We start from the raw sequence: 141,462 nt of genomic DNA on the forward strand, positions 1-141,462 counted from the left end.
TGGATCACCAGTGCCTAGTAAGTGCTCAAGCTTTTTTTTTTTTTAAAGACGGGTTTCTTCGTGTTGATCAGGCTGGTCTCGAACTCCTGACCTCAGGTGATCTGACCCACTCCCAAAGTGCTGGGATTACAGGTGTGAGTCACCATGCCTGGCCTCAAGCTATTGTTAAGTAAATGCAGTTGTAAAAAACACTTGCCTTATCCTCCAATTTGGCAGTTTTCCAAGATACGTTGCTAAGTATTGAAAAAAAGAAGAAAGGCCTAGTGTAACAATGTATGATTTTTATGACTGAAAAGAATATGCTTTCTATTACTATAAATAGTATTAGTTTTAGTATATTTCTATTACTGGGCCCAGGACCTCACACCTGTAATCCCAGCACTTTGGGAAGTGGAGGCAGCAGGATCTTTTGAGCCCAGGAGTCCGAGACCAGTCTGGGTAACACAGTGAGATCCCATCTCTACAAATAACTTTAAAAATTAGCAGTGGTGTGCCTACTTGGGAGGCTGAGGCAGGAGGACGGCCTAAGCTTGAGAGGTTGAGGAGGCTGCGGTGAACCATGATCGTGCCACTGCACTCAGACTGGGTAAGAGAGTGAATGTCTCAAAAGAAAAAGAGGTCTGCATTTGACCCAGCAATCCTATTAAGGGGTATACATAAAGGAATATAAATCATTCTATACATTCTATAAAGGCACATGGATGCCTATGTTCACTGCAGCACTATTCACAATAGCAAAGACATGGAATCAACCTAAATGCCCATCAACTATAAAGTGGATTTAAAAAAAAAAGTGTGGTGAGCCGAGATCGCGCCATTGCACTCCAGCCTGGGTAACAAGAGCGAAACTCCGTCTCAAAAGAAAAAAAAAAAAAAGTGTGTAGGCTGGGCACAGTGGCTCTCGCCTGTAATCCTAGCACTTCAGGAGACCGAGGCAGGCGGATCACTTGAGGTCAGGAGTTTGAAACCAGCCTGGCCAACATGGTGAAACCCCGAAACCCCATCTCTACTAAAAATAAAAAACAGTTATCTGGGCGTGGTGGCAGACACCTGTAATCCAGCTACTCAGGAGGCTGAGGCAGGAGAATCGCTTGAACCTGGGAGGTGGAGGTTGCAGTGAGCTGAGATCATGCCACTGCACTCCTGCCTGGCAGCAAAGCAAGGCTCCGTCTCAAAAAGAAAAAAAAAAAAAGAAAATGTGTACATGCATGCTCTTGCATGCACACACACGCCCACACACCCCCATGGAATACTATGCAGCTATAAACAAGAATGAGATCATGTCCTTTGCAGCAACATGGATGCAGCTATATCCTAAATGAACACAGGAACAGAAAACCAAATACCATGTTCTCACTTGTAAGTGGGAGCAAAACATTGAGTAAACATGGCAGGGGCCGGGCGCGGTGGCTCACGCCTGTAATCCCAGCACTTTGGGAGGCCGAGGCAGGTGGATCATGAGGTCAAGAGATCGAGACCATCCTGATCAACATGGTGAAACCCCATCTCTACTAAAAATACAAAAAATTAGCTGGGCATGGTGGCTCGTGCCTGTAATCCCAGCTACTCAGGAGGCTGAGGCAGGAGAATTGCCTGAACCCAGGAGGCAGAGGTTGCAGTGAGCCGAGATGGCGCCATTGCACTCCAGTCTGGGTAACAAGAGCGAAACTCCGTCTAAAAAAAAAAAAAAAAAAATGGCAGAAGGGAACAGTAGGCACTGGGGCTTACTGGAGGGTGGGCAGAGGATGAGGATCCAAAAAATACCCATCGGGGCTGGGCGCTGTGGCTCATGCCTGAAATCCCAGCACTTTGGGAGGATGAGATGGGCGGATCACCTGAGGTTAGGAGTTCAAGATCAGCCTGGCCAACATGGTGAAACCCTGTTATCATCAACTAAAAATACAAAAAATCAGCTGGGCGTGGTGGTGGGTGCTGTAATCTCATCTCAGCTATTCGGGAGGCTGAGGCAGGAGAGTCACTTGGACTTGGGAGGTGAGGGTTGCACTGAACTGAGATTATGCCACTGCATTCCACCTGGGCAACAAGAGTGAAACTCCATCTCAAAAAACCCATTGGGTACTATACTTATTACCTGGGTGATAATCTGTACACCAAACCCCATGACACACAATTTACCTGTAACAAACCTGCACATGTACCCTTGAACCTAAATGCTAAAAAATATATATATGTCTGTCTAACATGCCTGGAATAACTCTAGAGCAACCCAGAAGGAACCAGCCTATTGGTACATGCAGGAAGGGAAGCAGATGTGAGTGTGGACTGAATCCCAGAGCTGACTCCCATCCTGCAACCACCTCATCCCTCAGCCATTGGATTCTCTTCTGGCTGAGGGCCCCTCATCTCAGTTCCTCTGCCTTGAAGGCACTTCTTACTACAGGCTTACTACAGGCCTTTGGTTCCTCTTCCCTCCCAATACTAGAAATATCAGTAAGAGAGCAATTATTTTGATGTAACTCTCAAACTAAACCTCATCAAGAGCTAGGCAATTCGTACATGTTATTTACATCAACCCCAAGGAATCGACACAGTGCTAAGAGTAAAAGGGGCGGAACTGATATTGATGTGTGACAAAGGGACACAATGTCAAACTGACCTTCCAGGAGGAAAGAGAGCCTCCATTCTCCAGAACTGTTAAATTCTATTCATTTGGAAAGGGATCTTTAGGACAGGGATGAAAAAGTAGTCCAACATGCTGACATCAGCTGACACATCTGATAATAAGCTAATGAAAACTAAAAAAAATTTTTTTGAAACAAAAAGTCCTTTTCCATGAATGTATTTACTCCTGACACAAAGGTGGGGAGACAGCCTTACTTCAAGTACACTGCTGGAGAAGCCACTGTTTTTGACATGCATGAATACCAATGACAAATGAGATAGGCCTTTACAGATATTAAGCAATGGCAATACAAAAAAGCACTTTATAGACATCACTGAAAAACTGAAGACTGAGGAAAATGTTGGTTTTATAGATTTATTTTCAAAGAGAAAAACACTTACACAATTTAAATACAAGTCCCTCAGAATTACTCTGTCAGAGCCAGCAATAATGCCGAACTGTGTCCTCACTGCCAGACATTCATCAATATCATCTGTGTCCTCTCTCAACAAAGCTAAAGGGTCTGGAAAAGACAAAGGAAGTTCAATGTTATTTTTGGTGTATTCTTACTAATGGTAAGTGACATCTTTCAGGTGCTAAAAATGCAGCATCTGGCTGACCGCAGTGGCTCATGCCTGTAATCTCAGCACTTTGGGAGGCCAAGATGGGCAGATCATCTGAGGTCAGAAGTTCAAGACCAGCCTTGCCAACATGGTGAAACCCCATTTTTACTAAAAATACAAAAATTAGCTGGGTGTGGTGGTACACGCCTGTAATCCCAGCTATTCAGGAGGCTGAGGCAGGAGAACTGCTTGAACCCAGGAGGCAGAGGTTGCAGTGAACCAAGATCATGCCGCTGTGCTCCAGCCTGGGCAACAGAACAAGATTCCATCTTAAAAAAAAAAAAAAAAAAAAAAAAAAAAGCAGTCACTAAAAGCTAAAGATGCTAACACAATGTTTTAATTCAAAAAGTCTTAACTGATTATTCTAGAACCTAAGTAACAAGAGCTATTATTTACTGAGAGGCTTCTTTACATCATTGTATTAAGCTATATACATACTCTCTTCAATTTTGCCTTCACAAAAGCCCCAGGTAGGCCCTATCATTACCCCCAGATTATATATGAGGAAACAGGCTTACAGAGCTAAGCAGCCTACCTGAGACCACCAGACTTAAACAGAGTGTGCCAGAGCTGGGAATAAACTTGGATGTCTCTGACTTCAAAGTCCATCCTCTTATCTGTGAGGCCTCTCTTGCCTAAGAGCCAGGTCACCTCAGTGTCTTACCCAGCAGGCTGGGCTTGCCTTGGGTGAGTAATTGAGGGAGACAGAGGTTTCCAGGTTACCCTGCTCAGTACTTTGTATAAGACTCTGCTTTTGTTAGGAGAGCTGACAATCAAGGGAGTCCTGTCTAGGAATGACAGCTCTCAACCTCTCAAAGATAAAGATCACCACCAGGGCTGGGCCCCTTTGAGTGGCAGACAACAGAAAAGGGCTTGCATTTTCTAAGTAGTGAAAAATCTCTGTCAAGCATTTCCATTTTCTATTTCTTCTTGAGTTTCCTTTATTGAAGAACCACCGACAGATTAAATCTATGGGTGAACACCATTTTTATAAGTCTAATTATTTACCTGATACTTTATTCATATACATCCTTCTTATCTGCAATGTAATCTACAATTTCTTGTGGACACATTAACTTTTCCGCATCCAAATCAGGAATTTCAAACCCTAAAAGAAAAATATACAATGTGAGAGAGTTAAAAAAAAAATCCTTTAGAACTGAAAGTACCTGACCCTTCTACAACACCTACAAGTATATAAAAAAATTCAGCAACCTTGAATCCCATTTAGCTTGTGGGCCAGTTAGGTTCTAGACAGTGTGCATACAGGTTGGGTACCATGTTTCAGAGGTATGTTTGTTTGTTTGAGATAGAATTCACATAATAGAAAATTCCTCCTTGTGTGTGTATATATATATATATATATGTAGTTTTTAGTATGTTCACAACATTGTGCAACCATCACCATTGTCTAACTCTAGAACATTTCATCACCCGAAAAGAAACCCAGTGCCCATCAGCAGTCACTCCCCATCCTCCCTACCCCTGGCAACCACTAGTCTACTTTCTGTCTCTGGATCTGCCTCTTTCTGAGATTTCATGTAAATGGTATATAACTCTGTGTCTGGCTTCTTTCACTCAGCACATTCTCAAGGTTCACTGTGTTGTAACATGTGTCACACATGCATTTTTTTTTATGATGGTTGGTTTTTTATAAATGGCTGGGTTTAGATAGTTAGCTTACTTTGGGCCAAACACTGTGCTGAGCATTTTACACATAACCTCTAATTCCCCAGCAATTCAAATCCTGGGGTTCCTACTATGATCACCCCCACTTTACAGCTGAGGAAACAGGCTTTGAGAGATAGTTACTTATCCAGGCTCATACCTAACTAAGCTCATTTCTAGACCTGGTACTCTTAAGCACTAGGCAAAGGATTCCATCCTAGTCAGCACCATCTGTGAGGAATGTTAACTAGGCCCTGCTCTGCAGAACAGCATGGAAGTCCCTTGATCTCCTATTCAACCAATTCATCCAGAAACAGCCAGGGAGCCTTATAGGGTCTCACTTGCACAACACACAGTCCCAAACTTGGAGTGTGCATGTAAGCCATGATAGGAGACCAAGGCCAGAGGGCTCTGGGTCCATCTCTTGTCCAGGCACACCTCATTACTTCTATCTGGCTTGTGTTACCCAAGCTCATGAGGGGCTGATGTGTCATCAGCAGGTGTTCCGGGGAGGCTTTTGCCCTGGACTCAGTCCCCTGGAGCCATCTCTGGTCATTTGGCTCTTGGCAGCACACTGGGCACTCTGCTGGGCTTGTGCTAAGTGCTTTCTGAATAAATGTACCATCCCTAAGGCTTACTTCACCTGATGGTAAGTGGGCAGGAAGGTGTGTGGGTAGGGCAGTGGATGCTACTGTTTCTATTAATACTTAATTCTAATTCCAATTCAGACTCCCAGCATTTCTTTCAGTTTAATCCACCTAAATCAAAAATCACAGTATGTAGATACGAGACTGAGCCTGCGTGCATTACCAAATTCGTCTTCCATGGCCATGATAATCTCCACTTGGTCCAAACTGTCTAAGCCCAGGTCTTTCATAAAATGAGAATTTACGGAAAGCTGCAAGAAAGGAGCACCAAACACACAATTTAGCCCATGAAAGCATTTGCTTCCCAAGGTAACAGGGTGGTACAATGCCACGTAATCACGATATCCAATTTTTTTTAAATAAACAGAAGCCATAAGTGCCATTATATACGTAACCTGTGCTGGTACTACATGGTTTGCTTTATCTTACTCAACTTCGTTTTGAAGTGGTGAACAATATATACATAGCTAATGAAGGATTTCACTGAATATGGATTTTTTTTGTTTGTTTTTATTAAGACAGAGTCTTGCTCTGTCCCAGGCTGGAGTGCAATGGCACGATCTTGGCTCATTGCAACCTTGGCCTCCCGGGTTTAAGTGATTCTTGTGCCTCAGCCTGCTGAGTAGCTGGGATTACAGGCACATGCCACCATGCCCAGCTAATTTTTTTGTATTTTTAGGACAGACGGGGTTTTTTGGCCAGGCTGGTCCTGAACTCCTGACCTCAGATGATCCACCCTCCTCAGCCTCCCAAAGTGCTGGGATTACAGGCGTGAGCCACCACGCCCAGCCCAAACTGTATGTTTTACTGAGATCTCTGATCATTGTTCTGAATGACATCAGAAGAAGTTTGGGTATTTTTGCTGCCTTACTGACAACTAAGGCCTAGACCCCACACGGTGGCCTGCCTCAAAAATAGCAGACTATTATAAAATGCAGGCAGCTTCATGTTACAAAGTGTTTACTATCACCCTGCCTTTAATTTAGACCTCAGGATCACCAGGAATGATTCTTCAAAATCCCATATCAAAAACAAACTACCCTACCTACACAACGGATTCAGTTTTTTGTTATTGTTGTTAGACAGTTTCACTCTGTCACCCAAGCTGAAGTACAATGGCGTGATCTTGGCTCACTGCAACCTCCACCTCCCAGGTTTAAGCAATTCTCCTGCCTCAGTCTCCTCAGCAGCTGGGATTACAAGCGCCTGCCACCATGCCCAGCTAATTTTTGTATTTTTAGTAGAGACGGGGTTTCACCATGTTGGCCAGGCTGGTCTTAAACTCCAGGCCTCAGGTGATCCGCCAGCCCTGGCTTCCCAAAGTGCTGGGATTACAAGCGTGAGCCATCGCACCCGGCCAGATTCAATTTTTAAAGAAGAAAATTTTAAAAACCTACCATATCAGAAAAATTCCAAGTTAAAAATGCAAGGATCATTTACACTATACTGCCACCTGTGGGTTTTTTTTTTTTTTTTTGAGACAAGAGTCTCACTCTATTGCCTAGGCTGTAGTGCACTGGCACAACCTCGGCTCACTGCAACCTCCACCTCCTGGGTTCAAGTAATTCTCCTGTCTCAGCCTCCTTGGTAGCTGGGATTACAGGTACACACCACCATGCCCGGCTAATTTTTGTATTTTTAGTAGAGACAGGGTTTCACCATCTTGGCCAGTTGGTCTTGAACTCCTGACCTTGTGATCCACCCGCCGCGGCCTCCCAAAGTGCTGTGATTGATTATAGGCGTGAGCCACCACGCCCGGCCCCACTTGTATTTTTAAAAAGGGTGAGACATACCCACATATAATATACACATGTGTGTATACTTCTTAATATATGCATTGAGTATTTCTGGAAACGCACATGAAACTGGTAGTGCTGGCTGTCTTCCAGAATGGGCCTGGGTGGCTGGGAGCCAGGGAGATTTTTACTGAGTATCTTTCCCTTTGCATTTTGTACCATGTGAATTAATACTCTAAAGAAAAAAATTCAAACCATCAGTTACCTTCTCTGGGTCAATCTTGTCATAGAGTTTCAATACGTAAAGAACACGGTCCTGGATGCCCTCTAATGTCAAAGGGGGCGCTTCGCAATACTGGCGGCACAACTGTGTAATTCTACCTGGAACCTGGAGAGAAAGCAGGAAGGAAACACTGTCATTGAACCGAAAATGCCTCTAAATCAGTGCACAAACCTATAGGTAACTTTCACAAAACTTTTGGGGCTTTAGGGAACCCACATCATCTGATTCTAATTGTGGCCATTAGGACACACCAAGTTGCAGAGCTTGGTAGTCACAGAAGCCCTAACAGTTCAGCAGCATCTTATGCCTCCTTCCTGGGAGTCAGGACTGGCCCCTCTGCCTCCTGGGTTCAACCCTCAGGCTCTGGACATTCATCCTGCTCTGTGACACAAACTGCCACTAAAATTGTCTAGTGCCTGCAGAAATGCCTATGTCTTCTCATGGCATCTTCAGCATCCTGAGGCCTCTATAGGGTGCTGCCACCTTTAATTGGCAGACCCAAGTCAAAATAACCCACAAGGAAAGAGCTGTCATGGTAAACCCAAAGGCAATTCAAACTGAGGACCATACACCAGAAAAGTCTAGTTTGGCTCCAGCAGTTATCTCCTTGACTTCAGCCAGGACAAAGAAAGCTGGCCACTACAGTCATTACATTCCAATCTATTTCTCTTCCAGAGAGGCTTGCCTCATGGCCACCAGCCAGACCATGAGCCCTTCTAGCCTCTGCCATGTTAGAACAATATGTCACGTTATCTCTGGTATTAGTTGGCTCAGTGTTTAACTAGGTATTAGGGTCTTGACCAGATTTCATTCAACAAATGTGGAATGAGCTGCAATCACAGGTCAGGGGGTTTAATGTTGTGGAAGGTACCATGCAGAACAAGAGAAAACAAAACAGGTATCTGGCAGTTTTGCTCAGTACAGGAATCCCTAATCTAAGTTGGTCTGTTTACCTCCTGAAGTTGATTTTAAGTCCAAGGCTTGGCGTTCTTAAGGCATTTACCATTGAAAGTGGGACTGCTTGTTAGGGCTCAGGTCCCTGACACTTACAAAGGTCTATGAAAAATCGTAATAAACACTGCCCAGGGAACCAAACCAGTATAACCTCTATATAAGAAACATTAATCTTGCAAAAAGAACAGATATTAGGCCAGGTGTGGTATCTCACACCTGTAATCCCAGCACTTTGGGAAGCCAAGGTGGGCCAATCACTTGAGGCCAGCAGTTTGAGACCAGCCTGGCCAACACGGTGAAGCCCTATCTCTACTAAAAATACAAAAGTTAGCCGGGTGTGGTGGTGCATGCCTCTATGAGTCCAGGATTTCAAAGCTGCAGATATGTGATCGTGCCACTGCACTCCAGTCTGGGTGACAGAAACCTTGTCTCCAAAAAAAAGAAAGAAAAAAAGAAAAGGAAATAAGGCAAGGCATGAAAGTGCAGTGCTTTTCTAGGTAAGAAGACATTAGCTCATGTTAGGAGATGGTACACAGATGACAGGCTCCGAGGCTAGGAGGAAGGGCCTTAAGGGCCATGGGAACGGCCTGGGACTTTGTCTTAATGGGAGATGAATGACATGGACAGAGCACAGCCCTGAGTCCATCACAGTCATTCATTATCAGTCTGGTCCTGGTCCCAGTTCTGGAATAGCTAGCTTTTTTTTTGCACAAGTGCTGTCTTCATATGGGTACCATACCCCACAGAACTGCTGGAAATTCTCTCTGTGCTCCAGCTGCTGGACAGTGTAGATTCAATGCCTGCCTGGATCAAGTATAAGACTTCCAGGCTGTATTTTAGGTCACTGCCCCCTTTTTTTTTTTTTTCCCCCTCCTACATTCTATTTTATATCATCTGGTATTTTTATACTCAAGAAAGCTGCCTTAGCTCCTTTTGGGAAAAAGGGTGTAAATGAGTAACTAGTTGCTCTGGAGATGGCATAGCGGATGAATGTGAGGAGGGGAAATTTCACAGCAGGGAACAGGTAGCATGAGCAATAGTCCAAATGAGATGAACAAGGGCTAGAGGTGGAGGTCTGGGATATACAGCAATAACAGAAACCAAGAGTGAAGAGGCAGTCCAAGGAGCGTGTGTGGTAAAAGAACTCTGGAGCCTACCAACATTTAAGAGTTAGGCACGCCAGGTGTGATGGCTCATGCCTGTAATCCCAGCACTTGGGAAGCTGAGGCAGGAGGATCACTTAAGCCCAAGAGTTCACAACTAGCTTAGGCAACATAAGGAGATCCTGTCTTTACAAAAAAAGACAGACATCAAAAAATTAGCCAGGCATGGCGGCTCATGCCTCTAGTCCCAGTTATTCAGGAGGCTGAGGCGGGAGGACCACTTGAGTTCAGGAGGTCAAGGCTGTAGTGAGCCATGATCATGTCACTGCACTCCAGCCTGAAAGGCAAAGTGCCAACAAGGTAGGGGGACAAACCAACCAAGGGAGAACAGTGTCACAACAGCTTAGCGAAGAAGACAGCAGCAGAGAAGGAGCCGGCAAGTTGGACATAAAGGCTGCAAAGTGTTCAATAAAGATGTAAGCTAATGTCTTTCTTTTGTGTTCATCTCTGCATCTCTCAACAGCTAGTATAAGTCCTGGCACATAGCTGGCCATCAATATCTTTGAATGAACTTAGTCAAAACCACTTTGTAAATATAAATAAAATGATTCCTCTGCTGTATATGCAAGCCAAGCAGCCACAGTGGAACATTTCTGAGCTCGTTGCTATTCAAAGCATGGTCCAAGGAACACCAGCAGCAGGATCTTCTGGAAGCCCACTGGAAGTGGAAACTCTCTGACCCCTTCCCAGACCTGAATCAGAATCTGTATTTTAACCCAATCAACAACGAGAATCAATGCTGTGAGAACAAGGACAATCACTTCACATTTTAGCCTGAAGTTGGTATCAATCTTAGGAACCAGACAATCATCAATTCTACCTACTGCCTTTTCTTTTTCTTTTTTTTTTTTTTTTTTGAGACAGAGTCTCGCTCTGTCGCCCAGTCTAAAGTGCAGTGGCGTGATCTCAGCTCATAGCAACCTTTACCTCCCAACATCAAGCAGTTCTCCTGCCTTAGCCTCCCAAGTAGCTGGGACTACAGGCATGCGCCATCATGCCCAGCTAATTTTTGTATTTTCAGTAGAGACAGGGTTTCACCATGTGAGCCAGGATGGTTTCGATCTCTTAACCTCATGATCCACTCGCCTTGGCCTCCCAAAATGCTGAGATTACAGGCATGCGCCACCATGCCCGGCCTACCTACTGCTTTTTTAACTCTTGATTTCAAGGTGACACTTTTAATCTTTCGATACAGCCAATAGTGCAATGTCCAATGAATTAATCCATTAAACTATCAGTGAATATCAACACTGACTTCACAAAAGAAACACCTGATGACTTCTAAAAATAGTCACCTATTATTCAACTCTAGATTCTGTCCATTTGGCCTGGGCTGGATTATTTATTTATTTGTTTAAGATGATCTGCCTCCCAGGCTGGAGTGCAGTAGCACAATATTGGCTCCCTAAAACCTCTGCCTCCTGGGTTCAAGCAATCCTCCCACCTTAGCCTCCCGAGTAGCTGGGACTAGTCAGGAGGCATGCGACACCATGCTCGGCTAATTTCTGTATTTTTGTAGAGACGGGGTTCCACCATGTTGCCCAGGCTGGTCTCAAGCGATCCACCCACTTCAGCCTCCCAAAGTCCTGGGATTACAGGCATGAGCCACCGTGCCTGGCCAGACACACTTATTTTTCACACTAACATGCAGTCAAGGTTGAAACCACTATTGTCTGAAGTCCATGACTTTGAAAAGGGGTTTCATAACCTGACCTTGGGAGTCTATCCTACCTTAAGATGGTTATTTTTTCTTAATTGGACTTCAGAATCACCTGGAGAATTTAGACAACAAGCCGGGTGCAGTGGCTCATGCCTGTAATCCCAGCACTTTGGGAGGCCGAGGTGGGCGGATCACAAGATCAGGAGTTCGAGACCAGCCTGGCCAATATGGTGAAATTCCGTGTCTACTAAAAATATAAAAACTAGCCAGGCGTGGTGGTGGGTGCCTGTAGTCCCAGCTGCTGAGATGGCTGAGGCAGGATAATCGCTTGAACCCGGGAAGCCGAGGCTGCAGTGAGCCGAGATCGTGCCACTCCACTACAGCCTGGGCGACAGATTGAGACTCCGTCTCAAAAACAACAACGACGATGGCGATGACAACAGCAAAAGCCGTGCCAGGGCCTCATCCCAGAGGAATAATTCAGGAGGAAGAGGGAGGGGCAAGCATTTTTTTTTTTAAGTTATCCAGGTAATTTGAATGTGCAGCCAGGTTTGAAAATCACTGCCTCCTGGCGTTTCAGCCTCATGCAGATTTCACTAGCTTAAGCTATGTACTACAAGGTGCAGTCGTTCCTTGGTATTAACGCAGGGAATTGGTTCCAGAACCCCTGACTATACCCAAATCCTCACACACTCACGTCCTGCAGTCAGCCTTGCAGAATCCGTTGATAGGAAGAGCTAGCCCTCCTTACATGCGCGGCCGCACATCCCGTAAATACTGGCCGTGTTTGGTTGAAAAAATCTCCTTATAAGTGAACACGCGCAATTCAAATCCTTATTGTTTAAACAACACCTGTACTTGCTTTCTAGAATTACTTCCAGGAGTCCTGGACACAGGCAAAAAGTGGCCGCAAGGAAAAGTAAGGACATAACTGCAGGGAGAGAACTGCTCTAGAGAAGGCTACTGTAGCCAGTGTGGCTGCCTCTTTGCTTGCTGTTACCACTACAACACGGTGACCACTATTTTGAGACCGCAGGAGGTGCTTTACCCGCATGAACTGATCTAATCCTCATTGCTACTCCGCAAGGTAGAGACCAGGATCCCAATTTTGCAGATGTGAGCGAGGATAGAAGACTCGTCCGAAGTTTTTGTAAGCGGCAGCCAGCACTGGAACCCAGAGGTGCTGGACTCCAGTCTCTGCTCTTGCTCGTTACTACGAGGTCACCCAGTCTCCCGACAGGGATCAACTAAACACCGTTAGGCAGCGGGACTGGGAGCAACCCGGCTGCCCCCCGGTCACCCCCGCCTGCAGCTGGCGCGGCCGGGGTGCCCGACCTCCACTTCCACCGGGGCCGATCCCTGACCCCTGACAATCCCCAGCAAAGTCACAGCGAGTCACCTGCGCGAGCACCAAGGCCGGCTGCGAGGGCCCGGGCCTCGTCCGGGTCCCCGCGGAGCACAAAGCGGTGCTGAAATGCTGGGCGGCGGCCAGCATGCAGACCCGGGGCAGCGGCGCGAAGGCCGCAGGCAGGCGGCGGACACAAGAGGAAAGGACACGAGACGCCATGGCTACGCCGACCCAGGATGCACTGCGTCGCCGCCTCCGGCCCAGGGCTCCTATCCCGCAGCGCGCAGGCAACGCACAGAGCGGCGCTGTCGGGCATCGCCGACAGTAGCGGCCCCTGGCGGCTCCTGGAGGCGCTGCGCCCTGAGAGCCCATCCATGTTCGTAGGCGAACATCGGCTTGGTGCCAGAATTAAGCTGTGCAGATGCCGCGTCTTTCCCCAAACACTGCTCATTGACACGAGAAAGCTATCACTTTTTCTCTGAAAGTTCTGAAATACATCTATTTAAACGTTAGGAGCCGGGCGCGGTGGCTCACGCCTTTAATCCTAGCACTTTGCGAGGCCAAGGCGGCAGGACTGCTTGAGCTCAGGAGTTCAAGACCAACCTGGCCAACACACCAAGATTTCGTTTATATTACAGAAAAGATTAAAAAAAGAGAAAAAGGTTTTGATTCCATGATTCTTCCACAGGTATTAACATTTATCTAGGCTGGGCACGGTGGCTCACGCCTGTAATCCCAGCATTTTGGGAGGCTGAGGCGAGCGGATAACAAGGTCAGGAGTTTGAGACCAGTCTGGCCAACATAGTGAAACCTCATCTCAACTAAAAATACAAAAATTAGCCGGGTGTGGTGGCGGGCGCCTGTAGTCCCAGCTATTCCGGAGGCTGAAGCGGGAGCAGGCGGAGGTTGCGGTGAGTCGAGACTACACCATTGCACTCCAGCCTGGGTGACTTGACTCTTGTTTTTTAGACTCTGTCTTATATTCTGTCTAATATATATGTATATATGTATATATATTTTTTCTTTTGAGACCTAGTCTCACTCTTTGACCAGGCTGGAGTGCAATGGCGCCATTTCAGCTCACTGCAAACTCTGCCTCCCAGGTTCAAGTGATTCTCCTGCTTCAGCCTTCCAAGTAGCTGGGATTGTAGGCCCATGCCACCATGCCTGGCTAATTTTGTATTTTTAGTAGAGATGGGGTTTCACCATGTTGGCCAGGCTGGTCTCAAACTCCTGACCTCAGGTGATCCTCTGGGCTCAGCCTACCAAACTACTGGGATTACAGGCATGAGCCACTGCACCTGGCCAAAAAATTTTTTTAATAAAATAAAAAATATATTCTAAGAATGTTAGGCAAATTAAAACTTATAGCTTGGGATAAAATTTCCAATGATCAGCTGAGTGCGGTAGCTCACGCCACTAATTCCAGCACTTTGGGAGGCTGAGGCAGGCAGATCACCTGAGGTCAGGAGTTCGAGACCAGCCTGGCCAACATGGTGAAACCCCATCTCTACTAAAAATACAAAAATTAGCCGGTTGTCGTGGCACATGTCTGTAGTCCCAGCTACCCAAGAGGCTGAGGCAGGATAATCATTTGAACCCAGGAAATGGAGGTTGCAGTGGGCTGAGATTGTACCACTGCACTCCAGCCTGGGTGACAGAGCAAGACTTTGTCTCAAAAAAAAAATTTCCAATGATCACAACAGATTGGTACTTTAACAATTCCTTTCTGGGCACAGTGGCTCGTACCTGTAATCTCAGCACTTTGGGAGGCAGAGGTGGGTGGATCACAAGATCAGGCATTCGAGACTAGCCTGGCCAACATGGTAAAACCCCATCTCTACTCAAAATGCAAAAATTAGCTAGGCATGGTGACACGTGCCTGTAATCCCAGCTACTCTGGAGGCTGAGCCAAGAGAATTGCTTGAACCCAGGAGGTAGAGGTTGCAGTGAGCTGAGATCATGCCACTGCACTCCAGCCTGGGTGACAGAGCAAGACTCTGTCTTGGTTAAAAAAAAAAAAAAAAATTCTCTCAAATCACTTAGGCAAAGGTGAAGGTGATGTACTCAGTAAAGCTGTGTTATTGACTCAAAAGTGACTCTATAGCTACTCAGGAGGATGAAGCAGGAGGGTAGCCTGAGGCCAGGAGTTCAGTGTCAGCCTGGGCAACATAGTGAGATCCTGTCTCTTAAAAAACAGAAAAATTAGCTGGCCATGGTGAAGTGCACCTGTAGTTCCAGTTACTCAGGAGGCTGAGGCAAGAGGATTGCTTGAGTCCAGGAGTTTGAGGCTATAGTGAGCTATGATTGCCCCACTGCACTCCAGCCTGGGTGTCAGAGTGGCAGTGGCTCACACCTGTAATCCCAGCACTTTGGGAGGCCAAGGCAGGTGGATCACTTGAGGTCAGGAGTTCAAGACCAACCTGAGAGACCCTCTCACCAACATGGTGAGACCCTGTCTCTACTAAAAATACAAAAATTAGCTGGGTGTGGTAGTGGGCACCTGTAATCCCAGTTACTTGGGAGGCTGAGGCAGGAGAATCTCTTGAACCTGGGAGGCAGAGGTTGCAGTAAGTCAAGATCATGCCACTGCACACCAGCCTGGGTGACAGGGTGAGGCTCTGTCTCAAAAAAAAGTGACTCTAGTGATAATGCACCACTGCCATGAAGGATACATGAAAGAATGAAAAAGAATAAGAGTATTCCTAAATTAGGATATTTTAATAGGTTTCATATTATTTTAGTATGTATGTAAAAATAAAGTATTACAAATAGCACAAAAAGTATATTGCGTATTAGTGTAGTAAGTTAACTGAACTGAAATTTATACTTACTGGGCAAATGCTATTGATTAAATATCCTAGTTGTACAATAATTAGTTCTTGCTTCTTAAAGTGATCTTGAAATAATGGGAAACAATAATATGCCAAGCAGAATGTATAAAAATAAGTATTTATTGCCATTTGAAACTTTATGTACACCTTTAAAAGCACATGTGCAAATGTGAGGAATTACAAAAATTAACCTAAAGCCCTTTTTCTCAAAGTAAACATAAATGTACATCCAAGATCAATGGTTCAGAATAAAAAATAAGTCTGTCTGGACATATACAAGTAATTATTTTAAATGTCATTCAGATATTCTCCTTTATATTTAAAACTCCAAAAAATACTAAGAGGCCAAATATATACAGAAAATTGTGTTTCTGCTTTACCCTAACTTATGAGTAATGATATACAAATATATTTCCATCTTTTTGTCCAGCCAACAAATGAGAGTCTGTACCTGACCATTTCACAAAAGACCAGTTTTGGTCAGAGATAGGTGGGAGGAGGGCAGTGCAGTGACCGAGAAGTAAATCCCAAATGGCAATTGTTCCAGAAGTCAAGACTGCTGCTGCACAATGATCTTTCACGTCACCTTCCAGGAACCTGATAGCATACAAACAAGAAATAATTCAGATAACATATCCAAAAAATAAATTAAAAAACAAAAGGCCAAAACCACGTTCCCCAAACCAGCAACAGGAACAAAAATCCCTGTAATTATGAATGCCTGCATTTGCAGTCTTAGAGGTCTACTGGCTACTGTGTTGCAGTTTTGGACAGAATCACATGTCCAGTTCCTGCCAGTCTCTCTGATGCATTTTGTACCACTTGAAGGCTGGCTCACAGTGGCCTTTCTTCCACCCTCCATCATTCTGGCCAAACTCAGTCCCAACTCAGTGTCACTGCTCTTGCCATTCTCTCTCCCTGGCAGGCTCTCACCCCAGCTCTTAGTGTGGCTGAGTTCTTGTCATCATTCAGGCCTGTTAGGTCCATAGAAAGGTCACACCTAATCTGCTATCTGAAGCAGTGCACATAATACTGTAGTCTGTTCCATCTCTATGACATATCTGTTTTTATCTTCATTGCACTTTTCATTACTTGAGATTATCCTGTTTTCATATTCAGTGAGTATCTCCCTCATAAAAGATGCCATATATGAAGCAGAAACCTACCTGGTTGTCTTTTCAATTTAGACAAGGGCTCTGGAGTCAGCTACCTGGGTTTAAATTCTAACTCTACAATGTAAGAGCTGTGCAACCCTGGGCAAGTTATTTAACTTTATCAGTACAACAGGGATAATTTTAAGAGCACATACTTCACAGGACTGTTGTGAGGTTAAACGAAACAGTTCCTATAAAATGCTTAGCATAGTGCCTGGCACACAGGAGGTGCTCAATAAAAATTAGCTATTATTATTACTCACTGCTGTTATCACTGGTGCCTTGCAGAGTGCCTGGGGCATGGTCAGCTCTCAAAGAATATTATATGAATGAACTGCATGATACTTTTTATCCCTGGTTCCCACCCAACTTTGTGTACCTAACTGCTAACTTATCTTTGAAAACTCCTCAAGGTTTTCTTTCATAGTCTCTCCCCAACCCTCTACTGCCAATTAAGGTGCCTGCCCCTCCACTCTTGTACTCTCAAACAGTGCAAGCTTCATGTATTGTACTTTGTGCACTGAACAATAGTCACTAGTTTTCAACGAAATTAGAAGTGTTTTGTTTGTTTGTTTGTTTTTTGAGACAAAGTCTTGCTCTGTTGCCCAGGCTGGAGTGCAACGGCGAGATCTCAGCTCACTGCAACCTCTGCCTCCTGGGATCAATCAATTCTCCTGCCTCAGCTTCCCCAGTAGTTGAGATTACAGGTGCACACCACTGTACTGAGCTAATTTTTGTATTTTTAATGGAGACAGGGTTTCACCATGTTGGCCAGGTTGGTTTCAAACTCATGACCTCAAGTGATCCATCTGCCTCAGCCTCCCAAAGTGCTGGGATTACAGGTATGAGCCACCACGCCCAGCCAGAAATAGCAGTGTTTTGCTATGGTCTGAATGCTTGTGTCCCCCCAAAATTAATCTGTTGAAACCTAATCACCATGTGATAGTATTAGGAGGTGAGGCCTTTGAGAAGTGATTGGTGGTCTTGTAAAAGAGGCCCTAGAGAGCTGCCTTCTACCATGTGAGGACACAGTGAAAAGGTGCCATCTATGAACCAGGAAATGGGCCCTCACCAGACACTGAATCTGCCAGCACCTTGATCCTGGACTTCCCAGCCTACATTATGGTAAGAAATAAACTTTGTTGTTTATAGGCTACCCAGTCTGTGGTAGTTTGTTGTAGCAGCCTGATAGGACTAAGATATGTTTCCTATAGGATTGGTACCAAATAGGCTTTCAAGGATTCCTGAACAGATGAGTTTGAAAAGTCATAAAGGAAATGCTTGACCAAGCAGTTGTCTTTATCTTTAATCTCTAGGCCAATGACTACGGTTCTCTCTTCAAATCCAAGAAAGCAAGTTTTATATGAAAGCGTATACTGCAGATGACAGTTCTGAGGTTCTTAGGTTCTTAAAAAAAAAAAAAAATTAGCCAAGCATGATTGAATGTGGGAGGATGGCTTGAACCTAGGAGGCAGACTTGCGGTGAACTGAGATCGTGCCATCGCACTCTAGCGTGGGCAACAGAGCAAGACCCTGCGGAAGTGCCACAGCTATGCATAGGGATAATGTCTTTTAGAACATGCACTTATCAAATAAGCTTTGCATAAGGTCCAAAAAAACATGCATGGTGTCTGTCAAGGTCCCTTATCCTTGTGAGTTATTAAAGCCAGACTTTGTTTTCTTGATTTACTGGGTCTGGTTTCAATCCTTGCTGCTAATTTCAAACTTTAATAAAATAAAGGCAGTTTTTAGGAATTATATGTTCAGATGTTGCCTGGTTGACCTAACAATATTAGCACTACTTCAAAGCTCTATACAGCTCAGAAAACTCTTGGGATGCCAATAACTATGTCACTGGCCAGTCAATAGATAGATAATTTTTTTATTTTTGAGATGGAGTCTTGCTCTGTTGCCCAGGCTAGAGTGCTGTGGTGCAATCTCGGCTCACTGCAACCTCTGCCTCCCAGTTCAAGCAAGCCCAGCCTCCAGAGTAGCTGGCATTATAGGTACCTGCCACCGTGCCAGGCTAATTTTTGTATTTTAAGTAGAGACGGGGTTTCACCATCTTGGCCAGGCTGGTCTTGAACTCCTGAGCTTGTGATCCGCCTGCCTCGGCCTCCCAAAGTACTGGGATTACAGGCATGGGCTACCACATCTGGCCAGATAAATATTTATCTATAGATAAATATAACTGCCTGCATGATACAGGCTCAGTCAAATTTCAAAGTAAAAATGTCTTTCTAAAGTACATTTAAAATTTCCTTAATTTAGATTTTAGGGAAAGAACATAAATTATGTTTTTTAATATAGAACACTCATTACTCTTTATATATTTTTTTTTTTTGAGACAGGGTCTTGCTCTGTTGCCAGGCTTGAGTGCAGTGGCTTGATTTTAGCTCACTGCAACTGCTGCTTCCCAGGTTCAAGGCATCCTCCTACCTCAGCCTCCCGAACAGCTGGAACTACGGGTGCATGCCAGCATGTTTGGCTAATTTTTTTTTTTTTTTTAAGTATAGACTGGGTCTTGTTATGTTGTCTGAGTTGGTCTCAAACTCGTGGGCTCAAGTTCTCCTCCCATCTTGACCTCCCAAAGTGCTGGGATTACAGGCATGAGCCACAATGCCCTGCCAAAATAATTTCCTTAGAAGAAAAAATGGGGCTTGAAAAAATACTATTAAAAACCTATCTAACCCCATACTAGTAGAGATCAGGATGCAGAGAATCTGGGGTTTGACTCAAGTCCACTAACCTTCAGCATACTTCTGAACATTCCTATTATGATCTATAGTATTTCATGTTTTCCATCTTTCTAAGTGACATAAAAATACCTAGTATTTGTGTTTGCACAATGACTTTCAGAATGTCCCACCCACTGAGTAGCAGTCATGGACACTTGCCTGCCAGCCTGCCCTTGAGGAAGACAGTACAGCATCACACCCAAACTCAGGGTCGTCTTAGGGTTAATCGCAATCAGTTGAAACACAGGGCTTTCCAACGACTCACTCTCTTTGGTACAAGGATGACTCAGGACAATAAACAGAAGGCCCTAATTCAGGAGAAAAATAAATATATCCAAATAGACTGTCAAGAGTATGTTGGGAAAAAGAAAGATCTGGCAGAGACAAAAACCAAACAATTAAAGCAATGATCAATAGGCTCTAAAGTACCCAGGATCTAACCACTGGCTTCATTTTTTTCCTGACAGCTAGGAACTGTTGAGATTATTACTGGACTGGACTTCTGGATTCTTCTTCAGAGACAGGGCCTTGCTATGTTGCCCAGGCTGTTGTTGAACTCCTGATCTCAAGGTATCCTCCCACCTCAGCCTCCCAAAGTGTTGGGATTACAGAAGTCAGCTACTGGGCTCAGCCAACTTCTAGCTTTAGCTTCTCTTGCCTCAGGTTCCCAGTGTTTGTTTCAGCCAGTCTTGCCGGGCATGAATCTGATTCATCAGTTTCCTTCCCCTTAGATAGTACTACATTTCATGCCATTCATTTGGGGAAATATCGTCAAAGAGAGAAAGAGGACATACATGTGCAGGGAGTGCTCAAATTAGAAATATTCATTTATAAATTGGTTTTTGAAAATTAAGAACATGTTTTCCCATAAAAACAATCTTGTAGGCAGGGCGCAGTGGCTCACGCCTGTAATCTCAGCACTTTGGGAGGCTGAGGTGGACGGACTGCCTGAGCTCAGGAGTTCACGACCAGCTTGGGCAACACATTGAAATCTCATCTCTACTAAAATACAAAAAATTAGCCAGGCATGGCAGCATGCGCCTGTAGTCCCAGCTACTTGGGAGGCTGAGGCAGGAGAATTGCTTGAATCCAGGAGGCGGAGGTTGCAGTGAGCCAAGATTGTGCCATTGCACTCCAGCCTGGGTGATAGAGTGAGACTCCATCTCAAAAAAAAGAAACGAATCTTGTATGTGGTGCCTGGTTTCTTAGACCAGCCCACAATAGCCTATTTAAAACCCTGACACTACTACTCTCTATTAAGGTTAAGGGTGACAAAAAAAAGATACCAGCACCTATGGTTGTTTCTGTGGGAAAATGTGTTAAAGTTCTCTCCTGGCTTTAAAATTACAGGTTCTAATAATAATATTAGTGTGTATACATATATACGGATATATGTTATAGGTGGAAAGTACTTCTCTTTAAATGTAAGATGGGGAAAATTAGCCAGGTGTGGTGGCACATGTCACATGTCTGTAATCCCAGATACCTGGGAGGTTGAGTGGGGAGGATTGAATTGTTTGGGGCCAGGAGTTTGAGACCAGCCTGGGCAACCTAATAAGACCTTGTCTCAAAAAAAAAAAAAAAAAAAAAAAAGGCAGGGGATGAAATTAAACAAGAGGTCCATTTTAGAATTAGAAAGTAGTACTTTCTACTTTATAAATTTCTAGAATGATTCAATTTTTTTTTTTTTTTTTTTTTTTGAGACGGAGTTTCGCTCTTGTTACCCAGGCTGGAGTGCAATGGCGCAATCTCGGCTCACCGCAACCTCCGCCTCCTGGGTTCAGGCAATTCTCCTGCCTCAGCCTCCTGAGTAGCTGGGATTACAGGCACGCGCCACCATGCCCAGCTAATTTTTTTGTATTAGTAGAGACGGGGTTTCACCATGTTGACCAGGATGGTCTCGATCTCTTGACCTCGTGATCCACCCGCCTCGGCCTCCCAAAGTGCTGGGATTACAGGCGTAAGCCACCGCGCCCGGCCTGAATTTTTTTTTTTTGAGACAAAGTCTCGCTCTGTCACCAGGCTAGAGTGCGGTGGCGCAATCTCGGCTCACTGCCGCAGAGAATCACAACCTCCAATTCCCTGGTTCAAGCTATTCTCTTGCCTCAGCCTCCCGAGTAACTGGGATTACAGGCACACACCACCACGCCCAGCTAATTTTTGTATTTTTCTTAGAGATGGGGTTTCACCATGTTGGCCAGGATGGTCTCGATTTCCTGACCTAAGTGATCTGCCCGCCTTGGCCTCCCAAAGTGCTGGGATTACAGGTGTGAGACACTGTGCCTGGCTGAATGATTGTATTAATGAAAATAAAAATTTTTTTTTTTGAGATGAAGTCTCGCTCTGTCGCCCAGGCCGGAGTGCAGTGGCCTGGTCTTGGCTCACTGCAACCTCCACCTCCCAGGTTCAAGCGATTCTCCCGCCTCAGCCTCCTGAGTAGCTGGGATTACAGGTGTATGCCACCACGTCTGGCTAATTTTTGTAGTTTTAGTAGAGATGGAGTTTCACCACGTTGGTCAGGCTGGTCTCGAACTCCTGACCTCGTGATCTGCCCGCTTCGGCCTCCAAAAGTGCTGAGATTACAGGCGTGAGCCACCGTGCCCGGCTGAAAATAAAATATTTTTATATTTAGAAAACAACTGAGATGACTCAGGAGGCTGAGGCAGTTTAGCTTGAGACCAGGAGCTCAAGACCAGCCTAGGCAATACAGTTGAAGACTTCATCCTCTAAGTTAGCTAGGTGCTGTGGCTCATGCTATGTAATCCCATCAACTTGGCAGGCTGAGTGTGGAGTAGTGCTTGAGCCCAGGAACTCAAGGCTATAGTGAGCTATGATTGTACCACTGCACTACAGCCTGAATGACAGAGTGAGACCCTATCTCTAAAAGGGAAAACAACTGAGGATTTTAAAATGTTAAATGCTATACAGTTAAGAAGAGGCTGACAAACTATGGCTGACCGGGTAAATCTAGCCCAACACTTTTTTTTGGGGCAGGGTCTCACTGTCACCTAGGCTGGAGTGCAGTGGCATAATCAGCTCACTGCGGCCTTGAATTCCTAGCCTCAGGCAATCCTCCCTCCTTGGCCTCCCAAAGCACTGGAATTACAGCTGTGAGCCACCATGCCTGGCCCCAATGCTTATTTTTCCATGGCCAATAAGCTAAGAATGTTTTCCAAATTTTGAAATGGCTGAAAAACATCAGAATAACATTTTGTGACATGTGAAAATTAATACATGAACTTCAAGTTTCAGTCTCCATAAAGTTTTATTAGAACATAGCTACATCCATCCATTTATATACTGTCTATGGCTGATTTGGGGCCACAATGGCAGAGCTGGGTATAACAGAGATTGCAAAGCCAGCACAGCTGAAAATATTTGCTATCTGGTCCTATATGGAAAACGTTTGCCAATCCCTGCACTGAACAGTGAAATACATAATAAATTATTTTTGAAGATTGGCTTTATGGGGGACTTTTACTTACTATCTGACGCATGTCTATGTCAAATCTTTTAGTATCAAGTGGTTATTAATGTTGTAATATAAAAGGTATAACATTATTTAAATGCTTAATAAGTAAATACTAGAGATGAATTCAACTGTCGGTCTATCTATCTTTTTTTTTTTTTTTGAGTTTTGCTCTTGTTGCCCAGGCTGGAGTGCAGTAGCGCAATCTTGGCTCAATGCAACCTCTGCCTCCTGGGTTCAAGCAATTCTTCTGCCTTAGCCTCCCTAGTAGCTGGGACTACAGGTGTGCACCACCATACCTGGCTAAAATTTTTGTATTTTTAGTAGAGACAGGGTTTCACCATATTGGCTGGTCTCAAACTCCTGACCTTAGGTGATCTGCCTGCTTTGGCCTCTCAAAGTATTGGGATTACAGGTGGAAGCCACCATGCCTGGCCTATTAGTTATTTTTGAGACAGAGTCTCACTGTAACACCCAGGCTGGAGTACAGTGGTGCCATCATGGCTCACTGCAGCCTCAATCTTCTGGGCGCCAGTGATCCTTTCACTTCAGCTTCCTGAGAAGCTAGTATTACAGGCATGTGCCACACATGGCCACAACTGTCTTAAAGGAAGAGAAAGGTTTGGCTCAAAATTATGTGATGGATTATCTAAGATCACACAACTTTTGGGTTCAATTCCACATATCCTACTAGGCTAGGGAAAGATTCAGTCTTTGTGTTCAAAGTCTCTGGGTGCTGATCCTCTCAGTGCAATCACCAAAACCAGGCAAGTCTCTACACAAATGCTGAGCCTGCTGCTATTATCTCTGCTCACAGCTTCAACAGTAAATACTCAAATAGTTATTCATTACTTCTAGACAACTACTTTTCCACTGTAACTACACTGTTGAGTCAAGGCTTTTTTTTTTCTTTTTTTTTTTTTGAGATAGAGGCTCACTCTTGTTGCCCAGGCTAGAGTGCAGTGGCGCACCCTTGGCTCACTGCAACCTCCACCTCCCAGGTTCAAGTGATTCTCCCTGCCTCAGCCTCCTTTAGTAGCTGGGACTACAGGTGCCCGACACCATGCCCTGTATAATCATCCTTCCTAAGGCTACTCAATAACTTATGGCAATGTGGTTGGGAATCAAGTCTGATAACAGGGATAATAGTTCTCAGTTCAAATCCACAGCTAAAAATAAACATTTGCCCTCAGGTCCTACAGCTAATTTTTGTATTTTTAGTAGAGATAGGTTTTCACCATGTTGGCCAGGCTGGTCTTGAACTCCTGACCTCAGGTGATCCACCCACCTCAGCCTCTCAAAGTGCTGGGATTACAGGTATGAGCCACCGTGCCCAGCCAAGACAGTCTCCCTAGTAGCTGGGACTACAGGTGCATGCCACCATGCCTTGCTAATTTTGTATTTTTTATAGAGATGGGGTTTTGCCATGTCGCCCAGGCTAAGACTTTTTTTTACTGATAGAAAATATTTCATATATCTATGAGGTACATGTATTTGTTACGTGCACAGAGTATCAGAGTATATAATGATCAAGGCAGGGTATTAGGGTATGCATCACCTCAATAGTCTATCATTTCTATGTATTGGGAACATTTCAAATCCTTCCTTCTAGCTACTTTGAAATACATAGTACATTGTTGCTAACTACAGTCATCCTACTCTGTTACTGAATATTAGAGCTTATTTCTTCTTTCTTTTTTTTTTTGAGATGGAGTCTTGCTATGTCACCAGGCTGGAGTGCAGTGGCATGATCTCGGCTCACTGCAACCTCTGCCTCCCAGATTCAAGCGATTCCCCTTCCACAGCCTCCCAAGTAGCTAGGACTATAAGCATGCACCACCATACACAGCTAATTTTTTGTATTTTAGTAGAGATGGGATTTCACCATGTTGGCCAGGATAGTCTCGATCTCCTGACCTTGTGATCTGCCCACTCTGGCCTCCCAAAGTGCTGGGATTATAGGCGTGAGCCACCCTACCCAGTCCATTTCTTCTTTCTAACTGTATGTTTGTACCCACTAGCCAAGACTATTAGCATAATAGCTGAGTAACTGTATTTGTTTTTATATGAGACTAAAGCCTAAGAGTAAAGCATGTTTGCCAGGCACTGTGGCTCACGCCTATAATCCCAGCACTTTGGGAGGCTGAGACAGGCAGATCACCTGAGGTCAGGAGTTCGAGACCAGCCTGGCCAACATGGCAAAACCCTGTCTCTACAAAAAATACAAAAATTAGCTGGGGATGGTGGTGGGTACCTGTAGAATTGATTGAACCTGGGAGGTGGAGGTTACAGTAAGCTGAGATAGTGCCATTGCACTCCAGCCTGGGCAACAAGAGCAAAACTCCATCTCAAAAAAAAAAAAAAGCATTTCTGGGATCATTAAATCATCTTTCCTAAAGCTACTCAATCACTTATGGCAATGTGGTTGGCAGTCAAGTCTGATAACAGGCATAACAGTTCTCAGTTCAAATCCACAGCTAGATATAAATATTTGCCCTCAGGTCCTACAGCCAGAAAATTTACCAACCAATTGCTGTATCAACACTTATTTCATTCATAATTTTCAAGAAAAAACAAACATTGCTGTATAATTTTGAAAAAAATAGGCAACAGGGAAGGTCTGTTCACTACTACTTCTGACTCACCGCTCTCACTTAATGGGACCAACAGTAACACACAAAGTAAACACAAAATGGTCCTAGCCGATCTTTACTTACCGTTTCAGAATAGGCTTTGTGACAGACTGAAGCTTGGTAAGAATCATCAATATGCATCTTTCTCAGGAGTTGACCAGTTTTTAAATTCCTTAGATAACAAAAGCAAATAAGCTGATCACATTCTTCCAACAAACCAGTTTTCAGATAATATTTTCTTATTCATCATAGCATCTTTTAGGTGACCAAGGAAAAAAACTAAGGGTTCCTTAGTTTTCTTTAGTTGTAGATTTAGGTAAAAGGACTGTGGGTTAACTTTGCCAATAGTTTAATTTGATAGGTCAGCCTTATCTACTATGCCCCTAGGGATAAATCTCTCCAAATTCCATGAGAAAAGTTTTCCATTATCTCATTCAACCTGGTATTGAAATCAGTAACATGGTATAGCACTATCGTGATTTTGTGACACTTATTGTTACCTCTAAATTTTCTAAGAACGACAATGGCCAGGGAACCAAATTTGGTAGGGCAAGAGACTACACCTAAAAGAGACTTATAATTATGTCTCTATTACATGTATTTATACTACAGCTAGACCAAAATAACTGATAGAAGGAAGGACTGAGGTGGGGTAGGGAGAGAGGGGTGAATATAAAGAAGAAAAAAAAAGATAACATTTGTTGGAATCACTCCCCAGCTTTTTTTTTTTGAGACAGAGTCTTGCTTTGTCACCCAGGCTGGAGTGCAGTGGCACCATCTTGGCTCACTGCAATCTCTGCCTCCTCAATTCCAGTGATTCTCCCACCTCAGTCTCCTGAGTAGCTGAGATTACAGGCACCCACCAATATGCCTGGCTAATTTCTGTATTTTTAGTACAGGTGGGGTTTCACCAGGTTGGCCAGGCTGGTCTTGAACTCCTGACCACAGGTGATCCTCCTGCCTCAGCCTCCCAAAGTGCTGGGATTACAGGCATGAGGCACTGTGCCCAACCTGCTCTCCAGCTTTACTGAGGATTTGTGACATTGATAACTGCTTTGTTATGATACTCTGTTTTTTGTTTTTGGAGCTAAGGTCTTGCTCCGTTGCCCAGACTGGAGTGCAGTGGCATGATCATGACTCACCATAACCTCAACATCCTGGACTCAAGTGATCCTCCCACCTCACTGCCCCAAGTAGTTGGGACTACAGGTGTGTGCCACCTTGCCTGAATAATTTTTTAATTTTTTGTAGAGACAGGGTTTCACTATGTTGCCCGGGCTGGTCTCGAACTCCTGGGTTCAAGCAATCCACCTCAAGCCTCCCAAAGTGCTGGGATTACAGATGTGAGGCACTGCACCTGGTTCATGTTACACTTTGTTGATGAAAACCTTTCAGTTGGCTCCCATTAGCCACAATATAAAGTCCAAGTTCTTTTTTTTTATTTTTTGAGACGGAGTTTTGCCCAGGCTGGAGTGCAATGGCACGATCTCGGCCTCCTGGGTTCAAGCAATTCTCCTGCCTCAGCCTCCGGAATAGTTGGGATTACAGGTGCATGCCACCACACCCAGCTAATTTTTGTATTTTTAGTAGAGAGATAGCATTTCATCATGTCAGCCAAGCTGGTCTCAAACTCCTGACCTCAGGTGATCCACCCACCTTGGCCTCCCAAAGTGTTGGGATTACAGGTGTGAGCCACTACACCTGGCCCCCAGGTTCATTTTAGTGGTGTTTATAACTCTCATAAATCCAGTAGTGCAATATTACATTACTCATTGCTTCATTTCCTAAAATCTTTCGGCCTGAAGAACAAATTATGCATTTCCTTGACTATAGACTGTGTTCAAGCTATGCCTTCCAATGCCCCCTGCTTCCCCAACTCCCTGCTGCCCATTACAGAACAGTTCCCATCCCTGTTACTGACCAATTCCCATCAATTTCTTATGGCCTAGTTATATACTACCCCTCTAAGCTGCATGAACTCACTTTAGACTATAGCAGTCCAGTCATCTCTTCCTTTAATTCTGTCCATAGACCTCATTTGGCATTTAATATATTACTGGCAATAGTGTATCATGTATTCATTCAACAAATACAGAATTCTACGAGCCAGGTACTGTGTATAAAAAACCGAAGAAGGAAAATTAAATTTCCATGTGTACATGCAAGGTTTTCCTCTTATCAGGACACCAGATGGTATCCTACAGAGTTTCATACATGCTCTGTATTTAGTAATTATTGTTTCCTCAAATCCCTAATCACTTTGTTCAAATCTCTATCACCCTTGTGTGAATAGTGACCTTGTGTGAATCGTAATTGTATTGAAATTGTAGGCTTTGATTTTAAAGGCATCTTATTTACCTACTAGATTATAGGGGCCCTGGGACCAGGTTTCATATCCGATTCATCTCTGCATCTCTCACAGAGAATGGGACATAAGTAGAGACCCAGATATCTACTGAATGTTTGAAAGATATTGAATGCAATGTCTCAGTGAATATGGACAGCAAGACTTCCTTACACATTGGCCCCTCAGTGTTTGAGAATGTTTTAACATGTTTCTTTGATATGACTTCATTATAAACATTAAGCTTAACCAAGATGAAATATTTAGACCTTCAGCAGTTTCCAACAACAACAAAAAAGCCACTTAAAAGCTTGAGTATAACATGAATCACTTTAGACATCTAACAAATAAGGAGTTAAATTGGAACATATACTACATGTAAGTATAAAATTATACAGAGCCCACAAGGTAAGTAATAGCTTTTGATAGACAATATAATTAATACATCAATGAGTAACTACCCAAAACCTGGAGCTAAGGCAGGCACCAAGAATAGATATGAGACATGGTACCTATCTTCAAAAACCAGAGAGGATAAACAACACAAAGCAGCAAATATGAAGATAAAAATCAAGGCAGGCCAGGTGTGGCAGCTTATGCCTATAATCCCAGCACTTTGGGAGGCCAAGGCGGGAGAATCACTTGCATTGAGGAGTTGGAGACCAGCCTAGGCAACATGGGAAAGCCCTGTCTCTACAAAAAAATTTTTTTTAAAGTTTTTTGTTTTTAATTAGCCAGGCATGGTGGCACATGTCTGTAGTCCTGTTACTCAGGAGGCTGAGGTGGGAGGATTGCTTGAGCCCGAGATGTTGAGACTTCAGCGAGCCATAATCATGCCACTGTACTCCAGCCTGGGCAACAGACTGAGACCCTGTCTCAAAAAAACAAAAACAAACAAACAAAAGAAACAAGCAAGGCAATACGAATTCAGAGAAGGAAACATCAGTGAAGGCTGTGATGGTACAACAGAACTCAAGGTAATTGAAGGGCTGAAAATATTCGCTAAGGGGAACTTAGAAGCTAAGTATAGAAATGCTCCCCAACCTCCCAGCACTTTAGGATGCTGAGGTGGGAGGGTTGCTTAAGTCCAAAAGTCAAGACCAGCCTGGGAAAAATAGCAAGACCCTGTCTTTACAAAGAAAAAGAAAAAGAAAAATTAGCCAGGCATGGTGGTGTACACCTGTAGTCTCAGCACTTTGGGAAGCTGAAGTGGGAGGAGAGGATTGCTTGAGCCCAGGAGTTCAAGATCAGCCTGAGTAACATACCAAGGTCTCATCTGTACAAAAAATTTAAAAATTAACAGGGCATGGTAGTGTGTGTCTGTAGTCCTAGCTACTCAGGAGGCTGAGGTGGGAGGATTCCTTAAGCCCAGGAGTTTGAGGTTACAGTTGGCTATGGTCATGCCTATGCACTCCAGCCTGGGTACTGAGTGAGACTCTATCTCAGAAAGAAATCCCTCCCCAACCTCAAATTCTTTTGTGACCTCTTATATACGAAATGCCAAAGGACTATTAGAAAAAGGGTGGAACTGAGGGATGGGAAGAAAAAAGGGAACAAAGGAGGATGGCATAGCTGGAGAGGACATTTTTGTACTAGAGCACTGGGGAAATAAAAGCTGAAGAAAAGCAAACATGGGTCCCTATAAAGATTTTCTTTTGAGGGGTGAGGGAAGGGTTGGGAGGAAGAGTATTTACCAAGCAATCAAATATAAAATGACCTGTGCTTGAGCCCAGGCATTCAAGGTTGCAGAGAGCTATGGTCATGCCACTGCACTCAAGTTTGGGTGACAGAGTAATACATAGTCTCTAAAAAGATTAAAAATATATAGAGAGAGGTTGAATATTGATTAATGGCAAAGAGACAAACTACTAGATTATTTTAACAGTTCAGGAGACAAATAATGAAAGTATGGATGAAAAGAGCAGAAAGAATAGAAAACACAACTTCTGGAAGAACACTGTCCTCAAATAACACCTCTGGGCAGAAACCCTAGTGAAAGTGCTCCAAGCGGCCAAGTGCTGCCCTAGACATCAGGACATCTGAAAACAGGGTCTTCTAGCAGATCAGAACAGTCAAATTTCAGAGGCTTTCTGGTGGGAAAGGCAAAATGTTTATTTCAGGAGCCATGCTTTTCTAGTTTATTCCTAAAAGGTTAGGGCTGTACATCACCATAGTGTTTAAAAAAGAAAAATAAAAGGTTAGAGTTGGATGGTGCAGAAGAGCTAGGGTAGTGGTGACACTAATTTCATAACTTCCTCTTACCAAGACCCATTGTGGCCCCAAGGAAACAGTTAATAGACAAGGCTTTGGAGAAAAGAAAAGAAAAGAATTCAGCAGAGTTTTAAACTGAATCAGAAAAAAAAAAGGGAAAAGAAAAGAAAAAAAATCAATCTATTCTCCTAACACAAATTAAACTTGCAAGTGCCTGTGGCTGGGTATGGTTCTCCCTGTAGTCAGAAAAGAGATGGCTGGGAACTCCTGTGATGGTTTCCCTATCACAAATGTGTTAGTTTGGTTCCAGTGATCATACTTTTTTTTTCTTTTTTTGAGACAGAGTCTTACTCTGTCACTCAGGCTGGAGTATGGTGGCATGATCTTGGCTCACTACAACCTCTGCCTCCTGGGTTCGAGCAATTCTCCTGCCTCAGCCTTGCGCCACTATGCCTGGCTAATTTCTGTTATCTTTAGTAGATACACTACACTTTTTTCTGGTATACTGGGTAACTTTGGACGGTATCCTAGCTACAGTGATATTAATATCTTGCAAAAACTCTAGATTCTGTTAGGTTCCTCTGAAAAACACTTTTTTCTTAAAAAAAAAAAAAAAAAAATATATATATATATATTGAGATGGAGTCTCGCTCTGTCGCTGGGTTGGAGTGCAGTGGCGTGATCTCAGCTCACTGTAACCTCTGCCTCCCGGGTTCAAGCGATTCTCCTGCCTCAGCCTCTCCGAGTAGCTGGGACTACAGGCCCGAGCCACCACGCCCAGCTAATTTTTGTATTTTTAGCAGAGACGGGTTTTACCATGTTGGCCAGGACAGTCTCGATCTCTTGACCTTGTGATCCACCCACCTCAGCCTCCCAAAGTGCTGGGATTACAGGTAAGAGCCACCGTACTCGGCCAAAAATATTTTTTAAAAAGGAATTTTAACATTTACTGAATACATTCTCTGTGCCAGACAAATGTAGTAAGTACTTTTAAAATACAATCCTACTGACTTTTATTATTTTTGAGACAGAATCTTGCTCCGTCACCCAGGCTGGAGTGCAGTGGCACAATCTTGACTCACTGCAACCTCCGACTCCTGGGTTCAAGCGATTCTCATGCCTCAGCCTCCTGAGTAGCTGGAATTACAGGCATGTTCCACCATGCCTGGCTAATTTTTGTATTTCTAGTAGAGATAAGGTTTGGCCATGTTGGCCAGGCTGCTCTCGAACTCCTGGCCTCAGGTGATCTACCTGCCTCTGCCTCCCATAGGATTACAGGTGTGAGCCACTGCACCTGGCCTTGATTTTTGTTATTGTTGTTTTGTTGTTATCTGTCCTAGTAAACAATTAACTTGGCTGAACTCGAACTCCAAATGCTGAAATCGAAGTTCAGTTCTTTCAGTCTTACCTCAGCTGCCTGGAGTCTGACCTAAGCGCATGCAGTTTAAAGGGTCAACCAGATATTTAGGCAAACATTATAGCCAGAATTTGGGGTTCTTTTGTTTTGCTCTCCCCTTTTTGGGACTTTTCTCCCTCCCTTTCTAGCAGCTGTGATCACCCTGAAATCTGTCCTTTGGTTCTCTAAGCCAGTGGGACAGAAGATCTTCTGTTAGGCTTTCTGTCACCCAGTGGGCAGAGTGGTTCTTGGCCTCTAACTTAAAGCCATAATAGGAACGCTGCCTAGTGGCATTCCCTTCACCTAAAGGGAGAAACCCCTCCAGTATGTTTCTTCTTTTTCTTGCTCACTGGTTCCTTTAGAAAGTTGTTTGTTGTTATATGAGAACAGGCTGAGGCTTCAGACCCTTGCCACAGCACTTGCGGGGTTTCCCCACTATAGGATGGATAAATAAATATAAGAAAAAAAAAAAGAAGGAAAGTTGCTTTTTGTATTTTGTTCAGAGTATATAAGTTATTCGAAGGTAGAAAGCTGGTCTGACAAGCTACTCAACCACTAACCAAAAGCAGAAAGAAGTGTCTATCTTTGAAAGTAGAATTCCATTTAAATAGTCTACTCAGACTGATCTTTTTTGGTATGTTTCAATTAATATGATGTTGTTGGTAAGACAAGTATACAGTATCTGACAGTTAAAGCACAATCGGACTGGGCACAGTGCCTCACGCCTGTAATCCTAGCAATTTGGGAAGCCAAGGTGGGCAGTTCACTTGAGGCCAGGAGTTTGAGACCCACCTAGCCAATATGGCGAAACCCCATTTCTACTAAAAAATACAAAACTTAGCCGGGCATGGTGGCCCTCTCTTGTAATCCCAGCATTTTGGGAGAATGAGGTGGGTGGATTGCTTGAGGCCAGGAGTTCAAGACCAACATGACCAACATGGTGAAACCCTATCTCTACTAAAAAATACAAAAATTAGCTGGGTATGGTAGCATACGCCTGTAGTCCCAGCTACTAGGTAGGCTGAGGCAGGAGAATCACTTGAACCCAGGAGGCAGGGGTTGTGATGAGCTGAGATCATGCCCTGTACTTCCTGCCTGGGTGATAGGAGGAGACTCTGCCTCAAAAAAACAACAAAGACAACAATAGCAACAAAAAACCACTATCATGTTTATACAGACTCTCTTATTTAATCTTCACAACACTCATGTAAAATTAGAGGTATATCCTCATACTATAGATAAGGAAACTGAAGACTTAGAGGGAAAGCTTACCAAATAACAATGTTGTTCATAATAGTAGTACCAAGCAGAGCTTCTTGCATCCCTTGGACCTCAGCAAAAGTTAGAATAGTCTCCTCAGGGGGCATCAAAAATTGGTTTTCTTTGCTTCTGCAATTAAAACAGTATTAAAAGTCAGTACTTTGCACTAAAGCAGTTTCTACATAGCCCTTCTCCACATTTTTGAACTATGCATAATATAAATTAACCTGGTATCAGGAAAAAGAAATCAAACCCAGAAAACGTGTATACTAAACTTTCCACAATGAACATATATTACTTTTATATTATCTACTTAGATATCCTGCTAGCACCTCAAATTCTTTATATTCAAAATTAAACTTGTCAACTTTCTCTTTAAACCTTTTGTTTCTTTCTGCATTCCTATCTCAATGGAACTGCACCACCATCTAATGTCCAGGTTTCAGGGTTGGCCACCACTCAAGTGACCACCTAGATTGGCAGTAAGGAGACAAGGATAATGTCCACGTTTCGGACTTGGTCACCACTCAGGTGACCAACCCTATCTACCACCTTGATATTCTCTCCTTCCCTCAATCTAGTCAATTACCAAGTCCCAGTAACTTTATCATCTCATCTCTCAGAAATCTGTCTGCTTCTTCTCATCTCCACTAACATACTCCTAATTTAAGCAAACAATTATCATCTCTTGCCTAGATTACTGCCACAAATCATAAATATATAAGTCAAAGTTACCTGCCTTCCATTTTAGAAAACACAGATGAATAGTAACAATGAAGTGTAATTGAAAAATAAAAATAAAAAAAACGAAGTGTAATGAGTATATGATAGAGAAGATGCTGTAAGTTCAATTTGCAACATTTTGAATTTGAGGTGTTCCCAATATGTCTAATAAATAGGCCTGTAGGTCTAGAGCTCAAGAAAGAGCTCAGAGGTAAAAATGTATGTTTGCAAGTAGTCAGCACCAAGATGGTCAATAAGGCAACGGACACCAAGTGTGTGGAACGAGGAAAGGGTCTAGGACCTTAAGGTATTTCTATATTTTAAAAAGTGTGTGTGTGTGTGTGTGTGTGTGTGTGTGTGTGTGTGTGTGTAAGATTAGGTCTACCTCTGCTGCCCAAGGTAGATCACAGCTCATTGCACCCTTGAACTCCTGAGCTCAAGTGATCCTCCCACCTCAGACTCCCTAGTAGCTGGGACCACAGGCGTGCTCTACCACACCCAGCTAATTGTTAAATTTTTTGTAAAGATGGGCTCCGCTATGTGGCCCCAACTGGTCTTGAAGTCCTGGGCTCAAACTTCTGCCTTGGCCTCCCAAAGGACTGGGATTATGGGCATGAGCCACTGTGCCCAGCAGAGGTATTTCTAAGGGACACAAAGAGATTTCAAAGAAGACTGAGAAGCAAACTACATTTGCCAAGCCTCTCCCCTTCTTTGACTTCATCCTTGTCATGTCTGGTTTCCCCCTCACTAACCTGCTTCTATGTCATAACCTAGTGTTGATGCCATACATGCTATATTACACCTACAGGACAGAAAAACAAGATCCTAGTTACCCAACTTTCTCTGAAACCTGTGATAAAATCATCCTTCATCTAATCGTTAAAAATCAACCAATGCTTTTCTTACCCTCCATCTTCTGCAAACGTCATGACTTCTACTTGCTGATCAGAAAGGGTCCCACTGCTACTAACTAGCCTCCTCTTTGTCAGGCCAAGCACAGCTTTTATATTTCCAGACTTCAGTAGTACTTGCTTTTCACTTTCATCATCAGAGGAACAAAGCAATGCCCTAAACCAAACATAAGGAAAAATGGGGTGATATCAGGAGTAAGCTTTTAATATTAAAGGACTAGATTCACATTCTTTTTTTTTTTTTTTTTTTGAGATGAAGTCTTACTCTGCATCCAGGCAGAGTGTAGTGGCACGATCTTGGCTCACTGCAACCTCTGTTTCCTGGGTTCAAGCAATTCTCCTACCTCAGCCTCCTGAGTAGCTGGGATTACAGGCACCTGCCACCACACCCAGCTAATATTTGTATTGTTAATAGAGACAGTTTCACAGTGTTGGCCAGGTTTGTCTCAAACTCCTGACCTCAGGTGATCCACATGCCTCAGCCTCCCAAAGTGCTGGGATTACAGGCGTGAGCCACTGTACCTGGCCTATATTCACATTTTAAATAGAAACTTCAGTCAGGGATGTCATTTTATTGTTTTTTTTTTTTTCTTTCAAAAAGCTCTCTTTAAATCTTTCAGATTCTCTCAAGATTCAAGCCTAGGTTATTACCTGAACTCAAAACCAGAGACAAAGATGAAGGAAAAACAAATCACCCCTTGAGAATTACATACCTGATCTCTCTGATTTCCAAACTTCCCAAAGCTACACATACCAGATTATAAACATCAGGCACTGGAACTATCTGTAATACTGGAACCTAAATAAAACAAAGCAGCCAAAAATTATACTTGGTTGTTCATTTTTGTTTAATCCAGATTTTCTAAAATTTATCAAACTCTTTTGTATTCTCACTGTACCAGGATAATTTTCAACATGTGAAGGCTCAGAAAACATTCTTATTATTAGCTGTAAATCCAAATAAACTATATGCATAATAGTGCTTACTAAGCATTTACCTAATGCCATGTGCTATTCTAACAATAGGGGAATAATTAAGTATATTCTGGCATGTGAATGAAAAGAACATTTATGCAGCCATTTAAAAGTATATGTATGTTCAAAGCACAGTGTTAGATGTGGTATATATTTGGAGAGCAAGAATGAGGTATACACAAGTATGAAGACTTAACAGAAACAAGGAAAAAAAAATTTTTTTTTTAAGACGGAATTTCACTTGTTGCCCAGTCTGGAGTGCAGTGGCGCAATCTCAGCTCACTACAACCTCCACCTCCTGGGTACAAGCAATTCTCCTGCCTCAGCCTCCCATGTAGCTGGGACTACAGGCATGAGCCACCACACCTGGCTAATTTTTGTATTTTTTGTAGAGACAAGGTTTAACCCTGTTGGTCAGGCTGGTCACTAACTTTTGACCTCAGGTGATCCACCTGCCTCAGTTTCCCAAAGTGCTAGATTATAGGCATGAGCCACTGTGCCTGGCTGGAAAAGTGTTTATATGGTGAGAAAAGACAGATCTAAAAATTTTAAGCACACTAAGACTGTACGCATGTAAGATGTATATGATGGATACACATGTAGTAAAGAAGCAAAATAATGCCTTGGGGAAAGGCAAGGAGTATAGATATCAGCAAGTAACGAAGTCAGAATAGAAATAAAATTCTAAGCTTGGCCGGGCAGGGTGGCTCATGCCCATAATCCTCAGCACTTTGGGAGGCTGAGGCAGGCGGCTCACATGAGGTCGGGAGTTTGACACCAGCCTGACCAACATGGAGAAACCCTGTCTCCACTACAAGTACAAAATTAGACGAGTGTGGTGATGCATGTTTGTAATTCCACCTACTCAGGAGGCTGAGGCAGGAGAATCACTTGAACCCAGAAGGCGGAGGTTGTGGTGAGCCAAGATCATACCACTGCACTCCAGCCTGGGTAACAAGAGCGAAACTCTGTCTTAAAAAAAAAAAAATTCTAAGCTCCTTCAACAGGTCTAGTGTAAAAACCCATCTCTAGGCTGGGTTCAGTGGCTCATGCCTATAATCCCAGCACTTTGGGAAGCCGAGGCGGGCAGATCACTTGTGGTCAGGAGTTCGAGACCAGCCTGGCCAACAAAGTAAAACCCTGTCTCTACTAAAAATACAAAAATTAGCTGGGTGTGGTGGTGAGTGCCAATAGTCCTAGCTACTCGGGAGGCTGAGGCAGGATGCAGTGAGCCAAGATGGCACCACTGCACTTCAGCCTGGGAGACAGTATGATCTGTCTCCAAAAAAAAACCAAAACCAAACAAAAAAAAAACCATCTCTAGATAACGCTGTGATTGGCTGGGTATGGTGGTTCACATCTGTAATCCCCAGCACTCTGGGAGGCTGAGGTAGGAGGACTGCTTAAGCCCAGGAGTTCAAGACCAGCCTGGGCAACATGGCAAAATCCCATCTCTATAAAAAATACAGGCCAGGCGCGGTGCTCATGCCTGTAATCCCAGCACTTCGGGAGGCTGAGGTGGGCAAACTGCCTGAGGTCAGAAGTTTGAGAACAGCCTGGCCAACACAGCAAAATCCCATCTCTACTAAAAATACAAAAAAATTAGCCAGGCATGGTGGCAGGCACCTATAATCCCAGCTACTCACGAGGCTGAGGCACAAGAATCCCTTGAACCCGGGTGGCAGAGGTTGGCAGTGGGCTGAGATCGTGCCACTGCACTCCAGCCTATGTGACAGAGAGAGATTCCATCTCAATAAAAAGAAAAAAAAAAACAATAAAAAATTAGCCAGACATGGTAGTGTATGCCTATGGTCCCAGCTACTTGGGAGGCTGAGGTGAGAAGATTACCTAGCCTGGGGAGGTTGAGGCTGCAGTGAGCCATGATCATGCCACTGAACTACAGCCTGTGTGACAGAGTGAGACCTTGTCTCAAACAAACAAACAAAAATTTGCAATAAAGCAGCATGTTAATGGTAGAGTCTATCTATAATGGTAGGTATATGGGTGCTCACTATACTACTTTTCTGGGTGTTTGAAACTTTCCATAATAAAATGTTGGGGAAAAAAAAACTCATCTCTGTTCTGCCTTGCATGGTCATAGCTCCCAAGTTTGGTAAACTACCCATCTACAATATTAGGCAAATATGCCTTTCAGGTTGAGATTCCCACTTACCTCTGTGAAGTGCCAGGTATAAAGTTTTTCCCACTGCCAAGCACCCAAAGCTTTCCAAAGAGAAACTACATCTTCACAAGCAGTTATGATACATGGCTCTTTACAACCGGCTCTTTCCCAAAACATGGCACTCACATCTACGGAACAGGAACCTGAAAGATTCTGACACAATAGCAACAAGAGTTCTGTTAAAGTGGTACTCGAGGGCTGTTTTATGCAAAGTATAAATATGAAAAGTGAGGGATTACAATTCAATGAAACAGTAGGTATGTAAAATTTAAGTTTTATGCAGGTCAAAAGAAAGAGTTTTGTGGTTCTTATGTACCTAAAAAATTGCCCATCAAACTTACATTATGAAATATTTTATGTTTTAATTTATTAATTTTAATTTTTTTTTTTGAGATTGAGTCTCACTCACTCTATCACCCAGGCTGTACAGTAGTGCAATCTTGGCTCACTGTAACCTCTGCCTCCTGGATTCAAGCGATTCTCCTGCCTCAGCCTTCAGAGTAGCTGGGATCACAGGCACCTGCCACCACACCCGGCTAATTTTTGTATTTATGGTAGAGACAGGTTTCACCTCCCAAAGTGCTTGGATTACAGGCATGAGCACCATGCTTGGCGCATGAAAGATTTTAAAATATATAGTCCAGATGGAATAAATTCAGATTTAACCATAAGAAGATATCCCATAGAACCTACCCATTTGAAAATGAAACACCCTGATGAGCCACTCATGGGTTGAAGAGGGAATAACATGGAAACAACATATATTACACTATCTACTATTATGACAACGGGAGCACTACATATCCAAACCACAGAGCATGGCCAAACCAGTATTTCCAAGAAAATTTGGAAATTTCCAAGAAAAATCAAAATCACAAAGCCATTTATAAGAAAACAAGAAAGATTAAAATCAGGTAAGCATGCAGCTCAGGAAGTCAGTACAAAAACAAAATAAGAACAAAAAAAACAGTACGAAGGAATTATTTATAGTTACTCTACTTATTACAAAAACAGAACTAGGCCAGGTGCAGTGGCTCATGCCTGTAATCCTGGCACTTTGGAAGGCCGAGGCTAGTGGATCATGAGTTCAGGAGATTGAAACTGCCCTGGCTAACACGGTGAAACCCTGTCTCTACTAAACATACAAAAAATTAGCCAGGTGTGGTGGCACGTGCCTGGAGTCCCAGTTACTTGGGAAGCTGAAGTGGAAGAATCGCTTGAATCTGGAAGGCAGAGGTTGCAGTGAGCTAAGATAGAGCCAGTGCACTCCAGCCTGGTGACAGAACAAGACTCACTCTCATAAAACAAAACAAAACAAAACCCAGAAATAAATGAACTAGAAAACAAAACAAAAAACAACAACAAAAAATACCACCCAATTAATAATTGATATAATGGCCAAATCCCAAGTCTAATGTAGAAAAACAATAATTTTAGAAATGGGAGAATGGAGAGGAGAGGCTTAATTGCATATATACAGATTTTTAAAATCTATTAGTAACTTTTTACTTACAAATCTGAAAATATGAATGAAATGGTTGATTCCTTAAGAGGCTAAGTTATTAGGATACTGGGCGTGGTAGCTCACACCTATGATCCCAGCACTTTGAGAGGCCGAGGCAGGCAAAGCCCCTGAGGTTAGGAGTTCAAGACTAGCCTGGCCAAGGTGGCGAAACTCCATCTCTACTAAAAATACAAAAATTGGCCAGGTGCAGTGGTTCACGCCTGTAATCCCAGCACTTTGTGAGGCTGATGTTGGCGGATCACCTAAGGTCAGGAGTTCGAGACCAGCCTGACCAACATGTAGAAACCTGTCTCTACTAAAAGTACAAAATTAGCCAGGCGCAGTGGTACATGCCTGTAATCCCAGCTACTGGGAAGGCTGAGGCAGCAGAATTGCTTGAACCCGGGAGGTGGAGGTTGCGGTGAGCTGAGATCACACCACTGCACTCCAGCCTGGGTAACAAAAGCAAAACTCTGTCTAAAAAAATAAATAAATAAAAATAAAAAAATTAGCAAGGTGTGGTGGTGCGCACCTGTAATCCCAGCTACCCTGGAGGCTGAGGTACAAGAATCACTTGAGCCTGTGAGGTGGAGGTTGCAGTGAGTGGAGATTGGAGATTGCCCCATGGCACTCCAGCCTGGGCAACAGAGGGAGACTCTGTCTCAAAAAATAAAATAAAAATAAACTAAGTTATTAAAATTGACTCAAGAATAAATTCTGAAACAGAGCACAGGTATTATTATGTATCCTTTATGGAAAAGGAATCTAGAGCTTAGAGGTTACACAATTTGTTCAAGGTGACACAGCCAGTAACTGGAAAAAACACTGTGTATGTGGATTTGAAGCTCTTTCCTTCACACTATTGATTCTCTGGGAGAGCTTCTGTACTCCCGTCTTCACCCCTACCCCTAGGACATTTAGTAATGCAACATTTTCAGTTATCACACTACATAGAAAAGATTAACCAATCTATCAAAATCTAGAACTGCTACCCATTTTCTTATAAATCACCATAAGTGATTTTTCTAGAAACACTATACCATTTGAGGAGAGTCATGAATCACTCTCATTTCACTCTCTTTCTGTCAAAATGCCTGACATCTCATCTCATCTCATTTGAGACAGAGTCTCATTCTGTTGCCAGGCTGGAGTGCAGTGGTGAGATCTTGGCTCAATGCAACATCTGCCCCTGGGTTCAAGTATTCTCCTTCTCAGCCTCCCTAGTAGCTGGGATTATAGGGACGACCACCACGCTTGGCTAGTTGTTGTATTTTTAGTAAAGATGGGGTTTCACCATGTTGGCCAGGCTGACCTCAAACTCCTGACCTCAAATGATTTGCCCGCTTCAGCCTCCCAAAGTGATGAGATTACAGGCGTGAGCCACCGCGCCCAGCTCCCTAACTTAGATTTACTTAGCCTAAGTTGTTCTTGGCAATAGGTTGGTATAGAAACGTCAAGAGAAGAGCTCAAAACATAAACAGAGGTAAATATTGGGAAAAACAAACAATCCAAATCTGTTTTTCTGAATCTGTTTACCAATATATTTAATAGTATTAAAGAACAAGAAGCTATATGATCAAATTATTTTTCAATTCATTCAAGTTTTCATATGAAAGACACAAGACACTGTAAAAGAATATTCTTCTGACCTTTAACTTTGAAACCAATTTTAGGTTGCCTGGGTTTATGCTACCAGAAGCAGGAAGCACTGCTACTTCATTCTGTGAAAACAAAAGTCACATCATTAGTCTACACTTTATGTATAACGTCTGCCTGCATCACCTACTCATCAAAATATCTACTTCATATTGTCTTTATTTCCTCTTATAATAGTGGCAAAGCTCCAGATGCAAACTGTTTTCACTGATGACAAAGAGAATACGATCTCCCGTATTTAAAAGAAACATTTTAATGAGCCTTAATTTCCCCAGAATGAACTTAATGTTTACAATGAAGTCATATCAAAGAAACATGTTAAAACATTCTTAAACATGGAGGGCCTAATACCCAAGCAAGTCATGCTGTTTACATTCACTAAGATATTTCATTCCTTCAGAGAAAATTTCACAAAGGAAATAAATGTACCTGTTCGATAGACTGTTTATGCAACTCCTGGCATGTGTTTCCATAGAGCTGATTTTCTTTAAAAGTGAATGACTCAATGGGTGGGGGTGTTCCTTGCGGGACAGACTCACAGTCACAGGTAGGTTGTCCTTGTCTGCCTGACACTTGCAGGGTGGTATGTGGTTTTGCTGGGCTGCTTGAACTGTTGCACTGTTTACCATCACTGGCAAGACAGACTGAGTCTTTCAAATGAGCAAGTTGGAATGTACAGCTAGTTCGTCCAGTGACCTCGGTGCATGCTTTTTCATAGGAGCCTTGAGAGCCAAAGCCTGGAGTAATACCTAAGATGGGAAAAGCAGGTGAACACATGTCTGCAGTAGGTCTATCATTATCATCAGGCACAACCATATTTAAAGGAGTATAAAGTAATATGGATGAAGAAAGGCCCTTCTTTGTACACTGGCTTTGTGGGTTTGGCATTTGGGGATGCGATTTTCCTGGTAGAACAACAATGTCCTCTTCTAAGTCTTCCATTTCTGTATCCATGCATTTAGGACTCAGTTCCTCTGGAAAAATACGATTTCTCCCTTTAAGATGCCTCTCTCCATACACTTTTGATTCAAAGGGCTCCATTAGTTTTTCTGAGCAGGATTTCAGTTTTTCAAGCTTAAGAGGCCCAAAGTCTTCATCAGGTAACTGAAAGTCTGTGATATTGAGAAAAGACGATAGTTGCTTTAAACTCAGCATTTCATTCTTATGGAATGGAGCCGTGAAAGCATCATCATCCAAGGATAAATAAGCACTATTACTCCAAGAAAGGGAGTCCTCTTTTTGATGACGACTTTTCTTCCCTAGAGAAAAATAAGCCACATAGTAACAAAACCCAACAAAAGAGACATTAATACCCAACAAAGAGTGAGCTTCTAAACTCACATATACTAGAAAATGTTCATTACTTTTCCCACTCACGACTCAGAAACCTGGGTGAAGGGTTCAAACAATGGTCATGGGTTAGTGGTTAATTAGCAGCTCTTTTTCCACACTATCCCAAAAGTGTATTGCTAGCCAGGTGTGGTAGCTCACAGCTGTAATCCTAGTGCTTTGAGAGGTCAAGGTAAGAGAATCGCCAGAACCCAGGGGTTCAAGACCAGCCTGGGCAACACAGTGAGGCTGTCTTTTAAAAAAAACCAAAAACTAAAAATTAAAAAAAAAATAAGGCCAGGCACAGTGGCTCACACTTACAGTCTCAGCACTTTGAGAGGCTGAGGCAGGCGGATCACTTGAGGTCAGGAGTTTAAGACCAGCCTCGCCAACATGGTGAAACCCTGTCTCTACTAAAAATACAAAAAAAAAATTAGCCGGAGTGATGGTGCGTGCCTGTGATCTCAGCTACTCGAAGCTGAGGCAGGAGAATCGCTTAAACCCAGGAGGTGGAGGTTGCAGTGAACCAGACTGCACCCCTGAACTCCGGCTTGGGCAACAGAGTGAGATTCCATCTCAAAGAATGAATAAATAAATAAAACCAAATAAAACAAAACAGTATATGGCCAACATTAACTGGGAAAAGGGACTGAGGTGAAGTCTCAGCTCAACCACTTATTTACAGTGTAAACTTAGGCAAATCGATTTATTTCATTTTCCCTTTTCTCATTGTCTCTCATAAGGGAAGTGAACTAAAAATATCTATATCCTTTCCTGCCTCTAAAACTGTGATTCCAACAGGCTGCCAGAGTATGGTCTCCTAAATGCTGGCTCCTCTCACTATGGAAAATTAAGTCCCCTTTTGAAGCAGAGAGTAATTTACTGCTTTTTGTTTGCTTTTTTGTTTCAAGACAGGGTCTCACTGTTGCCCAGGCTGGAGTGAAGTGGTGAGATTTTGGCTCACTGCAACCTCCCACATCAGCCTCCTGAGTAGAAATTAACTGCTTTTATTGCAAATGGTATCCCACACCATTCAAAATGTTGCTATATCCTAAATGATGAATGCATAAACAAACTGTGGCATATACATATGATGGAATATTATCTAGTCATAAAAATGAACAAACTACTGATGCATGTTACAACACAGGCTGTACCTTAAAAACATTATACTAAGTGGCCAGGCTTGGTGGCTCATACCTATAATCCCAGCACTTTGGGAGGCCAAAGGCAAGTGGATCACTTGAGATCAGGAGTTTGAGACCAGCATGGCCAACACGATGAAACCCTGTCTCTACTAAAAATACAAATATTAGCCAGGTGTGGTGGTGGGTGCCTGTAATCCCAGCTACTCCTGAGGCTGAGGCTGAGGCAGAAAAATCACTTGAACCTGGGAGGCAGAGGTTGCAGTGAGCTGAGATTTTGCCACTGCACTCCAGCCTGGGCAACAGAGTAAGACTCCATCTCAAAAACAAATAAACCTGTTATTCTAAGTGAAAGCAGCCAGACACAAAAGGTCTCATATTGTATGATTCCATATATATGAAATACGATGTATATGCAAATCCATAGAGACAGAATGCAGATTGGTGGTTGCCCAAAGAGGGTAGGGGGAGAGAAATAGGTAGCAGCTGCTTAATAGGTATGGGATTTTGAGGTGATGAAAATGTTTTAGAATGAGATAGAGGTGATAGCTGCACAACACTGTAAATGTACTGACTTGTTCACTTAATTTAAAATGGCTAATGTTGTTATGTGAATGTTGCCTTGTGAAAAAAAGTTTTTAAATGTAGCTGCAGTCTACTAAAATTACAGCAGACTATTTCAAACTACTGGTTGGGCCTGGTGGCTCATGCCTGTAATCTCAGCACTTTGGGAGGCCGAGGCAGGCAGATCACCTGAGGTTAGGAGGTCAAGACCAGCTTGGTCAAAATGGCAAAACCTCGTCTCTACTAAAAATATAAAAATTAGCTGGGCATGGTGGTGGGCACCTGTAATCCCAGCTACTCAGGAGGCTGAGGTGGGAGAATCACTTGAACTTGGGAGGTGGAGGTTGCAGTGAGCTGAGACAGCACCATTGCACTCCATCCTGGGCAATAAGAGCGAAACTCTGTCTCAACAACAAAAAACTACTGTGTAAAAAACAGTATTTCTAGATTGCTGGATTGCCTACTTTTTGATGACTTTGTATTCTTGTTAACTTAAAAGATAATGAAGAGTCACAATTATTATTTTTGGATTAATTAATCATAGCTCATAGACCAAGTCCCTGTCCAGTGGTACAGAACTGCCTGCTACCTATTTTTGCACATAAAGTTGCTTTTTTTGTTTTACGAACTCGGCTGTAAAATGCACAGTAAAGGTGTGTTAGAACATAGTCACAGTTACAAATTGAATTTGGCTGCTCTGGCACATAGCTGAGTAGTTAAGACAGAGCACAAAGACTAAAATATGTGCTATCTGGCCCCTTCTAGAAAGTATGCTGATCCCTGGTTTACAGCCATAATGAATTACCCAGTTTTTGTGCTCAGTTGATCAGATATGATTAAATCCTCAGTAAATAAATTAAAAGTTTAAATTACAATGTATCCTTGCTTGCCATCCTCAAAAATCTTGTGTTCCTTGGAGGCCTTAGAGACACTGCATTAGATATTTTATCAAAAAAAGTTGCTCAGGCCTTTCATATTACATGTTGATTTCTAAAAGAGGTAGTCAGTGGACTCCTACTCTTTTTTTCTTTTGAGAGAGGGTCTTGGGTCTTGCTCTGTCACCCAGGCTGGAGTGCAGTGGTGCAATCACGGCTCACTGCAGCCTCAACCTCCTGGGCTCAAGTGATCCTCCCACCTAAGCCTCTCAAGTAACTGAAACTACAAGCATACACCACCACACCTGGTTAATTTTTCTATATATTTTTTTTGTAGAGATGGGGTTTCATCATGTTGCTCAAGCTGGTCTCAAACTCCTGGGCTCAAGCAATCCTCCCGCCTTGGCCTCCCAAAGTGCTGGGATTACAGGGTTGAGCCACCAAACCTGACATAGAGTCTTACTTTAGTACAAATTCCATTTTACTTCAAAAAACACTTTCTATATTAGCTGTAAAGCTTCTAGCCATAGATAAGAATTGTGTTCTGCCTGAATAAATATTAATATTACATATACAACCAATATATTTTCCTTTTCAGTGTTTGTTTCAGCTCTATTAGTGAACACTGGCACCATACCATCAGGTTTGAATCCTGGCTCTTGATTTTAATTACATTAATTAAAGTCATTTAATTTAATTTTTAATTTTTTTTTTTTTTTTTGGAGATGTAGTATCACTCTGTCACCCAGGCTGGAGCCTCCACCTCCTGGGTTCAAGCAATTCTCCTGCCTCAGGCTCCTGAGTAGCAGGGATTACAGGCATGTGCCACCACACCTGGCTAATTTGTGTGTGTGTGTGTGTGTGTGTGTGTGTGTGTGTGTGTGTGTATTTTTAGTAGAGATGGGGTTTCACCATGCTGGCCAGGCTGGTCTCGAATTCCCAACCTCAAGTGACCCACCTGCCTTGGCCTCCTAAAGTGCTGGGATTACAGGCATGAGTCACTGCAACCGGCCTAAAGTAATTTTAATCTCCCTATGCTTTAGTTTCCTCACCTGTAAAGTGAGAATGAAAATAGATTCTACCTCAGGTAGGACTGCTATGATGACTCAATGAGTTAGTATCTGTACAACATTTAGAAAGTGCCAGGTAGGCTGGACACAGTGGCTCATGTCTGTAATTCCAGCACTTTGGGAGGCCGTGGTGGGAGAGTTGTTTGAGGCCAGGAGTTCAAGATCAGCCTAGGCAACAGGGCAAGACCTCGCCTCTACAAAGAATTTAAAAACATTAGCCAGGCATGGTGGTACATGCCTGTAGTCTCAGCTAGCTCGGAGGCTGAGGCAGAAGGAACATTTGAGCCCAGGAGATATGCTATGAGCCATGATCAAACCACTGCATCCTAGCCTGGATGATTGTGAGACCCTGTCTCTTTATTAATTTATCATTCATTCATTCATTTATTTATTTGAGCCAGGGTCTCACTCTGTTCCCCAGACTGGAGTGCTAGATCTTGGCTCACCGCAACCTCTGCCTCCCGGGCTCAAGCGATCCTCCCACCTCAGCCTCCTGACTACCTAGGACTACAGGCACATGCCATCACACCCATATACCCAGCTAATTTTTGTATTTTTTGTAGAGACGTAGTTTTGCTATGTTGCCCGGGCTGGTCTCAAACTCCTGGGCTCAAACAATCTGCCAGCCTCAGCTCTACAAAGAGCTGGAATTATAGATGTAAGCCACCACACTCAGCTCTTTTAGAAAACAACAAAAAAAGAAATTACTGGGCACAGAGTAATTGTTAGCTTTCATCATCATCATCATCAAACACATCTTGATTTACCTTTCTCTCGAATAACTGCTTTTTTGTTCTGATATTTGTGCGAGGTGACTTCCTCCTTGGCCCTATTAATAACTGACATGCTGGAAGTTGGCAAAAGTGGTTCACAATGATCTGATGCTGGGGTGCAGGTTGATTTTCTTTTTCCTCTGTTTCTTCTACCAGATGCCCGGGCAACTGCCTTCCTAGACAAGTCACTGTCTTCAGTGGGCCCAGTGGGAGAGTTGACTTTAGTTAATGAGAAAAGTTTCTGAGAGTTTCTTGAACTCGGTTGTCCTGTGCATGTGTCAGCCATCCTAATTGCACTTTGGTCAGTTTCCTCATTGGAAAGGTTTAAATTTTTACTTGCATCCTTATTTTCATTTTTAAACCCTTTCTTTTTGACATCCAAATGACTCTGAATGACAGCCTCCACGGCTACTTTCCTCTGGCAATTGGACATGCTTCGTGTTGTTCTAACATAATATTCTGCAGGAAACAGAAGACCTTCAAGCATTGTGCAAGAATGTTTTTCTGCAGAAAGAGGAGAAGTTGCTTCTAGGCTAAGACTCTTAGCTTGACTTAGAATATCATTTTCCTGAAGATTTTCATTTCTGCCATCAAGAGCATCGCTGGGAGATTTTAAAGATTTCTCTGTTTGATTTTGTTCTTTTAAGTTTTGGTTTTCATTTGCTGATAAGTTATTGTGAGTGAGTTCATTTGTAGAACATGAAATATCTGCCTCTAAATTAGAACTTGTGGGCAGATGGCCACTTACAGCTTTATTTACAACCAGGTTCTCTGTAGAGATAGTTACTTTTTTGCCCTGTGCCTCCAAACTTACAGGTGAAGTAAATCTAATGCTTTTTAGGCTGCGAGTAGTAAGTTCACTGCTACCTTTAGGAGGAATATGTTCAAAATGCTGACTCCTTCTACTGTCTGATGGAGTCTGTAAAGGAACTGTAGTCGTCTTGGTGAAATTAGTTCTTAGGAGTGTATCAACACCTTTTTCTGGTTGGGCAGTTGGTGGAATTAATATACTCTCTCCATTAGTTTCTGTAATTGGTTCTGGAGAATCCAGAAGTTCAGACTGAAGACTTAAAAAGTGAGTTCTTATTTCAGTTACTGATGATCTAGTTGGATTTTTGCTGCTGATTTCTTCCTGTCCCTTTAGGCTTTTCCCAGACAGTCTGAGTGAATCAGTGACAAAGACACAGTCTCTCTCCTGTGAAATAAATGTTCTCTTCTGCTGCTTCTTACTTCTCCATGGCAGTTTCTGTTTTTTCTCACTATCAGGGTCACTGACCCTGTGTGGGAAATGTTCTTGGGTGTCATCTGTTCTTTGTACAGGTAATCCTCCTGGGCCATCTCCAGGGTTAGAAGACTCAGGCCCAACATCAAGTGTGATAGATGTCTTTTCTCCAGTTTCTTCATCAAGACGGGTTTTGATGTGTAACTTGTTATAAAGAGATATTTTATTTTTAGGTTCTGAAGAGGAAAAAAAAGGTATATAACTTATTTGTCTTATAAAATGAAACAAAAAGTACTCAATTTTTAAACCTATTATATACAAATACTACTAAACATTTATTCAAGAAAGAATCAGTGGCATTTCATTCAGGCAGATGAATTTACAGGTGAAGTAAAACTGTTTTTTAGGCTGTGAGTAGTAAGTTCACTGTTATCTTTAAGAGGAATATGTTCAAGGTGCTGACTACTTCTACCATCTGATGGAGTCTGTAAAGGAACTGTACATACTCCATACTGTACATACTTTTAAAAGTCCTAATTTTTTTTTCAGTCTCCGAAGAGACTGTCAAGAATTGCCAATGCCAACTATATTTCAAGTTGTCATGGCAGGGTATTGGGAAAAGTTTTCAATTAGCAATAATTGCACCTTGGATAAACCTCATTGGCTACGATACTGCCACTGTACAAAGCTAAAAGTCCTAATTTTTTAAATTCAAATAATCTATGAAATTTTAAGTACATGCAAAACAAACAGTATTGTGCTAAAAATGTGTTTTAAACAGAGTATTCTTTATCGCACAACCTTTTCTCTTAATTTTTAAATCTCAACTAATTTTTTATCTCATGTATTTCTTTTTTTTTTTTTTTTTTTGAGGTGGTGTTTTGCTCTTGTTGCCCAGGCTGGAGTGCAATGGCGTGATCTCGGCTTACTGCAATCTCCGCCTCCTGGGTTCAAGCGATTCTCCTGCCTTGGGCTCCCAATTAGCTGGGATTACACGGATGCGCCACCCTGCCTGGCTAATTTTGTATTTTTAGCAGAGACAGGATTTCTCCATGTTGTTCATTTTGGTCTCGAACTCCTGACCTCAGGTGATACACCTGCCTCAGCCTCCCAAAGTGTTGGGATTACAGGTGTGAGCCACTGCGCCTGGCCTATCTCATGTATTTCTTTTATTTTCCCCTTGACTCAAGTAATTTTCATAAACTTCCCTTTTCAATAACCCTCAATTTTATTATTATAAATTACTTGAATTTTAACATCAGAATTGACCATTGGTTTTAGAGTATTTTTACTCAGATTTTTTTCTCTGTTCATATATACATAAATTTAAAAAAACTTTCTAAAATGTAAACAATAAATATAATTTCTAAAAATTGAGAAGGGAAAAAAGTGAAGAGAGGGAAAAAGAGCAACTAATAAACAGTATAACTGAAAGCAGAGTCTACAGAGTAGATTTTATGGCATATGAATTTTATGTTAATTAGAGTATACTGCAGCTGGGCACAGTGGCTCATACCTGTATCCTAGCACTTTGGGAGGCCCAGGCGGATAGATCACTTGAGGCCAGGAGTTTGAGACCAGCCAAGCCAACGTGGCGAAACCCTGTCTCTACTAAAAATATAAAAATTAGCCAGGTGTGGTAGTGTGTGTGCCTGTAATCCTAGCTACTTGGGAGGCTGAGGCATGAGAATCACTTGAGCCCGAAAGGTGGAGATTATAGTGAGCCAAGATTGTGTCACTGCACTCCATCCTGGGTGACAGAATGAGACTGTGTCTCAAAAAAATAAAATTAAAATAAAATTAAAACTGAAGAGTCTACTGTTAGTCATTATCTTCACTGTGGGAAAAAGAACAACAGCCAAAATATACATAGGAAATGAATAATAAAGCAGGCATAAGTGAATGGTCTAGATTTACCTGAGTGGTTTAGCTTTGGTGAGAGTTCCTGCTGGGACAAGCGATCTTGTTCTTCTACTGTTTTCTTAATAGAATGCCTTATTTTTTCAGCTCTTTGGGCACGCTAGAGGAAACAAAAACAGCCCAAGAAATACATTTTCTTTAAAGCTTTATTAGAGTCAAGAACCGTTTTCAAATTGTTTGTACTACAACACCTTAATTTGAGAATACATTCACTTACCTGAAGGCGGGCTAGTGTCTTGCTGTATTCCCTTTTCAAGAATGCTAATTTCTCCTTTAACTGGAAGAAGAAAAACACCAACAATACTGGGCAAGTGGAAAGGTCAAGTCAGAGGGAAGGGATGAAATGTTTGGCAGGGTCCCTTAGCAAGAGGCAGCGAGTAGCACTGGTCCCTAACAATCTACTTTCGGTTCTCAAAAAGCACCAAGCTCTTGACCATTTCAGAATCTTTGCATAACCTGTTCCTGGTCACTTGGAACATTTCAAGACTTAGCTTAGATTTTTATTTCCCTGGAATAGACTTCTGGGTCCTTCTCCAAATCTAGGTTAGATAGTTAGACACTCTACCAGTCCTCTTACTTCCCTTATCACAGTATTATCACACTATGTTGTCTGTTTACATCTCTGTTTCTCCCCATTGCCCAGATCCATGAAGGTGGCAGGGACTGTCACCCTCAGTCACTTAACAAATGAATCTTTTGTCAGTTAATGGTCCAGGTATCTCTGGTACCTGGGACAATAACCGATACCCACTATGTGGCAATTATTGCTCCAGATGCTACTCCAGATGTAATTTACATACAGTGAAAAATACATATAATAAGAAAACAGAAAATGATTTCACAAGGTAATAAATAACTAGATAGATAAACAGAGTGATGTGAGAGAGTTACTAGCCTACTGATAGGGACTACTTTAGTTAGAGTGGTCAGGGAGGCATTTTTGATGACCATCATTTGAGCCTAAGATTGAAGGAGGAAGGAGCTAGTTTTGGGAAGATCAGAGGGAATGGTACCCCAGGCAGAGGGCACCACAAATATAAAGTATCTGCAGTGGAATGGGCTATGTGTGTTTGAGGAACACCAGGCCAATGAAGCTGGAGCTCTCACTGCTGAATCCCCAGCCAGGCACACAGTAGGCATTTAACAAAGATTTATTAAATAAATAAATGAATTGGGCTGAATCAAATTACTGTTCTCTGAAAGTCTAGATTCCCTTGTGTTTTTGACTTCTTTGGTTCAAAGGATTCTCTCAGCAGCAAAGCCAGCCCAGGTTTTTCTGCTTTTTAGGAACTTTTTAGCTATACTAATCTTTCAACCAACAAAACATCAAGATTTCCATCCTCCATATATACCTTAAAAAAAAAAAAAGACCTACTCGGCTGGGTGCAGTGGCTCACGCCTGTAATCTCAGCATTTTGGGAGGCCAAGGCGGGCAGATCATCTGAGGTCAAGAGTTCGAAACCAGCCCGGCCAACTTGGTGAAACCCCCGTCTCTGCTAAAAATACAAAAATTAGCAGGCGCGATGGTGAGCGCTTGTAATCCCAGCTACTCCGGAGGCCGAGGCAGAAGAATCGCTTGAATCCGGGAGGGGGAGGTTGCAGTGAGCCAAGATGACGCTATTGCACTCTAGCCTGGGCGACAAAGTGAGACTCGTCCTCAAAAACAAAAATCTACTATGTGCAAAACATGCTACTAGACAAGCTGCCAACTGTGGATTTTTCTTTTTCTTTCTTTTTTTTTTTTTGAGACAGTAAAAATACGTTACAAAATACTGTCTAGAACTTAAAAATGAAAGTAAGGTAGATAAACATGTCCTGACAGGAACGCTAAGCAGGGGTATGAAAAATGGAGCCTGCAGATCCATTCAGATCATACCGTTTATGAACTTTGCCTTCTCCAAAAAATCCACATAGAATTCCTTTTAGGTGGTTAGGGATACGTCCCTCCTCCACCGCACACAGGAACACACCAAAGGACCTGGAAGTACCAGACTTAAAACATGTACTTGAGGAGGTGGGGCGGGAGAAGTGAAGACTGAGAGTGCGGGAGGCGGGAGGAGCAAGGGTGTCGATACAGCTTTATCTATAAAGTGTTACACACTGCATTAATGCATAGCTACTGTAATGAGATTTGTTCTTTAAACACCACCAGGTCAGCACCACGCTATTTCTACATTTTCATTTTCTGTGCCCGCTCAGCCCTAAGAGGAGGGGAGGTCAGACGATCCTGCTGCCCTCGGACCGCCGATGACATAAAGCCAGGCCTAAAACCCTGAGAAAGAGGGTCAGAGTTCTGCGTCCGCCCTTCCCGCACCCCCGGGCACCTTTTCCTTCTCCTCACAGCTGAGGGGCTTCCCGGGAGGCTCTTCCATCGGGCAGGCGACAGAACGAAAAGAGCAGCCGTTGCCGCCCCCAGGCCTGCCGACACAGAGAGCAGTCGTTCCTGGGCCGCGGAGGGGCCCAGAGGAGGAATGGGGAGCCCCAAATTGCCCCCTCAGTGCGCGATCAGCTGACCCACGCGGGCCTGGCGCGCCCTAAACTCCGGCCAATTAAATCCACCGTTCTGCCTGCGCACGCGCAGCCGGAGATAGCCAAGCAGTGGAACGAGGCCGCCTAAAGGAGAGCCGCGCTGTCGATGAGACCCAGAGGTCCACCTAGAGCGGAAGTGGAGGAGCGGCCGGAAGTAGCTGGAATCTCAGAAAGACTGACCGACTGACTCTGACAGGAACCGGGTCTGAGGGAAGGAGGCGGCGGCTATGGAGCTGGGCGAGCTGCTTTACAACAAGTCCGAGTACATCGAGACGGTGCGCGTGTCGATAGCTACCCTCCTTTTTCCAAGCCTGCGTCCCTTTGAGGCCTGGTCGGCGGCCCCAACCTGACCCTACCCCACCACCCTGGTCCCTTTGGCCGTTAGTCCCGGAGTATCTAGCAACGCTCCCTGTACGGTCTGGCTTTGCTCTTTACTCTGGGCATGGCTAGTTTAGGCTTTTTGTATTTATTCTTGCTTTTCTCACAGGGATAAAGTGCTTTTAGGAGGGTAGTACAAGTCCCATCCTGTTAATATGAATTACAGCTCGGGCTTCTGGCCCTTTTGCACTGCCTTTTGTAATCTGTTAACTTGTGCTAAAAACGATTAGGTTCTTTTTGAGGGGGGCGGGGGACGGAGTCTTGCTCTGTCGCCCAGGCTGGAGTGCAGTGACGCGATCTCGGCTCACTGCAACCTCCGCCTCCCGGGTTCAAGTGATTCTCCTGTTTCAATCTCCCGAGTAACTGGGATTACAGGTGCCTGCCACAACGCCCGGGTAATTTATATAGTTTTAGTAGAGACGAGGTTTCACCATGTTGGCCGTGCTGGTCCCGAACTCCCGACCTCAGGTGATCCACCCGCCCGGGTTTCCCAAAGTGCTGGAACTACAGGCGTGAGCCACCGCGCGCTGCCGATTTGGTTCTTTATGATCAGCACAAGATATGTTTGTAAAATTCTGGAAGCAGGGCAGGTGGTCAATTAACATTACTATTTTTTGTTTTTTGTGTGTTTTTATTTTTTTTTTTCAGAGACGGAATCTCACTTTTTTGCCCAGCAGTAGCGCGGTCTCGGCTCACTGAAACCTCCGTTTCCCTGGTTCAAGCGATTCTCCTGCCTCAGCCTCCTGAGTAGCTGGGATTATAGGTGCCCGCCATCATGCCCAGCTAATTTTTTGTATTTTTTAGTAGAGACAGGCTTTCACCATGTTGGCCAGGCTGGTCTTGAACTTCTGACCTCGTGATTTGTCTGCCTTCGCCTGCCAAAGCGCTGGAATTATAGGCGTGAACCACCGCGCCTGGCCATCGTTACTATTGCTATTTTGGCTTTCTTTGCATTCTCACAACTCTGATATTCATAAAGTCATTATACTCGTTTTAGGGCTATAAAGCCTAAGAAGTGAGACTTGAATCCACATCTGTCTAATGCCACTAAGCTAGACAGATTCAAATTCTGGGTTCATTCCTTGAGTCCCTAGTTTCCTTTTTTTTTTTTGAAACAGGGTCTCAACTCTATTGCCCAGGCTGGAGTGCAGTGGTACAATCACGGCTCATTGTAGCCTCGACCTCCCAGGCTCAAGAGATCCTCCAGCCTCAGCCTTCTGAGGAGCTGGGACTATAGACACCACCACCATGAGCAGCTAATTAAAAAAATTTTTTTTTTTGCAGAGAAGGGGTCTCACTATGTTGCCCAGGCTGGTCTTGAACTCCTGGCCTCAAGGGATCCTCCTGCCTCAGCTTCTCAAAGTGCTGAGATTACAAGTATGAGCCACCACGCTCAGCCATAGTTTCCTCATCCATCTTTGCGTTTTTGATATCCTGGACTCACTCTGTCATGGACAGCACCCCACTTTAAGTTTTTTTCCTCTCAAATATGAGCTTTCTTGACAGAAACCTTTAGTCCAGAAACCCAGTAAGTTTGCTCACTCCGGTTTTCTATTGTTTTCTTTTAGGCATCTGGGAACAAAGTCAGTCGCCAATCAGTGTTGTGTGGAAGCCAGAACATCGTTCTCAATGGCAAGGTAAGGGACAAAGCCAGCTCCAGGCTACAAACCCCTTAGTTTGCTTTCTGCTAATTATCACATTAGCAGGGCAGATAAAATGTTGCCATATCTCCCATTTATTGTTGTGCATTTTCAGTTCTCTTGTTTTCAAATTTTTTATTCTCTCAGTTGACTCTCCTTTATTTTCTTTTTTTTTGAGACAAAGTCTCACTCTGTCACCCAGGCTGGTGTGCAGTGGCCCCATCTCAGGTCACTGCAACCTCTGCCTTCTAATTTCAACCAGTTCTCCTGCCTCAGCCTCCCGAGTAGCTGTGATACAGGCACCTGCCACCAAGCCCAGCTAATATTTTGAAATTTTAGTAGAGACAGGGTTTCACCATGTTGGCCAGGCTGGTCTCGAACTTCTGCCCTCAAGTAATCCACCCACCTTGGCCTCCCAAAGTGCTGGGATACAGGCGTGAGCTACTGCGCCTGGCCTAAGTAAGATCTCTTGGATGCAAAAAGGTTCAATAAGAGGCAGCAGAAAACCTTTTTCCCTTTATTCCAGGAACAAAATACAATGGTACCTAGAACCAACATTATTCTACGATATTACAGTGTGCATTAACCTACTGGACACAAAGTGTAATCGGTAATGAAATATTTGAAGATAGAAAATAAAATAATACTCATAAACTTATCTGTTTAGTAATAATAATTCACTATTAACTGAAACTCTTAAAACAAATGTGAGAATTGGAAAAGATTAAAGTATGAGACAAATATGCAAAGTGAAATCTGAAAGTTTGAGAATCTTGTAATCAAAATAAATTTGAATAGCAAAGAGAAGAGTATAAACTGGGAAGAAAATATCACAAGGTATATTTGAGCTTGGCAAACAGTGAAGTTCACAGTTGTTTTCCTGCTATCTGGAACACTCAATTTTGAAAATAATTTTTCTTTAAATGTTACATATCTAACTTCCAGAAGGAAAATAGTCTCATTATAACCAAGAGATAACAAATATTTTCAGTAGAAGCACAATTAGGCTTCATTAAGCCTGTCATACCAAGGAATTAAGTGAAAAAGAAATATAATTCAGTAATTGCTGCCCAGAGATACTGTTTCTTTTCTTTTCTTTTTTTTTCCTTTTTTTGAGACAAATTTTCACTCTGTCACCCAGACTGGAGTGCAGTGGCGCAATCTCAGCTCACTGTAACCTCTGCTTCCCAGGTTCAAGCTATTCTGTCTCAACCTCCCAAGTAGCTGGGACTATAGGCGTGTGCCACTACATCCAGCTAATTTTTGTATTTTTAGTAGAGATGGGGTTTCACCATGTTGGCCAGGCTGGTCTCAACTCCTAACCTCAAGTGATCCATCTGCTTCAGCCTCCCAAAGTGCTGGGATTACAGGTGTGAGCCACTGTGCCCAGCCCCAGATTTTTTTTTTTTCCACAGTGAACTATATATAACAAAAGTTGCCATTTTAACAATTTTTTAAAAATTTTTATTCTTTGAGACAGTCACCCAGGCTGGAGTGCAGTGGCGCAATCTCAGCTTACTGTAACCTCCACCTCCCAGGTTCAAGTGATTCTCTTGCCTCAGCTTCCTGAGTAGCTGGGATTATAGGCGGGCACCACCACACTAGAGATGGGGTTTTGCTGTGTTGGCCAGGCTAGTCTTGAACTCCTGACCTCAAGTGATCTGCCTGTCTTGCCCTCCCCAAGTAGTGGGATTACAGGCAAGAACCACCGCACTTGACTTACTATAATAAGTTTTTAATTACGAATTATGAGTCCTCCATGTTGGTTCTTTTGTAAGATTGTTTTGCCTATTGAGGGCTCTTTGCTTGTTTTTTTTTGTTTTGTTTTGTTTTTTTTCCGATGCAGAGTGTTGTTCTGTTGCCCAGGCTGGAGTACAGTGGCACGATCTTGGCTCACTGCAGCCTCCGCCTTCCAGGTTCAAGTGATTGTCCTGCCTCAGCCTCCCCAGTACCTGGGATTACAGGTATGCCCCACTACGCCTGATTAATTCTTGTGTTTTTAGTGGCAACGGGGTTTCACCATGTTGGCCAGGCTGGTCTTGAACTCCTAACCTCAGGTGATCTGCCCGCCTCGGCCTCCCAAAGTGCTGGCATTATAAGCATGAGCCACCACGCCTGGCTGCCCTTTGCTTTTTAAAGATGTTTACTTTGGCAGCATTTTGTGTATACACAAGAATATATGTGACATATGTTATAAAGCATAAAATTAAATCAACACCAGTGAACCCAATACTCAGCTGAAGAATTAGAATGTAATTGGTATACAATAAGTCCTATTTTTATGTTCCTCCCCTATTCCTGTTTTTGCCTCCCTCCAAGAGGAAACCACTGTCCTGATTTTGTGTCTTATAAATTCTTTGTTATTTAAACAAATTTTCCACATATCCCTAAATAATAGATATTGTTTAACTTTACTTGGTTTTCTATGGCTTATTTTTATTTAAAAAATCTTTATTTTATTTATTTGTTTAATTTTTTTGAGACAGGGTCTCACTTTGTTGCCCAGGCTAGAGTGCAGTGGCACAATCACATATCACTGCAGCCTCGACCTTCCAGGCCAGGCTCAGGCGAACCTCCCACCTCAGCTTCCTGAGTAGCCTGAACTACAGGCATGCACCACCATTTTTTTTTTGGAGAGAGAGTCTCACTGTGTCGCCCAGGCTGGAGTGCAGTGGCATGATCTTGGTTCACTGCAACCTCGGTGTTCTTGGTTCAAGTGATGCTCATGCTTCAATCTCCTGAATAGATGGGATTACAGGTACACACCACCATGTCTGGCTAATTTTTGTATTTTTAGTAGAAATGGGGTTTAGCCATCTTAGCCAGGCTGGTCTTGAATTCCTGACCTCAGGTGTTCCGCCTGTCTCAGCTTCCCAAAGTGCTGAGATTACAGGTGTGGGCCACCACACCTGGCCCTATTTGTAGTTTTTTTAGAAACCTTCATACTGTTCTCCAAGTGGCTGTACTAGTCTACATCCCACTGTTAAAACCGAGCAAGTCAGAAGAAAAGCGCCACACTCTGAGTTCCAAATTAAGAGAACTTTATTAGCTGACCACTGAGAGATGGCTAATGCTCAAAATTCTCCCAGCCTCGAGGAAGGGGCTGGATTCCTTTTTATACCTTGCTTAAGGTAGGGGAGGGGAGAGCCTAGCTGAAGCAGAATTTACAGAAGCAGAACAAGCAAGTTAGATAAGGAGGCTGGTAACAAGAGGCAGGAGGTTCCCATGATTGTTGATTACCAAGGAGGGTATATACATGTGGTTCCCATGATTACCGGTTACCAAGGTGGGTATTCAGTACTTGCCATACAATCAATCAAGGGGTTATTCACAATAGCAAGTGGGCTTGCCAAGCAGGATATGGTTACAGAGGTTATATGCTTCTATAGTTCTAAGTACCGCATGACCCAGCACAGTAGCATGACCCAGGTATGCACTTAAGGGAGAAATGGCAGGAGTGGTTAGGCAGAGGTTAAGATGGAATCTCTCTGGCTTTCAGCAAGATGGAGGCTGTCAGGCTAACACAGGGTAGGTTAGCACACCACCAACAGGGGATAAGAGTTTCCTTTTCTCTGAATCCTCACTAGTATTTGTTACTTTTTGTCTTTATGATAAGCGTCCTAACTGCGGTGAGATGATACTTCATTGTAGTCTTAATTTGCCTTTCTCTGATAATTAGTGATTTTGTTGTTGTTGTTGTTGTTTTGAGACAGACTCTCCACTCTGTTGCCCAAGCTGGGTGTGGTGGTGTGATGTTGGCTCACTGCAACCTCTGCCTCCTGGGTTCAAGCAATTTTCCTGTCTCAGCCTCCTGAATTGCTGGGACTACATGCATGTGCCACCAAGCCCAGATGATATTTTGTATTTTTAGTAGAGATGAGGATTCACTATATTGGTCAGGCTGGTTTTGAAACTCCTGACCTCAAGTGATCCACCTGCCTCGGCATCCCAAAGTACTGGGATTATAGGCGTGAGCCACCGTGCCTTGCTGATTGGTGATGTTTAGTAAACATTTTTAAATATATTTGTTGGCCATTAGTATGTCTTTTGAGAAATGTCTGTTCAAATCATTTGTCCATTTTTAAAAATCAGATTATTTGGGTCTTTTGCAGTTGAGATGTTTGAGTTCCTTGTATTAATATATTCTGGATGTTAATCCCGTGTTTGAAGCATAATTCAAAGATTTATTCTGCCATGTTTTCATTCTGTTGATTGTTTACTATGCTGTGCAGGATCATTTTAGTTTGATATAATCCCATTTGTTTATTTGCTTTTGTTTTCTCTGATTTTGAAGTCTTATTCATCTTTTCCAAGACCAGTGTCTTTAAGCATTTCCCGTTTCCTTCTAGTAGTTTTATAGTCCCAGACCTTCCATTTAGGTCTTTAATTCATTTTGAATTATAGGCCAGGTGCAGTGGCTCATGACTGTAATCCCAGAACTTTGGGAGGCCGAGGTGGGCGGATCACTTGAGATCAGGAGTTCAAGACCAGCCTGGCCAACATGATGAAACCCCGTCTCTACTAAAAATACAAAAATGAGTTGGGTATGGTGGTGGATGCCTGTAATTCCAGCTACTCGGGAGGCTGAGGCAGGAGAATTGCTTGAACCTGGGAGGTAGGGTTGCAGTGAGCCAAGACCACCCCACTGCAGTCCAGCCTGGGTGACAGAGCAAGACTCCATCTCCAAAAAAAAAAAAAAGGCCCATTATCTATTTTTACCTTGATCCATTGTAGTCATCTAAAGGGTCAGTTTTTCTCAAGTCTGTCACCTGTATCCTTCATGCAGAGATGCCAGGCTGCTTCCAGAGTAGTAATATGGAAATTTGTATATGTTAATCCTGTTTACAGTATTGGGGCCAGGTGCCGTGTCTCATGCCTGCAATCCCAGCACTTTGGGAGGCTGAAGTTGGAGGATTGCATGAGCCTATCAGTTCAAGACCAGTATGGGCAACATAGTGAGGCTCCATCTCTACAAAACATTTTTTTAAAAATTGGTGGGGTGTAGTGGCACACACCTGTAGTCCTAGCTGCTGAAAAGGCTGAGGTGGGAAGATCCCTTGAGCCCAGGAGCTCAAGGTTGCAGTGAGCTATGATTGTGCCACTGCACTGCAGCCTGGGCAACAGAGTGAGACTCTGTGTCTTAAAACACTTTTTTTGTTTCGTTTTGAGACAAAGTCTCACTCTTGTCACCAAGGCTGAAGTGCAATGGCACAATCTTGGCCAACTGCAACCTCCGCCTCCCAGGTTCAAGTGATTCTTCTGCCTCAGCCTCCTGATTAGCTGGGATTACAGGCGCCTGCTACCATGCCTGGCTGATTTTTGTATTTTTAGTAGAGACAGGGTTTCACCATGTTGGCCAGGCTGGTCTTGAACTCCTGACCTGAGGTGATCTGCCTGCCTCGGTCTCCTAAAGTGCTGGGATTACAGGCATGAGCCAGCGCACCCAGCCAGAAAAATTTTTTTAATGAAATAAAATATTTTATTGGCTGCTTATATCCTCTAGGAAAAACGTCTAAGCTTCTATGCTTAGCATACATAATTCCTCATAATCTACTTGCGTGTCCCTTGCTTACTTTTTCCAGCTATAACTCCAGCATATGCACTTTTTAACCCATTCATTTATTCAGCAGACATTTTAAGGGTGCCTACACAAGTATAAGGCATTAATTCTCCCAGACATACGGGTTGTGTTACTCAGCCTCTCTGGGCAACTTCTGGGGAAGCCACATCTTACACCCTGCAGTGTAGCACTTAATCTGAATTCAGAGGTTGGGAGATGAACCAGAACTCCAGTGGGTCCACCTCTGGGAACATGGAGTTGGAGGTGGTATTCTAACTACTATCTACAAAGGTAGAGCAGCCAAAACTCTTGGTAAGCAAGCAGCCAAGGCTTCGGGGCACGAGGACCTGAGTGAATCTAAAGAGACACATAAGCCACATCTGCTATAGGTGTTCTCAATAAGTACTCATTCAGTGAGTCCTATTCATAGGGGATTAAGGGGAAAGCTTGTGATGTACTAGGAGCATCGCTAACTGCATCACTGTCATGAGGGCAGTTTTCTTTTTACCTTACAAGTTATTCCTTTTGGTGGAACATTTGAAATGTTCTGTCAAAGTTCTGTCAGAATCAGTATCTTGTTATCTGTTCTTTTTTGTTACGTCTTAGGCTGTGTTGCTAATTTTTAAAAATTGCTTTGTCTTACAGACCATTGTGATGAATGACTGTATTATCCGAGGGGATCTGGCAAACGTAAGAGTTGGGCGCCATTGTGTTGTGAAAAGTCGTAGTGTCATAAGGCCACCATTCAAGAAATTCAGCAAAGGGTATGTAATTTAATTACCTTGTTTAAGTCTTGGACAAGAAGCTGCCACTGGTGGTGTGGTCCATGTGTTGAGTTGTGGTATAATGAGTAGGTCTGTCCCGTTGTTTGAAGCACTGAGTAAGAGTTTACCATAATGAACGCAACTCTGCTGGTGATTATCTCAGTCTGGTTGATGATTGGTTGCCACAAACAGAATTTACTTATCCTTTGGCGAAAGCAAAGGGTTTATGATCAAACAGATTGGCATATATAATGGGATCTAAGAGTAGAAAAAGGAGGAAGCCAGGCCTCACAAAGGACCGGAACCTGGAATTGGACAGCTAACCGGAATCAAGACTGTTTTGTCTACATACACCTCTCTGTATCTGAGATTGCATTTTTTCTTCTATACTGCTCTTCTTTCTGCATTTCTACTTCCCTTTTCTCTCTCACAGATACCTGCCCCATTTGTTCATGGAGCCTACCTTGCTGACTCAGCATGAATTTGTATCATTTCTCCATTTAGGCTTCCAGCAGACACCAACCAGAGATCTTATGTCTTATTTCTAAACTTCTGAGAGAAAGAATCTGATTGGCTCACCTTAAGCATCCCTGATCTGAATGGCTTTGACCCAGAGGGCTAAGTCAAGTCAGGTCCGCTGATCCTTCAGTGGGAATAATGACTGTCCAAGAAAGGCCATGGACAGAGCAGGCAAACTGACCACTGTAGCGGATATGATGCTAAAGTATTCTTTTTGCCTCTTTGCCGCTATCCTCCTTGGCTAATTGCCCTCCTGGCACCCATCTGTATTTCAACCAATAAGTCAGCAAGCATTTATTGAGTACCTTCCTTATGCCTACAACTGGGTTGTAAGCTGAGAATATATAAAATAGATAAAGTTCCTGCCTCAAGGTTCCCAAAGTCTAGTGGTAGAAACAATTAACATAATCAGATAGTGACATGTGTCAACTACTATATGATGTAATATACCTGTCACGGGGTATCAAACTTGAAATTTTTAATTTAAAATTAAAATTAAAGAACTGTCAGTACTGCTACAGATGGTGATGAGATCAAAGAATGCATTGCTGCACAAGAGGAACAAACCAAAAATACTAATGGACCAAAACACAAATGGGCCAAAAATACTAATTAAGGAAGATTTAAATAAATTATAGGTTCATGGAGGACAGGTATTATCTCTGAAAAAATATTCCAGACAGAATAGAACAGAATTGAAAGGAGCTAATGAACATCTAGCTCTTTATATTCATTCCAGTCCAAATATTTTACATCCCAACGTATAGCAACTACATATGAATGTGATCACAGAACTGCTGTCAGTGACATTTGATGAACCCTAGAGAATGGGATGGGAATGATGTCAGATATCTGGGGAAAGCCTGCCTACTCCTACTCAAAGTCAATTAAGTTTTTCCTAAAGCCGTGGACTAGGAAAGGTCTTCTTGTTATATATGCTTATAACTTGATATTATGTTTCTGTAGCCCTTATCATAGTTGTCACTACTCATTATTTAATCTCATTTCTTTTCTTGATTGTAAGCTGCCCATGGACAGGGTTGTGTCTCTTTTGTCACTCTTATATCCCTAATTTCTAGCATTGAGTCTGGCACATAGTAGACATTCAGTGAAATCTATGAATGAATAAATTTTTAGAATGCTGAATGTGGAAGTTATAACTCATGAACCTAAAGTCAATCACCTGGAACATTATAGGGCAGGTTACTAAAAATGTGATCTGTGACCATTTTCAAAGGAAGTGGGAATGAACAAACATTCATTGATTTTTCTTTGGTACCTGTTCTTTTAGCTTTGAAGATCTTGCTCCTCCTGCCTTGCTTTTTCCTTGCATATTTCTTTGGTGTAATATTTCAATTTTGAGCTAGTAATCACATTCATTTTCTTCAACATGGTAGAATTTTTCTAGCCTGAGGTTTCTTTCCTTGCTGGGAACAGTCTTATTAACATGATAAAGTTCAGATTATGATCTGTAGTTCTATAAACCTTGACCCAAAGTACATCACCTTGACCTTTTTTTGTTCATCTTCTTTTCCTCCTCCAGTGTTGCATTCTTTCCTTTACATATTGGGGACCATGTCTTTATTGAGGAAGATTGTGTGGTCAATGCAGCTCAGATTGGTTCCTACGTTCATGTTGGCAAGAACTGTGTAATTGTGAGTATGATGACTTGCTGTTGAAGCAGCCTCACCTTCCCTCCAGCTCCCATCCCTCACATCAGTGGGACTCTTTCTGTGACCAAGCAGGGTAGCAATAGTTTCCAGTCTTTCCAAAGTTGGATTTTTCTTGACAGATGTGGAATTTTTTTCTACCAGGTGCAGTGGCTTATGCCTGTAATCCCAGCTCTTTGGAAGGTCAAGGCGGGCGATCACTTGAAGTCAGGAGTTTGAGGCCAGCCTGGCCAACATGGCAAAACCCTGTCACAACAAAAATATAAAACTTAGCTGGGCATGGTGGCAGATTCCTGTAGTCCCACCTACTCAGGAGGGTGAGGCAGGAGAATGTTTTCAACCCAGGAGGTGGAAGTTGCAATGAGCCAAGATTGCACCACTGCCCTCCAGCCTGGTTGACAAAGCGAGACACCGTCTCAAAAAAAAAAAAAAAAAAAGGATTTGGCATATTTTCTAGACATTGATATTGGCAAGCCTTTGTCAAGCCTCTACTCTATGATGTTAAACTCTTTCTTTTGATGATTTCATTTAATCCTCGCAACCATTCAAGGGTGTGAGGTGTTATCCTTGTTTGCAGATACAAAGATTGAGGAGCTTAAATATTAAAGGATTTGGGGCCAGGTGTGATGGTTGTTGCCTGTAATCCCAGCACTTTGGGAGGCCAAGGCAGGAAATCCATTGAGCCCAGGAATTTAAGACCAGCCTGGGCAACAAAGCAAGACCCTGTCTCTTAAAAAAACAAAAGTTAAGGGATTTTATAGGGCTAGAAAGTGATAAACTGGGATTTAAAGCCATCTGCAAGTAATTCAGGGTGCAAGTGGTCCCCTTGCTTGGCAGAATCTTTAGGATCCTGATTCATTGGAGCCTAGGAATCGGTTGATTTAACCCAGCCAAGGAGGTGGAGGTTGGATTGAGCGGAGATCATCCCACTGCACTCCAGTCTGGGCAACAGAGTGAGACTTTGTCTCAAAAAAAAAGAAGAAATGCTTTCAGCTTTTATCTCCTCAGCTATTACCAGTACATTTCATGCCTAAAAAATACCTACATTTAAAATGTTTAATTTGATTGATCAGTCTATCCAGACAGCTTCTGAAACCCAGCTAAGCATCATTTCTCTAAGTGGGCAAAATGGCCAACCAGTGGACAGAGCAGGTACCTCCAGGCTACATGGTGGCTGGTGTACACAGTGAAAATATTCTGTCAACTGGTCTTCTTTTCCAGGGCCCTTAGTCTGTGGATCCTTCCATGGGACTATATCATGCCTTATGCAGCATGTTGGGTGCTCTTTTGCTCAGTGCCTCATGAACTTAGTCTAAGTTAGTGTTTACTAGTAGGGGCTTAGGCATGACAGGAATTCTTTGGGATTATGTTAATTTGAGGTCACCAGGGCAGATAGTTAGTTGCTATATTTTTTAAATTGCCACTAGCAGGTAACCCATGGAAGAGAACTTTCCAAAGAGGAATGAAGAATGAATAATCCAAATAGTTGTAATATGCTTTTGAGCCAAAGATGTTGCCAAGTATTATCAGGGCTGTTTTCCACCCAGCTGGAGAGAGATCAGCCACTTGGGAAATTCAGAGCTTGGAGGAACATGCTTTCATAAGAAGTTTATTTAGCAATCTACCTTTTCCTGGAAAAACATATGATTTAAGTGTTTAATAGTAGAGAAAAATTTAAACACAAATCAAAGTGTCTTTCATGTTCTTTGCTAAAATCTGAGGTCTGGGCAGGTTAGCATTGTCCTGGTATTTGTAAAGATTTCCACATTCTCAATTAGGTATGTTTTTTGATTGTCTAACCAGGGTACCAGTAAACTAACAGGACCTGATGAAATGACCAAAACTTTCATTTCGTCAGCAAGGAGTCTGAGGTACAGCTGTAAATTGTACACAGAAGCCCCACTTTTCCCTTAACCCATGAAAGATGAGTCTCTCAGACCTTACTTCTTGCTCTCTAAATGCTGTGGATCATGGCAGAATTGAAAAGTGGTGACAGTGGTTGAAGTCAAGATTGAGGTTCAGACATTCACATGTCTATCACTCACCTGTGGGAGAACAATTGAACTAATAGTTTCAAACCCAAATGAATTTGTCAGGATTTTTCCAGTTTGAATTGACAAAGGAGCAAACAAACCAACCAATCTTAAGCTGGTGGGTGCAGAGTGGAATGGGTGGTGAATATAAACCAAGAGTACAGGAGTAGATCCTAATGTCGTGGCCAAATGGCTCCAGGGTTCAGTCCATGTTGTGAAAATTAGTCTCCATCTCTGTGCTGCTTTCCTCTGGGAGGTTTACTCTCAGGCAGGTTCTTCTTTCATGGAAATAGAATGCCTATTCCAGCCTTCCAGCCTATCCTCTGGAAACCCCAGTGGGAAGTGCTGCTTTCCCCAGCAGTCCCAGCAGAAGCCCTGAGGTTGAGGTCCATCAGACTAACTGGGGTAATATGCTGATTGCCTACACCTGTCGTTGTGTCCAGGGTTGGGGTTTGGTGTGAGGGCTGAGGGGTAAAGCACATGGATGAGATGGGGAGTTACCAAGGAAAATACAGGTTCTGTTACCAGAAGAAAGAGAAATGAATGCTGGACAAGCAGAAGCATAGATGTCCACTAAAACACAGAGAAAATTAAACAGAGCTCATGGAAGTCTGAAATTCACAGTCTGTAATGCCTGGGACATTGTCCTGTCTCTAGCATCCTGCCTTCTTCCGCAAATGTACACAAACACAAACTCTCACAACCTTGCTGTCTCCTTCTTGTCAGGTACCACCTGAAGCAGGAAAGTGCAACCAAGCCTCTTTTCACTGTCCTTGGCTATTACATGATATAATGAACGGGGAAAATAGAAAGGAGACTTTCTCACAGCAGGCAAGACAACTTTTACTCCCATTTCCTGATCTATTTCCTATTAACAAGCTTTTAATTTCAGGGACGCCGATGTGTGTTGAAAGACTGCTGCAAAATTCTTGACAACACAGTATTACCTCCAGAAACTGTGGTCCCACCATTCACTGTCTTCTCAGGCTGCCCAGGTAACCTTGGGTGTTCATTAATTTTAACTTCCTAAAACTCAGTTGTATTTTCCATCATAAAAGGAGTGCATATAGTTCTTACCTCTGGCAATATGTTGATAGAGTTAACTTAGAAATTCACCTGTACAAAGTACCTAGAAATGCAACCTAACATATAGCAAGCATCTGTTTAAATGCATAATTGGGTTCACCAGAAAATAAGGAAATTATGAAGGGCCAAACATAAAGAGGAAACTAAATCCAAGCTGTAAGATTGCACGGCTTAATGCTGTCAGTTTAAGGGGTGATAGTCATGTTGGGATGGAAATAAAGCCTTGGATTCACACATGGCAGAGAGATCCTCAAATACTCTTAAAGGATTCCCTCTCAAGAAAAAGTTGATGTAGAACCAATCTGCCACCAACACAGGGAATGCACAAGAAAGCATTTCTCGTCTGGCCTGGGCTCTGGGTGGAAAAAGTCTGTATAGAGAAGTTTAATGATGGGGTTACCCTCACATTGGTCATGGATTTAATTCATGCATCTCACGTGGCTCAGCGATACCTTGAGGATACCTGAAAGGGGCAAATATTAATACATTATCTCTGGACCTTGACTGATAGAATGCTCACAGGTAAAGCCAATCAGGAGCTTGGAGTTCCAAATTATAAAACATGCAAGGAAATGAAAGTGAAACATACTTGTTTCAGAAAACTTGGAAAGCACTGAAAAGCAGAAGGAAGAAGAAAACTTCATATTCCCTTAGCCCTACCCCAAGACAGTATCATCTTCTCCATATTGTTTTACACAGCTGAAATCATGTAGCATGTACAGAGGTACATCATAAATTCGCAGATGGAAAATGATATGAACAGAGAGATTTGACAGTATATGATACCTGTCACTGGGTGGTTGAATTGTTTTTCCAGTTAAAAAATCAATCTCATCTCTCAAATCATTGAATCTGAGTTTTCTAAGATGAACAAAATCATCACTTAGATTCTTTGGGGAGGCATTTGGACATTCTGCCATGTCATGCATCTCTGCTTTTGCAAAGGAGGAAGGAGAGACTTTTGTGTAGTAATTTCTCCATATTGGGGTCCTGCTGTGAAAAAATTTAGCTGTTCTTAGCAAGCGCTGGACCAGAACAGCCCTAGCAATTGTTTAAGTAATTGTCAGATGTGCATCTGAACAAGGTGAGAAAGATATTGCCAGAGATCTTAATCTCTTGTAACTTCTTTGAGCTCCTTAGAGCTGGGTCTTTTTTTCCCTAGGACTCTTCTCAGGGGAGCTCCCGGAGTGCACTCAGGAGCTGATGATTGACGTCACCAAGAGCTACTACCAGAAGTTTTTGCCTCTGACACAAGTCTAGCATCTCTGCCTCATATCTTGAATTTGCTTGAGCTCTAAGATGAATTTGGGCACAAAGCGAGCCAGTCAACACCTACAAAGAGCTCTTATGTCTTCAACATCTACCCCTCCGTCTTTTAAAAAATTTCTTGAGAATTTCTCAATCCTCAAGGCTCTAAGCTCTTAAGAATTTACTAATAGACCATCTGGAGGAGTTATCTTCAAATGCTATGCTTACACCTTATCTATGAACAGTCACTTTGTACCATTATCTGTGGAACACAGAATCATCTGTTCCCAACACTCCAGCCCCTTGGTCCTGTGGATGGCTGGATCCCGCCTGAAACGGACCTGCAGAGCAGCAGCACCCTTTCGGTGTGGAGGTTATGTAGCTGATGTGCTGCTCACAGCCATACGCTGCCCATGCTGAGCACCTCTCATACAGATGATGCCCAGCTTTTCTTCTGCTAACACAATTGGCCAGTTGTTGCAATTGCTCATAATCCTGGGAAAAGGTGTTTGTGACTTTTCAGAGCCCAGATTCCTGTTGGTTATTAAAACTTGAAGGGAGGGGTGATTAGTGTTTCTCTGTCTTCTTCCCAAAATGACCTTAGCTGTCCTAGGGTAGTTAGTAAAAGACTTTTTAGCATTTTGACCTAGGGCCTTTGGCTTTCACTAAAAGTGGGGACCTCAGCATCCCAGACTGTACTTTTGCCAAGTGTTAGATATAAGTCTTTCTTGTGGATGCATTAGTCAGGTGGTTACTGCTTGCCTCAAGGTACTTATTTCACTGAAGACACTGCATTTGCGAACTCTTGCTCCCTGGTCTAGAACCATTCAGCCTACCCTGTATTTGTTAAAACTCCATAATTTACACCAAAATGTCTGTACTTAGAGCCCGTTCGTGTATATACATGAAGGGCTCTTAAAATCAGTTTGTGGGCACAGAGCCCTAGGAGTAAATGAAGTTGCTAGGGTTGTTCTTACCATCTCCTTCTGGCCAGTAGAACACCCTTCCTGGTACTGCTCTGACCTTGTAGCTTAGAAGGAAGATTTAGAGGTAAGGGGCTGAGAAGGTTGGCTTTGGTTAATACTCTGATCTGTAAGTGAGTAGGGCAGAACAGTTCAGCCTTGTAGGTTAGAATTTAGCAGGAGCTATCCTGACTTAATATCCAGTTGTGGGGTTTGTGAAACAAAATAGCTGTATATAATCATTTCCACTAGTTCCATCTAGAACTCCTTTCTAGTTTGTCATTTTTTTTATAACTTTCTAATTTGTCTTTTTTTTATAAATACATAACTCAGAGAAGATGGAAGTTTATTTCTCTCTCCCCTAACAGTGCAGAGATAGTCAGCTGGTCCAGGCCAGGCAAGTGGCTGGTCCATGATATCATCAGGCACCCAGGTTCCTACTGTCTTGCTATGTGTCCACAGTTAGCAACAAGGTAGGCTGTAAATTTGGTTTCTACTTGGGCAGCCAAAACTCTGGAAGGAGATTGTGCTAGTAAGGGAGTGGGGGAAGAATGGCCATTGGGAGACAATAAGCAGACACAACCAGGCCTCTGTGTTGGCTTCCTTTCCTCCTGCTGCGCATGAGCCTTCTCTGTGTATTTGGGGCCATGACAGCTGATAGCTCCAGACCTTCATCCTTCCATCTTGAGGGCCCTGAACGAAAGGTTTCTTCCTTCCAGTTCTAATTTGGAAACTCACAAAGTTCTCAGTGGTTTGTTGGTCCTATGTCCTCTTGGATCAGTCTCTGTGGCCATGCGTGTTTGGCCACATGATTAATCCAGTCTGGGTCATGACCTTTTCTCCATCCAAAATAAGGTGCTGGGAAGACAAAAACAATAGCTACTACAAACAATAGGAGTTTATAATTATGTGCTGATGTATTCAAAGATGTGTTGACAGTTGTGAGTGTGTATCCTAGGAAAGGCCAGCTGGAGTCTGTCTCCATGGTGGTTCTCACCCCAGGGACCTAGGAACAGCCTGTCACCACACAATTACTTTTGTAACCCTAGAGAAGAAAATCTTATCCTCAGAATACTTGCAGAAGAACAACCAGAGAGGAAAGACCTTGACTGGGACTCTTTCCAGTTTACTTGGGGCAGAGGGAATTTAATGGCTTATATAGCTGAAAAGACTGGGCTAGATTGGGCTTCAGGCTGTATCCCAGGACTCCAAACAGGGATCTGTCTCTTCGGCTGTCAGCTCTGCTTTCATTTGAGTTGGCTTTATTCTCGGGCTTCACGGTATGGCCCCACAGCACCAGTTATTGATAAAAAGAGCTCCCCTTTGCTGACAGAACTGCTGGATTTGGTTCTTATTGGCCCAGATGAGGAAGGTATCCAGCTTTAAATCATCATTGTGGCCAGGAAGATGGGATACGCCAAGTGGACAGGCCTGGCATATACCCACATAGACTGAGAGTTGCTGCTGGTGGTTGTGGTGGTGGATATTACCTGAAGAAGGGATGAATGGGTGCTGGGAAGGAAAAAGCATCAGCTGTCTAGTTCAGGCCTCTCCTCTTTTTCTGGTATCTTCACTTTCCTCCCTCTCCCTGCTGTCCCTTACCCTCTGGCTAGTCTCTCATTACTCCTGGTCTTGGGAGGTACCTTCTGAGGATACTCTGTGGTGTTACCTGAGCCTGGATTACAGGCAGAGGGAGGACGTTGCCTAGCCAAAGTGGGTGTTCAATAAAGAACCATTTGGAGATGGTCTTCTGTCTGGAACTGCTTACTTTTTATTTTTTTTCCCCGATGAGCTGACTGGGCCATGGAACTGCTTCCTTATGGTCCCCCATAGCACCTTACAGAGGGGCCCTTGTCAATAGAGTTTTAGTTATGCACTTATGTTCTTGTCTGAGCCCTCACTAGCTGTGAGCTCCTGAGGAGTCAGGCCTGAGTCTGTGGGTCATCCAACACATCCTTAATAGAGTGACTGGATGTGACCACCCCCACCTCCCACCTTCACACACCCCGCCAGCATGCCTCAGACCCTACTCCAGCTTCAGATAAATCTCACGTTACAGGATCCCTGGTGCAGGGAACAAAGGTAAATGATTGTCTTGTGAGCCTCTCATTGACTGATTCTGTTTCACATGGCTGCCAGAGCCCTTACGGTTTTTTGGGGTTGGTGGTGGCTTCTGTATTAGTCACTTCTGAATGAATCAGTTTCCTCGGGATCTGAGGCCACAGTTCCTTTCTTAGTCACTGACCCATCTGACTGCTGGCAGACTTGAAATTAATTAGACAGACACTGTTCCTAGTTAACATGTCCTTGGAAGTTTCTCAGCTATGAAGAGGTCTTGGTGGCTAGGGAGTCCTTTCTCTATATCCTGTTCTATCCAGTGAGAGCCCAAAGGGTGCTTCCCAGCCACGTTCTGACTGACCTCAGCTATTCTCCTGAAAAAAATTGGCATCTGACAACCTGGATGGTTACTGTAGGTAGTCAAATTCAGCTGGCTGCTCTCCTGGGGGTTAGTTTCTATGGAGCTTCATGGTCCCTGAAATGATACTGGCACTGTTGGGACAGCATATTCAAAGGCCTGGTGTTTTCAGAACTGGTCTCAGCAAAATGTCGTGCCAACTTCTGTAGTTCCCATAAGTACATGATAACTGAAATACTTCTAGAGGCCCCCAGCAATGGGGTTGTGCTTTTTGTAGAATATGTGTTTCCTGCCATTTAGGGGTAAGAAGGTGGGCCCCCCACCATATGCTGCACAGAGAAAAGAGCACCATCACTCACTAATTTAACAGATGCTTTCTGAGCCACTACTGAGCACCAAGCACTTCCTAGGTCCTGGGGATTCAGTGGACTCTAAGATGGGAGCCAGTTCTTGCCCATCGGTATCTCACAGCTTAGTGAGGAAGAAAGCCAAGGAATCAAACAAAGTACAGAGGGTTCTCTGAAGAGGGTCTGAGGGGCCCATTTTGAGAGCCATCAGTGGTGAGAAGTGAGTGCTAGAGTTAGGCTGATCAAATCCCGGCCTGCTATTGCCTAGCCTTGTGACTTTGAGCAAGTTATCTTCGTGGAACCTCAGGTTTCTCATACATAAAACAGGGAGGTTGGATAGGGTTATTTTGAGGATTGAAATGCATTAATACACGTAAAGCATAAGTACTGGCTCAAGGTCAGCACTCAATAAATGGTAGTTATACCTACTTTTATTAGGAAGTGATACACCTTGAGCAAAACCCCTTAGAGCATAAGGCATAGCATTCTTCCATATTTTAAAAATTTTAAATAAAAACATCTTGGTCTTTATAATCAGTCCACCACAAAGAAGAGATGGAGAAATCACCCTTCCTTGTTTTGTATCTATGAGGTGCAAACATTTAATCCTCCCAGCTGTCAAAAAACGGATTTTCACAGCCTGTATTACAGCGGAGGAAACTGCTGTTCAGAGAGGTTAGGTAAATTTGCCCCATAGTCACACATCTAATAAATGGATGAGCTATAATCAAGACAAGCTCTCACTTGGCTGCAAAGTCCATGTTTTATACAGCTCCTCCTATATCTTGGCCTACAAGGCAGCTGGCTCTGAACACTACCCTTGCAGCCCAGTTAGCCAATCCCTTGTTCTCCTGAAGTTTTTGCTGGCGAGCTGGCCCCACCTGCTTTCCATGTGTACTCTGACTTGGACCCTGAAGTGAGAAGAGCTGGCACAGGACATCTTGCTTCCCTGAAAACAGTACCTGGACTTTTCTGTATCTTCACATCCATTGGGCATTGGGCCAATGGGTCATGCAGATGAAAATCATCCAAGAAAAGAGACACAGGAGTGAAATTCACACCCTTTCTGGCTTTCAGACCGTGGGTCTGAACATTAGCCCGTGGTGTTTCTTGGCTGTACTGACCTGTGCCTTTTCAGCTGCATTCATCTCAATTGGTGGTGTCTGCTGGCTGCTCTTTCTGATTTCCCACAGGAGCAGTAAGAGCCTAAGGAAGAGTAGGGTCAGAGGAGTCAAGGAGAATGAGGAAATAAGACAGCCCCAGGCATTGGAAAGGCCTGTCAGAGACCCTGAGCTTTCTGGGAACTAGTACAGGTTCTTTTTATTTCAATAACAACAGCCACAACTGTCAAAACCATATGCCTGTACTATTTGGAGTGCTGTCCTTGCAGAATCTCTTTACAAGAACCTTAGGAAATAGGCACATCATCTTCTGAATAGAATCCTAGGAAATGGGCACTGTAGTGGGCACTTTATCCCCCTTTTATAGATGTGGAAATTGAGGCACAGAGAGGTTAAGTACTTTCCCAAGGTCATACAGCTAGTGAGGGAGGAGTTCTTTAGTCTATGAGTTTAACTGATAGATCATACTGCGTTTTGTTATGGAGGAAGCAAGCAAGTGAACAAATGAGTCTGGGATTTAGGGCTTGCCAGACAAGGCCCAAGACTTGGGTTGGAATTCTAGTTTTGCCACCTATTGGCTATAAACCTTGGGTAAGTAACCCCAGGTAAACGGGGTATCTTTGTAAAACTCCTAGCCCTGTGCCTTGCACATAGTAAATTCTCAATAAGGGTTCACTGTTAGTATTATCGTTACTGGTAACATACAAATATATTATATTAACAGGCCTTAATTGCAACTGTCTAAAACAGATTCCATGTTGACAAGGACTAGAAGGGAATATGAGAACGTGGAAACATCTAGGAAAGGAGATAAGAGAATTAGGTGCATTTTCTTCAATATATCATTTTTTTAACTTTCTTTTATTTTTTAATTTTATATATTTTTTCCTTTTTTTCACCCAGCTAAATTTTAAGTAGACAGTTTCATATTTGTTTATTTTTTAAATAGAGACCAGGTTTTACCATGTTGCCCAGACTAGTCTTGAACTACTGGGCTCAAGCCATCTTGGCCTCCCAAAGTGCTGGGATTACAGGCATAAGTCATTGTGCCCCGCCGTTTTTTAGTAAACGTTTCTAATCAAACAAGTAAAACATATATGCAGTGGGTGCTCGGCAGGCCTTGAGTGTATGAATGAAAACTATTCTAACTTGTTTTTATTGGTTGATTTAATTGCTTAAAAACCATACCTTAGCTGGGCACAGTGGCATGCACCTGTAGTCTCAGCTACTCATCTCTTAAAAAAAAGTTTTAGGCTTGTTAATTTCATAAATGCTAGCGGGATCACCCCAATCAAATAAAGCTACTCAAAAATAAAATATGAAAGGTGTTAGTGGGGTACAGCTTACTAGTTTTTTGCCACTAGTGGATAGGTTGGAATTTAAATTCTTCAGATACTGGAACCAGAACAATTCTGTAACTGATGATTTTTGCTATGATTGGTGCCTATTGGAGCCTCTGGAAAGAGGAAGACAACATGGAAAGAGAAGCAATCTCTGTTTGGAATATGAAAGTACAGTTAAATTGCTAATGAGCCCTTGCCAAAATCAAATCTCTACCCTTAGAGGCTGATGATTGTCTAATCTAATATGCATTTTTTGAATGGGTCAGTTGGACTCTAAGACCAACAAGATAAAAAGGCAGCCTTGCATGTCACTTGGACTTGGATCACAACTGTCTGGCCACGCAGCATGCCTTCACTGCTGCTGAAGAAAAGCAGCTGGCTTGTTGGAATCTCAAATTCACAGATCCTAATTGCCTGTCCCTGACTCTAAGCTGAAACCTGCTACTGTCTGCCATGAGCTGTTTCAGCCTCAACCAACATAAGCTATGCTGAATTGAAAGCAGACACAGGCTTAATGGCCAGGACTCAGATGTTGGGGCCGTTGGAGATTAAGGACCCCCTTTGTGATACACTAAACTAGGAAACCGTCCTGGAACCTGACTGAAAAGGGCTTATTCTTTAATGGGACCATCTAAGATCAAGCTGCTGATAGGCTGTTTGTCTCTAATACAGGCTAATTGCATTCCTAACTTCTGGTCTTTGCCAAAAGCTGCAAGCTGGAGAAGGGCGCATCACAAGGACTGTAACCCCTCCTGCTTTTGACAGACCAGACTTGAACCTTCTCTGGAGCTTCTCTCACTGCTGTTGACTTGTTGCATTCAGCTTTTGGGATTAGTTGCACTTGCAGCAGTGGACTGACAGCCTGACTCTACTTTGCTTACTTTTCTCCGAGCACACACAGCTTAGTAAAGTAGGTGGATTATTAAAATGTAGCTGTCCCCAGAAAGGTATTAGACTTTTCTAGGCTGCTCATTGAATAAGCAGGACAAAAGGGGTAGAAGATTATGTAAACACATTTTGAAATTTTTAAAAATTCAGGGTTTCATCCTTTATTAGTTTGCTAAGGATACCATAAAGTACCACAAACTGAGTGGCTTACACAATAGAAACCTATTTTCCTATAGTTCTGGAGGCTAAAAAGTCCAAGACAAGGTGTCGATAGGTTTGGTTTCTTCTGAGACCTCTCTGCTTGACTTGCAGGTGGCTGCCTTCTTACTGTGTCCTCACATGGTCCCTCTGTCTGTGTATCTGTGTCCTAATCTCTTCTTTCAATAAGGATACCAGTCACATTGGATTAGGGCCCATCCTAACAATCCCATTTTAACTTAGTTACTTCTTTAGGGCCTATCTTCAAATATACTCACATTCTGAGATACAGGTGGTTAGGACTTAGCATGAATTTTTGTGAGGACATAGTTCAACCCTCAACATATCATTACCAATTTCTGAATGTGTCTTTCTAGTTAAGTTGCATAAAAACATTTATCTACTTGAACTCTAGGATGATGGTAAAAAAAAAAAAAATGTTGGCCAGGCACAAGTGATGGACATATATGATCCCAACACTTAGGGAGGCTGAGGTGGTCGGATTGCTTGAGCTCAGGAGTTCAAGATCAGCTTGGGCAACATGGTGAAATCCTGCGTCTACAAAAAGTACAAAAATTAGCTGGGTGTGATGGCATGCACCTGTAGTCCCAGCTACTTAGGAGGCTGAGGTAGGAGAATGGCTTGAGCCCAGGAGGTGGAGGTTGCAGTGAGCCAGAATCGTGCCACTACACTCTAACCTGGGTAACAGAGCCAGACCTGGTCTCAAAAAAAAAAAAAAATGTTTATCTACAGAAACGCTTTTGTGCGTCTTACATCCAACCCTTTCAGAGGAAAGGCCTGGCTGAGAGTAAGAGATGGTTGAAAAAACGTTACGTTATGACTGGGCGCAGCGGCTCATGCCTGTAATCCTAGCACTTTGGGAGGTTGAAGTGGGTGGATCACGAGGTCAGGAGTTTGAGACCAGCCTGGCCAATATGGCGAAACCCCGTCTCTACTAAAAATACAAAAATTCCCCGGGTCTGGTGGTGTGCACCTGTAATCTCAGCTACTCAGGAGGCTGAGGCAGAATTGCTTGAACCTGGGAAGTAGTGGTTGCAGTGAGCCAAGGTTGCGCCACTGCACTCCAGCCTGGGTGACAGAGCAAGACTCTGTCTAAAAAAGAAAAAAAAAAGTAAAGTTATGATTGCTGAACAGGGCATGATTGTTTTGGTACCATTTGGAGAAAAGAAAGCCTGGCCCCTGGGGAGGCTTGATCCCTGGAAGCCTCCTCTTGCTGAAGGAAAATTCCCAGTACTGCCTTTCCATGTGCTGTGAGTGCTTTGAGTTCAGACTGTCAACAGAGTGGGTCCAGCTCCCATGCTTTCCATGAAGATCTCCTTCAAATGTCATCCACGCTCATGAGATGGATCAACTTGTATCCTGAACAAGCAAAACTGTTTGGGACTCACTGCCTTCAGGCAGTCCCTTAGAAGCCAAGGACTCCAGGAACTTTTCAGATGGGACTAGAAACACTAGGGCAGGAGTTCCTCTGGTTGGAGGCCTGTTCACCTGTACGGCCTAACTAATGGATGTCCTGCTTGGGGTGTCCTAATGTTTCAAGTTCTTTGTTTCCAGGGGTACCACCTATGCCCCTGGGACTGTGCTTTTGTACATGACCATAACTCTCATGGTGTCCCCTCAGCCCTGGAAAGCATGTGGGTTAGCTTCAGTTTACTGGCCAGAGTTGTACTGTGCCTGAATTGATGCCTCAGGTCAGGTTAAAAAAAAAATAAAGGTTCAGACAGCAATTAAGGGCCGGGCATGGTGGCTCACACATGTAATCTCAGCACTTTGGGGGGCTGAGGTGGGCAGATCACCTGATGTCAGGAGTTTGAGACCAGCCTGACCAACATGGTGAAACCCCGTCTCTAGTAAGAATATGAAAATAAAAAAATTAGCTGGGTGTGGTGGCGTGCACCTGTAGTCCCAGCTACTTGGGAGGCTGAGGCAGGAGAATGACTTGAACCCAGGAGGCGGAGGTTGCAGTGAGCCAAGATCACGCCATTGCGCTCCAGCCTGTGACAGAGCAAGACTCCATGTCAAAAGAAAAAGAAACTAATTAAGGAGGAAGCCAACTGGCTTTCTAAGATAGCCTTTATGGTTAATGGGATTTAATTTAACTGGTTACATCCAGGACCCCTACCAGGAAGAACTGAGGTCCATGCTTCAGGTTGGTCTCTCCCTTTTGCATGGGGGTCCTACTGATGATAATTGTGCTGTAAAGAAGCCTCAATAAGGAGATGGACTATGTGAAAAGCATGAGAAAGCAGGCCTTTGTCTGCTGTCCTTTGGCCTATTTGCAAGGCTGGCCATTGGCTGGCATTTGAAAGCTTGGATTTCAGAAGGGTTCTCACTACTTAAATGATAAGAGTGTCTCATTGTACCTACCTAAACTATTTGTACAAATAATGTGGGTTATGCTGAACATCTGCTTTCCTTCTGGGAGTCTAGGATTTTGGTATGTGTTAGGCAGAGGATGAGGTGACCAGAACCCTGGACACAGTCTGTAATGAGCTTCCCTGGTACACATTGCACATGGGTGTCACAATTGATTGCTGGAGGAATTGTGTCCTGTGTGACTCTGCTGGGAGAGGACTGTGGGAGGCTTGCACCTGGTTTCCCTGGACTTTGCCCATGCACTTTTTTCCATTGCTGATTTTGCTTCCTAGCCTTTGGCTGTTGTAAATGATAGCCATGAGTGTGACAATAGGCCGAGTCTGTGAATTTCCTAGTAATCATTAGATTAGGAGGTGGTGTTGGCATCTCCAGCACAGGGCACAAGGGAGACTTGTGGTATTTGTCATGTTATCTTTCTCAATCTGGGTGTGGTTTACAGATGTGTTCAGTTTGTGAAAATTCACTGAGCTCTACGTACAGTTATGATATGTACATTTTTTTCTGTAAGTGTATTAAATTTCAATAAAAAGAATAATTCACACCATGGGGGTACAAAATAACTTAATTTTTCAAAGTCTTCCTTTTATTCAGCCAACATTTTAGTAAGTACCCTTTTTTACCAAGCACTGCTCTGGGAGCTTGGGACATGGGGTGGAAAGGACGGCATCATTGTCCTCTTTGTCCTTCAGCTTAGCTGCAAGGCAGGTGAAGGATCCTTATAATATGGTTGATTTTTGCTGGGCTCTATGAAGGATTAGAGTGTGCTAAAGAGACACAAGGATTGGAGTGTGCTAAAGAGACACAGAGAAAGAGCCTCCAACTTGGGTATTTTGCTGTTCCAGGGTTGCCACTCAAGTACCTACAGAAGCTAGAAGCCAGACAGGCAAATGGACAAAGGGGTATAGCTGGTAACTGGGGCAAACTGAAAGCACGTAGGCACAGAGTAGCTAGCACTTCTAATTTTTTCAGGAAGAGCCACAAATCTTTTTATGAACTCTTCTTTTAAATGCTGTAAATGTTTTAGAAGGGCCGCGTGCGGTGGCTCACACCTGTAATCCCAGCACTTTGGGAGGCCAAGGTAGGCAGGTCACTTGAAGTCAGGAGTTCGAGACCAGCCTGGCCAACATGGTGAAACTCAGTCTCTACTAAAAATACAAAAAAAAAAAAAAAAGCCGGGTGTGGTGGTGGGCTCCTGTAATCACAGCTACTAGGGAGGCTGAGGTGGGAGGATTGCTTCCAGGAAGCGAAGGTTGCAGTGAGCCGAGATCGGGCCACTGAACTCCAGCCTGGGCAGCAGAGGGAGACTCCGTCTCAAAAAAAAAAAAAAAAAAAAAAAAAGTGGGAGGCCAAACAAAACCCCGCAAGACATATTTGGCTATGACCTACGGGTTTATTAGGCATTCTTCCAACCTTCCCTCCCTTTGACCAAGAAACAGTGTCCTTTATTTTAGGCCCTGGGAAATTCAGCAGCCAGCAGGCCAGACAGCTTCGTTGCATCATGGGGGGGCTCTGGTATTGTGCTTCTCCAACTTCAGGATGTGTAGGAATCACCTGAGCAGTCTTGTTGAGAGGCGGACTCTGACTCGGGAGATCTGGGGTAGGGCCTGAACATTTGCCTTTGTGGTTCTAACAAGCTCTCAGGTGATGGCGATGCTGCTGTTCCCTGGCCCCTCCTTTAAACAGCGCTGCTCTGTAATCTTGAGGAGCTCAAGAGCAGCAGTTATTTGAAGGAGCAGGACTACGGTACTTGCCATGAAGGTATGTTTGGCAAGCACACTTTTACATAGATTTTAATTCATTTGGGGTGGCTTGGCTGAGAGCTGACAGCATCGGAGGCGAGTGTTAAGGCTCTCCCAGACTACCTGTTGGTGTGCCAGGTCCCTACTCAGCTTATATTCTAGGTGGGGTGGAGGTGGAGGAAAGTCTAAGGAAAAGCTTCCTGGAGGAGGCGCAAGGGAACTGCAGGAGCTTTCCCGGACGCCCAAGAAAGGGAGAAACCCTAAAGAAATTCCTCCCCTCTCGGGGCCGGGTCTCCGCATTCACGCCGGGTTTCGTTTCCCAGGCTATCCCACGTGTTCAGGTGTCTCTGTCAATCAAGTTTTCCCCGGCTGGGTCTGGGTTTAAAGGCGGCTGCGGGGCAGGGCGCTCCCATGGTACCGCGCGGCGGGCGGGTTTGGATTTTAAATCCCCGCGACCAATCAGTAGCGCGCAGGCTTTTGTAACGTTCCCAGCGCCGCGTTTGAATTCGGGGAGGAGCGGAGCCTCTACTCGGATCGAGGTCGGCAGAGCAGCTCCGAGAGCATGAGTGCGGCGGTGACTGCGGGAAAGCTGGCACGAGCACCGGCCGATCCTGGGAAAGCCGGGGTCCCCGGAGTTGCAGCTCCCGGAGCTCCGGCGGCGGCTCCACCAGCGAAAGAGATCCCGGAGATCCTAGTGGACCCACGCAGTCGGCGGCGCTATGTGCGGGGCCGCTTTTTGGGCAAGGGCGGCTTTGCCAAGTGCTTCGAGATATCGGACGCGGACACCAAGGAGGTGTTCGCGGGCAAGATTGTGCCTAAGTCTCTGCTGCTCAAGCCGCACCAGAAAGAGAAGATGTCCATGGAAATATCCATTCACCGCAGCCTGGCCCACCAGCACGTCGTAGGATTCCACGGCTTTTTCGAGGACAACGACTTCGTGTTCGTGGTGTTGGAGCTATGCCGCCGGAGGGTGAGTGTCGCTGCTAGGGAACTGGAATTGCCTGCGGGGCAGTTGGAGCGCCTGGAACTGGAGCAGCTGGACCTGGAGCAGCTGCTGCAAAGAGTGCCCAGGAAGGAGGGCCTGGGACTTGGAGCTGGTTGAGAAGGGTGCTGGGAGCCTCCCGCTTAGGTATGGAAAGTGTCTTTGGTAAGGGCTTCTGCTCTTGGAACTGCTAGAGGAATGGGTTCCAGTGAAGTAGAGTCTGAGTCAGGTTGCTGACAGGGAAGTCAGCTTCTGGACGCGAGGTGCTGGGGGGAGGGGTGCTGGTAATGGACTCTAGGGCCCTAGAGTGCCCAGGGAGGAGTCCCAAGGTTAGTGAAGCCGAGCACTGGGAGCTTCCGGAGTGGGGTTGGGTCAGTGAGGAGGTAGTTGCATCCAGACTTGGGGCCTTCCCGGGGAAATAAGCATCAGGAAAGGGATCTGCTGCTGGGCACTCGGAGCTTCCGGAATGGGGCTGAGAGAGGACCCCCAAGTAAGGGAGGAAGCTAGTCGGGGAAGGGGTGCTGCGAATGGTTGTGGGCAGTGTTAAAGGACGGTCCAGATAACAATTGTCCTGGGAGAAGGAATGGGGTGGGGGCTTGGGGAAGGAGAGAAACCCACCAAGACGCCTCTTTGATTCCCCAGGAGTCTAGGTCCTGTTCTTCCTTTACCTGGTAACCCTCTCCCTTCCCCACCAGCCTCAGTACCACCTTCCCATCCCTCCTGCCCTCTCCTTCCCACCCACAGTCTCTCCTGGAGCTGCATAAGAGAAGGAAAGCCCTGACTGAGCCTGAGGCCCGATACTACCTGCGGCAGATTGTGCTTGGCTGCCAGTACCTGCACCGAAACCGAGTTATTCACCGAGACCTCAAGCTGGGTAACCTTTTCCTGAATGAAGATCTGGAGGTGAAAATAGGTGAGTTACTGAGCCTGCAGGGTGCTTGATATCACTACAAGAGGCTGGAATTTGGAGGAGGCTGGGAGAAAGGATAGGAAGGAGACCAGGAGGAAGGAAGAAGATGAATAGTGAGAAGTTTGGGCCGTTGATTGCTTCTGTAATTCTCTCCTTAGTCCAGAAATTTAAAACAAAACACCCACAAGTCAGTATCTTGCCTGCAGACACATTATTGCCCCAATGCAGCACTTTTTTTCAAAGAATTTGAGTTTGTTTCTATTTTTTAAAGTTGAAAGCTTGACATAAAAATTTTGATTCAGAGCTCCTTTTAAACAGGTGAAAGCTCCAGTAATACGAGGGCAGCATTTTCTTAGAGCAGCCCATTGCTGGGCTGGAAAGCAGCTGTCCCTTCTGAAGTGTTTGCCACAGTCTCTACTCCTCCCTATTCTTCACAGGCTTGCCAAGTCTTGGTGGTTACTTGCTTGATCCTTGAAAGCACTGGAGTTTTGCTATCCCTGTCAGTTTCCATTTTGAAGCATAGCCCCTTTCTAAGGGGTGGGGGTCAGAAGGGTCACTGGAGGCACCTCCCTGGGGTCAGCATGGCAGGAAAATTTCTGGGCAAGCCTTGCGGCATACAAGGAGCAGAGGCTTGTGGGATCCAATGGCCCTGTTTCTTGATGGTCAAACCTTAACTAGCCTTCTGCATTGACAGATGGCAGAGGCTGGCATCTAAGTACCCATTCTTCCTCCCTCTGTCCCAGGGGATTTTGGACTGGCAACCAAAGTCGAGTATGACGGGGAGAGGAAGAAGACCCTGTGCGGGACTCCTAATTACATAGCTCCCGAGGTGCTGAGCAAGAAAGGGCACAGTTTCGAGGTGGATGTGTGGTCCATTGGGTGTATCATGTAAGTTGGGAGTTGTCTCTGGATCTACCTGGTCTCAGCATAGGCAACTTTGGGACATCCTACCTGGCTGACCTTTTCTGTGGACCTTTCTGCCTGCTTTACAGAAAGCCTATTCTAGGGGACAAGTGACCCCCAAACAAAGCCTAATTGCCATATCTTTCCTTGTCACTGGTGTATCCTATCAGATTTCTGCAGCCTAGGCCATGGGTACAGAGGAGGAGGAGGAGGAGGGAGAGTCTCCACAAGCTTACTTTAGTCCTTTGCTAGAGTGGTCCACAGGGCGACATCACCGTCATCGGGGAACTTGTATGCAGAATCTCAGGGCCCAGACTACTTACTGGATCAGAATCTGGATTTTTAACAAATCCCTTGGTGATTTCCATGCACAATAAGGTCTTAGAAACACTGATGAACATTAGCATGGTGTGAGAAATTAGGCCAGGAGTTACAGATGGCAGGATGAGGTGCCAGTGGTCTGTCTGGATTGAGACCATCAGCCTCGATTGGTGGCAGGCAGAGGCTTGGGCCTTTTCAGGTATTATCTTTCCTGTTTTTGGCATAGGTACTGGAGAGTTAGAAATGAGTCATAGCGATGGCTTTCATGTGTCTTTGCAGTGGGTTTTTTTTCAAATGAAAACTTGAAGCCTTAAGTACAGAACTGCTAAAGGTGGAGCTGCTTCTGTAAGTGCAGGTAGCCCTTTAACGTGTTTTGCAAGGCAGGCAGCCTCTGAGGCCCTTGCACAGTCCTAGATGCCCTCAGGCTATAGCTGAAAAATCACTGGCCCTCAAGAATCCTGGTCTTACCACATGTATTCTGCTGAGGACTCTTTCTAGCCAACATCATGGCTCCTGGGGCTGCACAGTGGACTCGAGGATTATCTTCAGGGGCCCCAGAGTTAGAGTGAGTGTCCAGAGGATGCCTGGCCTTTGTTCTGACCCTGAGATGATTCCTCTTATGTCTGGGTTGTGGCTGGGAGACTTGTGCCAAATCCTACCTTGTGCTTACAGGTATACCTTGTTAGTCGGCAAACCACCTTTTGAGACTTCTTGCCTAAAAGAGACTTACCTCCGGATCAAGAAGAATGAATACAGTATTCCCAAGGTGACTAATGATGCTTTAATTACATTTATTTTGTTTTCCCCAAACTATTTATGGAGGCCAGCAACATCCTAGGATATAGCCACAGAGCTTGAGAAGGCCTGTGTCTGAAATTGCATACAGAACTTGACATGTGTGCACATAAGCATTTCTTGTATCGGGAGAGAGTTGGCAGATTCTGAGAATGGGTAACCTAAAAATTGTGTTAAAAGCAAAAATCAAAGAGGGTGGGAAGAAGTAGGAGGCAGAAGTGCTTCAGCTTTGGAAATGGATTGTCTTAATTCAAATGGGTTCTGCCATTTAGCCAGATCACATTGGGCAAATGGCCTGCATGTTTTTTTTTAATTTTTGAGGTGGAGTTTTGCTGTTGTTGCCTAGGCTGGAGTGTAATGGCGCGATCTTGACTCACTGCAACCTCTGCCTCCCAGGTTCAAGCGATTCTTCTGCCTCAGCCTCCCGAGTAGCTGGGATTACAGGCACCTGTGACCTTACCTGGCTGATTTTTTTTTTTGTTTTTTGTTTTTTGTATTTTTAGTAGAGATGGGGTTTCACCACATTGGCCAGGCTGGTCTCAAATTCCTGACCTCAGGTGATCCGCCTGCCTCGGCCTCCCAAAGTGCTGGGATTACAGGCATGAGCCACCACACCTAGACTGGCCTGCATCTTCTGAACCACAGTTTCCATCTATAAAGTGGAGTTCCTACCTTGGAGCACTTCACAGAGTGCCTTGCATGTAGTAAGTGCTCACAGAATTATGAACCACTGTGAATCCCAGGGCTTTCTAATGGCATAGTCGTGTACATTTCCTTTTTTCTTTTTTTGAGATGGAGTCTCATAGTGGTGTGCGTTTCCTTTTTTTTTTTTTTTTTTTTTTTGAAATACAGTCTCACTCATTGCCCAGGCTGGAGTGCCGTGCACTGCAACCTCCACCTCCCAGGTTCAAGCAATCCTCCTGCCTCAACCCCACTAGTAGCTGGATTACAGGCACCCGCCACCATGCCCGGCTAATTTTTGTAGCTTTTTTAGTAGAGAAAGGGTTTTGCCATGTTGACCAGGCTGGTCTCGAACCCCTAATCCACCCACCCAGGCCTCCCAAAGTGCTGAGATTACAGGCGTGAGCCACCGTGCCTGGCCAGTGGTGTGCATTTTTACAACCACCAACAGAAATGGATTTAAGGGGCTATCTGGTTCCTGCAGAAGCCTAGTACACAGCCAGTTTGAAGTGTAGTGTCCTTGTGTGAAGCCAAGAGGCCTATCACCATAAGAACAGACATAGTAAATCCATCACAAAGTGTCAGTTCACTATCAGAGACAGCATGGAATCAAGCCAACTATACCCTCTCTGTGCCTCACTTTCCACCTCTGCAAAAAAGGGATTCCCACCCCTTAGATGTGTTGGTGAGGGCTAAGTGAGCTAAACACAGGAAGGGCTTAGAATGCCTTCCTAGCACATAGTAAGTGGTAGGAAGTGAGTTGGTGCTAGGCCACAGTCTGTTGACCCTTCTCTCAATGGTGCTCAGTAAAGCCGACAGTGGAGAACTTGGCATTGAACCAAGTTATGAACCACTGACCTGTGGTGTATTTGAGACTGGAAGCTGCATGTGGGCAAGGGGCCTGCAGCCCCTTTGTGGCCGTGCTGTACTCAGGATCGACCTTACATTCTGCTTATGGCCGTCCCTCTCTCTGCCCCAGCACATCAACCCCGTGGCCACCTCCCTCATCCAGAAGATGCTTCAGACAGATCCCACTGCCCGCCCAACCATTAACGAGCTGCTTAACGACGAGTTCTTTACTTCTGGCTACATCCCTGCCCGTCTCCCCATCACCTGTCTGACCATTCCACCGAGGTTTTCGATTGCTCCCAGCAGCCTGGACTCCAGCAACCGGAAACCCCTCACAGTCCTCAATAAAGGTACAACAAGGGTGTGGGAAAGAGAACAGACACCCCAGAGAAAGCCCAGGTTGTAGGATTGTGTGCAGCTTACTCCCTGGCCCCAAGAGCTCAGGTGTGGAGTAGGACAGGCCTTTATCCTTAAATCCATGGTTACAGTGCCCATCTGCCCCTTGGCCCTGCCAGGAAAGACCGACCCTACCATGGATGGATAAACCTACCATGCCCAAGAAGAAAATGGACTGAATGCCAAGCCTGAAAAATTCTTTCCAATCACTTTAATTAATTAATTTTTTGGAGACAGGGTCTCCTCTGTTGCCCAGGCTGAAGTGCAGTGGCACAATCACAGCTCACTGCAGTCTTAAGCTCTAAGGCTCAATTGGTCCTCCCATCTCAGCCTCCCAAGTAGCTGGGACTGTCAGGCATGCGCCACCATACCTGGCTAATTTTTCTACTTTTTGTAGAGATAGTGTTTTGCCATGTTGCCCAGGCTGGTCTTGAAACTCCTGGACTCAAGCGATCCTCCTACCTCTGCCTCCCAAAGTGTTGGGATTACAGACATGAGCTGGTATACCGGGCCTTTAAAAATATTTCTAACACTTTTACATGGTTCATTGAAAAACATAAAAATTTACTTCTTTTTTTTTGGAGACACGGTCTGGCTCTGTCCCCCAGGCTGGAGTGCAGTGGTGTGATCTCAACTCAGTTCAACTTCTGCTTCTCAGGCTCAAGACATCCTCCCATCTCAGCCTCTCAAGTAGCTGGGACTACAGGCGTGTGCCGCCATGCCTGGCTAATTTTTTTGTATTTTTAGTAGAGATGGGGTTTTGCCACGTTGCCCAGCCTGTTCTTGAACTCCTGAGCTCAAGTAATCTGCCCGCCTTGGCCTCCCGACATGCCAGGATTACAGGTGTGAGCCACTGCGCCCAGCTAGCGTGAAAATTTTCAAGTACACATATGGAGCATAATGTAATAGATCCCCTCATACTTACCAGATTCAGTAATTAGTTATCAGGATGTTGTCAAGTTTGCTCCGTTTATTTATTTTCGTTCCTTTGAAGTATTTTTTAAAGTTAACCTCGGCGCTCTGCCATTTTACACCTATATAAACTTCAGAATGCTTCTCTTAAAAAAGATGAACATTTTCTTAAAAATCAAAAAACCACACGCCATTGCTTAGGTTGTCATTGCTTCTAGGTCTCTTCAGAGAACAGAATTAGGAACTGCATTTATAGCGGTGGGGAAGACTGATGTTGAGTCTGTGATGATATTTCCTAATCACACATTTTTAAACAATTTATTTTGATATTATTGCAAGCTTATGAAAAAGGTAGCATAGACCAAAAACATACTCCTATTCTCCCCTTTTGCCCAGATTCACCAGTTAGCACTTCTTTCCACATTTGTTTTATCAATTACTCTTTTTTCTGAACATTGAAAAGTTATATACATCCTACACTTCACCCTTAGTGCTTCAGTGTATGCTTCCTAAAAACAGATTCTTTTACCTAACGATAGTACATGGCACGGTTCCCAAGTTCAGGAAATTTAACATTGATATGTATTGTCTTATAGCGATCTTCTCTACTGGGGAGTTATGGCTTTTGGTAATTTTTAAGTGTCTGATTTCAACACAATGTTAATCTGTTTTTACTTCTTTGGTTTATACTTGTATTTCTTTTCTCTTAAACTGAAAATCTTGCTTCCTTACATTAATATACTTAAAATTTTCAACATATATGAGTTCCTGTTAAATGATACTTTATTTTCTTACAATTCTAATTATCCTTAAAGTATATTTCACTAAGGATATATAGTTTTAAAAAGTCACTTAAAATACTTTTTTATCCCTGTGGATATATCACCCATTTGATGTACAACTTAAGTTCATTTTTCAGTTTTCAATTTTTAGGTATTGGTTTTTCTTTAACTTCATTTTGGAATTATTTTAGGCTTATACAGAAAAGTTGCAACAACAAAAAGATCCCCAGAGTTTCCATATACCTTTCAGAAATTATTACAGTGGAATTTTTTTTTGAGATGGTTCTTAAGACTTGCTGTCACCCAGGCTGGAATGCAGTGGCTCAATCATAGCTCACTTCAGCCTCAACATCCTGGGCTCAAACAGTCCTCCTGCCTCAGCTTCCAGAGTAGCTAGGACTATAGGTATGTGCCACTATTCCCAGCTAATTAAAATTTTTTTTTTCTTTGGGAGGCCAAGGTGGGCAGATTGCCTGAGCTCAGGAGTTCGAGATCAGCCCGAGCAATATGGCAAAACCCTGTCTCTACTAATAATACAAAAAATTAGCCAGGTGTGGAGGTGCGTGCCTGTAATCTCAGCTACTTGGGAGGCTGAGACACAAGAATAACTTGAACCTGGGAGGCGGAGGTTGCAGTGAGCCAAGATCTCACTAGTGCACTCCAGCCTGCACGACAGAGCAAGACTGTCTGAAAAAAAAAAAAAAAAATTTTTTTTTTTTTTTTTGTGGAGACATGATCTCACTATGTTGACCAGGCTTGTCTCAAACTCCTGCCCTCAAGTCTCCTTGGCCTCCCAAAGTGTTGGGATTACAGGCGTGAGCCACTGTGCCCTACCTACAGTGATATTCTAATGGTAATTTTTCTTTTCCTTACTTTTTCTACATTTAATAATTGGAATTCTTCTGTAAGGAAGAGCTGTTCCTTCTCTCCCATTGATTTATTTGGTTATGTCTGAAATAGACTCATGGGTATTTTATTCTTTGGGCTATATTTTAGAGGATTTCTCTCTTTTTTAAAAATTTATTTGAGACAGGGTCTTGCTCTGCTTCCCAGGCTGGAGCACAGTGGCACAATTGTACCTCACTGTAGCTTTGACCTGAGTAGCTGGGACTTTAAGCGTGTCCCACTACATCTGACAAATTTTTAAATTTTTTGTAGAGATGAGGTCTCGCTCTGTTGCCCACGCAGGTCTCGAGCTCCTGAGCTCAAGTGATCCTCCTGCCTCAGCCTCCTACTTTTTTTCTTTCAGTTTTAATTTTTCATATAGCACTTTTAAAACTTAAGGAAATTTTCAAACTTACCCAAAGGTAGAGAGAACTGTATGATGAATCCCATGTTTCATCTGTTTTTACTAGTTATCAACATTTGGCCAGACTTGTTTTATTTATTCCAGCCTCCTGCGTTTTTACTGGAGTTTTGAAAATTTATTATTTATTTATTTATTTGAGACAGCCTTGCCTTGTTGCCCAGGCTGAAGTGCAATAGCAAGATCATGGCTCACTGCAGCCTTAACCTCCTGTGTTCAAGTGATTCTCCCATCTCAGCCTCCCAAGTCGCTGGGACTTTTAGGTGTTGTGCCACCATGTCCAACTAGTTTCTGTATTTTTAGTAGAGACAGGGTTTCGCCATGTTGCTCAGGCTGGTCTCAAGCTCCTGAGCTCAAACAGTCTACCTGCCTCAGCTTCTCATTGTGCTAGGATTACAGGTGTGAGCCACCTGCCCCGGCCTTGCTGGAGTGTTTAAAACAAATCCCTAATATCTTATTTCACACCTAAGTACCTATCATGGCATAGTGTTTTTTTTTTTTTTTTTTTTTGAACAGCTCCTTGCTGTATCATGGCATAGTTCTTAATTGAAAACTTCTTTAGGAAACATTTTATATTATACAAGGAGAACTAGCACATGTTGATGGGGGAATAAACAAATAAGGAAAAAGACAATAAAAATAATCTGTGCTTCTACTGCCCAGATATAACCAGCGTTAAAATTTCATGTATCTTTTCGTGCTTTTTTTGATTATAAACATATAAAGCAAATTTTAGAGTGGAAAAAAAATCTCTTGAGTTTTTATTTAAATGCCTACTGAATCCATCCTGTGGGTGAACTGAGACTACTCAGCCCTCCCATCTGCCTGGATGCAGAAGATGCTTTTAAGTCTTTACTTGCAGCTGGGCAGCTCTGAGCTGCTGGTGGCTTCAAGCTGTTTGTCTGGGTGGCAGGTGGTATCCTCCAGGGCCACGCCGTTGGGTCACAGGCTAGAGCATCTGAAGATCTGTTGCCTCACAGTGAGCACCTGTGTCCGTCACCTGAGCATGGCAGCTCCTGCTCTATTGACCAGGCACTGACTCAGTTTCCCCTAAGCAGTGGTAGCTAAGATAATTTTTCTTTCAGAAAAGTTTCAGCTGTGGCAGGGAGTCCTGTGCCCTTCCCAACGCCCTTGTTTTTGTTTCCCTCCTAGGCTTGGAGAATCCCCTGCCTGAGCGTCCCCGGGAAAAAGAAGAACCAGTGGTTCGAGAGACAAGTGAAGTGGTCGACTGCCACCTCAGTGACATGCTGCAGCAGCTGCATAGTGTCAATGCCTCGAAGCCCTCGGAGCGTGGGCTGGTCAGGCAAGGTGGGTACCGTGGGCCTGGGTAGGGCAGGATTGCTTGGGGCATCTGGAGAAGGCAGGAGTCTTGGCCAGCAAAGCACTGGTGACTTGTCCAGGCCCTATCTCCACAGGACCATTGGTTTCCCCATTTCCTGACATCCGAGGTCCTGCATGCTGTGGCTCCTGCCTTCTTTTCTGATCTGTCTCTTACTCTAGCACCTTGATATGCCACCTTCATATGCTGTTTCTTTTGCTCAGTAAGTTCCTATTGTTTCTTCAAGACCCTTGAAATAATAGGCCCAGATGGGCTGCAACCTCAGGGCTTTCGCCCCTGTGGCTCCCTGGCCCTGGCATGAAAGCAGACAGCACATGGCTCACACTATGGCCTCCTTCAAGTGTCTGCTCCAGTGTCACCACTGTGAGCATCTCCCTGGCCCATCTGCTAGTACTTCTCATCCCCTTGCCCACTGCATAGTTCTCCATAATACTTCTCATCCAACATAGTCCAACATATCTGTCTTTGTTTATTGGATTTAAAATAAGGGATTTGTTGCATGCACTGAACATAACATTTTGTTATGTGTTTGCAACTGGCTTCTGTCTTCACAGTTTCTTAATTACTCCAAACTGGAAAACTAGATAATGTCATCCTCTGACTCTTATCATGATAGAAGTCACTGACACTTTGCCCATACTTAATTTGATTAGTCTTTGTCCCTACAATCACAGTGTCAGTTCCGTGGAGGCTGGGGTTTTGTCTGTTGCTCACTGTACCTGTGACAGTGCCTGGCAGGCACAGTAGGCCTTCAATAAATGAATCAGTCAGTGGAATGAAGGAGTGAGTGGAACTTGGTGTGCTGTGCTGAGATTTTCTGTGTAGATGTCTGTGCTGCTGCTTGTCTGAGCCTGTTAGCAGTAGAGGCCCTGCTTTGCTCTTCTCTGGGGCCCCAGGCCTCTCAACTCAGCCCAGGTGGGGTGCTCAGCAAGATTCCCTGTTCCCTGGTGTGGGCCACATGTGCGAACCAGAGGGGAAGAGGCTGGTCCTGACCAATTGTTTGTCTGTTTCTGTCTCAGAGGAGGCTGAGGATCCTGCCTGTATCCCCATCTTCTGGGTCAGCAAGTGGGTGGACTATTCGGACAAGTACGGCCTTGGTAGGTTTCTACTAGAACAGGTGGGTAACTCAGGTACAGCCAGGTGACCTTTCAGTTGTTATAGGCTCTGGCTTTTTTGGGCTCCCAGGTTCTCTTCTCAGTGCTCTCTTCTCTCCATCCCAGGCCTCCCAGTTCCATCTCCCAGTGCTCCCTGACTCCTTTTTTTTTTTTTTTCCCCCAGAGACAGGGTCCTGCTCTATTGCCCAGGCTGGAGTGCAGTGACACAATCATGGCTCACTGCAGCCCTCAAACTCCCAGGCTGGCTCCTGGCTTAGCCTCCTGAGTAGCTGGGACTACAGGCACACACCACCACGCTCCACTAATTTTTAGAATTTTTTGTAGTGATGGGATCTCACTATGTTGCCCAGGCTGGTCTCAAACTCCTGGGCTCAAGCAGTCCTCCTGCCTCAGCCTCCAAAAGTGCTGGAATCACAGGCATGTGCCGCCTCACCTGGCCCCACTCCCCACTTTTGATTCCCCCTTTCTGAGACCTCTCTCTACCGATCTCTAGGGTATCAGCTGTGTGATAACAGCGTGGGGGTGCTCTTCAATGACTCAACACGCCTTATTCTCTACAACGATGGTGACAGCTTGCAGTATATAGAGCGTGATGGCACTGAGTCCTACCTCACCGTGAGTTCCCATCCCAACTCCTTGATGAAGAAGGTGAGTGTCATCCTGCCCAGGGAGCGTGGTGTTGTGGGAGTGGGACTTGTGCTGGAGGGTCAGACTCTAATTCTAGAACCCCTCCCCTACTTTTTGTCCAGATCACCCTCCTTAAATATTTCCGCAATTACATGAGTGAGCACTTGCTGAAGGCAGGTGCCAACATCACTCCGCGTGAAGGCGATGAGCTTGCCCGGCTGCCCTACCTGCGGACCTGGTTCCGCACCCGCAGTGCCATCATCCTGCACCTCAGCAATGGCAGCGTGCAGATCAACTTCTTCCAGGTGAGCTGGAGGTCACCAGGGGCTGGGGTAGGCTCCGTGTGCCTGGCAGTGGACCATGTGAGTTGAGTGTGGAGTGAGCGGCTCAGGAACCTATACCTGTTGTGTCTTCCCTCTGCTCCCTAACATACACTGGCCTCTGGGATCGCCAATCGCTGCCCCTCTTCTCTTACAGGATCACACCAAGCTCATCTTGTGCCCACTGATGGCGGCTGTGACCTACATTGACGAGAAGCGGGACTTCCGCACATACCGCCTGAGTCTCCTGGAGGAGTACGGCTGCTGCAAGGAGCTGGCCAGCCGGCTCCGCTATGCCCGCACCATGGTGGACAAGCTGCTGAGCTCGCGCTCAGCCAACCGCCTCAAGGCCTCCTAATAGCCTCCCTCCCCTCCGGACTGGTGCCCTCCTCACTCCCACCTGCATCTGGGGCCCACACAGGTTGGCTCCCATGGTGGCATGTCTGCAGTGTGCCCCCCAGCCCTGGGGGCTGGGCAGAGCTGCATTATCCTTGCAGGTGAGGGTTGCTGTGTAAGTTATTTTTGTACATGTTCAGGTGTGGGTTCTATATCCTTGTCTCTTCCCCAAAACCCCACTGTGTGAATTGTACAGAATATTTCTATTGAATTTGGGACTGTCCTTTCCTTGGCTTTATATACATTAAACAGATGCGAATCTTCTTTTTCTTGTATTTCCTGAGGGGTAGGACCTGGGCTCCAGGGAACATCTCTGCTTCATCGGCCCTAGGCCGCCCAGTCTCTGCCAGTCTTGCGGGGTGTGCTTTTTGAGATACTGTCTTTCTGTCGACCAGGCTGGAGTGCAGTGGCATGATTGTGGCTCAGTGCAACCTCAAACTTCTGGGCTCAAGCAATTCTCCCACCTCAGCCTTCCAAGCAGCTAGGACTATAGGTGTACACCACCATGCCTGGCTAATTTTTAAAATTTGTTGTAGAGATGGGGTCTTGCCATGTTGGCCAGGCTGGTCTTGAACTCCTGAGCTCAGTTGATCCTCTCACAGCCTCCCAAAATGCAGGGATTACAGGTGTGAGCCACTGCACCCAGCCTGGCAGTTTGTTCTGATTCTGAGGCCAGCTACAGTCTCAACTTTTCAGCCAGCCAGCATGAAGACCATCTGTGTGGTCTCTGGCCCACCTCACCTCCCTGCGGCCCCAGGGCATGGTCCCCTGGCTTCTGAGGCTGGCAGGTAGTAGGGCAAGAAGAGGCTCTCGGAGGCGCAGCTCCTCATGGCATGGTGCGTGTGAAGGAGCAGCCGTGGGAAGCGGTTTGTGAAGTACTGGACGAAGCCATCGGGGACTTGGCCAAGTGCCTGTCGCACCTCAACTGGGAGCTCCCTGTAGTGGTGTTTCTGGAGGGTAGGTAGAACAGAGAACCCTGGCTCAGCTGCAGCCAGGCCTCCCCAAGACCCAGGCCCACCCAGGCCCCAGCACACACCTTGTTCCTCACGGCGCGCAGCAGGTCTCGCACTGACGTCCCCTTATAGGACCGGAACCTTCTCAGATCTGTGGACAGGGTATTCAGTGGCAAAACTGTCCCTTGGCGGGTTCCCCTCCACTGCCCAGGCCCACCTGAGTGTGGCCTCTACCTGTCTGCAGCGGCATGGAGATGTGTTCATGCCAGTTGTCCCGGACCACCGCACAGCCTCCTGTCTCCAGCGCCCTCACCAGGGGCTCCTGCTCAGACTCCTTCTCCAGCCAGTCGCTGACGTCCTGAGGCCCAGAGAGCTCCTGAGCCTTGTGACTGGGGCCAGAGGCCACATGGCTTGGAATATGTTGTCTGACTTAAGGGAGTGGTTTAGGTGACTGACAAGGATCATTGCCTCCGGGGGCGGGAAGCTTCTCTGTGCCATACCTCTGTTATTTACCACCAACCTATGAGCTTGGTACTGCTGTCCCATTGTACAGATGAGCAAACTGCGGCTCAGAGGCACAAAGTCTGTAGGTCAAGGTCACACAAGTGCAATGGGCTATCGGCACAGGCATAGCATGAGTGACAACTCAGGTGGAAAGAATAGGCTATATTCCCGTGCAAAGGGCAGCTGGGGCTGGCAAAGTGGCAGTGAGTGGACCAGAGAGTGCCAAGATGATGGAGTTTAGGAGTCCAGGCTGGCTCCCAATTTAGGGAAAGAGCCAGGCTGCCAGGACTGGGTAGCTCTTCCTGTTTTCCCTCAGCCAATCTAATATCCCATTTCTTATTGCTCAGGACCCAAACTTAGGACTTTTGGGGGGCCATTCCCAAGCTTTCCTTCTGACCTGGAAGAACTGGAGTTGCTTGGCTCTGCTCCAAAAGAAGGGGTGGGCCAGCACCTGGGCGGCAGAGGGGCGTGCCTGCGGCAGCGGGCTCAACATGGCTCCAACCAGGTCCCGGGCAACCACCTTGTCTGAAGGATGGAAGAGAAGGAGAGTGCTTCAGACCTGCCTAGCGTCTCGCCCTTCCTCCCTTCTCTGCTGGGCCCAGGGGTCCCTCACCGTGGACCTCTTCCTCCAGGTGGGCCAGACAGGGAACTCCTGTGAGGATGTTTGCCTGGCGATAAAGACTCTCTCCAAAGGGGTGGCTGCCACCAGAAAGCACGTAGTAGAACACGCAGCCTGCAGAGAAGATGTCCACAGCACTGGTCTGGGGCCAGAGAGATGGCATGAGAAGGAAATCTCTGCTTCTAGGAAGTCAGCCTGGCTAAATTCTCCCATGGGCTGATACAGCAGCCAGGGGTTTGGTTCAAACCGGAACTCAAGATGCTTCCTAGGCAGCATCTCTTTGGCTCTAGATCCACTCCCGTCTACACCACTACAGGGGGCCCATGGTCATCCAAAACCTTTGCCTCTGCTGAGCTAATTCAGGTTTCCAAGCTTCATTCCTACAGGGTGTAGGCAGGTAACATAACTAGGTGCCAGGCATGAGGCAATAAGGTGATCGGGAGGACTGTGTAAGCTGGCATGGGCTCTGTCTGCAGGGGCAGCTGGTCCTTAGCTCCAACCTGTTGTTACCAGGGGACTCTCCAGGGTAGCAGAACTGTTTTTTGTTGCTGTTGTTTTGAGTCGGGGCCTTGCTTATGTTGCTCAGGCTAGAGTCCAGTGGTGCAACCAAAGCTCACTGTAACCTCAAACTCCTGGGCTCAAGCAGTCCACCTCGGCCTGAGTAGCTGGGACTACAGGCATGTGCCACCATGCCTGGCCAATTTCGAAATTGTAGAGATGGGTCTCCTTATGTTACCTAGGCTGATCTCTAAACCCTAGCCTCCAGCAATTCTAATTTTTTTTTTTAAAGAAAATCCAGATATCCAGATTTTATGTGGAATTTCCCAAATGTTAAAATATTGGGCTGGGTATGGTGGCTGACACTTTGTAATCCCAGCATTTTGAGAGGCCAAGGTAGGAGGACTGCTTGAGGCCAGGAGTTAAAGACCAGGGTAGGCAATATGCTGAGACCCTGACTCTACAAAAAAATAATAATACAAAAATTAGCCAGGTGCCATTGGTGCATGCTGGTAGTCCCAGCTACTTGGGTGGTTGAGGTGAGAGGATCCCTTGAGCCCAGGAGTTCGAGGCTTCAGTGAGCTGTGATGGTGCCACTGCACTCCATGACAGAGTAAGACCCTGTGTCAAAAATATATATACAGGGCCAGGCGCAGTGGCTCACGCCTGTAATCCTAGCACTTTGGGAAGCCGAGGTGGGTGAATTACCTGAGGTCGGGAGTTCGAGACCAGCCTGGCCAACAGGACATAAACTCTGTCTCTACTAAAAATACAAAAATTAACCAGGCGTGGTGGCACAGACCTGTAGTCCCAGCTACTATGGAGGCTGAGGCAGGAGAATCACTTGAATCCAGGAAGTGGAAGTTGCAGTGAGCCGGGATTGCGCCACTGCACTCCAACCTGAGCAACAGAACAAGACTCAAAAATACATTAAAAAAAAAGAGAGAGAGAAAAAATATATATGTATTGGCCACTAATTTAAAAATAAACTGTACAGTCTCATGACATCAGCATTTAGTCCTTGAGTCCAGGTCACCACTTTGAGCTTTCTCTCAACTTTAGGAGTGGGGGCAGCTTTCCCTGGTGACTGTCCTTTTGTGTGATTGTTATCCATTTCTCTGACTTCAACTTCTGCCCACACACTGTGACTCAAAATCCTTAATTCTGGGGTCCCAAATACAAGTGTCTCTGTGTGGGTCCGATGCTGCTCTGCATATCAACTAATTAGCTTATCTGATGCCCTCCAGAACCCTTGACACCAGTGGTTTTTGAACTTGGCTCCACATTAAAATGACTCGGGCAAATTAGGTCAGAATCACGGGGTGTGGAGCCCGGGTTTTTTTTTTTTTTTTCCTTTGAGAGAGAGTCTCACTGTGTTGCCCAGGCTAAAGTGCAGTGGCGTGATCTTGACTCTGCAACCTCCACCTCCCAGGCTCAAGTGATCCTTTCACCTCAGCCTCCCAAGTAGCTGGGACCACATATGTACACTCCCACACCTGCTAAATTTTGTGTGCTTTTGGTAGAGATGGAGTCTCCCTGTGTTCCTCAGGCTGGTCTTGAACTCCTGAGCTCAAGCAATCTGCCTGCCTCAGCCTCCCAAAGTGCTGGGATTACAAGGGTGAGTCACCGTGCCCGGCAATAGGCATCCTTTTTTTTTCTTTTTTGACAGTCTTACTCTATTGCCCAGGCTGGAGTGCAATGGTGCAATCTCGGCTCACTGCAACCTCTGCCTCCCAGGTTCAAGTGACTCTTCTGGCTCAGCTTCCTGAGTAGCTGGGATTACAGATGCACACCACCACACCCAGCTAATTTTTGTATTTTTGGTAGAGAGAGAGTTTTGCCATGTTGGCCAGGCTGGTCTCGAACTCCTGACCTCGTGATCCACCTGCCTTGGCCTCCCAAAGTGCTGGGATTACAGGCATGAGCCACCACGCCTGGCATACATCCTTTTTTAAGTTGCACAGTGGTTGTGATGCACAGTGAAGATTGCAAACCATTTTCTAGCTCAGGGTCTCCTAACCTCAGCACCACTGACATTTTGTTAATTCTTTGTGTTGGGTACTGTCCTGTCCTGTAAGACATTTAGCAGCATTCCCAGCAGATGCCAGTAGCCCCTCCCTCCCAAGTCATGACAGTCAAAAATGTCTCCAGACACTGTCTGATGTCCCCTGGGTGTCAGAACAGTCCCTGATTGAGACTGCTGTAGGAGAAAGGACAAATTATCCCTTCTTTAAGATGAAACAAGCTTGGAGGAGCAGCTGAAAGTCACACAGCAAGTGTCATGGAGTCTCATCAGGAGGGGAATTGGGACAGGGATGGATTCCTGCAGCCTGGGGCAGCTGTGTACCTGGAGGACTTGGTGTATAGACTCACAGGACTGTCTGGTGGCAGAAGCTGCAGGAGCTCGGGTGCCATCCAGCCTTCCGTGCCAGGGATGCCCGAGTGGAGGCTGAAGCTGCAGCGCCCGGCAGGCAGCTTCTTGCAGAGGCCGAAATCTGAGAGCACCACCCTGCCCAGGCCCTGGCTGTCAGAACCAGTGATAAGAATATTGCCTGGCTTCAGGTCCCGGTGCACTGTGGGAGTGGGGCAGAAAGAGAGCTGATTGCTGAGGGCAGAAGGCAGGGGGCTAAGGACAGGGAGTGGGAGGCAGGGGCAGTGCGGGTACCTATGTGTAAAGAGTGCAGGTGGGCCAGGCCAGACATCAGCTGCTGCAGCACCACCTCGGGCTCCAGGCCCCCGCGGTCCAGGTCCGGGTTTTCTACGTACTGAGCAGCAGCGAGGGGCAAAGCATCACTCTCCAGCGGGACCTTCCCACCCACCCTCCCTAAGCCCGAAACTTACCTCCTGCAAGGAGGCCCTGCAGAGCTCCAGGGCAATGTAGTGGAACTGGGGTCCCTGCTCGGTGCAGAAGTAGCGGAGCACGTTGGGGTGCCTGTCAGACTCCTGCAGCAGTTGAACTTCCCGCCGAACCAGAGCAAAGCATTCTCGGAGAAGCCGCTTGACAGCCACTGCCCTTCCCTCAAACTGTCCCCTGGAAGGTGAGTGATGGTGGGGGCAGGGGGACATTCAGAGAGAACAGATAAAGGGCCAGACACTGTGGCTCACAGCTGTAATCCCAGCACTTTGGGAGGCCAAGGCGAGCGGATCACTTGAGGTCGGGAGTTCGAGACTAGCCTGGCCAACATGGTGAAACCCCATCTCTACTAAAAAATTACAAAAATTAGCCGGGCTGCTGATACATACTACGTAATCCCAGCTACTGGGAAGGCTGAGGCCTGGAATTGCTTGAACCAGGGAAGCAGAGGTTGCAGTGAGGTGAGATTGTGCCACTGCACTCCAGCCTGGGCAACAGAGCAAGATTCAAAAAAAAAAAAGAGAGAGCAGATAAAGGAAACAGCAGAACTGGTGAGTGAGGGATTGACCTGTACCTACCTCAGGAAGTCTGTGAAAGAATGGCTCTCCCGGGGACAGTGCCCATGAGGGCTGTGAGTGCTATGTCTGCCACGTCCCCAGTTTGGCTCCTGGCTGCCACTTACCGGAAAACGAAAGTCCCGCCTGCCCCACGGCCCAGCACGTCCTTGGGATTGAAGGAAATCTTCCCCACTACGGTGAGTTGCTCAGCTGGGGAAAAGGAGGGTGGTGACTCAGGGAGCCTCTGCCCACCTTTGCAGGCCACTGGCCCAGTCCAGACCTGCCTTGACCTTTTCTGGGCCTCCAGTGCCCATGCTCAGCCTGGTGCAATGGCTGAGCAAGGGCCCAGGAGCCAGTCTGTCTGGGTCCAATGCCTGGTGCTGCCACTGACTCTTGGTGTACTTAGGCAAATTCCTCACTTCTGTGCCCTCAGTATTCGCATCAGTAAAGCAGGGGGGCTAAGGTTACAGAGCCCACACAACAGTATTGTGAGGATTAAATGGATATATGGAAAGATGGGTAGAGGTGATGTTTGCTGTATTATCCTGTTTTATCTCTTTCCCTCTTTCGGCATCTTCTGCTGAGGATTTTTTTTTCTTTACATCTTCTGTCATTCTGCCCACCTCCACCAGTTGTAACTGATTTTTGTGTTTTTTTTTTGAGACAGAGTCTCGCTCTGTCACTCAAGGTGGAGTGCAGTGGCGTGATCTCGGCTCACTGCAACCTCCACCTCCCTGGTTCAAGCAATTCCCCTGCTTCAGCCTCCTGGTTTCCGCTTCCATAAAAGTGGCATTCTATAATAACATTCGCCTCAGAACAGTGCCTGGCATACAGTAAGCTAGGATTACAAGTGCACACCATCATGCCTGGCTAATTTTTTGCCTTTTTAGTAGAGACGGGGTTTCACCATGTTGGTCAGGCTGGTCTTGAACTCCTGACCTCGTGATCCACCTGCCTTGGCCTCCCAAAGTTCTGGGATTACAGGTATGAGCCATCTTGTAACTGCATTCTTTTAATTGACACTGAATCAGCTTCAATTTCAAGGGTAGGTAAGTTCTGGCAGGAAGCATGATGAAAGTGAGTGTAGCCACAGAAAAAAGGACCAGATGGAAGCAGTGGGCATTGGATGCTAACCTGCCTAGAGTTAGTTCCAGGGCAGCAGGGAGCCCCCAGAGGCCTTGGTTTCCCATTAGGATGGGTGGAGTTGGCTCAGGTGGGCAAAGATCTGTAGGTTGGGACAGTTACTGACCTTCCCTTTGGGCAGCATGTGAGAAATGTCTCATTCTGACTCTGGCAAATCTGGGCAGGCTGAGTCCTGCTCAGCTTCAATGGGTACTATTCATATAGCAAAATGTACATGGCACCCCTAGAGTTGTGCAGTGCAGTGGTCCTAAGAGCATTCTACTTTGGAAGAGTTTCTAGCTTCAGTTTTTATAATCAGCTCTAGGAAAAGTAAATGAAAATCAGCATTAGGGCTGGGAACTGCAGCTCACACCTGAAATCTCAGCACTTTGGGAGGCCAGGGTGGTGGATCGCTTGAGTTCAAGACTAGCCCAGGCAACATGATGAAACCCCATCTTTACTATATATATATATATATATATATATATATATTTTTTTTTTTTCCAGGTGTGGTGGTATGTGCCTGTAGTCCAGCTACTCGGGAGGCTGAGGTGGGAGGATTGGCTTGAGCCCAGGAGGCAGAGGTTGCAGTGAGCTGAGATCATGCCACTACATTTCAGCCTGAGTGACAGAGCAAGACCCTATCTCAAAAATAATAATAACGAGAAAAAGAAAATCAGCATTAGGGATCCGTGAGAAAAACTCCAAGCTGCACCTTAACATTCCTCTGGATGATTTGCTTAGAGTTCACACTCATCCGTCAGCAAGATGCAGGCAGTACCTTCATTGGTATACACTGGACTTTCTGGAATGGATGGGCTCAGGCAGGACCCTGCTGGAAGCACATCACCCATATGTAGGAAAAACAGGCAGATCAGAGAGCAGGGACAGAGCTGCTTGAACAAACCCTGCTCATCTGACTCCTCTCCTCTCCTCTCTTCTCCTCTTCTCTCCTCTGGGCCCTCTTTGTGTCACTGGTTCTGCTGGACTCACAGGCTGTTGTGTATCTGCTCTCAGTGCTCTTGGCATGGAGTAAACACTTGCTTAAAGTTTCCTGGGTTAGACGTTCAGAAGCACCCTCAAAGAGAGAGGCCAGACTTATGGCCACAAGGGCCTTCAATGCAGTTATAATGAGCTAGAGAGTCTCAGTCTGCACACAGATATTTGCCATCACTTCGCTCAGGCTTTTGCATAATTATAATGGAGAGGCAGCAAATGTGGGAGTTTTGGTTGTCGTTATTGTTTTAGAAACAGGGGCTCACTCTGTCACCCAGGCTGGAGTGCACTGGCATGATCATAGCTCACTGTAACCTTGAACTCATGGGATCAAGCAATCCTCCTGCCTCAGTCTCCCAAACAGCTGGATTGCAGGCATGTGCCACCATGCCTGGCTAATCTTTTTGTATCTTTAATTTTTGTAGAGATGGGGATTCACTATGTTGCCCAGGCTGGGCTCAAGCAATCCTTCTACCTCGGCCTCCAAGTTTAATTCTAAAGTAATCAAAAGTTGCTATATCAGGGAGAAAGAACATATAGTCAGAATTACCTCTGGAAATCCTGAATACATATGACGTACTTTGCTGCTGCTTCTGCACAGGTTGGGGAGCACTAACAGTCACATTTTTTCACAGGTATTTGCCAGGTATTGTTCAAACAGGGGCACCATCCCACAGAGATTAGGGCACATGCTGGAGCCAGCCACATGCATTTGGACCCCCGAGCTGGGACTTACTAGCTTCGTGAGCCGGGGGTAGGGGTGAGAGTTGTCACTAGACCTTTCCGCCTTAGTTTCCGCTTCCATAAAAGTGGCATTCTATAATAACATTCGCCTCAGAACAGTGCGTGGCATACAGTAAGCACTATATAAATGTTAATTCTGGTTCAGGCTGGATTGCATCCACTTGTCATTGAATACATGAAGCAGCCAGAGGTCCTGAGAAATGCCCATCCAAACACATGTAGATGAATTTGTGTAAGTTTTTTTTTTTTTTTTTTTTTTGAGATGGAGTCTTCCTCTGTTGCCCAGACTGGAGTGCAGTGGCACGATCTTGGCTCACTGCAACCTCTGCCTCTTGGGTTCAAGCAATTCTTGTACCTCAGCCTCCCCAGTAGCTGAGACTACAGGCACCCACCACCACACCAGGCTAATTTTTGTATTTTTAGTAGAGATATGGTTTCACTATGTTGACCAGGCTGGTCTCGAACTCTTGACCTCAAGTGATCTGCCTGCCTCAGCCTCTCAAAGTGCTGGGATTACAGGCATGAGCTGCCATGCCCAGCCAAATTTGTGCAAGTTAAATGAAAATTGGGTGTGACTCCAGTGTAAATTTTGTGAATCATATAAAACAGTCCATGAGGACTTTGATGAGAATAACTCTGGGGTTACCCAAAGATGGAGTCCTATTTGTCTGGGTAAAGATGAGCCAAACTCAACTCGAGTCAGAAGGTCCATGGAGATGGATGTTTTGGGGTACAGTGAGGTGAATATTACTTGGACCCACCCAGGGCCAGTAAAATGACAAAAACTACAGCAGCTCAGGGCTCAGGAAATCCTGCTGTGGGGCCAGCTAAAAGAGCTGACCGCCCAAGGAAGGGGAGCTGTTTTCTTCTGGGCTAAGGCACAATGACCACAGAGGGGGCCCTTGTGAACAGCACTGGAGCATCAAGCCACATGTGGCACAGAGAAACCTGAGAGGGGGACGGCAGAGTGGGGCCAAAGTATGAGGAAGTGGCTTGAACAGTGACCAGGAGGTGCCAGCACAAGTTCACAAACACAACCAAAGACACGAGCCCAGCCCAGAACCAATCAAGCAGAAGTAGCCTGGGCTGATTGGTAAATGCACGCAAGAAGGACCTGGGACATGCCAGATGCCAGAGGAACCTTGAAAGGTTCACAGCTCACTGCAGCCTCAACCTTCTGGACTCAAGCAATCCTCCTGCCTTAGCCTCCTGAGTAGCTGGGACCACAGGTGCACACCACCACACCCGGCAAATTGTTTGTATTATTTGTAGAGATGGGGGTCTCCCTATGTTGCTCAGGTTGGTCTTGAACTCCTGGACTTAAGCAATCCCCATCTTGGCCTCTGAAAGTGCTGGGATTACAGGTGTGAGCCATCACGCCCAACCTAAAAGGGCTTATTTATAGGACTAAATTGAGAAAAGATAAGAGAAGGGTTTAAAAAATAAAAGAAATTGCATGAAGGCCATTTACTATTATTGTTACCAAATATAATATCATTTTAATATGAGTATTAATATTACCTAAGTATTATTTAATAATGATTGTAACTTCTAATGATGAGATGATGTAATGAGCTGGATGTTATTATTCCCATTTGACAAATGAAAAACTGAGCTCAAAGGAGGTAAGCAGAGAGCAGCCTTAGATCTATACCCTGTTCTATCTACATCCAGATTCCTTAATAATAATACAATAATGAGCTGGGCATGGTGATTCATGCCTGTAATCCCAGCACTTTGGGAGGCTGAGGTGGGAGGATCTCTAGAGGCTATCAGTTCAAGATCAGCCTGGGCAACATAGTGAGACCCAATCTCTGCAAAAATAACTTTAAAATTAGCGGGGTGTGGTGGTGCATGCCTGTAGTCATAGCTACTTGGGAGGCTGAGGAGGGAGGATTTCATGAGCCCAGGAGCTTGAGGCTGCAGTAGGCTATGATGGTGCCACTGCACCCCAGCCTGGGTGACAGAGCAAGACCCTGTCTCCAAAAAAAAAAAAAAAAAAGATTAAAAAAATGACAGCAGACACTTCTAGAGTGCTCAATTACATAGCAGGCTCTACTCAAAACACTCTTATTAATTCATTTAGACCTAACCACCCCACTATAGTGGCTTTTAATAAACCAGCTTTGCAGTTAAATCTGCCCCTTGATTTTCTCTGTTCCTGACTGCCCTTCTTGTTCACTCAAGCTCACCTTCAGGGTCATCGAGTGGCTGGGCTTGCTTTGAGGGACTTCGGAGCCTCTTCTGGCTCTTTGGGGTGGCCCCTGAGTGCAGGGACTGGGCATCCTGGGAGATGTGAGCAGAGTCTGCAGGTGTCAGGGGCGTCTCTTGCTGCTTCTCCACCACCTGTGGCTGCTGCTATAACACGAGAGCCTAAGAGAGCTCTGTCCTTGCCATGCCCTGCCCCGTGATGGGCCCAGTATCTGTGACTGAGATGGCCTCACCAGGCAGCATGAACTTACAGAGCAAGATCACAGTGGCCTGGGGAGCTGCTGGGAGGGAGGCAGGGGGCAAAGTTAGAGCTGGGTAGAAGAAGAGAGTTGCTGAGTGGTCTCAAAGAGGAGGAGCAGCGTTACCCCCAGATGGACCTGAGGTCAGGGCAATGGGCCTACCTGCCTCATCACAAAGAGAATCCATCCTCCCAGAAGGACAGCAGTGAGGCTAGCTGCCAGCAGGTCTTGTGGGCCCAGTTCCAGGTAAGAGTCTGGAGTTTTCTCTTCTGGATGCAGCTTGGAGTCCCAGAGTTTCTCTCTGCTCAGGCTCAATAGCTAGGGATAAAGGGCCATTCACTTTTAGCACCTCCTTCCACCGGGGAACCCCTAACCTTTCTTCATCATCAGCACATGGCTGGGCTTAACTGAAGGGGCAGTGAGTGGTCTGCATATGGTGGGAAACGTGGCAGTCTCCATGGTGCTGAAACATCATGGTGCCCAGAAGAGTGGTTTTCTAAACCTACCCAATGACTGGCATTTCATGGGATGTCACTAAAAAATACAAGTACTCTTGGAATGTCACTGAAAATATGGATATCCACCTCTAGAGATTCTAAATGTGTTGGCTCTGGAATAAGCTCCCAGGTGATTCTGATGAGTCACCAGATTTGCTCTAGGCCATGGCTGTTCCTTCTAACTTCGAGCTACTTACTAGTGATTTTGGTTCCTTCCTCTCCCAGGAGCACATGCTTTTATAGCTTTTGTTTTCAATTTCTCACTTAATGAATGCTTTACAGTTTTTGCACTGAAGAAGAATAAAGAAAATGTTACCCATGTTTGATGATTTAGGTAGTCAATATCTTTTTTTTTTGTTTTGAGACAGAGTCTCACTCTTTTTGCCCAGGCTGGAGTGCAATGGTGTGATCTTGGCTCACTGTGACCTTCTCCTCCCAAGTTCAAGCTATTCTCCTGCCTCAGCTTCCCGAATAGCTGGGATTACAGGCATGCGCCATCATGCCTGGCTGATTTTTTGTATTTTTAGTAGAGACGGGTTTTCTCCATGTTGGTCAGGCTGGTCTTGAACTTCTAACCTCAGGTGATCTGCCTGCCTCGGCCTCCCAAAGTGCTGGGATTACAGGCGTGAGCCACTGTGCCTGGCCTTTTTTTTTTTTTTTCTTTTTTGAAGAGATAGGGTCTCACTGTGTTATCCAGTGCAGTGGTGTGACCATAGCTCACTGCAGCCTCAAATTCTTGGGCTCGAGCAATCCTCTCACCTGTAGCTGGGACTACAGGTGCATACCACCATGCTCCACTAATTTTTAATATTTTTTTTTGTAGAGATGGGGTCTTGCTATGTTACCCAGGCTGGTCTCAAACTCCTGACCTCAAGCCATCCTTCTACATCAACCTCCCAAAGTGTTTGGATTATAAGCATGAGCCACCACGTCCAGCCACATTTTGACACTTCTAACGTGTTTCTGCCAGTAACAACAACAGCAACAAAATGTTTGTCTTCTGGGAAATTGTGTGAAGTCAATTGACCCCATCCCCAATTGTTATTCTTAAGAAGCCTGAGGAAAAGGTCCAAGGGCTGCTCCCCTATCTGCTGGGGCCTCCCTACCCCCTGCTCTCTGCCCTTCCAGCACTGACCTCCAAGAAGGCTGGAGCCTGGGTGTTCTCTGGGGGTCTTGTCTCTGTAGTCCCACTCCCTGGGGTGGGATGGACCCTCAGCATGGTGGTGTGCAGGACTGGGGGTAGCTCATGATGTCCTAAAGTGGGGGGGCAAAAGTCATTAGGCTGAAGGGAACCTCAGCCTTCCAGCTCAGAAGCTGGGCTCACATGTTCTTTATCCTCATCTACTCCCGATTTGAGCCAGAAGATCTCACCAATGAGCAGCCACTGGCTTGGGAGGGCCACGCTGCCTGAGGGGTATCTGACATCAGTGCTGGGTGAGCCCTCTCGCTCTCCTGAGACTTGGAGTGTCACCTCATCTGTGGTAGGGCCATCTGTGGGGGCCAGGGTCAGTCCACGAGGCTACAGCAGAAGATGGAGAGTCATGAGTGAGGGAGGTTCTTCTGTTCATCCTCTTTCAGCCCACTCAGAGACCACTTCTCACCACCAGGGCCACTCCTGTGTGGACCAGTGCTTTAGAGACATAGAAGCCAGCTTCATCCTTCCCCACATACAGTGTCATCCTAGCGGGAGGTAAAAAAAAAAAGAAGAGAAGAATGAATGCTGGTGGTGAGTAGTTTCAGTTATCAGGGTACTCACGCCCTTGTGTATTTCCGTCTCACATTGACTCTTGGCTTAGTCATGCTTTAATCAATTAGACAACAGCACACGTGACATAAGTAGAAGCTTGAAAAGTACTTGTGGCTTGAGGCTTCCTTCTGCATTGTTCTTTGGAGCCCTGAGACCATTGTGGGAGAAAACCCAGGCTAGCCTGCTGGGGTGTGAGAGACCTCTTTAATTCTCCATAGGCCAAACAGTCCATCGACTATGAGATAGGTGAGTGAGGCCATCCTAGATTCTCCAGACTCAACCAAGCCACAAGCAGACTGCAGAAAAACCACCTACCCAGCTGACCCACAGAATCTTGAAGAATAATAAATTGTTGTTTTTTAAGCTCTCTGTTTTGGGATGATTTGTTACACAGCTAAAGCTAGCTGATACATGCTCTATAGTCACAATTTCAAATCTATGTCTAAACCAGATCTCTTTCAAGAGTTTAATTTTCTACATATAAACTCATTACATCATTCTTTACTTCTTCCTCCTTCTTCTCCCCCACCTCCTGTAGTGTTCCCTGCCTCTGAAAATGATAGCACCCATGTGCTTCTAGAAACCTGAGCACGATCTTTGACTCCTTGCTCGCAATCACCAAATTCCCTAATCATCAAATTTTTACTGGTTTTTCCTTCTAATATATCTTACATAACTAAAGCCTATTTCCCTCTATAGAGTTTCTGCTCTAGTATAACCTGTCTTCATTTCTTGCCTGAACAAATCAATATTCCATGAATGGTCCATTTCTTTCCATATACCACTCTAAGACATTCTTTCTAAAATGAAAATATGATCGAGCCACCTCCTTCCTTAAAACTCTCCAGTAATTTATCTCTGGCTTTAGGAGAAAATGTCCAAGCCTTTTAAATGATCCTACAAGATCCCTGCTTAGCTTATGTCCTCAGGTCTGTATTCCAGTTTTATTTAATTTTTTCCTGTTCCCCGAATTCCATGCTCTCTCATCGCTCTCATTTCCTATTCTTTTTTTAGGTTTTAATTTAGATGTCCCTTCCTCTGGGAAGCTTTCTATGACTGCCTCCTGTCCCTAGTCTCGATGTGGGTACTCTTCCTATACATTGCCATGGCATCTTATACTACTCTCATCTCATCCTTTATCATGTCAGGTTGCAATTGTCTCTTTACATGTCTGTCTTTCCCACTAGACTCGGGTTCCTGTAGGCAGGAACAATGGCTGGGTTATTTACTATTGCACTCCCAGACTCTAGTGAGACTGGCATGCACTACGTGCTCAGTTAATATTTGCAAAATGAATTGAAATGAATAGATAGATGATCCCTGATCTTCCCAAGCTGTCTACTTCTTTCTCAAGATGGGGACACTAAGGTGTCAGATGCAATAAGGGTGTTATTTAAAGTATTTAACAATCCATAAGGCACAGCACCTCCCAATCAGAACAGGTTAAGACCTGAAGTCCACCTCTGATATGGTTTGGCTATGTCCCCACCCACATCTCATCTTGAATTCCCATGTGTTGTGGGAGGGACCCAGTGGGAGGTAATTGAATAATGAGGGTGGGTCCTTCCCATGCTGTTCTCGTGATAGCGAAAAAGTCTCACAAGATCTGATGGTTTTATAAGGGGGAGTTTCTCTGCACCAGCTCCTCTCTTTGCCTGCTGCCTTCCATGTAAGATGTGACTTGCTCCTCCTTGCTTTCCACCGTGATTGTGAGGCTACCTGGCTACATGGAACTGTAAGTCCATTAAACCATTCTTTTGTAAATTGTCAAGTCTTGGGTATGTCTTTTTTTTTTTTTTTTGAGACGGAGTTTCGCTCTTGTTGCTCAGGATGGAGTACAATGGCACGATCTTGGCTCACTGCAACCTCCACCTCCCAGGTTCAAGCGATTCTCCTGCCTCAGCCTCCCAAGTAGTTGGGATTACAGGCATGCGTCACCACACCCAGCTAATTTTTATATGTTTAGTAGAGATGGGCTTTCTCCATGTTGGCCAGGCTGTACTTGAACTCCTGACCTCAGGTGATCTGCCTGCCTTGGCTTCCCAAAGTGCTGGGATTACAGGCGTGAGCCACCACAACTGGCCTGGGTATGTCTTTAACAGCAGCATGAAGACAGACTAATACACCCTCCTAGGCCAGATCTTACCCTACGAGTTGCTGAACAGTGGGTTACCTAGGGGGTCCTGGGAACACTTGGAGGGCAGCACAGGACACTGGTTATTTACCAACCAGTTGAGTAAGTAACCAATTTGAGATGTTTTGACTCCTGCTTCAGCTGTTCTGGTGTGTCACAGCTGAACATCTCGCCTGGTCATCAGACCCAGGCTGCAACACTCCCAGATAGCTCCTTCCCCAGGCCCCAGATACCAATACCTACAGCAGCTGGGTGTCCGAGGCAGAGAAGAGGGTGGCCGTGTCCTGGGGGCCTGAGGCAGGCAGTCGGATGTGGCCCCAGCGGAGGGCGAGGAAATGCAGGGTGTCTTGAGCCAGTGTGAGATGCGGCAGCTGGCGCAGGCCATCCTGGTGCCAGGTGTAGATGCCCATCACAGGCACACCCAAATCCTGTGTCCACAGCACTGTCCCGCTTCCTGGGTCCACAGTGAGCAGCAGGCCCATCCCACAGGATGCCAGGTGGCTCATGTCTGCTGAGAAAGGTGGCTGGGGAGAGGTGGTTGCAGGCTCTCCTAAGAGAGTCCAAGGGTGGGCCCTCTGGGTGAGGGGGTCACTTAGGTGTGTGGAGGTCAAGTGAGATCACATAGAGGGTTATCAGGATGTGAGAAGTTTTATTGGAGTTCATGGGGTCACTTTGAAAATAAGGCGATCAATCAGGGTCTTTCAAAGGGGACTCAGGTGTGTGGGAGTCCGTTTGGGTCACTTAGGATGTGGGGTATTGCTCATGGTCAACAGATGGTCACCTAGGATGGATCAATCAGGGTGGCCTGGAGGCATGTGGGTCACTTGAGAGTCAATTAGAGTGTGAGAAGGGTCGGCTGGGGTGCGTAGGTGACTTCACCTCTGATAAGGTGATCTGTGTAGGATCTCATGCAGAATGATGAAATAAGGGATTGGGGAGCCTTAGGGGCACCTGCAAGGTCACTCTGGCAGTTGGGTATCAGTCATAATATCAAGGGGGTGGGTCAGGTGCAGTGGCTTATGCTTGTAATCCCAGCACTTTGGGAAGCTGAGGCAGGAGGATCACTTAAGCCCAGGAATTTGAGACCAGCCTGGGCAACATAGCAAGACCCCATCTCTACAAAAAATTAAAAAATGAGCCAGGCTTGGTGGTGCACACCTGCAGTACCAGCTATTAAGGAGGCTGAGGATAGAGGATCGCTTGAGCCCAGGAGTTGGAGGCTGTGGTAAGCTATTGTTGCACTACTGCACTCCAGCTGGGTGACAGAGTGAAGCCCTATCTCACAAAAAATGCAGGAGAGTGGTCAGGGTCACCTGGGGAGTCAGTCTATGGAAGAGGCTACTTAGGGTCAGCTTTCAGGGGTTATATGTAGGGGTCAGGACATGCAGAGATTGCTCAGGGGCTGTCTGGGGTCACTCTGAATATGGGAGGACATCCAGGGTTACCTGGTTGGGGTCACTTAGAGTATAGAAGAGTAGGAGGTTGAGGGATTGGCCAGGGTTCAGGAGGGTCAGTCTGGGTGTTGAGAGAGTCATTTGGGGTCAGCCTTCAGGTGTGTGCCATTCAGTACATGGGGTCCCTGGGGAGGTCCAGTGGGTCAAAATGTGGCTGGGAACTGGTCATGGATGCTGTTCATGGGTTGCCTGGTTGGGGACCTTGCTCCATGATGGGACCAGAGAAAGGTGGAACTCACATTTCCCAGGTGAGCCATCCATGGGGGGTGCTGAGTAGCGGCGGTAGGTGGTGTTCCAGCGCAGGGCCGGGGCCCTTGGGTCATGCATGGTGACCGTATATTCTGGGGATCCCAGAAGCAAGATTACCAGGAATGTCCATGTGATGCTCCCTCCAACCCCGGGGGCCATTTATCTTGTAGGAGTGGGGGTTTCCCGAGCACACAGCCTGGAGGCCTGGAAGCCTGTGAGCATCACAGTGGCAGAGACGGGAGCTGTGTTGTTTACAGCTCTATCCCCAGCTCCTAGTTCAGTGCTCTGTAGAATGTTTGTTGATGACTGACAGACTTGCTGGCCTGAATTCAACTTGGTTAGCAACAGCCAGATGTCAGCAGAGCAAAAGGGAAGTCTGCCTAGAACTTGAATGAACAACTGGGGCCCGACTCACGTGTTCGGCCGATGTAGAGACGAGGGGTGGGGAGACCCTCTGTGGTCAGTGTCATCTGGGTCTCCCCTGACTCAGGGTCCACCACAAACCAGGCATCCTGCTTCCGGCCTGTGGAGGTGGAAAGCATTTTAGCTCCCCAGTTGGCATGGGAAGGGGTGTGGTCTCATCACTCCTGTGCCTAATTAGCCCATCATGACCTAGATCCCGGACTCTGCTGGCTGAACCTGGACCCCCCAGGCTAGAGAGATGCTCACCTGTGTAGAAGACCCCATCAGAGCTGCGGCAGGGAGAGGCATGAACCAGCTCAGGGATGGTGAATGGCAGTTTCTGGGAGAGGGAAAATTTCCAGGAAGGAGTAAGAGCAGAAACACACAATGCTCACTGTTCCAGGTGGGCCCATTTCCATAGCAACCGATTAACAGGTACTACTATCATTTCCACTTTTTAGGTAAGGAAATTGGCTTGGAGAGGCCATGTAACTTGGTTAACATCACACAGTTACTAAGTGGCCTTGAACCGAGGCAGTCAGCCTCCAGAGCCAGCACACCGAATCATTTTGATACACAGCCTCTTGAGGAAATGCAGAAATTCCCGCACCCAGTGTCAAGGTACGACATGAGCCACTTGCTCCTGGACTGACCTGACCTCCTCCTCAAAAACTTGCACTGGGATGGGCATGGTGGCTCATGCCTGTAATCCCAGCACATTGGGAGGCCAAGGAAGGAGTATTGCTTGAGCCCAGGAATTCAAGACCAGCATGGGCAACATGGAGAGACCTTGTCTCTACGGAAATTAAAAAAAAATATATTAGCTGAGCATGGTGATGCATGCCTATAGTCCCAGCTACTAGTGAGGCTGAGGCAGGAGGATAGCTTGAGCCCAGGAGTTCAAGGCTTCATTGAGCTCTGATTGTGCCACTGCATTCCAGCCTAGGTGATAGAGTGAGATTCTGTCTCTAAACAAAATAAAACGAAACAGACAGAAACAGAAACAAAAACAAAAAAACCTCACACACAAGTGGGGAGTTTAATTCCAAAAAACCCCAACTCACATGGGTACTTAAAAACTGTCAACAGCCATGAGAGACTCAGAGAAGTGAAGGAGTTGTTCCAGAATAAAGGAGACCGTGGCCTGATGCTGGCTAGGAGTGGAGATCAGATCCACCCTCCGCCTTCTCCCCAGAGCTGGACTTGTCTGGGTTATGTCTGTGGGCACCCTGTGCTCTGGCTTCCTATTGAGTCTGAATAATGGGGACAGGGTGAGATCAGAGTATGCCCTGGTTTCCTTGCCACAGAGTCCTCACGGGCTGGCTGTGTCCCTCCACCGAAGCGCTGAGGTCCCACTGGGTGGTGCTCTCAGGACATCTCTCTCTAGCTCCAGGCTGCGGTAGCTGCTCCCTCCCCAGCCTCCAGAATTAGGGCTGATAATGGCACCCCACTGTCATGAGCCAAAGGATACCACATAATATGGTTGGGATTTGTGTCCCCACATAAACCACCTGTTGAATTGCAATCCCCAATGTCAGAGGTGGGGCCTGGTGGGAGGTGATTGGATCATGGGGACAAATTTCTCCATTTGGTGCTATTCTTTTTCTTTTTTTTTAGACAGGGTCTTGCTCTGTCACCCAGGCTGGAGTGCAGTGGTGCCATCTCGGCTCACTGCAACCTCTGCTTCCTGGGTTCAAGTGATTCTTCTGCCTCAGTCTCCCAAGCAGCTGGGACTGCAGACATGTGCTACCACACCTGGCTAATTTTTGTATTTTTTGGTAGAGATGGGGTTTCACCATGTTGGCCAGGCTGGTCTCGAACTCCTGACCTCAGGTGTTCTGCCTGCCTTGGCCTCTTGAAGTGCTGGGATTACAGGCATGAGCCACTGTGCCCAGCCGGTGCTGTTCTTGTAATAGAGTTCTCACGAGATCTGATTGTTTAAAAGTAGGTGGCACCTCCTCTCTTTGGCACCTCCTCTTTTTCTCTCTCTTGCTCTTGCTCTGGGCATGTAAGACATGCCTGCTTCCACTTCGTGCTTTCTGCCATGATTGTAAGTTTCCTGAAGTGTCTCCAGAAGCAGAAGTTACTATGCTTCCTGCACAGCCTGGAGAACCATGAGTCAATTAAACCTCTTTTTTTTTTACAAATTACCCAATTTCAGGTATTTTTTTAATAGCAATGTAGGAATGAACTAATATATTGCACTATCCCTTGTCGTTTCCTATACTCTGCTCACACCTTTAACAAAATGTCCTCAAACTATTCTATTTGAGTATGCCACGTGAGTATGCCAAGTTGAGACCCTGCCTGATTCACACACTAAAATTTCTTATCACTTCCTAAATCACATACTTAAGACTTTTCTGGCAGGCTTCCCCTGGCATGGTCAGAATTCTGACAAAGAACTGGGTGTGGTGGTATGCACCTGTAGTCTCAGCTACTCAGGATACTGAGGCACAAGGATCGCCTGAGGCCACGAGTTTGAGGCTGCAGTGAGCTATGATAATACCACTGCACTCTGGCCTGGACACAGAATGAGGTCCTGTCTTTAAAAATTTTTAAAAATTAAAAAAAAAATCTGACAAAGCACATTCCACCCCATTTAGAGTCCTGATGTGGAATATTGCAAAAAATGGCCACAGATTCCTCTTCATCTTATATGCATGTCCCTTTACTTGGTGACTTCTCAGCTTCTTCCATAAAGAGATGGAGTCTGTTTTTTCACCACTGAACTCTCAGCTTGGCCATGTAACCTGCTTTGGCTGATGAACTATTAGCAAATGTGATGTGAACAAAAGCTTGAAAAGTGCTTATATATTGCAGCTTTGGGGTCCCTTGTTGACACCATGTGAACAAGTCTAGGATTGCCTGCTAGGGATAAGAGACACATGGCCCAGCCACCCCTGCCAAAAACCAGCCAACTCCCAACCAACTTTCAGAAACAGAGCCATCCAACTGACCAGCAGTTGACCACATATGCATGAACAAGTTCAATCTAGACCAGCAGAAGAACCACTGTGCTAAGCCCAGCCTAAATGGTCATCCCACCAAATTCTGAGTTGAATAAATTTAGGTGATGTTTGGGTTTTAAGCTCTTGAGTTTTGGGTTGATTTGTATTTAGCAAAAGCTAACTGATACATACATTTCTCCTTAAAGCCCTCAAGAGTCCTGGAGAAGCCCCTGGGATACCCCCAGCTTGACAGTCAGATTGCCCTGCAGACACAGCCAGACTTCCCCTTACCACCCTTGCAACAGGTCCCTCAGACAGCCTTTCCACAATGTGCTCAGAGTCCTGACTTACATCCTCTGCAGGACGGGAGATACTGACCATACTCCTTCTCCACCTCTCAGTGCTCCAGCTGACAAAAGCCCTGGCCCTCACCCCTTCACGAACACCATGGGAAACAAACCATTAATCCCTGTTGTTTTTGGGTCCCCAAGATGTACAGGCTGCCATCAGCTGGGTCAGACAGAAAGGCCATTCTGTGGAGTAAAGAGAAACAAGGAGATGAATGGGTGCCTGCCCCCTGGTTTCATGAAGGCCCCAAATTTCCTCCAACTTCTCACCTAGTAGAAGCCTGTTCTCGTAGGAGACACCTTGGGTCTCCAAGACCCTCCCTCATATCACTTCCAGAGCCAATTCTCTTCCCTGACTTCCACCATGTCCCCGTCCCACACACATACTCTCTCCAGACAACTATGGGTCCCCCATCTCCCAGCTGCTTCCTCCTTAAAAGGCCCCAGGTTTACTTACTCTGTGACATACATTGGTCCTTGGATGACAGGATCTGCAGGGACAGGGACACAGAGCATGAGCAGCTCCCTCCAGACTCCACTGAAAACCACAGCTCATATTCACTGAGCTATGGCATGATTGTAATGCCATTACTTGACATGAATGTAATGCCATCTTCCCAAGAGCTCTGCCAGATAGGGTCATATCTTTTGCCCCATTTTACAGGTGAGGACATTGAGGATCAGAGAGGTAAAGTGAGTTTCTCAAGGCCACACAGCTGGTAATCAGTGCAGCTGCCTGTGTATACCATTGGATTCTAGAGCCCATGTTCTTATTCTCTCTCTCTCTCTCTTTTTTTTTTTTTTGAGACAGTTTCACTCTTGTCACCCAGGCTGGAGTGCAATGGCACGATCTCGGCTCACTGCAACCTCTGCCTCCTGGGTTCAAGCAATTCTCCTGCCTCAGCCTCTTGAGTAGGTGGAATTACAGGCACCCACCACCACGCCCAGATAATTTTTGTATTTTTAGTAGAGACAGGGTTTCACCATGTTGGCCAGGCTGGTCTTGAACTCCTGACCTCAGGTGATCCACCCGCCTCAGCCTCCCCAAGTGCTGGGATTACAGGCGTGAGCGACCGTTCCCGCATGTTCTTATTCTCTATGCCACAGTGACTCGCCCTCCACCAATCTACGGGCCCAAGAAGGGAGGACGGACCACCTCTTGCTCACCATCCCTCAGAGTCCACTTCAGGTCCCCTGTCTGCTTGCTCAGTGCATGGAGACTTCCATCCAAGGTGGACACCAGCAGGAGGCTCTCTGGCCTGAGAGTATGAACCTGCAAGGGGGTAGGGACAAAGTCAGCTCTCTCAGGGGTCTGGGACCACCCTTTGCTCCTGTCCCAGGCAGGGCTGGCCATGACTTCCCTTCCCCCCAGATGGGAACAGAGCAGGGGAGGAAGGGTGATTGGGGAAAATGCTGGTGTCACTCATCATCTCTTTGACCCTAGAGAGGGGTTACAGTGGGAGCTGGAGGGTCCTAGGGGGAGATTTTGGCTCCCATGTATCTAAATTCCCAATTCCTAACTTCCTCCCTCAATTCATTCTGGTTTTCCAAAGAAGACTAAAGGCCTTTACAAAATGACGTCATTGTTTGTTTTGTTTCTTTTTTGTTATTGTTCTTGTTGTTTTAATATAAGACAGGGTTTTGCTCTATCGCCCAAACTGGAATGCAGTGGCACAATCATAGCTCACTGCAGCCTCAAACCCCTTGGCTCAGCTGATCCTCACAACTCAGCCTCCCAGGTAGCTGGGACTACAGGTGTGTGCCATCACGCCTGGCTAATCTTTGTATTTTTTGTAGCGATAGGGTCTTGCCATGTTGTCCTGGCTGGTCTGGAACTCCTGGCCTCAAGTGTTCCTCCTGCTTCAGCCTTCCAAAGTGTTGGGACTACAAGCATGAGCCACTGCACCCATTCTAAGACTGGTACTATTCATTTTCCCATTCTACAGGGGAGGGAGAATGAAGCTCAGCAAAGTTAGGTCATTGGCTTAAAGCCACACAGATAATAAGTGGCAAAACTTTGGACCTGAGTTGCCATCTCTCTGATTCCTATGCCTGGCCTCTTTTTCCTCTGCCGCAATGTCTGCCTCTTTTGGGATGCCCCTTTCCACTTCCCCAAACCAGCCCAGCTGGTTTTGGTGCCAGGCTCCAGTGGGTCCCCTGACCCAAGGCTGGGGATGGCTGTGAAAGGGGGACTGGAGCCACCCATATTTATATCTGGCGCTTCTGGGCTCAGTCACCTGCTCCAGCCCCTCCTTGAGCAAACAGGGTGAGGCTGAACTCCCAGCAGGAGGCCTAACATCCGGGTGGCCCAGCCGCACCCCTGCAAAGGCCACATCCTGCTTCAGGACCCTCAGGTTTGGGGCCGAGCCACTGGTGTTGAGTGGAGGGTCAGGAAACTATCTGCTAGTCCCTCTTTCTTTCTGGGCCTCAATTTTGTCATCTGCAGCACAGCAGGAGGGAGAACGGTCTGGAGAAGAGGCTGCAGATTGGTTGCCCACAAATGAATTTTGTTTGACCATCTAGTGCTAAAAAATTTGTTTTCAATTAGCTGCCAATTAAAAAAAAGGCATGATTTATAAAAAATAAACAAGATTTCTAATTTTTCTCGTTTCTAATTTTTCTGGAGACACCCGATCTGGCTACATTGGGCTTGCATGCTTAGCTGGCAACCATGAGATGGACCCATGAGGTGGAAGGGGGCAATGGGGTGCCTAACTCAACCTGATTGCTTTCACCCTGTGGGGGCTCCAGGAGACAACTGGATTCTCAGGCCAGGCGACTTCTGCCTTCTGGCTGCATTTCTGTTAAGACTCTTCTACTCCTGGTACCGTGGGAGCAGATACCCACACCCCCAGCTCATTTATCTCACAGGTTCTGAACCTGGGGTGCAACCATGGGTAAGGGGTAAAGCCTTACCCATGTAAAGCCTCTGAAATTGCAAAACTGGGTGTGCAGGCGCATTTCTTAGCAGAGGGCCCTGAAGTTAATCATATTTTCAAAGGAAGCCAGAATCCCCAGAAGTTTTAAGAGGCCTGGCTTTCGTGCCCGGGTACCCACCCCCTGCCAGACGGCACCCCTTCCTGCAGAAGAGGCGGGGTGCTTGGTCCACTCTCGCCTTTCCACGCTGGCAGATCTCTCCAGCTAGGTATCTGCTGGGGGCAACTGACGACTCCCCAAACCCAGGAGGCTTTCACTCGGTCGGGACCCAAGCCTGAGAGAGGGAGAGGCGCCCCGGTGGGCCCGACGCGCCCTCGCTCCAAGCGCGACCCCGCCCCCTGAGCCCCGCGACCCGACTGTGGGGACTCGGAATCGGACCCTGGCTCTCACCTGTGGACTCAGAGTCCCGAGCAGCGCTGCGAACTGGAGCAGGAGCCCCAGCCGGGGCCACGGCCTCGACCCCCCGACCGCGCTCGCCATAGCGCCTGGGCGGCCGCACGGCTGGCCAGGTCCCTCCGTTCCTCCAGGGGAGCGCACGGTCCCCGCCCGACCTGGAGGAGACTCCGCCCCTGGCTAGGCCTGCAACCCGAGACTGGAGTCCTCGCCTGTCCCCGCCCTTCTCTTCACACTCCCAGCCTCATCCTCGCGCACGGTGGGGAGCTTTCCCGGGAGAAAGATTTTACTGAGCCCACTTATGGAGAACTTACCACGTGCCGAGGGCCGGTTCATCATCAGCTGCTGGAGCCCTCACCGCACAGCAGGCACAAACGGAGGCTCAGATCCGCAGTCCAAACACAGATCCGCCTGACCTCAAAGCCCGCGCTCTTCATCACTGCACCAGCGGACCGCGCTGAGCTATCAGGAGATAGAGATTAATTGGTGGTTCAGTCATTCGTTCAACAAATATTTATTATGGGTCAGGCAGGTGGTTCACCTCTGTAATCCCAACACTTTGGGAGGCCTAGGAGGGAGAACCACTCGAGGCCAGGAGTTTGAGACCAGCAACATAGTGAGACCCGTCTCTCCAAAAAAAAAAAAAAAAAAAAAAAAAAATTGGCCAGGTGTGGTGAGGTCCACTTGTAGTTCCAGCTACTTAGGAGGCTGAGGCGGGAGGATCGCTTGAGCCATGAAGGCAAGGCTCCAGTGAGCTCTAACTGTGCCATTGCACTTCAGCCTGGGCGACAGAGAGAGACCCGGTTTCCAAAATAAAATAAATAAATAAGTAAATATATATGTATGTATTTTTTGAGACAGAATTTCGCTCTTGTCACCCAGGCTGGAGTGCAATGGCGTGATCTTGGCTCATTGCAAGCTCTGCCTCCTGGGTCCAAGCAATTCTCCTGCCTCAGCCTCCCGAGTAGCTGGGATTAAAAGTGTGGGCCATCACACTCGGATGATTTTTGTATTTTTAGTAGAGATGGGGTTTCACCACTTTGGCCAGGCTGGTCTCAAACTCCTGACCTCAGATGATCTGCTGCCTCAGGGTTCCAAAGTGCTGGGATTACAGGAGTGAGCCACCGTGCCCAGGCAATAAATATGTATTTATTATGAGCGATTACATGCCTGCCTGGTGAACCAGAGTTCCCTGTCTTCATAGAGCTTAGAGAGCCCTATGCCTTAGATGCGAGGCAATGCAGTATGAAAGGGCACCTTGGAATGGCAGTGACCACCCTTGCTCCTAGTAGACGTCTCCAGTTTTGTTCAGAGAGGGCCTGCCAGGGTCCTCGAAGGCAGGGTGCACTCTGTTTGCAAGTTTTGACTCATTCATGTCTGCTTTGTCCTTGCGTTTAGAAAAACATCCCTGCTGATTTGAGGGTCATGTAGCCCGGCTCTGCCACCTTCTCCCCCTCCTCTTTGTCATCCTTGGCTCTCCTGGTCATCCCCTTATAGTTACTGAAAACTTGGTAACTTGGCCCCTAGCCTTCATCTCCACCCCAAATCCTGCCACTCTCCTTGGCATCTTCAATGTCTGCAGATACAGCCTAACCAACACTGCTGCCTCTCAGTAGCTGTACCTCACTGGAGACCTTATCCCCCACACCACCGCTGCATGTTATGCCCTGGGCCCTTGTCACACTCAGAACCACTTTTATCCCAACGTCCCTTTCTCTGATTGCAGCCTCCTCTCCATGCAGTGGTTTCACCCTTTCATTCTCCTTATCCCTATCCCCTGACCTACACGGTACCTTCATTCCACAGTCTCTCCCACTCTGGCAGTCCCTTCCTTGTCCTTATCCAGCTTGGACCTCCCAGCTGACCATCTGAAGGAACTACACCACTGTCGTAGGCTGGGTTTCCTAGAAACTCAGTTGGGATTTTTGTGAAAGTTATTTCACATTAAGCCATGTCAGGTTCAGGAGTTCAAGACCAGCCTGGGCAACATAGCAAGACCTCAGTCTCTACAAAAAATAAAATAAAATAAAAATAGAGAGAGCTCCAAGATGGCTGATCACTAGCAGCTCGGGATTGTAGCTCCCAGTGAAAATGCAGAGAACGAGAGGATGTCACACTTTCAGACAAATTTGTGCTCACGGACCAGGAGATTCCCAGTGGAGGAGCCCCACGGGTCTCCAGCGTGACTCTTGTGGCCGGCGCGGCAGTTTTGCCGGCGCCTCAGCATGGCAGTTCTTGGTGCAGCGTGAGCGGGACCGGGTCCCCTTTTGGCTGACGTTGTTTGGAGCTCCGGCAAGACAGAGTCGCCTATTCAGCTGATTGAAGGACGAACTCAAGAAGGGAGCTAGACCATAGATTCCCAGGCAGAAAAGCACCATCAATCTTAACACTGCTGTTTTGGCCGGTGCAGTGGATTGCTCAGATTTCGGCGCTGGGAATCAACAAGTTGGACGTCCACTCAGAGACCTAATTTGAAAGTCGGTAATCACAAAGACGACAGGTGGATAAATTTACAATGATGGAAAGAAACCAGCATAAAAAGGCTGAGAATACTCAAAATCAGAATGCCTCTCCCTCTACAGAGGAATCACAGTTCCTCATCAGCAACGGAACAAGGCCTGATGGAGAATGAGTGTGTTCCATTAACAGAAGTAGGCTTCAGAAGGTGGATGATAAGAAACTTCTGGGAATTAAAAGAACTTGTTCTAACCCAATGCAAAGAAACTAAGAACTTTGAAAAAAGGTTTGATGAAATGCTAACGAGAATAGACAATTTAGAGAGGAATATAAGTGAACTAATGGAGCTGAAAAACACAACACTAGAACTTTGCAAAGTATGTACAAGTTTTAACAGTCGAATTGATCAAGCAGAAGAAAGGATATCAGAGGTCGAAGACCAACTTAATGAAATAAAATGAGAAGTCAAGATTAGAGAAAAAAGAATAAAAAGGAATGAGCAAAGTCTCCAAGAAATATGGGACTATGTGAAAAGACCTAATCTACGTTTGATAGGTGTACCTGAATGTGATGAAGAGAATGAATCCAAGTTGGAAAATACTCTTCAGGATATTATTCAGGAAAACTTTCCCAACCTAGTAAGGCAGGACAATATTCAACTCCAGGTAATACAGAGAACATCACAAAGATATTCCGCAAGAAGACCAACCCTAAGGCACATAATCGTCAGATTCATTAGGGTTGAAATGAAGGAGAAAATACTAAGAGCAGCCAGAGAGAAAGGTCAGGTTACCCACAAAGGGAAGCCTATCAGACTTACAGCAGATCTCTCAGCAGAAACCCTACAAGCCAGAAAAGAGTGGGGACCAATATTCAACATCCTTAAAGAAAAGAACTTTCAACACAGAATTTCATATCCAGCCAAACTAAGCTTCACAAGCAAAGGAAAAATAAAATCTTTTGTGAACAAGCAAGTACTTAGAGATTTCACCATCACCAGGCCTGCTTTACAAGAGCTTCTGAAAGAAGCACTACACATATAAAGGAACAACCAGTATCAGCCTTTCCAAAAATATATCAAAAAGTAAAGATCATTAACATAATGAACTTACATCAACCAATGGGCAAAACAGCCAGCTAGCATCAAATGGCAGTATTAAACTCATATATATTATTAACTGGATAAAAAGCCAAACCCATTGGTATGCTGTATCCAGACCCATCTCACATGCAACGATACACAAAGACTCAAAACAAAGGGACGGAGGAAGATTTACCAACCAAACGGAGAGCAAAAATAAATAAATAAATAAAAAGCAGGAGTTGCAATTCTCACCTCTGATAAAATAGACTTTAAAGCAACAAAGATCAAAAGAGGCAAAGAAGGACATTACATAATGGTAAAAGGATCAATGCAACAAGAAGAGCTAACGATCCTAAATATACACACACCCAATACAGGAGCACCCAGATACATAAGACAAGTTCTTAATGACTTATAAAGAGACTTAGCCTCCCACACAATAATAGTGGGAGACTGTAACATCACAGTCAATATTAGACTGATCAATGAGATAGAAAATTAACAAGGACATCCAGGACTTGAACTCAGACCCGGAACAAGTAAACTTAATAAACATTTATAGAACTCTCCACTTCAAATACACAAAACATACATTCTTATCAGAACCATATCACACCTATTCCAAAAGTGACTACATAATTGGAAGTAAATCATGCCTCAGTAATTGCATAGCATTTCATAGGTTTAAATGAAATATTGGTTGGCTGCTTATTTGTTATTTTCTTCCCTTATTCCTTCCTGTCTCCATTATTAAGCACAATTATTGGCATAAAGGAGGTTTCCAATTCCCATTTTTAGACTGCATTCTAGCCTGGGCAATAAAGCAATACTCCCATTCTCTCTCCCTCTTTCTCTTCCTTTTTCTTCCTCTTCTTCATTCCTTTTTTTTCTTTTTCTTTCTTCCTTTTTTCTTTCAAAAAAAAAATTACAAAGATTTCCAGAGCTTATACACTTCCAAGCTATATGTCTATTTGTAAGTGTGCATAAAACAAACAAACAAACAAAAAAAGGTACTAAGTTTGGGTGAGATAAAAGAGAAAGACAAAAGACCAATCTATAAAAATAAATAGGTAAAAAAAAAAGTTTGAAGAAACCATCAAAAAAATAAATAAATAAATAAACCAGGCATGCTGGTGTGTGCCTGTAGCCCCAGCTACTTGGGAGGCTGAGGTAGGAGGATCCCTTGAACCCAGGAGTACCAGGCTATAGGTGCTCTCCAGCCTGGGCAAGAGAGTGAGAATTTGTCTCTAAAAAACAAAACAGGCTGGGCGCAGTAGCTCACATCTGTAATCCCAGCACTTTGGGAGGTCGAGGTGGGTGGATCACCTGAGATCAGGAGTTTGAGACCAGCCTGGCCACCATGGCAAAACCCCATCTCTACTAAAAATACCAAAATTGGCTGGGCGTGATGGCACACACCTATTATCCCAGCTACTCGGGAGGCTGAGGCAGGAGAATTGCTTGAACCCAGGAAGTGGAGGTTGCAGTGAGCCAAGATCGTGCCATTGCACTCCAGCCTGGGCGACAGACTGAGACTCCGTCTCAAAATAAATAAATAACAAAACAAAAACAAAGAAATATGTACATCATGAAGTCTTTGATTTACTTGGTTGCTCTTTCATGCCTAGCTGTTCCAGTACCCCTAAATTGGCCCAGTAGCCCTAACTTTATAACAAAAGTGATTGCTTGCCACTACAGAACCCAACCCAAGCTACTGAGTGTGTGAATGAACCCTCCTTTCTGCTCTATACTTTGTACACTCTGCATTGTTTTGAAATGTACATTGTACTTACTATGCTTGGATTCAGGCATTTCTCATGCAAAAAATTCGACTTGCATAGAATATAAACTGCAAATGAACTGAAATAAATTGTTGTGTGTGTGTGTGTATGTGATGATAAAAGTAATATACATTCTAGAAACTTTGTACACAAATTCAGAAAAATTTAAATAAGAAAATATTTGGATAGGTGTGTTGGCCCACACGTGTAGTCCCAACTACTCAGGAGGCTGAGGTGGGAGGATCACTTGAGCCCAGGAGTTGTAAGTGAGCTGTGACTGCACCACTGCATTCCAGGCTGGGCTAAAGAGTGAGACACTACTTAAAAAATATTAATAATAATCTCCAGGTGCAGTGGCTCACGCCTGTAACTCAGCACTTTGGGAGGCTGAGGTGGGAAGATCACTTAAGGTCAGGAGTTCAAGACCAGCCTGGCCAACATGGTGAAACCCCGTCTCTACTAAAAATACAAAAATTAGCCGGGCATGGTGGCGCATGCCTGTAATCCCAGCTACTGGGGAGGCTGAGGCAGGAGAATTGCTTAAACTCGGGAGGTAGAGGTTGCAGTGAGCCAAGATTTTGCCACTGCACACCAGCCTGAGCAATAGGAAAACACTCCATCTAAAAAAAATAAAATTAGTAACCACAGTAAGAATTTTTTTAAAAACTTCATTCATGGTTTCACCGTCTGAAAACAGAGCATTCCATTAACATTCTGTCATAGTTCCGCCAATGCTTTCTTCTCCTTGTGCCTGTATGTATGATGGGATCCTATGTTGAAATGTTTATGTCTTTTTTCTGCTCCAGAGCTTCCTTTCCCCTGACAGTCCTCCCATTCAAGCAAGTCTGCTCTAAATTTTGTTACCTCAGCAAATGAATGAGAAATCAGAAAGGGAAAATGAAAATTCTTCTAGCTTTTGAGTTTTCAGAAAACTCAAGTTAGGAGTCTAGATTTGAGACAATAACCAGCCTGGCCAACGTGGAGAAACCTGTCTCTTCTAAAAGTACAAAAATTAGCTGCGTGTGGCAGCGCGTGCCTGTAATTCCCAGCTACGTGGGAGGCTGAGGCAGGAGAATCGCTTGAAACCGGGAGGTGGAGGTTGCAGCCGAGATCGTGCCATTGCACTCCAGCCTGGGCAACAGAGTGAGACTCCATCTCCAAAAAAAAAAAAAAAAAAAAAAAAAAAAGATTTGAGACACTAAATGAGACTGGAAAAGAATTTCCAGACTTTGAGAGGAGGGAGAACAAGGAGGAACAGGGAGAAGCTGCTCCAGTTCCCCGAGGAAGGGAGACCCACCCGCAGCCCCTCACCCAAGGATGGGACTCTATGTAGGTTTGTGGGATCCAAGGGCAGAGGAGATCTGTGTTTTGCTTCCTGGGAAGAGCCTGGGAAAGCAGGAAGACTCCAGAAGAGAAGCTGTATTCTGTTTTGGGACAGAGGGGTCCTTAGAGGGGACCCCAATGTCCACTGTAACAAGGAGGTGGGCGGATGTTTACCACATGCCCGAGTGCCTGAGAGCGGCTTGGAGGAGGGAGGGAGAGAGAGATGGTAAGTAGAGATAAAGAGAGAACATGCATGCTCACATAGAGATCGAGAACATGCTATTGAAAACAGAGAGAGAGAGAGGGAGAGAGAGAACATGCGTGCTCAAAATAGAGATGGAGATAAGAGACCGAGAACACGCATGCTGAAAATAGGCACACACAGAGCAAGGACACGTGTGCCCAAAAAAACATATGTAGAGAGAAATGGAGAGAACATGTGTGCCCAAAATAGAGATAAAGAGAGAGAGAGGCCGGGCGGAGTGGCTTACGCCTGTAATCCTAGCACTTTGGGAGGCTGAGGCAGGTGGATCACCTGAGGTCAGGAGTTCCAGACCAGCCTGGCCAATATGCTGAAACACCATCTCTACTAAAAATACAAAAAAATCAGCTGGGTTTGGTGGTGGGTGCCTATAATTCCAGTTACTGCAGGGGCTGAGGCAGGAGAATCGCCTGAACCTGGGAGATGGAGGTTGCAGTGAGCTGAGATTGCACCACTGCACTCCAGCCTGGGTAACAGAGTGACATTCCATCTCAAAAATAAAACAAATTAGAGAGAATATGCATGCTCAAAATAGAGAGAGAGAGAGAGAGAGAAAGAGAACATGTGTGCTCAAAAAGTATATGTATATGAAGAGAAAGAGAAGTAGAGAAAGAACATGTGTGCTCAAAATAGAGATAGAGACAGAGAGAGCATGCATGCTCAAAAGAAAGAGACAGAGAAAGAGAGAGGCAGGGAACCAAGAGAGAGACAGAGGTAAAGAGAGAGAACATCCATGCTCAAAACGGAAAGGCAGAGAGAAAGGCCAGGCTCGAGGTGGCCCACACCTGTAATCTCAGAATTTTGAGAGGCCGAGGAGGGTGGATCACCCCAGGTCGGGAGTTTGAGACCAGCCTGGCCAATATGGTGAAACCTCATTTCTACAAAAATACAAAAGTTAGCCGGATATGATGGTGGTTGCCTGTTATCCCAGCTACTTGGGAGGCTGAAATGGGAGAATCGCTTGAACCCAGGAGGCGGAGCTAGCTGTGAGTCAAGATTGAGCCACTGCACTCCAGCCTGTGTGACAGAGACTCCATCTCAAAAAAAAAAAAAAAAAAAGAGCAGAGAACACGTGCTCAAATATATGTGTGTATATATACATAAACACATATATACATATATGTCTGTGTGTGTATATATATATATACACACACACACACACACACACATATATATATAGAGAGAGAGAGAGTTGGAGGGAGGGAGAGAGCAGGTGAGAGGGGAGGAGGGAGGAGGGAGACTTCAGAGCGGAAGGACAGGCAATGCAGCAGAGGCCATCGGCATCTCAGGGGCCACCCGCTGGTGCAGATGGTGACCAGGCCCCTGTGCCTTCTTGCCTGCTGGTGCTGTAGGCTCCACAGAACTTAAACCCACCCTGAAAAAGGCTAGGAAAAGCCAGATGGGATTGAATTTCTTCCACCTGGCACAAAAGGAGCTTAAAATAAAAGTTACATTTTATAAAGCTTATGAAGTTCTATAAGATTTTACAAAGTTGGCCGGGCGAGGTGGCTCATGCCTGTAATCCCAGCATTTTGTGAGGCCGAGGTGGGCGGATCCCCTGAGATCATGAGTTCAAGGTCAGCCTGACCAACATGGAGAAACCTTGTCTCTACTAAAAAGAATACAAAATTAGCCGGATGTGATGGTGGGCATCTGTAATCCCAGTTACTCTGGAGGCTGAGGTAGGAGAATTGCTTAAAACTGGGAGGTGGAGGTTGCAGTGAGCTGAGATCGCGCCATTGCGCTCTAGCCGGAGCAACAAGAGCAAAACTCCATCTCAAAAAAAAAAAAAAGATTTTACAAAGTTGATACATTTTATAAACTGATAAAGAAATAAAGTTCTATTTCTTCCCTGCACCTCAGTGTGTGCTCAAGAGCTCTGAAATCTCGAGATCTATACATACATCAATAGCTTTTCTCCTATTCTAACAGAATAGAGAAAACAGAAATAGAAAACAGGAGAAATATTTCACTTGTCATAGCACTGAAAGGAAAATGCTTAGGAATAAATTTAAGTAGAAAGGCATAGGACCTATAGAAAGAAAACCTTACAATCTTATGAAAGACATAAAATATGAACAAATGTAAAGGGATGTTCCTGCATGGGAAGACTTCACATGTGAATTCTCCCCAGATTAAGTTGGGTGTGGTGGCTTACATTTGTAATCCCAACACTTTGGGGATTGAGGTAGGAGGATTGCTTGAGGCCAGGAGTTTGAGACCAGCCTGGGCAGCATAGCAAGACTCTGTTTCTACAAAAAAAGTTTTAAAAATAGCTGGCTGTGGTGGTGGGAGGATCACTTGAGCCCAGGAGTTTGAGGCTGCAGTGAGCAATAATTGCACAATTGCACTCCAACGTGAGTTACAGAGTGAAACCCTGTCTCTAAAAACAATAACAAAACAAATAAAATAAAAAACTCAAAAAACAAACATTCTCCCCAACAAAGCAAACAAAAAATCCCAAAAAACAAACAAACAAAAACTGTCCCAAAATTAAAATATAAGTATAATATAATTCTTTTTTTTTTTTTTAGACAAACTCTCTCTTGTTGCCCAGGCTGGAGTGCAGTGGTGTGATCTTGGCTCACCGAAATCTCCACCTCTTGGGTTCAAGCAATTCTCCTACCTCAGCCTCCCCTGTAGCTCTTTTGATCAAGTTTTTAAAATTGGCTAAAATAAAGATTATATGCAAGAATAAATGTTTGATGTGCTTTTTTCACATTGCATGCCTGTATCAAAACATCTCATGTGCCCTATAAATATATACACTACGGACCCACAAAAATAAAAAATAAAAAAATTGAAATAAAAGAATAAATGCTTGAGACTAGTCAAGAAAAGTGTGAGAATAAAGAAAAATGGGAAAGGGGCTTATATTTACTTGATATCAGAACATACTGCAAAACCACAGTATCAATATAATTTTAGCACAGGAATTGACAAATAAATAAATATATGAGTTGGATTGAACAGAGAATCCAGAAATAAGTATCAGCATATGTGATAATTTAATAAATGTCAAAGATGATATTTTTATTATTTATTTATTTTTTTTTTTGAGACAAAGTTTCGCTCTTGTTGCCCAGGCTGGAGTGCCATGGCATGATCTTGGCTCACCGCAACCTCTGCCTCTAGAGTTCAAGCTATTCTCCTGCCTTTTTGCCTCTAGAGTAGCTGGGATTACAGGCATGTACCACCACGCCTGGCTAATTTTGTATTTTTAGTAGAGACAGCGTTTCTCCATGTTGGTCAGACTAGTCTCGAACTCCCAGCCTCAGGTGATCTGCGCGCCTCGGCTTCCCAAAGTGCTGAGATTACAGGCGTGAGACACCGTGCCTGGCCTATAGTAAACTTTTTATTGCAGAAGGTACACAAATCACAGGTCCTATAGTGAACATATCTGTTTGATTATGATTGTTTGTATTCTGTTTGTTATGCACAGATTAACACATAGAAATTGACCAACTCCCCCAGAAAGTTCCTTGTGCCCTATTTCAAGAGTAATCTCTACCCTGACTTCTCACGCTATAGATTATTTTTGTCTGGTTTTGATCTTTATATAAATGGAATCATATAGCATGTGCTCTTCAATGTCTGGCTTCTTTTTTAGTATTATTTTTGTGAGATGTGTAGCTGTAGTTCATTATCATTGCTGTATAGCATTACATTGTATGAATATGCCACAATTTATTTATTCATACTATTTTTTTTTTTTTTTTTCAGACAGAATCTCATACTGTCGCCTGGGCTGGAGTGCAGTGGTGCGATTTCTGCTCATTGCAACCTCTGCCTACCAGGTTCAAATGATTCTTCTGCCTCAGCCTCCCGAGCAGCTGGGATTACAGGCACCCGCCACCATTCCTGGCTAATTTTTTGTATTTTTAGTAGAGAAGGGGTTTCATTATGTTGATCAGGCTGGTCTCAAACACCTGATCTTGTGATCCGCCTGCCTTGGCCTCCCAAAGTGCTGTGATTGATTACAGGTGTGAGCCACAATGCCCAACCTATCCATTCTAACTTTTTCAACTTTTATCTTAAGTTCAGGGGTTCAAGTGCAGGTTTGTTATGTAAGTAAACTTGTGTCATGGGGTTTTGTGGTACAGATTATTTCATCACCCAGGTAGTAAGCCTAGTACCCATTAGTTATCTTTCCTGATCCTCTCCCTCTTCCCCCTCTCCACCCTCCAAAAGGCCCCGGGTGTGTCATTCCCCTCTATCTGTTCTCACATACAAGTGAGAATATGCGGTATTTGGTTTTCTGTTCCTGTGTTAGTTTGCTAAGGATAGCGGCCTCCAGCTCCAACCATGTCCCTGCAAAGGACATAATCTTGTTTTTTTTTTTTTTTATGGCTGCATCGTTGTAGTGTTAATGGGCATTAGTTTTTTTCCCTACCAGTTTTTGACTTTTATGAATAGTTCTATGAGTATTTTTGTACTATTTTATTTAATTAATTTATTTATTTAGAGATGGAGCCTTGCTCTGTCACCATGCTGGACTGCAGTTGTGTGATCTTGGCTCATTGCAACCTCCACCTCTCAGGTTCAAGTGATTCTCCTGCCTCAGCCTCCCGAGTAGCTGGGATTACAGGCATGCGCCACCATGCCCAGCTAACTGTTTTGTATTTTTAGTAGAGACGGGGTTTCACCATTGGCCAGGATGGTCTCAATCTCTTGACCTCGTGATCTACCCGCCTTGGCCTCCCAACATGCTGGAATTACCAGCATGAGCCACCACGCCAGCCTTATATTTTATTTTCAGAGATAAAGTCTCATTCTGTCGCCCAGGCTGAAGTGCAGTAGCTAGATCATAGCTCACTGCAGCCTCCAACTCCTGGGCTCAAGCAATCCTCCTGCCTCAGCTTCCCGAATAGCTGGGACTACAGTTTGTGCCACCACCATGCCTGGCTAATTATTTTATTGTTTTGTAGAGACAGAGGTCTCACTATATTGCCCAGGCTGGTCTCAAACTCCTGGACTCAAGTGATTTTCCTGCTTCCGCCTTCTAACTGCTGGGATTCCAGGTGGGAGCTGCTGTGCCCGCTGTACATGTCTGTACATGAACGTTATCTATGCATTTCTGTTGGGTATATACTTAGCAGATGAATTTCTGGGTCATAGGAAATGTATATGTTCTGCTTCAGTACATTTTGCCAAACAATTTTCTAAACTACCAGATTGTACTTGGTGGTGGTTGGGCGGAGGGGAATTTCTTATGCAATACAGAAAATATAGAAGCTTTAAGAAAAAACAGATACACACGAAATCATGAAATATATAAAAATTTAAAACTTTAGAATAGACCCCACAGACAAACATTGGATTAGAAAAAATATTGGCAATATGGAAGATAAGTAAAGGATTAACATCTATTATATATAAACTGCTCCTATAAATTGACAAGAAAAAGACAAACAACCAAAAATTATGCAAAGTCTATGAATAGGCTCTTACATAAGATCGACTCCACACATGTGAAAATGTGCTCAAAATCACTAGCAGTCAGAGAAATGTAAAAACAAGATGAAAAAAGTAACAGCAAGTGTATCACTTTATGCCCATAAATTTGCAAAAATTAAAAAGAAGGCTGCGGGAATAAAAGAATATTGAGAATTGCTGAAGCTGAGCCACGAATTTTTGGAGGTTCATCATACTATTCTGTTTGCGTTCACAATGTTTGAAAATGTACATAAAATAAAGAAATGAAGGAGAAAATTGCCGAGCACGGTGGTACGTGCCTGTAATCCCAGCTACTCAGAAGGCTGAAGCAGGAGGATTGCTTGAACCCAGGAGTTTAAGGTTTCAGTGAGCTATGATTGTGCCACTGCGTTCCAGCCTGGGCAACAGAGCAAGACACTGTCTCAAAAAAATTAAATAAGTAAAAAGAACAAGCACAAGAAAAGGAAACCCAAACAAACAAGAAGGCGGCTAAACTATTGCTGTCAGGGATATGGGGAAGAGCACAGCCTCACATGGTACTGGTGGAAATGTAAATTGTTACAGACTTAGCGTTTTTTGTCTTTTTTTTTTTAAATGTTTTCTAGAAATGGGGATCATGCTTATTGTCCAGGCAAGAAACTCGAACTCCTGGCCTCAAGCGATCCTCCTGCCTTGGCCTCCCAAAGTGTTGGGATTACAGGTGTGAGCCACCATGCCTGGCTTGTTATGTATTTGAAGGCATCTGTTAATAACTGTTAACAATAAAAATACGTAACTCCTTTGACCTGGATCCACTTTAGGGGATCTTTTCCACAAAAATAAAAGCACCAGGTTTATAATGGTAGAAATATCAGTGTGCTTACTGTAGCGTTGTTCTTAGTGACAAACAAGAGGAAACAATGAAAGCATCCCTCAGCTGAGAAATAGCTGACTGAAGGCCAAGGTGGACGGATCATTTGAGGCCAGGAGTTCGAGACCAGCCTGGCCAACATGCTGAAACCCTGTCACTACTAAAATAAAAACAAAAACAAAAATTAGCTGGGTGTGGTGGCGCACGCCTGTAGTCCCCGCTATTCTGGAGGCTGAGGCATGAGACTCTCTTGAACCCGGGAGGCAGAGGTTGCAGTGAGCTGAGATTGCACCGCTGCACTCCAGCCTGGGCGACAGAGCAAGACTCTGTCTCAAAATTTAAAAAATTAAAAAGAGAAATAGTTGACTGAACTACATTACATCTGCAATTTAGAGTATTATGTAGCCATTAAAAATAATATATTGGAGGCTGGGAATGATGACTCACGCTTGTAATGCCAGCACTTTGGGAGGCTGAGGCAAGTGGATCACCCGAGGTCAGGAATTTGAGACCAGCTTGGCCAACATGGTAAAAACTCATCTCTACTAAAAATACAAAATTAGCTGGGTGTGGTGGTGTGGTAGTGGGTGCCTGTAATCCCAGCTACTTTGGAGGGAGAAGAATTGCTTGAATCTGGGAGGCAGAGGTTGCAGTGAGCTGACATCACACCCCTGCACTCCAGCCTGTGTGAGAGAGCAAGATTCTGTCTCAAAAAGAAAAAAGAAAATATATTGGAGGCTGGGCGAGGTGGTTCATGCTTATAATCCCAGCACTTTGGGAGGCTGAGGTAGGAGGATTACCTGAGCCCAGGAGTTTGAGATCAGCCTGGGCAACACAGTGATACCCTATCTCTACAAAAAATTTAAAAAATTAGCCAGGTGTGGTGGCATAGCAGCTGTGGTCCCAGTTATATGGGCGGCTGAGGCAGGAAGATGGCTTGAGCCCAGGAGGTCAAGGTTGCAGGGAGCTGTATTTGTGTTACTGTACTCCAGCCTGGGCGATAGGGCAAGTCCTTGTCTTAAAAAAAAAGAGTACATTTATTGAGTTGGAATAATTTCTTTGAGTCACATTGAGAATTGCAAGATGAGAAACAGCCTTATAGGAACTTATTTTTGTAAAACTTTGCATATATGTTTGTAAGTTATTTTATATGAGCATGGAGAAAAATAGAGAATGTAATATAATGGTTTGTTAACAGGGGTTTTGTGGTAGGCTGGAGGGAGTGTTATACTAATGAAAGAGTAAAACCAGCAAAAAAGAAAGAAAAAAGTTACTAAAAAATAGAAAATACTCTCATATGTATCCCATTTGTATACATTTAGATGTATCTACGTGGTATACATGTATGCACCAATATGCAAATATATCCTTGACCAAATAAAAGAGTTGTTTATATTAATATGCAGAAATGTTTTTTTAAAAAAACAACTTTGGGGACAGTATCTCTTTCTGTCACCCAGGCTGGAGTGTGCCCAGGCTGGTCTCGAACACTCAGCCTCAAGCAATCAACAATCCTTCTGCCTCAGCCTCCCAAAGTGCTGGGATTAAAGGCATGAGCCACCGCGCCCGGCCTGGAGAAATTTTAATTCCCACGTCCCCATACCCTGCCCCTTCTGCACATCATAAATTCAGTACATTGGAATGTCTTTGGAAACACAATGAGAGTCTTCCTTTCATCCTCCTCAAAAGAGTCACTTTTGCTGAGCATATGTGATTCACTTAACAGCTAAGTAACTTGCAAGGAAGGTTTTCTTGTCTCCATTTCACAGACGAGCAAACTGAGTTTCATAGAGGTGTAGTAATTTGTCCAAATTTACAAAACTAGTAAGTGATGAGACAGCGATTCAAAGCTAGGTCTGACTCCTGAGTCTGTGAGCTTAATCTCTATGTTCCATTTCCTTCCCTTGATATGTTTTTCACTGGATTTTCCTCTTCTAGATCAGGGTGTTGTGATCTAAAGAGCTGATATTAAGATTTAGGCTTCAAATAAGGGAGCCATTGAGGTAACTCTAGCTCCTGTTGCCTGAGCTGAAGCAGCTCTTCATCCTGATTTGGGCTATGCTAATTCACTGGCACAACATGCTGTTTTTGTTTGTTTGTTTTTTGAGACAGAATTTCATTCTTGTTGCCCAGGCTGGAGTGCAATGGTGAAATCTCGGCTCACTGCAACCTCAGCCTCCCGGGTTCAAGAGATTCTCCTGCCTCAGCCTCCCGAGTAGCTGGGATTACAGGCATGTGCCATCGCACCTGGCTAATTTTTTTTTTAATATATATTTTTAGTAGAGACGAGGTTTCATCATGTTGGCCAGGCTGGTCTTGAACTCCTGACCTCAGGTGATCCGCCAGCCTTGGACTCCCAAAGTGCTGGGATTACAGTTTTGGGCCACCACGCCCAGCCCACACTGGGGTTTAAGGCCAAAACTGGTCCCTATATCATCCCCAGGGGACCTGTGGCCTCATATCTCCTCCAAAGACTCGCCCACGCACAGCATCAGCACTCAGGCATTCCATTCTCTCCTTCCAGCCCTGGCATGAATAACTATCTCCTTATGTCGGAGGAAGGCCAGCAAGTCCAGCAGGACTGGGTTTCAGAGGCAGAGTCCTCTAGATTTCCTTTTTGCCTCACGAGAGGCCTTTAGTGGTAACATTTCAAACTGCAGGCTCATGATTCCCTTGAAATGACAAAAGCAAGCCAAGGGTTCCAAGCCGTTTTCAGTATTGATTACCCACGGAGAAGGGAGAGAGAGGGGAAGAAACAGGGTAGTGACCCAGAGGACGCTCAAGGGAGGCTCCTGGGGGATCTAACTGTGTTGTCTTTCTTTTTTTCTTTCCTTCCTTCCTTTTTCTTTCTTTCTTTTCTTTCTTTCCTTTCTTTCTTTTGAGTTTCACTCCTGTAGCCCAGGCTGGAGCGCAATGACGTAATCTCAGCTCACTGCAATCTCTGCCTCCCTGGTTCAAGTGCTTCTCCTGCCTCAGCCTCCCAGGTAGCTGGGATTACATGCACCTGCCACCACACCCGGCTAATTTTTGTATTTTCAGTAGAGACAGGGTTTCACCATGTTGGCCAGGCTGGTCTCGAACTCCTGACCTCAGGTGACCTGCCCGCCTCGGCCTCCCAAAGTCCTGGGATTACAGGTGTGAGCAACCGTGCGTGGCCTTTTTTTTTTTTTTTTTCTCTTCCATCTTCTCCATCTATGCACCTTTTCTTAGTTGGCAATAACGACATGGTTTTAGACGTTGGGATCTTAAATCTTGCTCTTGAGTTGGGAAATGCTACTTTAGGAAAGAATCAGTGCTTTGATTTTAAGCAGCTGCAATGGTCATCTTTGGTTCTGATATTTGCTTGTATTTTCTAAATTTGGGGGTGTGTAATTTGCCCAGAGATATCCTTATGAGTTCTATTGACTTCTAGAACTTTGGATAGGTGAGACATGCAAGACTCTTGCTGAAGTAAATAACCCAATTCTGCAGGCCTTGAAGGACCCACACGATCCACCGACCTATATGAATGAGCTCTTTCAGTCTATCAAGATGGGACAAGTGCAGTGTCTCATGCCTGTAATCCCAGCACTTTGTGGAGCAAAGGTGGGAGGATTGCTTGAGCCCAGGACTTCGACACCAGCCTGGGCAACATAACAAGATCTCATCTCTGCTAAAAAAAGAAAAAAAAGCTGAGCATGGTGGTACACACCTGTGGTCCTAGCTACTTGGGAGGTTGAGGTGGGGAGGATTGCTTGAGCTGGGGAGGTTAAGACAGAAGTGAGGACTATGATCACCATTGCACTCCAGCCTGGGCAACAGAGCAAGACCCTATTTCAAAAAAGAAAAAACTGAGATGGTTAAGAATGAGAGAGGATAGAGAATAATAATAACAGGCCAAGTGTGGTGGCTCACACCTGTAATCCCAGCATTTTTGGGGGCCAAGGTGGGCAGATCATCTGAGGTCAGGAGTTTGAGACCAGCCTGGCCAACATGGGGAAACCCCATCATTACAAAAAATATAAACATTAGCCGAGCATGGTGGTGTATGCCTGTAATCCCAGCTACTTGGGAGACTGAGGCAGAAGAATCACTTGAACCCAGGAGGTGGAGGTTGCAGTGAGCCAAGATCAAGCCACTGCACTCCAGCCTGGGAGACAGAGTGAGACTGTCTCAAAACAAAACAAAACAAAAAAACCCCCAAAAAACCACCCAAACCCCAAACCCAAAACAAAAGAAAAACAGTAACAGTAACAACAATGAGAATAAAGTTACAGGGGGTTTGACGGGCCAGGCACTGTATGAAGGGCCTTGCTTAGATAGTGTCACATATTCTCACAACAATCCTACAGGATAATTACTACTATGACCCCCATTTCATCTATGACCAAACTGAGTCCCAGAAAAGGTTGAGAGAAGCTTAGAGTTAACTCTCCCTAGACATACAACTTGTAAGCTAAATCACAGAACCAGGCAGGGACAGTCTCAAAAACAAACAAACAAACAAACAGGGTCGGGCATCGTGGCTCACACTTGTAATCCCAGCACTTTGGGAGGCCAAGGGGGAGGGTTGCCTGAGCCCAAGAGTTCAAGGCCAGCCTGGACAACATGGTGAGACTCTGTCTCTAAAAAGAAAAATAGATAAATAATAAAATAAAGAGCCAGGCTTTGAACCTTGGTGGATCTAACTTTGAATCTGAAGTTCTTAACCTCTGTGCTATACTGAGTTTCAGAGAAGGTCCTTTGGACAAATTTTTTTTTTCTTTTCTCTAGGACTGAATGATATTGCTGTGAGTTTTAGATCTCGGTGGAAGCAGGAAATTGATGGTTATAGTGGTCGCATTTGCACGGTGGTGGCTTATTTTGGGTCACGAAATTGTCTACTTCGGCTCTAAGATTATCCTGGTGTATTGCCTAATCTTGCAGACTAGATCCCAGGCCTGGGTGGATCCGCTCATAGAACATTATTTGAAATGGGAACTGCATTCTCCAATGCAGTTCTTGGCCGTGTGTCATAGTGCGGTTGAAACTGAAGCAATGAGCTCACCCACTTCAGAGGTCTTTGGAAGCAACAATAAAGATGGCCGGGCGTGATGGCTCATGCCTGTAATCCCAGCACTTTGAGAGGCCAAGGCAGGCAGATCACCTGAGATCAGGAGTTCAAGGCCAGCCTGGCCAACATGGTGAAACCCCGTCACTACTAAAAACACAAAAATTAGCTGGGCGTGGTGGCGGACATCTGTAATCCCAGCTACTTGGGAGGCTGAGTTAGGGGAATGTCCTGAACCTGAAAGGCAGAGGTTGCAGTGAGCCAAGATTGTGCTACTGAACTCCAGCCTGGGTGATAGAGTGACACTCTGTCTGAAAAAAAAAAAAAAAAAAAAAAAACTCAGTAAGGAGACATTTGTAAGGTCCTCAAGAGTCTGCCCGTGGGTTTTGTCAGAACTCACAATAGCTCTCTGGACTACGGCCAGAATAATTCTATGGTTAAATTTCCTTGCAACTCTGGCTCTCTAGCTGACAAGAGGTTTGGCTTTCATTTTGTTTCTTTGTTTTGAGACAGTGTCTTGTTCTGTTACCCAGGCTGGAGTGCAGTGGCACAATCTTGGCTCACTGCAACCTCTGCCTATTGGGTTCAGGTGATTCTCTTGCCTCAGCCTCCCAAGTAGCTGAGACTACAGGCTCATGCCACCACACACTACTAATTTTTGTATTTTTAGTCGAGATGGAGTTTTGCCATGTTGGCCAGACTGGTCTCGAACTCCTGACCTCAGGTGATCTATCTGCTTTGGCCTCCCAAAGTGCTGGGATTACAGGTATCAGCCACCATACCTGGCCAGATGTTTGGTGTTAAGTCTCTTAGTTACCTGGAGAAAGGGTGAAGGGGAATGTCGGCCTCTAGGGAAGACCCCTCTCCATCCATGGCCTCCTGAGGGGGCATTCAAAGTGTTAGGAAAAGTTTAGACTCTGGCCTGATGGTTTCGTTTTTTTGTTGTTGTTGTTCTTTCAAAGCTTTGAATGGTTCCTCTCTTCTCTCTCTTGAAACTGGTGTGGCAGAAAGATCTGGGGCTGCTTCCTGCTGTGTGTGTGTTTGTGTGTGTGTGTGTGTGTGTGTGTGTGGTTTTGAAGGGTTTGGTTCTAAGTAGATCTTTGGAAAATCTTTCCTCATTAAATTTGTGACTTTAACCCAGAGGAGCCAATTAAAGGCCTAATGCAAAACCGACTTCCAGCAGGGGCCAGTAGAGTGTAGCAGTTACACGTGTGGGCTTCACTCAGTATTTGGGTTTGAAACTGGCTTCGACTAGTAGTTGCCATGCATTTCAGTGAGAAATTTTTCAACCTGCACCTTCAATACATATATACATATCATTATTTATAAGTTGCATGCATAATTCTGGTTCTGTTATATTATAAAATATAACAAAATTGAAATTAAAATTGAAAAAATGAAATTAACTCTTAAATGCTTTGTTAGGGCATAATTGACAATGAACTGACAGTAACTGACAGTGAACACACCCATCAGACCCTAAAGTTTCCCATGCCTCTCTGTAACTTCTCACCCCTTTCTGCTCCCCTATCCCTAAGTAACCACCGATCTGCTTTTTGTCACTATAAATTCGTTTGCATTTTGTAGAGTTTTATATAAATGGAATCGCACATTATGGATTCTTTTCTTGCCTGGCTTCTTTCCCTCAGCATAATTATTTTGAATTTCAAGCTAATTATGGATGAAATTAAGGATGAAATAATGACAGAGTTAACTTTTAAAAATACTATTTTGTTTTGTTTGTTTGTTAATGGTAGAAAATATTTGTGCTCTCATATTGTAGAGTTTTTTTTTTTCTTTTCAATTTGAGACAGAGTCTTGCTCTATTGCCCAGGCTGAAATGCAGTGGTGTTATCATGACTCACTGCAGCCTCGATCTCCCAGGCTCAAGTGAATCCTCCCACCTCACCCTCTCAAGTAGCTGAGACAACAGGCATGCTCCACCAAGGTCTGCTAATTTTTAAAGTTTTTTTTTTGTAGAGATGGAGGTCTTGCTATGTTGCCCACACTGGTCTCAAACTCCTGGACTCAAGTGATCCTCCCACCTCAGCCTCCCAAAGTCTTGGGATTACAGACATGAGCCACCACACCCAGCATACAGAGATTTGCCTTTATGTCCCAGATGATAGTTTTTTTTCTTTTAAACTGAATTAATTTTTAAAAATTTTCTTTAATTTTTTAATTTTAATTTTTTTTTTAATTTTATGAGACGGAGTCTTGCTCTGTCATCAGGCTGGAGTGCAGTGGTGCAGTCTCAGCTCACAGCAACCTCAGCCTCCTGGGTTCAAGCGATTCTTCTGCCTCAGCCTCCCAAGTAACTGGGACTACAGGTGTGCACCACCACACCCAACTAATTTTTGTATTTTTAGTAGAGACAGGGATTCACCAAGTTGGCCAGGATGGTCTTGATCTTGATCTCCTGACCTCGTTATCCACTCGCCTTGGCCTCCCAAAGTGCTGGGATTACAGGCGTGAGCCACTGCATGGCCTAATTTTTAAGTAGGTAATACATTCACATGGTTTCAAATCTAACCATATGAAAACATATAAAGTGTAAACTCTCTATTTAACTGTTGCTCCCTATTCATCTAAATGTACCATCCCCTCCCACCTTCCATAAGTTTCTTAGGCATCTTTGGGATTTATTTATGCAAATATATACATGTATGTATGTATATATAGATATGTACTTTCTTGGTATTCTCTTGTGTTCTCCTGCTTTTTGTTGTTGTTTGTTTTTTGTTTGTTTGTTTGTTTGTTTTTTGAGATGGAGTCTCACTGTGTCACCCAGGCTGGAGTGCACTGGTGTGACATCAGGTCACTGCAGCCTCTGCCTCCTATGCTCAAGCAATTCTCCTGCCTCAGTCTCCTGAGTAACTGGGATTACAAGTGTGCACCAACACACCCAGTTAATTTTTCTATTTTTAGTAGAGACAGGGTTTCACCATGTTGACCAGGCTGGTCTCAAACTCCTGACCTCAAGTGATCCACTTGCCCTGGCCCTGCAAAGTGCTGGGAATACAGGTGTAAGCCACTTCACCCGGCCACATTCTGTTGTATTTTTAAGAGAAAGGGTAGCATATTATTCACAATGATGCACACTGTTCTACAACTAGCTTTTTTCATGTGATATATCTCGGAGATCTTCCTATATGAGTTTGTAGAAAGGTTTCTTCCCTTCCTTCCTTCTTTCCTTCCTTCCTTCCTTCCCTCCTTCCTTCCTTCCTTTTTTCCTTCCTCCTTCTTTCCTTCCTTTCTTCCTTTTCCCTCCCTCCCTTCCTTCCCCTCTCTTTCTTACAGTTTCATTGTGTTTCATGGTACTGTACTTTATTTCACCTGATGGACACTTGGATGGATTCTGTTTCTATTTTTTTTTCTAGATAAAAAACCAATGTTGCATCAAATAACCCTGTGCACACATTATTTTACAAATGTGCAAGTGTTTCTGTACAGTGACTTCTTAGAAGTTGGGTTGCTGAGTCTAGGAGTTCATATATTTGGGATTTTAATACATAGCATCCACATGACCTCTGCAGGAGTTATACCAAGGAACACATCACTCTACAGGGACAACCTGAAATGAGAGTGCCTAGGTCCTGAACGTCTCACCATCAGTGTATGTTTCCTTTTTCTTTCTTTCTACCTTTATTTTTTTGAGACGGAGTCTTGCTGTGTCGCCCAGGCTGGAGTGCAATGGCAGGATCTTAGCTCACTGCAACCTCTACCTCCTGGGTTCAAGTGATTCTCCTATCTTAGTCTCCTGAGTAGCTGGGAAAACAGGCGCATGCCACCATGCCCAGCTAATTTTTGTATTTTTACTAGAGATGGGGTTTCACCGTGTTGGCCAGGATGGTCTCAATCTCTTGACCTCACGATTCGCCCGCCTCGGCCTCCCAAAGTGCTGGGATTACAGACATGAGCCACTGCACCTGGCCTTTTCCAACTTCAGAATTTTTTTTTTCTATTCTCAAAAATGAAAAATGGCATCTCATTATAGTTTTAATTTGTGTTTCTGTTAAGGGCTGAAGTCAAATTAAATGCTTAGTTTTATGTACGTACATATGCATGCATGTATGTATTTACTTATTTATTTTTGAGACAGTCTTGCTCTATCACCCAGGCTGGAGTGCAGTGGCACAATCTCGGCTCACTGCAACCTTCGCCTCCAGGGGTCAAATGATTATCATGCCTTAGTCTCCTGAGTAGCTGGGATTACAGGCGCCGCAGCACCACATCCAGCTAATTTTTTGTATTTTTAGTAGAGACAGGGTTTTGCTATGTTGGCCAGGCTGGTCTTGAGCTCCTGGCCTCAGCTGATTGCACCAGGCATGGACACTTGATCCCAGCTAGGCCAAGTAGATCTATTCTCTTTAAAATCTGAATTGATGGCGGGAGGGTTTGGGAACACTGGAGTTGTAAGATACTGTAGGATCTGGGTCAGAGTTGATGCTGTGGAACCCAAAGTCAAGGGCAACTCTCTCCCTCTCTGTATTTTTTTAAGAGATGGGATCTCACTATGTTGCCCAGGCTGTTCTCAAACTCCTAGCTTCAAGGGATTCTCCTGCCTCGGCTTCCCAAAGTACTGGGATCACAGGCATGAGCCACTGCACCCAGCCCCAAAGTCAAGGGCAAGTCCAAGTTATGGAGAAGACAGACTCTGGGAGCCTTTTGGAGGACACTGACTTACTGAGAAAAAAGAGGAATGCCCAGAAAGAGAGAAGCAGAGAGGGAGAGGATCTGCATCCAAAGAGAGAGACAAGAGAGAGCCAGTGCCAGGTAGCTGGTTTGCTGAACCTCTTGCTCTGGGTTTCCATGAGAGTCCTCTGATCCTTATACTAAAATACCTTCTTTATAATGTATTTCATTTCTTTCAACAAATCCTCAGCATTTGGATTATAAATATATAGAATCCATGCATATACATTACTGGCAGAAATGTAGAATCATATAAATACTTTGGAAAACAGTTTGGCATTATCTCTTCAAGTTGAATACAGTTACCCTCCATATCTGCGGGTTCTGTATCTGTGGATTCAACCAACCTTAGATTGAAAATATTTGAAAAAAACCTCAATAAAAAATAACAGTACAACAATAAAAAAAATAATATAAATAGGGCAGGCGCAGTGGCTCATGTCTGTAAACCCAGCACTTTGGGAGGTCAAGGTGGGTGGATCATCTGAGGTCAGGAGTTCGAGACCAGCCTGGTCAACATGGTGAAACTTCATCTTTTTTTTTTGAGGTGGAGTTTTGAATTGCACTTGCTGTAGTGCAATGGCGTGATCTCGGCTCACCACAACCTCCGCCTCCTGGGTTCAGGCAATTCTCCTGCCTCAGCCTCCTAAGTAGCTGGGATTACAGGCACCTGCCACCATGCCCAGCTAATTTTTTGTATTTTTAGTAGAGACGGGGTTTCACCATGTTGACCAGGATGGTCTCGATCTCTTGACCTCGTGATCCACCCGCCTTGGCCTCCCAAAGTGCTGGGATTACAGGGTGAAACTTCATCGTTACTAAAAATACAAAAATTAGCCAGACATGGTGGCGCATGCTTGTAATTCCAGTTACTTGGGAGGATGAGGCCAGAAAATTGCTTGAACTTGGGAGGGAACACTGTAGTGAGCCAAGATCACGGCACTACACTCAAGCGACAGAGCGAGACTCTATCTAAAAAATCAAAAAGCAAACAAACAAAAAACCCCACAACCAAATAAAATAAAAAAATAAAAAAGCAATCGGAGAGAGATCCAAGATGGCTCATCACTAGAAGCTTGGGATTGTAGCTCCCAGAGAAAACGCACAGAAGGAGAGGATACCACACTTTCACATGAATTTTTGTTACCCACGGACCAGAAGATTCCCAGCGGAGGAGCCCCATGGGTCGCCAGGGTGACTCTTGTGGCCAGTGTCGCGGTTTTGCCGGCGCCCGGCATGGCGGTTCTGGGTGCAGAGTAAACGGAACTGATCGATGTTTGGAGCTCCGGGAAGGCAGAGTTGCCCATTTACCTGATTGAAGAAGGGACTCAAGAGGGAAGCCAGACTGGAGATTCCCAGGCAGAAAAGTACCACGAATCTTGATGCTGCTGTCTTGGCTGGCGCAGTGGGTTACTCAGATTTCGGCGCCGGGAATCAACAAGTTGGACGTCCACTCAGAGACCTGATTTGAAAGTAGGCAATTACAAAGACAACAGGTGGATGAACTCATAATGAAGGGAAGAAACCAGCGTAAAAAGGCTGAGAATACCCAAGATCAGAATGCCTCTCCTTCTACAGGTGATCATAGTTCCTCACCAACAAGAGAACAAGGCCTGATGGAGAACGAGTGCGTTCCATTAAAATATTTAGGCTTCAGAAAGTGGATAATAAAGAACTTTAGTGAACTAAAAGAACATATTCTATCCCAATGTAAAGAAACTAAGAACCTTGAAAAAAGGTTTGACGAAATCCTAACGAGAATAGACAATTTAGAGAGGATTATAAGTGAATTAATGGAAGTGAAGAACACAATAGGAGAACTTCACGAAATATGCACAGGTTTTAACAGTCGAATTGATCAAGCAGAAGAAAGGATATCAGAGGTCGAAGACCAAGTTAATGAAATGAAACGAGAAGACAAGATTAGAGAAGAGTAAAAAGGAATGAGCAAAGTCTCCAAGAAATATGGGACTATGTGAAAAGATCTAATTTACGATTGATAGGTATATCTGAATGTCATGAGGAGAATGAATCCAAGTTGGAAAATATTCTTCAGGATATTATTCAGGAAAACTTTCCTAATCTAGTAAGGCAGGACAATACTCAACTCCAGCTAATCCAGAGAACATCACAAAGATATTTCTCAAGTAGAGCAACTCCAAGACACATAATCACTAGATTCACTAGGGTTGAAATAAAGGAGAAAATTCTAAGGGCAGCTAGAGAGAAAGGTCACATTACCCATAAAGGGAAGCCTATCAGACTCACAGCAGACCTCTCACCAGAAACCCTACAAACTAGAAGAGAGTGGGGGTCAATATTCAATATCCTCAAATAAAAGAATTTTTAACCCAGAATCTCATATCCTGCCAAACTAAGCTTTATAAGCGAAGGAAAAAGAAAATTTTTCGCGAACAAGCAAGCACTCAGCGATTTCATCACCACCAGGCCTGCTTTACAAGAGCTTCTGAAAGAAGCACTACAAACAGAAAGGAACAACCAGTATCAGTCATCCCAAAAACTTACCAAAACATAAAGAATATCTTTATAATGAAGAATCTACATCAACTAATGGGCAAAATAGCCAGCTAGCATTAAATGCCCCAATCAAAGACACAGACAGGTAAATTGAATAAAAAGTCAAAACCTATCGGTATGCTGTATCCAGATCTATTTCACAAGCAACAACATACAAAGACTCAAAACAAAGGGATGGAGGAAGATTCACCAATTAAATGGAGAGCAAAAAAAAAAAAGAAAAAAAAAAAACAGGAGTTGTAACTTTTGTCTCTCACAAAATAGACTTTAATAGTAACAAAGACTAAAAGAAACAAAGGACATTATATAACGGCAAAAGGATCAATGCAACAACAGGAGTTAATGATTATAAATATATATGCACCCAATACAGGAGCACCCAGATACATAAGACAAGTTCTTAATGACTTATAAAGAGACCTGGACTCCCGCACAATAATAGCGGGAGATTTTGACACCACATTGTTAATATTCGACGGATCAACAACATAGAAAATTAATAGGGACTTCTATGATTTGAACTTAGACCTGGAA

At 44.9% G+C, this 141,462-nt stretch overlaps 5 protein-coding genes and 1 non-coding gene across 13 annotated transcripts; 2 read left to right on the forward strand and 4 right to left on the reverse strand.

Moving 5' to 3' along the window:
• Window positions 1-2,984: 2,984 nt before the first annotated feature.
• NDUFAB1 (NADH:ubiquinone oxidoreductase subunit AB1) lies at window positions 2,985-12,950 on the reverse strand. Its single transcript, XM_012464735.3, has 5 exons — window positions 12,757-12,950; window positions 7,563-7,685; window positions 5,725-5,812; window positions 4,255-4,354; window positions 2,985-3,146 (listed from the first exon to the last, which is right to left on the reverse strand). Exons 1-4 carry the CDS (start codon window positions 12,922-12,924, stop codon window positions 4,263-4,265), a joined length of 471 nt encoding a protein of 156 aa, XP_012320158.2. The 5' UTR covers window positions 12,925-12,950; the 3' UTR covers window positions 2,985-3,146; window positions 4,255-4,262.
• Window positions 12,951-15,638: 2,688 nt separating this feature from the next.
• Window positions 15,639-52,119, reverse strand: PALB2 (partner and localizer of BRCA2). Of its 2 annotated transcripts, none has more exons than XM_012464736.2 (13): window positions 51,918-52,119; window positions 49,811-49,870; window positions 49,591-49,693; window positions 46,446-47,909; window positions 41,125-41,954; window positions 40,689-40,760; window positions 37,527-37,688; window positions 35,092-35,177; window positions 34,374-34,535; window positions 32,757-32,873; window positions 25,618-25,705; window positions 19,591-19,739; window positions 15,639-16,136 (listed from the first exon to the last, which is right to left on the reverse strand). In XM_012464736.2, the coding sequence occupies exons 1-13, from the start codon at window positions 51,963-51,965 to the stop codon at window positions 15,926-15,928; spliced, it is 3,552 nt and encodes a 1,183-aa protein (XP_012320159.2). In that variant the 5' UTR covers window positions 51,966-52,119; the 3' UTR covers window positions 15,639-15,925. The 2 variants fall into 2 exon arrangements, with proteins under 2 accessions (XP_012320159.2, XP_012320160.2); XM_012464737.3 differs by lacking the exon at window positions 51,918-52,119 and adding an exon at window positions 51,470-51,894.
• LOC135269173 (U4 spliceosomal RNA) lies at window positions 48,223-48,363 on the reverse strand. Its single transcript, XR_010337468.1, has one exon. It is a non-coding gene; the product is annotated as a U4 spliceosomal RNA (small nuclear RNA).
• Window positions 52,120-52,196: 77 nt separating the features above from the next.
• DCTN5 (dynactin subunit 5) lies at window positions 52,197-69,728 on the forward strand. The gene is made up of 6 exons (XM_012464738.2): window positions 52,197-52,397; window positions 54,069-54,137; window positions 60,346-60,464; window positions 62,527-62,638; window positions 65,579-65,681; window positions 66,935-69,728. The coding sequence occupies exons 1-6, from the start codon at window positions 52,350-52,352 to the stop codon at window positions 67,030-67,032; spliced, it is 549 nt and encodes a 182-aa protein (XP_012320161.1). The 5' UTR covers window positions 52,197-52,349; the 3' UTR covers window positions 67,033-69,728.
• A 9,193-nt stretch (window positions 69,729-78,921) lies between these two features.
• PLK1 (polo like kinase 1) lies at window positions 78,922-91,329 on the forward strand. Its single transcript, XM_012464742.3, has 10 exons — window positions 78,922-79,401; window positions 80,158-80,326; window positions 81,067-81,211; window positions 82,220-82,313; window positions 84,003-84,222; window positions 88,421-88,576; window positions 89,627-89,704; window positions 90,216-90,370; window positions 90,472-90,654; window positions 90,827-91,329. Exons 1-10 carry the CDS (start codon window positions 78,994-78,996, stop codon window positions 91,025-91,027), a joined length of 1,809 nt encoding a protein of 602 aa, XP_012320165.1. The 5' UTR covers window positions 78,922-78,993; the 3' UTR covers window positions 91,028-91,329.
• Window positions 89,054-115,595, reverse strand: ERN2 (endoplasmic reticulum to nucleus signaling 2). 7 transcript variants are annotated; one of them, XM_012464740.2, is made up of 22 exons: window positions 115,471-115,595; window positions 113,311-113,416; window positions 112,601-112,634; window positions 112,257-112,329; window positions 109,113-109,185; window positions 108,859-108,966; window positions 108,434-108,535; window positions 106,984-107,248; window positions 104,461-104,539; window positions 104,231-104,378; window positions 103,995-104,113; window positions 102,525-102,680; window positions 102,105-102,270; window positions 97,176-97,260; window positions 96,481-96,670; window positions 96,305-96,404; window positions 96,013-96,212; window positions 93,136-93,283; window positions 92,920-93,047; window positions 92,253-92,376; window positions 92,102-92,169; window positions 89,054-92,015 (listed from the first exon to the last, which is right to left on the reverse strand). In XM_012464740.2, exons 1-22 carry the CDS (start codon window positions 115,558-115,560, stop codon window positions 91,803-91,805), a joined length of 2,775 nt encoding a protein of 924 aa, XP_012320163.1. In that variant the 5' UTR covers window positions 115,561-115,595; the 3' UTR covers window positions 89,054-91,802. The 7 variants fall into 7 exon arrangements, with proteins under 7 accessions (XP_012320163.1, XP_012320164.1, XP_021527970.1 ...); XM_012464741.3 differs by having other exon boundaries at window positions 102,105-102,267; window positions 115,471-115,560; XM_021672295.2 differs by lacking the exon at window positions 115,471-115,595 and having other exon boundaries at window positions 106,984-107,251; window positions 113,300-113,344.
• Window positions 115,596-141,462: the final 25,867 nt, after the last annotated feature.

Source organism: Aotus nancymaae, unplaced genomic scaffold, assembly GCF_030222135.1.
Source record: "Aotus nancymaae isolate 86718 unplaced genomic scaffold, 86718_ANA_hifiasm-v0.15.2.pri h1tg000049l, whole genome shotgun sequence".
Classification (NCBI taxonomy): Eukaryota; Metazoa; Chordata; class Mammalia; order Primates; family Aotidae; genus Aotus; species Aotus nancymaae.

What these genes read in the sequence shown, in the direction of transcription:
- NDUFAB1 (XM_012464735.3), bottom strand. Translation starts at nt 12,924, where the DNA reads ATGGCGTCTCGTGTCCTTTCCTCTTGTGTCCGCCGCCTGCCTGCGGCC. An exon ending in CGGCCTTGGTGCTCGCGCAG is followed by an intron (nt 7,686 to 12,756) that starts GTGACTCGCTGT and finishes CTTTCTCTCCAG; the next exon opens with GTTCCAGGTAGAATTACACA. An exon ending in ACAAGATTGACCCAGAGAAG is followed by an intron (nt 5,813 to 7,562) that starts GTAACTGATGGT and finishes CCTTTCTTGCAG; the next exon opens with CTTTCCGTAAATTCTCATTT.
- PALB2 (XM_012464736.2), bottom strand. Translation starts at nt 51,965, where the DNA reads ATGGAAGAGCCTCCCGGGAAGCCCCTCAGCTGTGAGGAGAAGGAAAAG. An exon ending in ATACCTGGCACTTCACAGAG is followed by an intron (nt 35,178 to 37,526) that starts GTAAGTGGGAAT and finishes TGTTTTATTTAG; the next exon opens with GTTCCAGTATTACAGATAGT. An exon ending in TTGGAAATCAGAGAGATCAG is followed by an intron (nt 34,536 to 35,091) that starts GTATGTAATTCT and finishes TGTTTGGTTTAG; the next exon opens with GGCATTGCTTTGTTCCTCTG.
- DCTN5 (XM_012464738.2), top strand. Translation starts at nt 52,350, where the DNA reads ATGGAGCTGGGCGAGCTGCTTTACAACAAGTCCGAGTACATCGAGACG. An exon ending in AGTCCGAGTACATCGAGACG is followed by an intron (nt 52,398 to 54,068) that starts GTGCGCGTGTCG and finishes GTTTTCTTTTAG; the next exon opens with GCATCTGGGAACAAAGTCAG. An exon ending in TTGGCAAGAACTGTGTAATT is followed by an intron (nt 62,639 to 65,578) that starts GTGAGTATGATG and finishes TTTTAATTTCAG; the next exon opens with GGACGCCGATGTGTGTTGAA.
- PLK1 (XM_012464742.3), top strand. Translation starts at nt 78,994, where the DNA reads ATGAGTGCGGCGGTGACTGCGGGAAAGCTGGCACGAGCACCGGCCGAT. An exon ending in TGGAGCTATGCCGCCGGAGG is followed by an intron (nt 79,402 to 80,157) that starts GTGAGTGTCGCT and finishes TCCCACCCACAG; the next exon opens with TCTCTCCTGGAGCTGCATAA. An exon ending in GCGTGGGCTGGTCAGGCAAG is followed by an intron (nt 88,577 to 89,626) that starts GTGGGTACCGTG and finishes TTTCTGTCTCAG; the next exon opens with AGGAGGCTGAGGATCCTGCC.
- ERN2 (XM_012464740.2), bottom strand. Translation starts at nt 115,560, where the DNA reads ATGGCGAGCGCGGTCGGGGGGTCGAGGCCGTGGCCCCGGCTGGGGCTC. An exon ending in GAAGTGGACTCTGAGGGATG is followed by an intron (nt 112,635 to 113,310) that starts GTGAGCAAGAGG and finishes CTGTCCCTGCAG; the next exon opens with ATCCTGTCATCCAAGGACCA. An exon ending in CCTGCACTCTTTACACATAG is followed by an intron (nt 96,213 to 96,304) that starts GTACCCGCACTG and finishes CCACTCCCACAG; the next exon opens with TGCACCGGGACCTGAAGCCA.